The sequence below is a fragment of the Polyodon spathula genome, chromosome 22 (genome assembly GCF_017654505.1).
Source record: "Polyodon spathula isolate WHYD16114869_AA chromosome 22, ASM1765450v1, whole genome shotgun sequence".
NCBI classification, from domain to species: domain Eukaryota; kingdom Metazoa; phylum Chordata; class Actinopteri; order Acipenseriformes; family Polyodontidae; genus Polyodon; species Polyodon spathula.
This window is the reverse complement of record NC_054555.1, coordinates 3,373,320-3,507,566: the sequence shown is the minus strand read 5'-3', so window position 1 is coordinate 3,507,566 and position 134,247 is coordinate 3,373,320. Positions and strand designations below refer to the sequence as shown.

General features: G+C 40.0%; 6 protein-coding genes and 1 pseudogene across 13 annotated transcripts; 2 read left to right on the top strand and 5 right to left on the bottom strand.

Moving 5' to 3' along the window:
* Positions 1–15,769: 15,769 nt before the first annotated feature.
* Positions 15,770–16,435, bottom strand: LOC121297494 (neurogenin-1-like). Its single transcript, XM_041223843.1, has one exon. It carries the CDS (start codon positions 16,433–16,435, stop codon positions 15,770–15,772), a length of 666 nt encoding a protein of 221 aa, XP_041079777.1.
* Positions 16,436–26,080: 9,645 nt separating this feature from the next.
* LOC121297442 (polyadenylate-binding protein-interacting protein 2-like) lies at positions 26,081–29,966 on the bottom strand. Its single transcript, XM_041223768.1, has 4 exons — positions 29,804–29,966; positions 28,169–28,315; positions 27,872–28,051; positions 26,081–27,581 (listed from the first exon to the last, which is right to left on the bottom strand). Exons 2-4 carry the CDS (start codon positions 28,304–28,306, stop codon positions 27,525–27,527), a joined length of 375 nt encoding a protein of 124 aa, XP_041079702.1. The 5' UTR covers positions 28,307–28,315; positions 29,804–29,966; the 3' UTR covers positions 26,081–27,524.
* A 2,549-nt stretch (positions 29,967–32,515) lies between these two features.
* On the bottom strand, positions 32,516–44,397 carry LOC121297246 (matrin-3-like). Of its 3 annotated transcripts, none has more exons than XM_041223429.1 (21): positions 44,318–44,397; positions 41,952–42,768; positions 41,583–41,644; positions 41,179–41,217; positions 40,697–40,800; positions 40,082–40,131; positions 39,474–39,590; positions 38,761–38,886; positions 38,278–38,436; positions 37,948–38,072; positions 36,992–37,643; positions 36,651–36,771; positions 36,377–36,399; positions 35,782–35,904; positions 35,218–35,325; positions 34,928–35,059; positions 34,061–34,188; positions 33,614–33,932; positions 33,066–33,363; positions 32,738–32,867; positions 32,516–32,639 (listed from the first exon to the last, which is right to left on the bottom strand). In XM_041223429.1, exons 2-21 carry the CDS (start codon positions 42,561–42,563, stop codon positions 32,630–32,632), a joined length of 3,438 nt encoding a protein of 1,145 aa, XP_041079363.1. In that variant the 5' UTR covers positions 42,564–42,768; positions 44,318–44,397; the 3' UTR covers positions 32,516–32,629. The 3 variants fall into 3 exon arrangements, with proteins under 3 accessions (XP_041079363.1, XP_041079361.1, XP_041079362.1); XM_041223427.1 differs by having other exon boundaries at positions 32,752–32,867; XM_041223428.1 differs by having other exon boundaries at positions 32,752–32,867; positions 40,697–40,797.
* Positions 44,398–45,809: 1,412 nt separating this feature from the next.
* Positions 45,810–58,530, bottom strand: LOC121297122 (matrin-3-like). The gene is made up of 21 exons (XM_041223183.1): positions 58,423–58,530; positions 54,930–55,947; positions 53,845–53,906; positions 53,539–53,577; positions 53,326–53,447; positions 53,176–53,225; positions 52,647–52,766; positions 52,388–52,513; positions 51,781–51,963; positions 51,249–51,376; positions 50,294–50,816; positions 49,819–49,939; positions 49,672–49,694; positions 49,337–49,459; positions 48,734–48,859; positions 48,138–48,272; positions 47,585–47,715; positions 47,027–47,360; positions 46,505–46,730; positions 46,199–46,320; positions 45,810–46,046 (listed from the first exon to the last, which is right to left on the bottom strand). Exons 2-21 carry the CDS (start codon positions 55,776–55,778, stop codon positions 46,008–46,010), a joined length of 3,582 nt encoding a protein of 1,193 aa, XP_041079117.1. The 5' UTR covers positions 55,779–55,947; positions 58,423–58,530; the 3' UTR covers positions 45,810–46,007.
* Positions 58,531–59,178: 648 nt separating this feature from the next.
* On the bottom strand, positions 59,179–68,991 carry LOC121296786. 6 transcript variants are annotated; one of them, XM_041222569.1, is made up of 18 exons: positions 68,945–68,991; positions 68,281–68,330; positions 66,086–66,825; positions 65,814–65,872; positions 65,462–65,574; positions 65,317–65,372; positions 64,828–64,950; positions 64,415–64,545; positions 63,730–64,294; positions 63,130–63,252; positions 62,815–62,931; positions 62,491–62,610; positions 62,119–62,256; positions 61,728–61,849; positions 61,431–61,633; positions 60,922–61,040; positions 60,466–60,510; positions 59,179–60,185 (listed from the first exon to the last, which is right to left on the bottom strand). In XM_041222569.1, the coding sequence occupies exons 3-18, from the start codon at positions 66,713–66,715 to the stop codon at positions 60,168–60,170; spliced, it is 2,682 nt and encodes an 893-aa protein (XP_041078503.1). In that variant the 5' UTR covers positions 66,716–66,825; positions 68,281–68,330; positions 68,945–68,991; the 3' UTR covers positions 59,179–60,167. The 6 variants fall into 6 exon arrangements, with proteins under 6 accessions (XP_041078503.1, XP_041078504.1, XP_041078499.1 ...); XM_041222570.1 differs by having other exon boundaries at positions 59,179–60,188; positions 63,136–63,252; XM_041222565.1 differs by having other exon boundaries at positions 59,180–60,188.
* Positions 68,992–69,784: 793 nt separating this feature from the next.
* Positions 69,785–97,475, top strand: LOC121297219 (annotated as a pseudogene).
* A 1,083-nt stretch (positions 97,476–98,558) lies between these two features.
* On the top strand, positions 98,559–105,678 carry LOC121297218 (THO complex subunit 3). Its single transcript, XM_041223365.1, has 6 exons — positions 98,559–98,910; positions 99,084–99,240; positions 99,807–100,011; positions 100,379–100,540; positions 100,981–101,081; positions 101,330–105,678. Exons 1-6 carry the CDS (start codon positions 98,695–98,697, stop codon positions 101,491–101,493), a joined length of 1,005 nt encoding a protein of 334 aa, XP_041079299.1. The 5' UTR covers positions 98,559–98,694; the 3' UTR covers positions 101,494–105,678.
* Positions 105,679–134,247: the final 28,569 nt, after the last annotated feature.

Here is a 134,247-nt window from a genome sequence, read left to right as displayed (position 1 = left end):
TCATAAATGAGACAACCTAAACCAGCGTCAAGGTGGCCTGGCATTGAGGTTGGGGTTGTGGGTGTGAGACAGGAGGGACACAACCAGCTGCGTCTCTGAAAGACAATAGATGAAAGCCTGTCGCACTGGGTGGCAGAGACACCAGGTGACTCCCAGGACCTGACAGCTTTAACCAGGGCAGCCTTCAATGCAGGGAACCCTTCCAGTGCATAAACAGCAAGGGGGTCCTTTTTCTTTCCTGAGCTGCCGTCTTTTTAATAGTAACCACATAATCTGCGCTTGTGAGGCAGAACAATGACCCTGGGGTTGGGGGTGGCACCAGATCGCTCTGCCATAACAAGAGGGAGAAAATGCATGGTCTCAATCACAAGTATCAGGTGGCACGTGAGAAAATGTGTACGCTTGGGGGGGTTGAAAGGCTGCTTTTCAAATCCAGGAGCCACCCATTTTCCCCATGTCGGTCTGCATCATCATGGCCTCAGCTGGATTAGCCACCTCCCACCAGCGGGAGAAAAATGACCAGATTGAAATATGCATACTATACACCATGGTGAAAAGGGTAGCTACTCTCTCTAGTCACCACCAAAGCTGCAAATGCAATATTCATGGGCAACACAGCAACATTGACCAGATCTTACTCCTCCAGCATTTTGTTTGCTGTTTACTGGTAATGCTGTGCCTTGCTGAGCATGTCTGCAGGTGCAGTGCGCACATTGAATGGAACCAGCATCTTGCAGCTACCCAGCGGTGTGTGTGTGGGTGCTGCACTGTTCAAGGGTAATCATCCCATGCTCAATCTACCAGTGTCTGGTCATCTGCTCCTCATCCATCCAGCAGCTACTTCCTGCTGTAGCATGCTGGTGTGTGTGAGTGATATAATGCTTAAGGATAACTACTACATAATCCATGTTGTATTTAGGGTTGTATTGAGTATTGTATTTAGTATTGTATTTAGGGTTGAATTTAGTATTGTATTTAGTGTTGTAGTTAGGGTTGCATTTAGTAATACATTTAGTTTGTATTTTAAGTGGATCAGGATATCGCCCCTTGATGAAAACACCAATGAGATTTATATAGTTAAAGAGCGGCAACATGTAGATATGTTTAAATAGATCCTGTTGATTCATCTTGTTTTGTGTTATCTAAGTGCCAGAAAATAATGTTAACCTGACTAAATACTTATTTGTACCCATTATAAATCAATCAATCAATCAATCAATCAATGGAGAGAGTGCTGGCATATTTGCAAGGCAAGTTGCTCATTGGGTGCCAACCCCTAACCTGTGCCATTAGCATCTGGATAGAGGAAATGTTTACAAGCCCTGAAGATATTGACGGGCTTGTTAATCATTTCCTCATCTCTCAATCAGATAGCCCGGCCAAAGCCAGACCACGCTATTCATCGACATGTCTGCGTGATGGATGCCCCCTGTGCCCAACACCACCGGGGAAAGATCACTTTCTACGTGAATGAGCTCATCCACTCCATGAATAATGAAAAAGGAAATTATTACATTCAAAAGGGTGTTAATCATTCCTGAATAAGAATAAAGTACCTTTAGAACAGAAGCAGACCTCTGTGTTGAAAGCCATGCCTGAGTCTGTGCTCTGCACCCTGTCGCTTCAATCAGCCTGGAATATCTACAGTGAAAGAGCTGCACTGTGCTTCAGTACACACACCTATGTAGTTTAATTACAGGTATTCAGGCTCCCTTTCAATGCAATGTTTTCCTGTGGCTGTTTGGGCAGTCCCTAGCATACAATGACTAGATTTCAGAGTGTTCTCTTTCTGCAGTCATTGTTCCAATCATTCTAAACCATTCTAAAAGATTCTAAACTTTAGAGACAGCGATTGTCCAAGGTGCTTCAAAGTTTTTGAATTTTGAATACTATCTGGGTCTGTGTGTGGTTTATTTTTGTTTAAAAAAAATCTAAGCCTCCAAATAAATTCTTAAGTACTGTAAGTTGGAAAGAGTCCATCTGTATCTTCATAGATTGTATTATACAACTTAAAAGTAACTAAGTTGAGCAGAATAGCGCTTCAGTCAGTTACTTGATCAGGGGTCAGAATCTTATCCCTGTTTACCAAATAGTACTTTAATTTGCTACAATACAGTCATACAATAGGGTGAGCTTTGATATTGCAGCTCCTGAGCAGTGTTGAAAGCCTGTGTGTTAGACTGTAAAATGGTCCAATAAAAGGCTTCAAAACTCTAAAGCATCAGAAAGAAAAAAAAAGCACCAGCGGTATCCATCAGTTTCTAAGCTTGTGAAAATCTATTTCCAACTTCCATCTATCTGTGCCTCCCCACCCCCCACACACATGCTGCTCACCATCACAGCCTAGTAATTATTACAGACTTGCAGCCTGTCCTGGAACTAATGTGATAGAATCAAGGGAAAGACAAGGTGCACAAAGAGACAGAGATGTTGCCTCGGGGAGCACGTCTGTCTAAGGTCTAAGCCAGGGAGGGCTGCAGGTCTCAAAGGGGTGTAATGGGATTTTCTGGGTCTCACAGTGATCTTAATCTGGGCTGTAGCCATTCGCAGTCAGCTGGCACACTTCAGCCCCTGTCCGCCTCACTCTGCAGCAGAGGCTACCTTCTCTTAAAGAGCCTCCCCAGGTCCTTAATGAATCAATGCAGGTGAGGCTGCTCTATAATGAGAATGTTTCCCCTATTCCAGACAGCTTTTAATCAAAAAGGGAAGAGACAAGCATGAAGGCTGGTGGATTTGCATATTGAACTCATGCATGTTGCGCACTGCAGGAGTCGTAATGCTTTCTTGTTAAATTCCTGGACAGGCTGCTACTGGACTGGAAGTCCCTCATGCAAATCGATCGCAGGCAGGAGATCCAGGACAGGGGCTAAGTCTACAGGGTCACTGGAGTCTAATAGCAATGGGCATTAATGTTTCATCCATGCATTTTAAATAAATCTGATCCGACTGTGAGGAAGATACTTTGTATAAGAACCAGTCGTTGTTACAGTACATTCCATTTCAGCCCGGGCCAGGCAACAAAGTTCAAAAGACTAACTAAAATTCACTGAAGTGTATTTTAAACAATTGTGTTTGTCCGTTTAATTTTTTTGCATAATGTTAAATGTGATATTTCTTGATTATTACATCTAGTCCATCGCAACACAATTGTGTTGATTAGATCAACATGAATGGCAAGTTGTTATTCAACACTTCTTAAAATATTATCAACACTTCTGCCATATTTTAATGGTCCTGGCAAATCTTTCTGAGAAACCTATGTCATGTTGTAAAGAACTACAGAATTAGCCATGAAGTATGCATTTGTGTTAGGTGTCTTTCAGTTTTTTTTGCTTTATATGATGGGCTTGAAAAAAAGATGATTGTCTTGAAAAAAAGAAGAAAAAGTGATTGTAATTTCTGTGAGTTTTTACTTCCTTTAAAAATTATTATTATTATTATTATTATTATTATTATTATTATTATTATTATTATTATTATTATTACTAGTGCTCTCTATTTCTAGGGGAGAATAGCTTGGTATGAAATTGAAGTAAATCTTTGTGAAAAGGAAGAACTAGGTAGCCGCCCCCCAATCAGAAGTAAGGACAGGAGGCTCTATTTGCCTGTCATTCAGAGAATGATGGCAAGAGGATTTATTTTCTGTGAGTGAGGATTGCTAATAATGGCCATTGAAGCACCCCGGGGCTTGAAGGGATCTCAGCCCCCATTGACAGCAAAGTCAACACTAGCAGCTCTTGCAGGGCTGTGGACCCTGGTCCTGCTTTCATGGTATTGTTATCCACTCTGGGCTGCCCTCTTTGACCTCAGTGTGTGCTGCTTGGGCTCTGAGGAAATGGAGAGGGCTCTGGTATTTTTTTATTCTGTTCAAACGAACAGAACGCCCTGTATCCCCAAAGGATGCACATTCAGTGCGCTGCCAAAAGGTGAACAAGAGAAGAACTTGTAGCTCCTTTGAAAGACTAAAGAGGCAGATTTATATTGATCTCTGCCTCTTTAGCCTTGTCTATATTATGTGTGTAGTACCTTTAACTGCAAAATATGTGAAGTACCTTTAATTGGTGAATATGTATAGAACCTGTAATTGTAAAACATGCATTGGAAAAAAGTGCAATGTGTCACAGAAGCTCTTGATGCAATTGCTTGCACTGCAGCATCCATATTATTCAATATATTTACTATCTATTGAGTCTGCCCCCCTGTCTGCCTGTTATTCACCACTTTATTCTCCAAGGCTATTATATTCTGATATAAAGCTTGAATTTACTTTATTGTGCTCCTGTTTCGTCTCCTTCTGCTCTCGGCTCAGATACCAGTCCACAGTACACTGTGATGTATTAGGAAGGCAATTGTCCTACAGTAATTTATGACCATACTCTGCCTTGCAAATTTCTCTGACAAAAGGCCATTGTATATTCTACCCTCAACTTTTCAATCGGAGCCACCATATTCTCTGGCTCACTCTAAGCATCTGATCTCCAGCACTTTCACTGGTAAGACGGATAGAGCTTTAATCCACCCTTGCTGTAAGGCTCTTTGCTCTAATGCCATCTCTGATATAAGGCTGCTATTCAACATACTTATCCTACGTCTTTGTATTCTAATAGTCCATGGTATTAGGCCGCTATACAATGCGGTTCCTTTCTAAGACAATGTGGTTGTAATTAAGCATTCTACCAACTTCACCTTAATGCTTCTTAAACACTGGAACTGTCTTTGATAGAAGGCAGCCATTCACTTCAATCCAAAACTGTGTGCTAAAGTGCCTGATGTGAGAATGCTATTTAATGCAATAACACTCATCTGAGATTCATATTACAGCTGGAAAAAAATGTAAGATTATGATTAACATTCAAATCCCCTGTTGCTTTGTTTTGCTATTAACTGAAATTGCACCAGAGTTTGTTTTACATCGCCCCCCCCCAACCCCACACCCCATTGTTGTGCAGTAAAATCTTCTTACATTTTATTTGCTTCAACACATTTTAATTCAGCCAGCACAAAATAAAATAAAAGAAACACACACAATGCGTTTCAACACATAACTTGTCTTCATCAGGTTAGGTAAACCATCATCAGTAAAATAATGTAACCAGCGCTACCAGGAGATGCAAATGGTAACGTTAGCATAATTGGGATTTTTGTTTCTCTTTCGTTGAATGGCCTCTCAACGCTATTATTTTTAGTCTCACAAACAGATGCCAATTCCTTTGCAGACTGTACATTATGCAATGCAGCTCTTTTATGAGACAGGATGAATAGCCTTTGGAAGGAAGCCTAATTAATCTAAGTACACAGGCACTGGCCCCTCTTGGAATTTGTTCACTCTTTTCTTTAAATAAAAAAGGACGAACCTCCCCCTTTTCTAAGATGAGAGGAATCAGACTTGCAAAGGCATCTGTGTTAACATTAACAACCGATACAGTGAAGAAATCAATCAACCTATCTTTTTGTTTTTTTTTTGTTAAAAAGATATATATCAATAATCTCACTTTTCTTGGCCTACCCGTTTTGAAGAAGCAAAAGGAGCCTGGTGCTGGAGTTGTCAGGTGCTGGGGAGGCTGGAAGAACAATGGGAAAGAAGAAGCAGAAGGCAAGAGATGAATGCGGTGGGTAAATCAGTAATAGAGCTAAAGGGCATATGCCTGTGGGGAATTTGGTGGCTTATAAAAGAGCTTTAAGAGGCCTCCATTCATATGGGCCCAAAGAGATTTGAATTGCCCCCTTCACAATCACTTGAAAGGCTGGGCCGGGGTGTCCCGACACAAAGTGGAAATCGCGTTGCCTTTGAATGGCTCCAATAAGCTTCTAACTATTTTACATTATGGCGTTACCCCTCGTCCTCTCTGCTTCTTTGTATTGTTTTGCAGGCTGCGCGGCGGGCCAACTTAAATGTGTGATTTATACTTTCAGTCATGGTGACTTAAAAACAGCAGAAATCAAAGGCTTGGATTCAGTCTTTTTATAAGGTAGAGAAATGGGCAACAATGAACACTGTCCCTGGCTAACATGGCAGCTTACTGTTCAATGAGACTGGAAGAATGCAAGATCTCACACACACACACACACACACACACAATATATAAATATATGTATGTATGTATGTATATATATATATATATATATATATATATATATATATATATATATATATATATTTTTTTTTTTTAAATTTCTTTCTTTCTTTCTTTCTTTCTTTCTTTCTTTCTTTCTTTCTTTCTTTCTTTCTTTTCTGTTTATAAATAGCAACCTATAGTTAAGCCTTTACCATAGCAAAAGTATAGCAAAGTGTAATAAAACACAGTAAAGCATGGTAAAGAATAGAAGTGAGGTATGGTAAAGAATATTATTAAACCTGGCAAATCAGGGTAAACTAAAGTAAAGGCATAGTATAACCAAGGGGTAAGCACAGTAGAACTGCAAAAATATTGTCCAAAAATACTGACGCAAACTTTTATAAAGGAACTTAGATGTATCCAAAGTTTTTTTATCAATCAAATCTAGTAATAACTACAGTGCTGGTTACCAAACAGCTATTACTGAAGTACATACTATAACATAATGCACTGCCAATCATTTATTTTAAAACAAAATCTTTCCATTTAGCTCCAGTCCTAATCTATTGCAATGTCATCCAGTGTGTTTTTTTAGCAACAGTCAGCTAACCTGTCCCTTTCAGTTATTCTAGGCAACCGTGCAAGCTAGGAGCATGGTTGTGTCTCAGTGAATGGCACATTTAGAAGGTCACAGGTTCAACCCTTTCCATGATATAACTGTACCATTTACCGACACGCCGGTGTGATGTGGAGAGAGGGGCACGTCGCTCTGCCGGTTGGCCGTCCTTTGCATGACACTAAATTTGAGGTCCCGTCCGCTGTGTGGACATTAAGAATTTCATGGCAATTGTTGGAGACTAGCAGGGGGCTTGACCTCCGGAGCCCTGATTAAGTTCTCATCAGAAAACCTCACTGCTCCATCAAGGGGATGGATTAGAGGAGCAAATAAAATATTGTCTTTTTAGTTCAGAGAGGAATACTACAGGTTTTTAGACACTTTGTAAGAAGGCCCGGTTTTCTATGGCACCACTGCGAACGTCTCCTGAATAATGCTAACTTTATAAAAGCCGGAGCAACAAAAACAACGTGAAATGCATCAATCACGAGGAAACGTTGCGCTTTTAATATCAGTTAAAGGGACATCACATCCCTGATGTTTTATGGCTCTTCGAATTGCTTTGTCATTGAGCAACAAACTTATGAGAATAACTTCCGCAACAAACATGCAACTGTATCTACAAGAAAACTGTGTGCAATTAGTCAGATAATTTGCAATAACAAACAACTGACTTTCTTGTTGGAATGGATGTTCATATTGGGATATTATTGGCTTGCCCAGACAAGTAATAATATTCTTTGGAATTACCATGGGAGCCAATTTTGCCATGAAAATAAATAACAAGACTTCTAGTGTAAGTTAGTTTATATAACACACATATTCATAACCTGTTGCTATTATTGTGTCCTGGCAGCTCAAGCAGCACCAGAGCCACTGTGCTCCTCACTGCAAAAAGGAAACCCCATTCTCTCAGTGTGGAACCAGCGAAGCCATAGGGCAGGTGCAGCAGGGACAGCATAAGTTATCTTGTACTGCTTCAAGAGAAGAAAATCACATCTGTTTGTCTTGCGTGTCAGACGGGATAGGGTTTCCTTGATTTTTATCTCTGCTCTCCTAGGACTCCCTGTTCAAAATGAAAAAGTGGCATCTATTTCCAGAGGGCTGGTATGAATGCACACAGCTGCCTGGCTGCCTCTTTGATTGACGCGTTCCTGTGGCTTGGTTATGCTTCTGTGAGTATCTAAGTATCTGTACAAGTGGTGGGCTATCCCACCTCTGAGGTGAAAGGAAAGGGGTGCTTGGGCAGGGGGATAATGTAGGTGATAAAGGCCTATATCCAGAGAGGTAGGTTTCCTCCCCTCCACCCCCCTTCAAACCACTCAGGCCTAATTGGACACCACTTGACTTGTTTAAGGGTCTGATCACTTCCAAAGGATACTGGCTCAGGTTAAAATGTCAAGCGTGCATGGTTTGGATCTCAGTTCAGATGTTGGCTTATCTTGGGCCAAATTGGGATCTTAGGTTTGATTGCACTTTTATATATGAAAATAATGAAACAAAGACTACCAAGCAAGAGATGGTTTCACTTTATTTTATTAAAATGTTGCACAGACGTAGAATTGGAAAAATAATTGTATTAATGTTTGTTAGAGGATCCACTGAATAGCTTTTATTTTGTTTTGTTTTTTAAATAGAAAGACTAAAATATACTTAAGCATTTTAAATTCTGAATGGACTGTGTTTCTATTAGTATTTCTATATGTACTAGTATTAGATTTGTAAGAATTAACAGTGGTTATTAATGGCTTCTGATTTGTGCCGATAGACACTTTGAGAGACGGATGTTAATTGATATACCTGAACAATGCATGTCAAGCTGTGGCTTCTCTAGGTGCACAAACCTGTGTGTGTGTATTTGCTAGCTTTCTGTAACAAATGGAGACATGAAATTCTTCCAAATGAAAGCAAGCAGCCTGCAATGGGATCCCTGGGGTTGTGTTCTCTTAGCTTTCGTTACTTCCGAATCGAAGTGAGTGTTGGAGGCACAGAGATTGAAGGTGAGGTCCTGGGTTAGGTTATAGGTCAGGTAGTCTTCTTTGCGACCATATGGAGCAAAGCCCAGTAAACAGGCAGGAACGCAGTTCAGCTGCAACATATCAGCACTAGAGCTGCTAATTAATATCTCTATAAATAACATTAGCATATACAACCGTTACTTGCAGCCTGGTCAATACAAAAAAAGTTATCATTTACTGTTCTGACATCACAAAGTCAAAATTCTGTTGTCAGAACAGTCCCTTTCCTGTCAGTCATACGGTGCCCTCAAGCCTTCTGTAAATGCAGGATAAACCTTGTAAAAAGTTTCTTATAGTAAAAGCTCAACAGAGTGTAGTAAAGCATAGTGACTGCATTGTTGATATAAAGCATAATAAAAAATTATAAAAGCTATAACAAATATGGTAAATGCATAGTACAATCACACAGGAAAAGCATGGGAAAACTTTATTTATTTTATTAACTTTATTACTTTATTTTACTTTATTTTCCTGTACTTATATATGAAAATGTGAGATATGAAAGTCAGACATTAATAATCCATCTATTTGGCTGAAGAGGGACAATGGAGAATTGCTATCCTTTGAATATACAGCTATCATCCCCTGGCGTCATTTTATTCTGTAGTTCATGATTTAAAATACTATTTAACCCAGCAAATGTTCTATTTACATACCCTTAAAATTATGTAATAAGCTGTTTACATATAGTTCGTTATTTAACCATTATCATGCTGGAATCTGTTAACTAGGTACTAAGACAGTGGTTGTAGTCTTCACAGACACCTTAAAGACAACTTGAATACTTGTATTTTCCATGCACTTCTGGAAGAGCTATAACAGGGATCTGTTTCTTGACATCTGTCACACTTTGGGTAGCTGTGCTACTGAGGCCAGCCCTAAGTAGTCTGTGATACTAATAAGACCAATTAGCTCCAGCAGATTGAAAATAATCCCCTATTTACGCAACAAATCATTAGCAGACCTAATAGCCCTCTACTGCTTTCGGGTGTCTTCTGAGAGGCTCCTTGCAAGATCAAGGTGTGCAGGCTTCATTTTGAGGTACGTGGAATGGGAGGAATGTAATAAACTGAAAGAGGCTGTAGTGGAGGTGGGCAGGGTACGGAGCTGTCAGCAGGACTTCACTAATCCTCATTTGAGATGTGTACACAAACATCATCTGCACACAAAGCCAGGCTTCAAGAAGCTGCCAAAGTGCCCCAAACAAGCAATCAGGAGGGTGGCAAAAAACAACAGTGATCAACAACAACATATCAACACTCAGGCTAAGCAAAGGAGCAGCAATTCACAGGAAAGCAGAGGAACGGTCAGAAGCAATATTGAGTGCTGTAGAATAGATGCCAGAATTGTGTGCCCAGCAACTATACTATACTTCACAAAGCCTTATAGAACAGCCTGCACAGGTACTACGTTTGCTAAGGATGTTCTTGTGGCTGCCTGAGGCTGTTTTCAAGTAGTGACGCTGTCTGACAAAAAATATATCTCTACAAGACAGTCGTTTACAGTATGTCTGTTTACTGGAAACAGGGAGCTGCGATCAGAAACCATGAAAAACCTTGATTGAAATAATCAAGTTATGGAAGCAATGTTGGAACCATCCAGTTCTGCAGGAGGGGCTGTTTCCTCTGAGCCAGAACTCAACAAAATCTCTCTGTACGTAATGTCTGTTACAGGGGAGAGGCTGGGGCAGCGAGCCTGCACTGTGCAAGCAAGCATCTTAACCACTATACAAAAAGAGCCAGGCTCACCTACATTCATTAGAGCTTCAATCCATGACGACAGTGTACCACACAGCACTGCCCACTACATGTGCCTCAATCCCTACCCTTATGAAAGTGGGCTGGACCTCTAAAACAAAATGCTAGACCTCAGTGTCTCTGTCTTGGTAAAATATACTCAGTGATACACTGACCAATGAAGTCTGAGGCTAGCTGTTGTAAATCTGGCAGGGTGAAGGAGAGTAAGAGCTTTCTGTTTCATGTAAAGGGGTTTAGAGTGCCACTTAGGAGTTGATTTCCTTCTTTCCTGAAGTGCAGCTGATGTCTTGTACTGCAGCTCTGCGGAGCAGTCACACCCCCTGAAGGCTGGAGTGAGGAGTGGGCTGTATACATGCTGCCTCGCCAGCCTGCCCCAATCAATGTTTAATGATCTCCAGAAACCAGCAGCTCTTGTAAAAAAAAAAAAAAAAAAAAAAAGCATAAACCCATCCTGTTTGTTTCTCCTTTTTTCAGCTGAAGTACACATTTCATCACAATAAATACAGGCCTACGGAGACCAAACACAGCACGGTTATTACAGTCAAAATGTAACTGGACACAACCAAAAGGAAGCGAACTTTGTATCATTGAACCAGTATTATTACACCATGATTACTGTCTGCATTTCTGTCATAGTGGGATAACACTAAAATGATTAGTTGATACTTGAATAAACTAGCAATCAATAAGCATATATTGGAGATAATGATCTCTGTTAAGTGGCAATAACTACATTTAAACCACAAAGTTTGGCAATACATATAAAATAAAATAGGCGTAGCTATGTCGAAAATGTGTGTGTGTGTGTGTGTGTGTGTGTGTGTGTTCTAAAAGGTATTGACAGTGTCGACGCAAGGGACTTTTTCAGCCTGAAAAAAGAAACAAGGACCAGGGGTCACAAATGGAGTTTAGAAAAAGGGGCATTCAGAACAGAAAATAGGAGACACTTTTTTACACAGAGAATTGTGAGGGTCTGGAATCAACTCCCCAGTAATGTTGTTGAAGCTGACACCCTGGGATCCTTCAAGAAGCTGCTTGATGAGATTTTGGGATCAATAAGCTACTAACAACCAAACGAGCAAGATGGGCCGAATGGCCTCCTCTCGTTTGTAAACTTTCTTATGTTCTTATGTTCTTATGTGTGTGTGTGTGTGTGTGTGTGTGTGTATAAATAAACACATTGATGGACACACATACATTTTATTTTATATGTAATGACAACCTACATATATATATATATATACACAAAAGAAAAATGTGTACCTTATTCACTTCGAAGTCATTTTGCTTCAATGAAAGGTCAAGGGTTTGGGGTGTTTTAATATACAAACACATAATCTCAGGCCAGTTTCAATGACGCAGTTCTAATGACATTTCTGGGAGCTGCAGTTGTGGTGAATGCCTGAAGAGGCTGCTTTGATGTTTTAGTTACTGTTTGACTGCGAAGCTGGGTCTCCGGGGTCTCACTCCCCAGCGGTTCAAGATGACCTTTCCTGTGCACGGCCAGCGCTGGGTTTCAGCCCCGGGGGGCGATTCCACACAAAACCGCTGTGCTCTTCAGGGCAGGTGCAAGCTACTTTATCAGAAATCCATAGAAATGGATTTGTCTAGAGTTAAGGAATAGTGTTACACATATTTAAGGGGTTGATTCTGCAGACAATGCACACTCAGCCTCCCCCAGTTTAAGTTATTCAGTTGCATTATTTTATTGCTATTTTAGAAAGCTTACAGTGTGTGTGTGTGTGTGTGTGTCTATATATATATATAAGAGAGAGAGAGACAGCAGCCATAAGAAACTAGATATTAAACAATAGATGAGATACTGTTTTTGGATCTTTATATTTAATAAATTAGTATTTAGACTTTTAATGTAAATTATTTTATAAATTATTACATTTAAAATAAACTATAGATATTTAAATAACTGCATTGCAAAATGTTTACGTGAAATCAATTCGGTGAAACGATGATCACGGAGAACAGTTTCTTGTGTTTCCATCCTTTGAAACCAGAGACTTGATCTAACAGATGCTACCAAATTCCGCGAATCCAAAACACTCTATAAATCACCCCATGACAAGTTTTGTCTCCATTCAAGCCAAATTAAGGACACGCGATAGTACAGCAACTAATTGCCAAGCCCCCAAACAATTTGTTCTTCTCCAGTTCAGGTCCACGAAGCGAGGCCCGTGTCATTTGCTTAACAATGCAGACCCAACAAAGTGTGACAATATCAGATGCCGGTATTGTCTTGGCACAGTCATTCTGGAGTTAACTGCGTTTTCCTCGTCCAAATAAACTTATAGCAGAAAACGAAATAATTGCATCCAAAACAAGCGCTCCTATGTAGTGCTATTTTTATTGAATTGGATCGCCAGCTCTTCGGGGATATGCTATTTGTAATTTGTAATTATTCCTTTTTTTTTGCAAGGTTTTGAAAGCGTGTTTTAAACTCAACCTACACGATGAAATAAAATACAGAATTACGAATATCTGTTCACAGTCCATCCACTGACTTGGCATGGTAGAATCTGGGCTGGTGTGTATGGCCTATACAGCCATACAGTATATACCCGACAGTGTCAGGATGCCTCTTTGAGCAGATTCATATAGTGCAGTTTATGGAGCTATAGTGAAAGCCCAGTACTGTTACAAATACTGTACACACATTTGGGCTCTATGTGCACTGTGTTGCTAATATATTTTACACACGTGCCAATTTTGTAGAAAGCGCTCCATCCTAAAACAGATTACTCTATACTTTTTGGATTAAACCCGATGCGGCTGTGTTCCACGGATTAGTCCGGCTGGATTTTAGTTTTTTTTTCTTCTTCAATGAGAGTTAGCATGTGTTTCTCCTGGGGGCTTTCTGCTGTCCTCGACACGTGCAGATACAAGGGGCTCGGGCTGGACTCACAAACACAGGGTTTAACCCGAGCCCTTTAGAAATAAAATGATCCCGCGATCACAAAGCGAGCCACATGAAAACCTCTTCAAAGCCGTATCAAAGTGAAAGAGCGAATTCGGGATTAGTGCCTTCACCCGCACCCAGCTCTGAAACAACCCCAGACTGGAACCGTTCCCCCGTGAGCGCTCAAAGGCGTGTCATTCACTGAACTACGGAAAGGGAAACTTGGGTGAAACGACCCACACGAAAATTGTGGAAAAATTCCTGTGGCAACTGAATTTACAAAAATCGGCCTGGGTAGTCCTTTACTTTTACACGAGCAACCCGATCCCCTTAAAAATGATTTTAAATAGTTCTTTATTTTGAGAAAATATAATCAAAGCGGGTATTTTTTTAAAATTATTTCTAGTAGAGAAAGTAGAGCAGAAAGTTGAGCTATAATTGTGCCAACGTTATAAACCCTGTTTTAATTCGACACGTGTATTAATTATAGTTTATACTTTTCAGTAAATATTTGTTTAATTCCAGTAAATTTATATCGATTTTAATTCATTCTGGTATATCGATTCGAGTTTTGGAAAGTTACCGGTATTGGTTCTGGAATATGATTATAATAGAACGAATTATTCGAATATAATAGACTATGTATCGACAGACAGAGTTACCGGTATTCTAAACAGTACAGTTATTTAAATGTAATATGTGTGTGTGTGTATGTGTGTGTGTGTGTGTGTGTGCGTGTGTGTGTGTGTGTGTGTGCGTGTGTGTGTGTGTGCGTGTGTGTGTGTGTGTGTGTTAGATTAAACCAAGTTTAGTCTAAGATAATTATGTTTAATAATAATGATAAATAATAATGTTGAAAGACGTTGAGATAGACTGTATAGATTCAAACTTGTATAGAAATAAAAGTTTTTTTTTCAGAATATTAATTACACAATATTTATTATACAACTGTTTTATTTAGCTATAGACTGTAACATTCACAAAACCTACACGTCAAGCAAAATGCAAACTAAACTAAAATTTGAGTTTTCAGTTAGGTGTACACAGCACACAGCCTGTACGAATGCGTCAAGCCAACAGAGATAAACCTTAACTACAGCGATGCACAGAAGAAGGTTCACTTTTTACAATATAGTGCTCCCACCTGTCACCGCCCGGCCACCTATATTGATGTCTCTTTGTTCCCCACCAGACACACAGATATCAAATAAATGTGTTATTATTATTAGCATCATCATTAGTATCAGTGATTTCAAATCAAAACATTGACTACAATGAATCAGAATAACAAAGTACACGTTACCTGACTTCTGTCCATTATTGACAGTCTAAACAGTACACCAAAAAAATAATAATTTTGCGGTGCTGCATGGGTTTCGTTTGAAAAGTGGAAAGATTTCGTTTTAGAAGGGCCTCCTTTCAAACTGCAGTGGAAGGGAGTCAGAAGAAAAGGGATGCACACAAAAGTTGTTTTTAAAAAACGTTATAGTTTTATTTGTACAAAAACAAACAAACAATAAAAAGATGTTTGGGTACACCAGCATTAACATTTAAAGTAAATACATAATAGAATAAATCTCTTTATATACAATAAAAAAATGACATCTTCATATCAATGCAACACTTGAATAAATTAACAAATAACTTGCAAAAGTTGACCAAAAAAAAAAATCCCAAGGATTGAGTCCTTCTGGCAGCGAGACAACAGTGTTCTGGAGGTCAAAATGCATAATGCATGAGACGAGATCCGTGTGCTTTCTATTGAAACCTATTCAGTCTATTGTCAAAGCGTTCAAAGCGAATTTCCACGCTCGTGTTTTCTTCATTATCATTCTACAAATTGTAAAATTGACTTTTCACCTCGCCCGCAGAAGCAAATCTGTCTTTTCTCTTTTTGAATTCTAATTTTATTTTAATGGAGGTTGGGGTCAGGATTGGAAGCAGGGTGGAAGGAGAGTTTTTTGTGAGGAGTAGAGCGAGATAAAAAAGAGAGAGAACATGGGAAAAGAAAAAGAAGGAACCCCCCCCCGCGCTACAATAGACTTTTTCTTTTATCACAAGATCCCATCTACAAGTTACCATTTACAAAAAAATTAATCTGCGAGGTAAAAAAAAGGAAGGGTATCTAATACAAAACAAGTTCAGTTTCAGCAAATTGCAAACCAGAACTGAAAGAATAGATAAGGCAAACCGTGAATAGAGTCTGCATAACGTGCCTCTCTCACTTTTTGTCAAATGCATGAGCTGAGTAAATTTAGAGAATATATATGCTACACGCCCATGTTCATGCATGCAGTGATTATAAGAGGTCACATTAGCTTGAGCATTTTTAATAATAATAAAATATATTATTATTATTATTATTATTATTATTATTATTATTATTATTATTATTATTATTATTGTCAGTACTAATTCTGGCAGTAGATGCCTGTTACGAAGTTGTGGTAGTTGTGATAGAGGCTGTCCGCCTGTACAAATCCATAGTCCTCGGATGTAGCAGGGCTGCTGGGGTTAGAGTGGCCGTAGGATGGAGATGACGAAGAGGAGCCACTGGACATCCACGAGCAGGCATCGCTGCCCGGGCTAGGGGCATCTACAACCCGGCTCAGCCCTGCAGGGAGCATGGTGGACGCCTCGCCGGTTTTCTCCCGGTCTGCTATTCTAATGGTCTCTGACAGCGCCCAGATGTAGTTGTGTGCAAAGCGCAGGGTCTCGATCTTAGTGAGCTTGCTATCGTCCGGGAAGGCGGGGAGAACGCACCTGAGACTGTCCAGCGCGTCGTTCAGACTGTGCATCCTGTTCCTCTCCCGGTCGTTCGCCTTCACCCGTCTGTTCTTCTTGACTGTGTGTAGGACGCCATCGCTCTTACCGCGGCCCCTCCTCCTCTTCTTCTCCGACTGCTCCGGGACGGCTGTCTCCTGGCTGACCGACGGAGAGCAAGGCTGGCCGAGTGGTGAGGAAGGGGAGGCGGTGATCATGCTGCAGCGGGAGTCTTCATCGTCTGTGATGGAGAAGGACTGGTCGTAGCTAGAGCTGTCCAACTCGGAGTAGATGCCTTCCATGGTGGAGCACATTGTGTTTAAGCTATTAAAAGAAAAAAAAGCAACACGATACAAAGTTAGTTAAAAGAGCGATCTCAGAGCCCATATAATAAATATGCGTATGAGGCAAATAAAGCTGAAGACGTTCATCGAAAGCACATAAGCAATACACACCTGGGAAACAAGTTGCAAACACGTGGATGGAAATGTGTAAGTTCCTTCAAAGGAAGCAAAGTCCAAGAAACTTCAAAAGTTGAAGAAGAGGCACGCGTCTTGTCTTGATCTTGCTGAAATCAGTTCGTGTGAGCAAGTGAGCTTGGCACACGACTGGCCTCAGCCCCTTTATATACCCCGTGAAACAATAAGCAGCCCCCACCGACCCCCCGAAACTCAACCCTTTGGCATTTTTGTAAAGGATGAATGAATAGGTTGCATCAGGTCTGCCCCGTGCCACACTGCCAGCTCATTAGCATAATGTATGCCCCGTTGTTTATTCACTCGCCGGAGCGTGCCTGTAATCACCGCTGTCCAATCGGAGATGAGGATTGCACCCCAGCCACGCGAGTGAACTGCACTGTTGCTATCTGTGCCCCCAAGACCATGCCCACTCAAGATTACTACTCAAGAAGAAAACGAAAAGATAAGACGAAAGAAAAGAACAGAAGTGATTAGCCCCGGAGGCAAAGGCACACTCCACAAGATTCTGGGGGGAGTCTCGTTCTCTTTCTCGGCGCCCCGTCCTTGGTAACCTAGCTGGGGGTTTTAAGAAGACCTATGCTTGTTTTTTTGTCATAAATTTGCTATGCAGATCGATTGCAACGAGCACCTTTAGTAGCTTCACACACACACAGCATGCATGCAAAAATACTCCTGCCATATTTAGAAAGATAAATATTATTGCTATTTGTGTAAAATATCCTTTCACAGAGAGAAAAACGGAGAACCATGAATGGGATATCAATTGATCTCGTTAGAAGATTAGCAAACCCAGAACATTACACGTGTCCAGTGACACTTCACACCAACACTCCGATTCAGAGTACCTGTGTCTATTATCGCACATAAAGCAGCTAAAGCATTTCGTTTTGCTACATTAACCCCTGAAAACATAACAGTACCCAACTAAATCCATTCACGCCTAACAATAACGATCTAATGATTCCTAAATTGTTTTGAGGCTCTGTTAAATGTAACAGTTACCTCCTGTTTTTGTGGGTACGTTTGCGTGTTATCACTTTTAATAAAGCAAAGCCGTTCTTTATTCACGATTTCAAACATTTCAACAGATTCTAAACAAGTGTTAGTGTTGTTTCAGATCATTTAGATGCACACAAAAACAAGAGAAAGCTTAGGGTCTAAGACATACATATTGAAAATGTGTTTGTAATCTGTTGCGAAAGATTGATGTTTACTTTTTAAACAATTGAATATCTTTTTATCAGTATGTGCTTTCAAATAAATTGATTTGTTTATTGATTGAACACATACTTCCACTAGCATAACAACAACAACAACAACAACAACAACAACAATAATAATAATAATAATAATAATAATAATAATAATAATAATAATAATAATAATAATATAAATATATAATAATTAAATATTAGTCATTTGGAGAAAAAATAAAAGTCAAAAAAGTAAACTTTTTACGTTTCAGTGTTTTCAAAATAGACTTCTAGTGCAAACGTTTGTCATGAAATGTTTTACGTTTATTTTTTTAAAATTTAGCAAATGGGTTGTTTACCCAGATATTACCCAATGATGAATAATAATAATAATAATATAATAATAATAATAATAATAATAATAATAATAATTTCATATAATCTTTTTTTAATTAAAATATATGAGAAATATATTTGGTAAAGTAGCAACCTATAATATTAACCTATACCAAACTAAACACATATTTTCTAAATACATATAATGTTTTCTTCCTTGTAAGTTAAATATTGCGAGCATTTTTTTAATGAACAGTTTGTTAACTATAGGAGTTATGTTGCCCAGTTCCCTTGAAATTCAAATCATGCAAGTAAAAAATGTTCTTACGAACTGAAAAGCATGAGTTAGTATAAGACCCACAATACGCAATTTCATTACGTTAATTTAAAGACATTTTTATGAGACAGCCATACGATTCCCCATTAATTATTCCAATTCTTCCATTTCAGCACCCCTGTCTTCTTTTGAAAGACATAAAGGGCGGAGAGGCTATTAGAAATAGTTTGGAGAGGAACCTATAGTTTCTTTCTCTATGTGGCATAATAGTGAGAGTGGGGGAGAGTCATTTATAAATAATTACACAATGTTTGGAGTCTTGAGGCATGTATAATATATCAAAGCGATTAGTAGGTGAATTGTTCCATTGTAAACGTCTCCCCTCTATCTTTTCAGTTCTGCTCGCCTTGTCCGCTGTCCAAACTCGGCACCCCCGCGCTTTTGTGCCTCTCATTCTTTTCTGCTTGTTACAGTCCAATGGCATTATTCTTATTCAAATATACTCACAGCTTGAGGAAAAATGCAACGCTTCTGTCACATTTTGGGGATTTACACTGTGTATCGCGGTTTTATGTATTTATTTGGCCTATGCATCTATAGAAAGTGAAATATGAGGAATAACTATATGAAGTATTAAGTTAAGCCAATTAGACATTCCATTCGGATACAGGGCCTTCATCAGTGTTGTATGAGTTACACACTTTAACACACTGGTTAAGGAATAGGTAATATTTGCACTAACACAAATGCAAGTGTTATCACAATAAAGACGCTGAGGCTATAGCACGTTTCAAGCCAGGCAATATATCTCTTTGGGTTGCATGTGCTCCTCATTTGCCATTGCAATATCTTTGCAAAGCAGTCGTTTTATTGAACAACCTGCCATTTACATGACCTCTTACGTGTTTCCAAAGCGCGTTTTGCATTACTTAAGGCTGAATTAGTTAGAGTTCAATTAGGCATTTGTTTCTGACACGCCGGATAAGTGTTTAAATATTCCAAAGAAAGGCTTTTAAAAATACAGAGCGGATTTAGGCGAAGGAGAGGAAGATCGATTTTATTAGTACAGCACCGGCCTGTTACCAAAAAGATCAAAGCGCTGCCTCGTGGTTGCTGATTTTATAATTGGTTTGGACCTTAGAAACTCTTTGACAAGACATGCTTATTGGCCTTATAAAGTGATAAAGGTAACAGTTTCACAAGATTGCCGGAGTTGAGTTACAAGGGCTGTGGGTGGACCGGTGGAAATGCGTCTTGCGGTAGAAGTGTGTGTATGTTTAAGATTCCTTGGGGGGTGAGAACACAAGTGGATTGCTGCTCGCGTGGTCCTCACTTGAGAGGAGTTGCCAAGGAGATCCGTTGATAGGATTAGACACAAGTGCACGAGATGTGATTGCATTTCAATATAGAAACACGTGAGAAAAAGGAACAATCGACTTGCTCTGAGAAGGAACTAATCCTTGTTATACAACTTATGCAAAAAAAAAAAAGTTTTTTATATCCTATAGCTAAGTTCCATAGTAGCTAGTCTGATAAAGCCTTTTCTTTCGGTTTTTTTTTTTTTTTTTAATGTAGTATTGTGTATTGTGCCTATTCACTTTCTGTAGGCTATTTCATACGAATTTATGTTTTCATGTTTTCTGTGTCAGGTGCTTATAACGTTGGATGAATGGCTAAGAAATAATAATAATAATAATAATAATAATAATAATAATAATAATAATAATAATAATAATAATAATAATAATATCCCCAAAAATGTAATTTAATTTAAAATTCACTTTTGCCTTCGGCAAAGCAATTAATCCCAGGACATTAATGCGATTACCGGCCGCAAAACATCTTTGAGTCTGATCGGAGTTTTCAGATGTTAATCCCCAGAACAACCCCTTCGGTGTTGCAGAAGTGCTGCAGCCACAAGACTGGTTTTATTCTCTTTATTTGTTCTTAAAAAAGAAACACACCTTCAAACAGGGGGGAATAGGACCGTTATCCTTGAACGTTAATCAGTTCCTTACCTAGTGCTTCACTGTGTTCGAGTACAGCTCTCCACACTGAAAAAAGCAGAGCCCGGCCTCAAAGTGAGGGTATGAGAAAGAACGAGAAAATACAGCTTTCATGCTTACAACATACAACAGCTATGCAAAACAAGCATAGAATTACGTGTGTCTTGGGTATCCATTTATACACCTTCATTTGTGTTTGTCTATAAAAATAATTTAAAATGTAAAAAAAGCTTTTGTAGTTAAAAGTAGTATAAATAAAAAAAAATCGCATTGATGAGATATGTGCGCATTGGAGCTTAAAAGTAACAATGCTTTTTGTAATAGGACCTACATATGTGCAATAATAACACACCCGAAAACAGATAATTGCCAGGTTATATATCTATATCTATCTATCTATCTATCTATATCTATCTATCTATCTATCTATCTATCTATATATATATATATATATATATATATATTATATATATATATATATATATATATATATATAAGATCTTATTATGATTAAGTTTTATGACACAATTGAGATAGAGAGCAGTAGGGGGTGCATGTCCAGTGTGAGCCTGCTCGGTTAATCTTTCTGGGTGTTCTCTCAAAAATATCTCGATAAAAGGTATGCGCATCGATACGTTTCACTTAGCTAGTCTAAAAAGTGGTTGTTTAGAAAGCTTTAGAGGCACCTTAACATCTAAACAGGTGTTATGCCACTGTCTTCAGGAGAAGAGTCTCATTTGTATGGGGCACTGATTTCCCACATAGGAAAAGCAATGTCAGTTGCAAAGACAATAGGTGAAAATAAATTATCAAAGTCCAGGCTTGGAGACCTGGTGCTCACAATGGCTACCAAAACTAGAAATGATCTACTTAGATCCCTTGCCATTTTTTTGAGATATAAGTTACAGCATTTCTTTTTGGTCAATATCAAGGGCAGCTTATTCTCACCCCAAGCATTTCATGTCCAAGATGCCCCCTCTGGGAGTTAGCATAACCGGCTATTAAAATACTTGAGGGTTCTGAGATGGCATCGCTTATAGAAGAACAAATGAGCCATATGGTCTGGAGTGCAATAACTTGAATCAGTGGCAAACAATAGAGACATTGAGAAGGGGAAAGGAGTCAGAGCTTGACTCGACGAGGCTGCAAAAACTTCTTTCACTCTGATGAAGCTGTTGTCTGGAGAGGTGCATGTGGAGGGAGGGGGGCTGGGACATGATTGGACAAACAATCTGAATCTTTAAGAGGGCAGGGGAAGACCTCCTCCCCATATGTCTACTTACTTAGCATCTGAAAGGTAGGGTTTGTGGGGGGAGGAGGGAGAGAGGGTACTTGTTTTGGAGGAACAGAAATGCATTTTTCTAGGTTCTGTTTCCAAAGGGAAAGATTTCAGGATCAGGAAAAAAAGTGATATACATTCCAGATTCAGTCATAGGTCTAGATTGTCAAAGCTTCTTACTCCAGATCTTATTTATCACAGTAATTCTTTTGAAAGGGAAAATGCACCCCACTGATATTACCACATGTAGACATTTAGCGGTATGGAAGTAGTCTTTAGAATTATAATTGACCCCCCACCCTTTTGATAATAAAAATTGCAGTGTGCAAAAAGCTGAGAACCCTTAAAGCTTTGAATCACCGTTTTAGTAAAACCAGCGAAGCTGAGCATTGAGAGGGAGGTAAGTAAAATAATGCTCAATCCTTCAGGGCTACTTAAAACAGAATGGAATTCTGAATTCCATTCGTTTGACCTGCCATGTTGCTCTTCTCAGTGATCCAGTGCTTTGGGACGTCTGTCTCCTCTGAGGCTCATTCACTGTACACTTCTAAATTAATTCTGTGGTTGAAAATGGTCCGATTCTAAAATGAATCCATTTTTGTACGGCTATCCAGTAGAAAACCAATTATATTTCAGCAGTATAATTTTACTGAATAAAAATAGGCAGTTTGAGTCTTGGAACAGCTTTTAAATAAATCACACCACAACTTTGCCATTAAAAGGTCAATAATAAAGAAACTCTTCTTTCATTCTAAACTATAAAGCTGGCTATCTGGCTGTATTACTCCTATTTGATAGATTAATGCTTCATTGAAGATCTAATCATGGGGTCATTATAGCAATTAAAGAAAATAGCTATATAGAGCTTTATCTTAAGGTCCACAGGACACACAGTATCTGCTGTAACAGAGGCCAGGAAATAATAATCAACAATAATGTAAACAGCATTATAAATGTAAGCCAGAGAGCAGTGATTCAGGTTCTCAGGTTCAGGGGGCTAGCAGTCCAAGGAGAAATAGAAGGAAAGGGATCAATAGATCTTATTAATCAGAGGACAAACACTAATTGACATGCATGTCTGCCTCACTCTCCATTCTTAGGAATTGAACTACTGATCAGCATTCCATCCAGGATCAGCCCATTGGGGGCGTGGGCTATGAAGAACGTTCTAAAACATAGTGCAAAGGTACGTTCCTCTAGGAATTTCTCTGGACTTTTGTACAATTCGAGGAATACAACGGATATCTTAACCAACTTCCTAAATTAACGTAGGGGCAAAAGGGTTATAGAAATTGTAAGAACAACCCCTCACAGAAACTACAACACTTGAAGGAATGTGACAGTACAAAGCCAGGGTAGAGACAATGACAGGGCACTCACATTAGATATCCCTTGTAAAAGCAAGACCACCAGTAATGAAATGGCTCTGCAGCTGCATTTATATGAAGTCAAAAGCAGGACTACACCAGAGCTCACCAAATCTATCCAACAGCAGCCTGGCTTTGACAGCCAGTAACATGGCTAGAAACCTCCTGTAATCAGACATTTAGATGGTCAGGACTGAGGGGACATTCTGCTTATGACTGTGCAATGTGACTGCCACCAAAGCAGGTACCATAGCAACAGCAATTACAGGAATCACCAGGCAAGCGGCTCATGCAACACAAATCGTTGCCTTAATATTTATAATTTAGGTAATTGATGCAAAACAAGTAATCTATCTTTTGAATATTCCTGGTGATGAGTTATCTGAATGCATTAGGAAGTATAGACACACTAAGAAACTGGGTTAGGAGGGTTTATTATTATTATTATTTTTTTTTTTTAATGAATATGTGGAAGGAATAATGCAGATAGGCCAGAGCTTGACCTACACTGATGTTGTTTTATTTGGAGCATTTCTTTGATTGAAATGCCAAGGGATATTTGACACCCACAGAGTAGTTTAATCTTACCTGGAGCTGGGCACCTCCAGCAGCACAGTGCCTCAATGCCTCAACTTCCATGCTGGGGCACATGTTGAGCTCAAGCCAAGAGGGGCGTGTGCCCCCTACTGAGCCATCGAGAGCACTTCCTATCGCACAGCTGGGGTTCTTTGGAGGTCTGCCATCCAAATACTGACCAGGCCAAGCCCGGCTTAGCCTATGAGGTCTAATGAGGTCAGAATCCAAGGTGATATGGCTACAGGCTTCAACAACAAACAATGGAAGCCCGCAAATACAAAGAAACATGTTTTCACAACACTTCCCGTGTAAAGGGGTTGTCGTTAGCAAAATCCTTCTCTAAATCATACCTGTTGTGCTCTGCCATTCTCCGTGTAGGTCTCAAATGGGCACTTTCAACAATAACAACAAATGTTAAGAGTCAAAATGTATTTCATTTTAAAACATGCAGATGACACTAGGTCAAATAAATCTCAAGCTTTTCTTTCAGGCTGTCTTACACTTCCTTTGTCATTTCACCTGGCACCTTAAATTGCCCCACCCCTTTCAACACCTGTCTTCCTGTCAGTCATCTGAACCGCTAGAATGATTTGCAGCCAGTAACATTACTGAGCCCAAGGATGCTGCTAGCCTTATGCAGTACCATATATCATGCTTTCAAATGAGAACACATATGCATCCTTAAGCATGATTTCTATCAAAACTGCACACGAGACCAACACGGTTGAAAACGTATGGTGTAATTGATTGGGATACAGTATTTTAGTCAACAGTTTCTGTTACACAGTGAAAATGGGAAGTGTAAAGCCCACAGAGCAAAGCACCCAAGGCATGCATGTCCAAAACGTAGGTCTCATAATGAGGGGCTTCGCTGCTGGATTTCGCTATGTAGATGTAATTCAGTGGGGACGTCTGCATGTTTTGTTTTTTACCCAACCCCCCAGTATAAGGGTTAATAAGATGAGTCTCTGTTCCTCTCTCAAAATGTGATTCCCCAAGGACCTCCTCCCTGCCTGCTCCTCGGAAGAATTCCTTCAATACCGGGGCTGCCGTGGACATCTGCCCAGCTCATCAGCATGCAGACCTCAGTCTGGGGCTATCTGACCTGTGGAGGCAACAATGGAGAGGGAGTCTGATCCATTGCATTCTGCCATTGCTGCTTTATCACTGGAGTCAAAGGAACAAGCACCCTGATCCAGGCTTCAAAGTGCATGCTGTAGAAGCCCTTTTAGAGATGCTGCCCAACCACTGGCACTTTGCCATGAACACGAACCCAGGCGACTGGCTCATTGTATGCTTTGTTTTAAACGCACCTATTGTTTTAGTCCAACAGTGCCCACTGCTGGACAGAAATAAAACACCATTAATTCCACTTAACATTAAAAGTGTGAGTTTCAAATAAAGATATTAAATTCACAAATGAAGCACTCGGTAGAAAAATAAATAAATGAAACACACACATTCAAATTTCTTAAAGAAAACAGTTTCTGTTGCCAACAAATTGGGACAAATGTTTGCCATGACATGAGACGACAGGACTATAGTACCAAGATTAACAGTTGTGCAACATCATCTCCTAGTGGTTACACATTTGCAATTAATAACCTAAAAGTTTTTGCTGAAGTGTGCAACTGTTCACAGCAAAAATACAAATCCTTTCAGCACATTCCATCCTAACACAGAATCAAAAGTATTTGAAGATTGACGTAGAATACAAATTGACATGGCCAAACCTATTTGATACCCTAAGAGAAACACTTAAAGTTTGCAAATATGTCTGCAGTAAATCTTGTATAAAAATAAAGGTATATTGGATTTTGAATGCATGCTTTCTCAGTTTAAAAACAAAAGCTTTCAAGATCACACCAGTCCCTTTTTTTGGTTAAAGTAGATCAAAAGAAACAGTTGACATGCACTGCACATATAAACTGCTCAAAAATGTACTTTAATGCTGAATGTTATACTTCATAACTGTACGCGTATAAAAAATACTTACTTTCTATATCTAATAACTGCTGCACTATTGCACTGGAAAACGAGACCATACATTGTAGAAGATGATCTTCAACCCTTGGCATGAGACAAAGGCATACATCCATGAAAAAGGAGGGTGACTTGGTCAAACCCCTCCCTCCCTTGAGGTCCTCTACTACCAATTTGACCTAAAAAGGGAATGGATTTGAAAAAGGAATTGTAGATCTGGAACTGACCCCAGCCCTAGTATATAAAACACAGCTTGAGTGTATGTAATCACCCTGTAGCTGTAGCTTATGAACAGAGTGCAACACTTCTACAGGAAATCCAGACAAAGTGGAACAGGAGACAGCCTTGAAGTTACAGAGACACACACAAAAATACATTCCACGAATATTTATTTTTAAATATTTTTGAAAAAATATATGTATTTTTTTTTTACATTTTTTTTTTCTTTAATACTATTAACATTCAACATACTGTATGTGGCAGTATAAAACTACCAGGTTATGAAATAGTTTTTTTATATAGGATTTTTTTCCTTTTCTGTGCTGTAGACTTTGAATGTAGTGTTTTTGTGAAGGAAAAAAAAAAAAAAAAAAAAAAAAAAAAAAAAAAAAAAGTCAGAGGCACCATTCAACTTAAACAGAAAAAAAATTCACTTTCTACCTCATTGACGTATTATATCAAGAGATCTTTTCCTCTTTAGATTGACCTACCTGGTGAACGCTGCTTAAAGGACTATCCGATAACAATTCTTAAGCAGAGGGAATAGTTTGTAGAACCATCTCATTGTATTTAAAACAGCAGTCTTTCAGATAACACACCAGTTACAGGTAACAGTTGTCAAAATGGCAGTTTGGCAAAACACAGGACAAAAAAAAAAAAAGTAATTAAAAACTTAATACTTTGTTTATCAGTGCTGCTATTATTGCTGGTCGTTGTTTAAACCTCTCGTAAATATAGAGCTGCTTCAAAATAAAAGTAGATTCATTCTGCAGAAGTGCAAACAATGTAAAATCTCATTGCAGAAAAAAAAAAGGAGAGCCAGTACATACTACAGGTAGACCCCAATCTAACATTGTGTATGTAACTGAACTGATGTGTTACATAGCAATTTTATTTTTTCCCCCCTCCCACACGAGAAATAATCTCATAATAAAAAAAGCAATAAGCATTGGTTAAATCTATAGAACAGTAAACATGCACTATAATATTAATTAATTTGTTTTCTATGTAATATATGCATGGATTACCAAATTTAAATTGGATAATAGGTTTAAAAAAAAAAAACCCTCTAGCATTCTGGCACTTGATTTTTATATAAACAAAACTACAAAAAAAAAAGGGGAGAATGCTCCACCTACTGACCACAAAAGAATGCAGCATCTGTGTGACTTAACCCTCCCCCTACTGCGAGAAAAAAGAAATACATACAAAAATAAAAGGGCTGCAGGTTGGTTCTCTTTAGAGATGCCTTCATAAGCAATGCAAATCTGCATGTTGTACTCACTAATAAAAGTACATACATTTATCTGAACATCTATGAAATACTTATACAACACCAAAACATGCGTTGAAGAAGTGACATGTTTTACATTAAGGCAACACTATAAAGAGATTCATAGATTGCACAAGTAACCACAGTTATTGACTGGTGCCTCTTACTCACTGGTCTCATAATACCCAAAAATCAGACGTATCAGCTAACAAAAGCTTTTTTTTTTTTTTTTTTTTTTTTTTTTTTTTTAATAACAGTCTCAGCACTTTAAGCATGCAAGACTAACTGAAAACTTTGGCAATGCATTAAGTGTAACACAGTGACAAAGAGAAGCTTTCACAATGAATCATCTAATACTGGCTTCACAGTGTGGAGGTTGACCTACATCCACTAAGAGAGGCCTACTTTCTGATATTCAGTACTTGACCCCAGGAACAAACTCTTTCGCATTTGGATTTAAGTTACTGTGGACCTGAAAAGAGAAAAATAAATATACATCCAATTAGCATCAGACAGCAAGAAAAATACTGGCTTTTAAAAAAACGTCAGGCCAAGTAGTATTGGGCCTTTACTTCACTGTTACTTGCTCTGCAAAACTGGATACAAATACAGCTATAAATACTGTACAAGTACACCATAAAACCATCCAAGACGTTGGTCTCACGAGTGTCTGACCTTCGCACGGATGGGTTATATCTTTGATCATCACAGCCTAAACTATAGTATATGCACAAGGAGTTTATTAAGCTAAAGTGGACTGACCGCAAGGCTTTCCAACACACTGCAATCGCTGATGACCAGCCCGTTGAGTTGGCCCTGAAGCTGATTGATGGTCTGTGGCAGGTCCCTTGCTGGAATGAACCATTCATGTTGTTCTTCCTCTTCCAACATTTCCTGAAAGCATCGCTCAATAAATTCCTCCTCATACAGCTCCTCTTCAATCTGAAAAAAAGAAACACAGAGCGCTCGTCAGCCACCGCACCACATGCAAGCTGCATTCTGTATCCCGCAGAACCAGCTGTCCTCTCGAACCGCTACAACTTAATCACATGCGCATACCTGTCTGTTAAACTCCTCTTCATTCTCCATCCACATGTACTCAGCGAAAGGGTTGTCCTCATCGTGGGACTGTCCATTGACAATCAGGTCATCACTGATGATGCTGGGTGTGGTGCTGCTCCGGCTGGTGTCTTTCATTTTTGCCCTCTGAGATAAGAAAGTAAGTTTTTCAGCTGGACTGAAATACGAGGACTAAACAACTATCACATATATTTTAATATTTAGATGATTTACTGGGTGCGTTAAGTAACTGAGCCGCTAGGAGTGAGAATTTTTCCACTCACTCAGTTGACAGATTAAATCTGTTCTGTAGCACTCTGAGCTGCTCAGTTAGAGCAGGACTCAGCATGCCATTAAGTGGGTTCTTTCACTGAGCTATACTAAACAATTCTGGAGAACAGTATTTCAGATTGCACAGTATTTTTAGAACACACAATCTGACGATGTTTTATAGTTCATCGTTCATGGCAAATTGTACTGTATAGCTGATGGCTAAACTACACAAAACAGTTTGTCTCAAATGCACTCTACAGGCTCACTTCTGCTGGATTAGATCAATGTACAACAGAGTAAATCACTACTGTAATTACACTAAAATATCTCTATTCTTTTGCAATGCACATAACCATTGCTTAAAATGTTTCTATTTTCAGATCTGTCAGAAAGCAAACATCTGCATCCTTGCAGTACCCATCCTTTGTTCACACAGTATGCTCCAAACTCATACCCTTATTTACTGGGTTCTATTGTTGGTTCTAATGACATAACATCTGTAATTGTAAAATGCATTACTTTCTACTTGAAAGATGATATATATATATAACACTATATATATATACACACACAAAATACACTACTATAAAGAAAGCAGGAACTGCTTACATGAAGAAAATCCTTGGGATTCAAACACATTCATTTTTAAAGCGTGCAGTTTAATTCACCCAAGACAAACAGGAGGCCTTACACCACCAATGCACGGAGCAACACTGGTATGTAATTGTGCTACAGTCTAGGTGGTGCAAAAGGTTCTGGCATACATGCAGAATTCAGTTACACACTGGGTTATTGTTCTATGGCAATGGAGACACCACTCTTGCATGTAACACAGAACCTGGAATTGTACTACAGTACAGTTATATTATTACGGCTGCATTTTTATGCCGAAATATATTAGGCCTAGTAGTACAAAGGTACCTTTGTTAATGAAAAAATGCACACTACACAAATCATCTCCTGGCATCTACCTTAAACTGCGCCTGACATTGTCCGTTAATTTAACATTTTAAATAAAATTAACAAAGTAAAATTGAACACAACCAAATGCGGCTGGTGGGTGGAGACAGATTCCCGGATGTTTACAAGTCCAACAACACAAACATAATACGACATTAAACACACTTCTTAGGCCGAAATACAGCCACACACTATCACAGTTACTGAATACAGATCGTGGTCAACATAACAGTGCCGTCTAAGTAGGACATTTACAAACAAAAGTGAGTTTTCCTCTCGCCAAACCTCCTCCACGCTTTCGCCATGTCTGCCATCTTGATGATTCCTTGTCAAAGCAGCACAAAACGGATTTTAACCTGTCCACTGTCTAGAAAGAAAGAAGAGACAGAAAACGTGTCCTACCGAGACGCGTGTGTTGTGGATAGCTAATGCTGAGGTGTGGAAATGGCTGCAGACGCCCGAAACTCCCTGGCTGAACGATACTTTTTTTTCAGGTCTAATATGGCCGCTCCGAGTCCTTGGCTTCTTTCTTTTGGTAACACAGACACGTCTAGTACCGCCTTCCTCCTTATGAGCTCACACAACTATCATCACCTGTCATGTGCTGCCTATCGCTGCATATAGGGGGGTCCATTTACTTACAGACATCACAATAAACAATAAACGCTGTAAAAATACAAAGTCTTACATTCGCTACACATTAATATCCTTGTAAAAATAAACAGCATACATCATAGTCTATGTTAAAATTATACAGGGAATATATATATATAATCTCTCTGAAATGAATACAGGTGATTATTAGTTATCTTTAAAACATGTTCTCAATCACTCATTAGCACACTGCTTAATACAAACCCCTTTTTGATGAGCGCATTGTTTTCCAGTTTATCCCCCATCCCAAGTACAGCGAGTTAGTGTAAGACGCCACATACTCTGTAAAAACGTTATTCTATGATGATAAACTGTGTGTTTATTTGTGATGTCCAGTGGTGATTTGCTTCACAATAGAAAACAGGGTATGTACAGATCATTATAGACCTTGATCATTCAGTCATATTCACTTGTTTATAGTCTGTTTTTAACTTTATGACAACTAAACCTTTTCACAACCTTCAATAAACGGACTGGTGGATGAACATTATAAACGCATCATCAACGCAACATTCTTTTTCCATGCAAAGGGTCTTGGGAATGTTTAATGGTTTGTGCTTGTAACACCCATGCAAGTGGGTGTACGATATCTGAACAATAGACAAAGTTGAGTTTCACTAAAATTAACTCTCTAGCTATCCAAATCAGGCCCAGTCAAGAAATTAGTATATTCAATACCACTGTACTTTCATCAAATGGACTCATTACAGTTCATTACGTTTTGCACATATTCATTTATACAGTACAGTAAAACAATTTTCAGTTTGTCACAAGGGTTTAGTCTTTTAGCAACAAGCCTCTTTACACCCAAAGCTAATCTACAGAAACACAGCTCCAGTTAACTGTTCTGCTGTGTTGCACGCTGCTACAGTTTCACAGCCAGTCTGTTGTTATGGTCTAAAGCGTCAAATGAAAACAAGGAGGCCACAAAACCCAAACCAAAATGAAAGTCATTTTAATACTGAAGCATGTGTACCACAAATGCGTATCTTCAAACACGTGAACTACATTTACACTTCGTCAAACAATTACAGGGGAGGTCTGGTCTGGTACACCGTAAGTGTATGACTAAGGGGGGTATTTTCAATGCTTGGTACGAAGCTGTGGAACTAAAAAGGCAAATCATACTTACAGAAACAACATCACTTAAACTGAGCTTAACAGAGCATACAGTGAAGTTAACATACAAAAAGCTGAACCATTTTATCGTTCTGTAATCCAATCATATTTGAAAATCCCCCAAGTGTGTAAACTTTGCTTAAGTACATACTCAGAATAGTCAATCCTTAGTGTTTAAACATCAATTCAAGGATGTGAAAACTTATTCCATTTACAACCAAAATTAAATAAAAAAAAAAAAAAAAAAAAGTTATTTAACATTGAAACCATTAAGTCCAATTCCGAACTGTGCATTATTCTTAAATGACTATATGTAAAGGTCTGGAGCAACCAGTATTTTTAGTTTGTCGCAAACCCTGAAGTTCATTTTATTTATACAAGGTACAGTAAAACACAGTAAAACAGTTACTGCAGCAAAACCTTTTCTTGTGCAAGTTAAGGGTATTGGCGACAATGATACTGAATTTAAAAAGCTTTTGCAACATGTTTAGGTTCCAATTTGTCAGTTAATGAATTTAAATCAAAACATGCCTTCTTTGAAACAAAAAAAATCTCCCTCCCTCTCTCTCTGTGTGTAGGAAGTAGCTCCCCTCCTCCACATCTATGAATTCCAGGACAGTTTAAAACGTCTACAACAGGGGTGGGCAAGCGTGGCCCTTTCTCTCCTGGTCTTTGTTCCAACCTTGTTCTAAAATGTTTAATTGTGCCAATCAAAACTCCATCCAGACCCTGAAGTAGTTAATTATATCACCTGTTAAAGGTGGAGTAGAAAGGCCCTCCTAGGCCGTGTTTGGACACCCTAGCAGGACTTCAATGAATTATCAGCGGTTAATATGTAAAGCACTGGAGCAAGATGTCCACTGTCGCAACTCAAACCAAAAAAAAGAAGAAAAAAAAAAAGCCAAAGTTGAGATTCTAAAATTCGCAGACTTCATGAACATTGTTTATAAAAAAAGTTATAGTACCTAACATTTGTGTTTTTCACTTCTAGCCAATACTCTGAACTACATACAATGTTAAAAAAACAAACAAAAAAACACAACACCTGCAGAGAAACGGTATCTTATATGCTTAACACATTGAAGTGATCAGAAAACTCCCGTGGTCTGATTCTTTCATTTCCACGATTTGCAGTGCAGGGTTTGTAACTGCACCTCCTATTCATTCTCACTTGTTTGGCCGTAACTAGATGAGATCTCCAGGAACAGTAAAATACAACAACAAACAGTAAGTCAGTCAGTCACTACTGGATACTAAACAAGGAGGAACTATGTACAGGATGGTAAGTTTTCCTTTTACCAATACAGCATCTTTAATTCGGATGTGAATTCTTTTCACTGCATTTCATTTTTTTTTTTTTTTTTTTTTTTTAAAGACAGGCTGAACCCAAGGTCTGGTGGATTGAAACCCTTCTCCTTCAGCTTGACAATCTTTCTGCTGCTGTATTCTCTTTATTTAACATTCCCTGGAGGAAAAAAAAAGGAGAAATGACCATTTTATAGCAAAATTGTAAGCCATTGTACAAATTCCAAGTCATTCCTTTCAACACTATGGCTGCAATACCTGCAATATTTTACCTGCAGTTTCTGATAATGGGCCAGGCTGCTGCAGTGGGTAACTTTCGCTTCTTCTTCACTGGTGTAGAACAGGCTGCAGAGATCGCAATAGAAACCAGCCTTCACATGCTCCAAACCTGTAATATAGCACAACACGTGTGGGGTTTGCATGCTTACAGCATGTTTACAGTCAGCAAGCCATAAGAACTACAACATTAAGATTCTGGGTTTCCACGCCATGACCAATGAAGTTGCAGCCCTTGCTTGACACCATAGCTCACAAGCTGCATTACTGCAATGAACACTAAAAACTTCACCCCAGAATGTTCTCTTACCGACGGGATTATTAGGCTGGTATGGTCCCAGGGTGGTAGGTGTGGGCTCAGGCTTGATGCTGTCCACAGTCTTCTCATCAGTATTCGCAGAGTCACATGCACCTCCTTTATGAACAATCTCGGTCTCCATTTCATCCGTTACTGGCTGGGTCTCTTCTGTGCGCTCACTCTTATCCGCTTGTTTATGAAGGGCCTGGCTGCTCACTTTGTTAGCTGCAGAAGCCCCAGGTCGTAGACCCTCTGGAAGACCTGCTTCATCACTTACATCAACATCTGTTGTGAGTGGAATGTCATCATCCTGAAAAACACACATCTTCATATTAAGAACAGCTTTTTTTATAATCCATAAATGAAAGCATCCGCTGAAATCCGGTTGCTTTACAAAACAGCTGTTTCACATTGTTCTGAATATGCAAAAGTGTTTGCTTACCATTTCTCACAAGACTATAGTAATGTCACTATAAAATAAATCAGAAGATGACGACTGCAAAGACGCTCACGGCTGCCATCAGTCATTCCCCTAGACAGGCATCCTGGCTGCTGCTTACCCCTTCACCGAGGCTGGGCTCCCCAGCTGTCTCTCTTTCTTGTTGGCTGCCTGCAGCCTCCTTATCCAACAGCACCTTGTCCTTGGTTTTTTTCTGCTCCCCCTCCCTGGTCTTCACCGGACACTCTCCTTGCTCCCCTGTCTCCTGGCTGCGTCCCCTTTTCTGCGGGGGCCCCTCCTTGTCCTCCGCCTCCTCCCTTTCTTTGGTTCTGGACTTCGAGCTCCTGGATGTCTCATCCTCTTTCTTGCTCCTCTCTGGCCGCTCCCTCTTGGATCTTTTAGGAGGTTCTGGGGAAGGGGAAATGGAAGGAGGTCTCCTCCTGCAAAAATTTCAAAACACCAGGGTAAAAAAAAAAAAATTTATACATTTGACAGCTGCAGAATTTACAGGACATTACAAACATACAGAATGTATTTATCCTCATAATAAAACCGTACCAGTACCTACCCTTTCAGGAGTTTGTCCTTCCTGGACAGGTAAACTGACAACATTTTGCCGTTTAACGTTGGAGGGTTCTTCTTGTACTCCCGGCACATTTCCAAGGCAGAGCGAGAGGTTTCCATTTCAATAAAAGCCTGAAAGAGATATCCATATTACTAGGATTCAGATCATGCCAAGATTTACTGTGCCAAACCAAGGCACCTAAATTAATTATACTTTAACAGTGATGCAAGTTCCATCTGTGGCAGTAATGGAATTGCATAGCTTGAATTCCACAGAAGCAGTAAACCTGCACAGTTTACTGTGCATTTACATGGTTTGGGCTGGATCTGTGCTACTGCTGCTTAATGAACCGAGATGACCTTCAGTGTTCTATAATTGGGACTTCTGATTTTCAGTTTTAACCAATAAAACACCCACCCGATAGAAAATAATAATGAAATCTGTGTATATCCGACAAATATCGGAAAAACACTGGAAATGGTGACTCAATTCAAGTTGACTTGACCTCTTTCCCTACAAAAAACACACAAAAACCCCAGAAGAATATGCCAGTGACCATTAGGATTTCATTGTGGAAGGCAGCTAAGGAAAGAAGGTACAACTGAAGTCTGCAAGTATTGTCGAGTTATGATACATACTGTGACGAAAAGTAAAACGTATATATTACAGTATATAAAAAGCGAAAGCCCAGAAAAAAAAACATTTATATATAACTTGAAAATAGCTCAAAATAAACACTGAAAAATTAAATTAATAAAAACAGAAGCCCTACGTATAATCTTTGACAAAGCACATGTACACGTGCATAAACATAATCAAGCAACATTACACCTGCTACACTGATGTATTTCAGAACAAGCTTTTCAGTACCTCATTGCGGACCCAGATCAAAACATAGCACTTCACTTTCCCAAACCGTCTGGCAAGCTTTAAGAGAGAGTGGATTGTAAAGTACGAGGAAGGCAGTTGATGGAAGTAGACAACTCGTCCGCCATGAAAATTCTGAAACAAATGTTGTAAGAGATTTAAGACTATAATCTGCTACAAGTTGAACGCCAATTCTTAATATAACCTTTTAAACGTGTCTTCTTTATTCCTTCCTACATCAGAATAGAGAGATATGTGGTTCCTTACATCAGTGTATATTAGAACAAACTTACCTTTAACAGACTGATTTTAACACTGGCTCTGTAAAGCATAGCTGGCTTGATTTTGTAGAAATCCACCATTTGTCTTGCTTCCTCAATTGTTGACATTTCTAAAACTGCCTATCATTGGGGGGAAAAATAAAAAAAAAATTATCCATGGTTACAGAACGTGACTTTTAGTATTGCGAGTGTGTGTGTTTTCACCCCAATTCAGAAAGTTCTGTCGACACCAACTGCCCACAACAGCTCATGAGAAGTAAATGTCAGTGCTCATCCCGATCCCAATGCCACTGGTCCTAAGAACTGGACAGCGGACAATGCTGAGCTCCTGGCCCCTGGAGGACAAAAGACAGCCCTGCAGATGTGCACTCAAGCTGGCTAGTAAGGGCCGCTGCGGTCCCTGCCTCTCCAGTAGGACTGCCACGGCCAATGAGGCATTCCTTGAGGAAGGGGATCGGCATTTGAAAATGGGGCTGGTGCGATGGTGGCAGACCAACAAAGCCATACTGCAATGGGAATTTTTTCCACTAAATTCTCTTGGCCTTCCAGGGTTTGTACGTTCATGCAAATACGTACCTCATTCCTTTGTTCCAATATTTTGTAGAACACCACTTTCCCAAATGGTTCAGCCAGGCGGAGAATTTCCTTGACCAAATTGTAACCTCTCTTAGAGAAACTAACATTGACCATCTTCCCCTGCTGTGAAACAAAAAACAACATTTCTTCTAAATTGAACTACAAATGTCTTATTTTTGTACCATGCACAAGTCTGTATTTTGTGTATGAGCTTGACGCGTTTTGTTTATAGATGTTAATTATATGTTGCAACGACTTTAATTTATCAGAAAAAAAAAAAACAATTTTACATTGCTATACCTTTATTATAAAGTAACGTCTCTGATTGACCAAAGAGGTAATGGGATTCATTGTGTACTAACAGGGTGTTTTTTTTCAAAGAACAGGTTGCTCTTTATCTGGAGTATAATGGCTTAATATTAAAGTTAGGATTTTTGAATACTGAAATGCATTACCTTGAACAGAGGCAACCAACCCTTACCAAGACATACCTACTGATCTGTTATATCTAGACCTTTTCAATATAAACAGTTTTTCATGGCTGGGTTAAGCATACAAATACATTCTTGTTTTTCTCTGTGGTATTTCAACCAACCTCTTTCTCTTTCTGCGCACTGCCTGCAACAGAAACAAAAGCATGATTACTAACTGAGACACACACTCTGTGTTCTACCTCAGTGACATAGGGAAGCTTAATGACTGTGGTTTTGGTAATGATTGAATTACACATGGAATGCATGCCATTCACATAATAAAGGACAATTGACATTTTTGGTAATAGATATTTTGGTACAGCAGCTAAAATGGTTAGTTTACTGTGACCCAAGGGCTTTCTTTACCACATTAGCCTCTTAATGAGGCATGCTTACTGGAAGACGAAGCAGCCAATTCCGAATCCAGCCTTGTCATTTCTGCTTCCTCCTCGTCTCCCACCTCATCTAAAGTAACCAAATCCTCCAAGTTATCAGGGAACTCTGGGATTCCTTCCTCCTGCAAGACAAAATATGAGCAACAGTCAAGAGGGCTTCCAAAACATTTTTAAAGAGTAGTTATGCATGGTAACAAAAACACATCCCTGTCCCAACATCCTTCAGATTCTTTAAATGATTTTGTTACAGCAAAAGCCATGCCTTACAGTATAACCCCTGACTGTTACAAAACACACATTCACCAGAGGGTTTCTGACGCCTGGATGAACGGTGGTTCTTACCTCCTCATGAAAACTGTCCGCCACTGCCTTCTCGTCTGCTGGCTGACTGTCTTCCTCCCCTAGGGCCTCGGATCTCTCCAGAGATTTATCTGCCGTTTCCAATCCCTGAGTCTCCAAACTCTCTGGGGCTTTAGCTGCCGGTTCTATTCCTTGGGTTCCTGGACCTTCTGGAGTTTTTTCTGCCGTTTCCTCCTCCTGAGTTTCTAAACTTTCAAGGGAATTTTCAGCCTGCTGCTCCACTTGGGTTTCTAAATTTTCCAGGCATTCCTTTTCTGTTTGCTCCCCTTGGGTTGCTGAAGTTTCCAAGGACGCCTCCACTTGCTCTTCTTCTTTGGTCTCTGAACTCTCCAGCGATTGTTCCTTTGTTTCCGCCCCTTGGGTTTCAGTACAGTCCAGAAATGGGTCAGGCTCCTCTGGATCTTCCTCTTCCCCAAGCTCCACCCCCTCCTCGGCATTGCTCTCCAAATCCATCACCTCTGATCCCTGGTCTCCAGGCTCCTCCTGTTCCTCCTTCCCCGAGGACCCCCCCTCCTCTTTGGCTGTGGAAGCTCTCTCCCTGGATCTGGACCGCTTGCTTCTTCCGGATGTTTCATTCACCCGCCTGCTGCTGCTGCTATCCTTGCCTCTATGGGAAGCGTTGCCAGGTTTCACCCTATCATACAGAATCAGAAAAATACCCTGGTCAGGATATATGTAGACCAACTGTTTCAGTAGTGTAGTCTTCTTCCTCTACTGTCCTCAGAAGCGCGTTAGGAACAGAACACATTTCTGTTATTTCTAACTATGTGCATGCTGGGGACAAACTACTACTCTGAGTTTTTTTTTTTTTTTTTATATATATATATATATATATATATATATATATATATATATATATATATATATATATATATATATATATATATACGGTACAGCTATTGTTGAATATGCAATTGCAGTATGAATTATTTCCTTACTTCAGACTCCTGTACTTCTTGCAAGTGATTATCTTGATTTTTCTGCCATTCAATTTTGGAGGATGTATTGTATAATACTTCACCATCATCTCTGCATCCCTAGGGTTTACCATTTCCACAAATGCCTAGGAAAAAACAAAAGGAAAACAAACAGATTCACATCCCTTGTTGCACAGCACTGTGCATTAATCCACTATCACCAAGCCTCTTTAAATGCATGAACTAGATTTACAATGGTTTCTTTTGTAACAAAACAGTTACACGTATACTTTGGAATAACTTAGCATGCAAACTTCATTCAAACAGTTCCTAAAAAATACTATTTCCTACCTCATGCTTTAAAATGAGAGAGTTCCACACAGGACCAAACCGCTTAGCCAATTCGATCAACTCGGAGTCTTTAAAGTCTGAAGGAGGCAAGTGACAGATATAGACCACTGCATAGCCAGAGTCCTGGCTCTGTACTGGAGCTCGTACCCGTCCAGGTGTCTGAAAGAGGGGGAAATCTATGAAAACCCTACTAAACAAAAACAAACAGCCACTCAGAAGAAACATGTAAACCACTGGTAATTATATTCATTAATAACTACATAACAAGAAGCAAGCTACACATATTAGCTTATTGGATTTCCAGTAACTGGTTGCAAATAAAAAAAAAAAAACTTTACTTCTAGATTTAGACAAACAGAATCTTCTGTTTCACTCAGAAAAAAATCATCATATATCTTTGCACACATACAAAAGCACAGTAAATCAGGTACACTGTTTCTGTAAAAGTAAAAAAAAAAACAAAAAAAAACAACAATGTAATACCTGAATCGTGTTAATTGCAGTAGACAAATACATTTGTATTGCGTGACCACGGACCATGGGGGTTGTACGCTGGTAGTATTTCACCATAGAAGCTGCTTCTTCATGTGTCAGCATTTCCAGGAAGGTCTGAAGGATATATTATACCATTATGTTTAGTCCCAGGCTATTTTAAATCATGTTGAAAGTATTTCTTAATGATCATGTCATTTACACACATCACACTGCAAGCTGTTAGCAGTAGTTCTTTCAGGAGAGCAGCACAGCAACAATTCAATTTCCTTTTTAAAAATCAATTCCCAATTCCCTTGTAATCAATTCCAACACATCACACCTGAAGTCACTTTTAGTCAGTTACACAGGCTTCAAATGAAAGCAGTTGAACAGTCAAAATTATTACATCTCTAAAATATCAATTCATTCGAAGGAATTGGACTGGTTTCCTGCCTTAAACTGTGGTGATCAAACATACCTTCAATTAGGTGCCTCAGCCACAACCTCTGGTGTGTGACGAGCAAGTGATCAAAATTCAGAGGCTGAGCAGTGCAAATTTATTTGCAGTGACCCTGCAGCACAGCAATTTCAGGTGACTTGCAAATTCCATAAAGGTCTGATTTTACAGGCGAGAGCGACTAAGGCATAAACAAAGCCTATTTTCATGACCGTTTAGATCAGCCTCCTTGTAAACGCTGAATATTGAATACAGCATTGCTTACCTTGTTCACTACCACCAGGTGATTAACTACAGTTCCAAAAGGCTCTGCCAGATCCAGCAAATCCTTCAGGTAACACGTGCCATTCAGATACTTTGCAACCACTACTTTTCTTCCTTCCTGTTAGTGGAAGATTCATTACTTTATGCACGTAGTACAAAAACACAAACTGCATGTAGCCTCTTTATCCCAGCTGGAATAGGAGTTAAACTAGCATGTTAAATATTCACTGGGCAACACCATGATTACATCTACAGTTTTCTGTAAACGCTGCAAGACAGTCATCTCTTCGGTCCTGAGACCAGGTTTGTTAAAAGAAAACTAAATTTGGTCGTGGAACGCATTATTTGCTTTACATGTCATGAGACATACAAAATATATGACCAGTATCTGGGATCCCGAAATAGTGCGGGCAATTTCAAATGAAAAATGTAAGTATACTGAACAAAGGTTTCAAGGAAGTTAAGGGGGAAATCTAAGGGCTCCCTATCCCCAAAACCACTAGTAAATGAAAAGCAATCAAAGTCAAGGTCAAGCAAACCACCTTAAAATATGCCCTGATGGCAATCTCAGTTCCCTTCATATTTCAGCTGATAACGAGTCACACTTACTTGTGCTTTCATGGCATACCGCCTCTTATCTTGGCTTGAAATCCCTCCACCTTAAAAACAGAATGGAGTTTATAAAAAACACTATTTTACATTTGCATGCATCCCGTGCAAATGTTTAGCATTTAAATAGACGAATACACGAGGCTCCATAGTGGCGCATCTGGTAAAGGAACTCCGTGTGCACCAGAGACACCTGTAGACTGGCCAGGCGCTTGCAGAGCTACATGGTCCCCCGAAGCTGTAGCTCTGAGGTAGCTGCATGGTAGGGCTGCAGAGTGGAAAGAAATGGACGGCTGACGGCCCTCGTCTCTCCCGAGTCAGCGCAGAGGTTGCAGCGGGTGGCCAGGCTTACGAATTGGGCATTTCAAATTGGGAAGAAAATGGGGCAAAATAAAATTTGCAATTCCAAATTAAAAAGCAAATAAATAAATAAAACAGACGAATATGCTACGACTCGGTGAAATCAAAATCAGCATAATTAACGAGCAAACAATCAAGTCGGTAGCTATGCTTTAATGTTGCTTACTTCAATACTGATTGACCATTGTCTTAAAACAACAGTCAGGTTTATTTCCAAAACAAAATGCACTGGGTTTGCAATAAATTAACTATTACCCTTGCTCCAGTCAGAGCTTACTCCTCTCCTCTGATGCCCAACTGGACCGGTATCAATGAACCCATCTTCTCCATTGGCTTCCACCTCAAGAGGATCCTGCCTACTGGAAAGAACAAGCAGTGTATCCCTATTATAAAAAAAATATGCAATCTGAGGAACTGTGTTTCTCATGATGTAGCAAATGCAAATCTCCTAGGTTATTATACTGGCACAACCTGTTTCATACCATTACTATAGACCACAGACAGGGCCAGCAGAGCTGAACAGCCAGTGCACCATGGGATTTCTTTGGAATAAGGAACTGCTAAAAAAAGAGTTGGCAACTAGGATTCTATAGGCACAGGCCTTGCAGGTGAATTCCGATGCTGAGAAACTTTTGGAATGATTGCAACTCACTAAAAAGGAAAGGGGAAGGTGCAAACATAAAATAAAAAGGCGACATAACTAATATTCTTGCTTTCAAACATGACAAGCTACTCACTCTCTGCTCTGCATACTCTTGGGAATCCATTCTGGATACCTGCAAATCAAAGTAAACAGTTAAAGAAATGCAGCAAATGTATTTCTTAAAAAAAAAAAAAAAAAAAAAAAAAACAAACCTTGAGATATTTCACACACACCATCAAAGTCACACTAATAAATACCAGGAAGGCATACATATAAACTTGCCTGTACAGGGCACTGGCCACTGGTCACTACTCAGTGAATGCTGATATGCAGGATAGAAAGGGTTAAGCTTGGTTTTGAATATGTGGAGATGCCACTAGGAAGCAGAATGCATCAAGCCATCACAAGGCTTTTTTTCAATCCCATTTCAATGAACTGTACTAACCACTTAGCAAATGAATTTGGCACAAACACAATATACAAATAAATCATTCTTACTGATCCAGGAGGAGCTGCCGACTATGTGCATGCAGTGACCCATCGATATGACGATTCCAGGACTGCAAAGAAAAGGAAACGCTGCATGTAAAACACAAAAGTTTCAAACACAGCTGGGGAGCAGACCCAGGGCGATGGAACGACAATATAGGAAGCACTGGCCTACGTTTCTTCTGCTAGCTTACATAAAATACCAACTTGAAGCAGAGGCTCTAAAACCATACCATATAGATAGGATTGGTTACTCCAATGCCTAGTTTATATATATATATATATATATATATATATATATATATATATATATCTAATATATATATACACACACACACACGTTAAAAAAAAAAAAACTAAAACTGTTCATTCACTTGCCTTACTAGCATGCACATAAAAGTCGCAAAGGGTGCACACATGTGGAAAGGTCTTGGGCAGAATTCCATGGTAATCCTCAATCTTGCTGATAGAGGGAGACCCTGTCCTCCTTTCCATAAATGACCTTTCAGGCACAGGACCCCTCCTGTTGTATTCTGACTCATAGTGACCACGGGATGGTTCAGGATACCGGTCACTGCTGCCTCCCTTCCCCTCATCGTAGTCAAGCCGCTCGTAGCTGCGAGAGGGACCCTTTCTTAGCTGGCCGTATTTCCTGACGCCGGAAGGTTTACTTGGGGCTCTATGCGGTTGTTCTCGCGAGGACGAGCGATCATTCCTAGAGCGCTTTGATGCGGTGCCCCCTTCCTCGGCTCTCTGCGCCTTCAGCTGCATGATAATCTTCGGCAGCGTCTCCACGGTGAGCTGATCCTCGGGGATGTGCGTCAGCGAATCCAAGTCTTCTGGAGAGAGGCCAAGGGTGGTGAAAAGGTTCATGGCCTTGTCTACGTTTTTGCCGCTTTGGGAGCCACAGGCATCCTGGCCTTGCATACTATTGTCTGAACTTGTTCCAAGATCAAAGCTGTCCACCCTGCTGCTGCTCTGGTCCGTCATAGCAGGGCTGCCAGAGGATCAAAGACCGTGCAGTGGCAAGGACACAGGATCCTGCTGGAAATCCCTCCACAGACCAGCTTTTTAATACAGAAATCCGTATTATCCCCCCAGCGACAAAGACACTCTAGCTGGACGTGATGAAGAGTTCAATGGAGAATGAACGCAGCGATGGCCGTTTCCTCTTCTGAGATTCTACCAAAGTGCTCTGTAAAAATACAATTGGCACAGATTATAAACATCACACAACATGTTTTATTTGGCCAAGTAAAGTCAGCATGGACTTACTTTAATATTTTTCAAATAGTCGTAATTGTGTTGGATCACAATAAGCAGCAGATGCTTATACTGTAGAATGATACAAACCGTTACATAACAGGTGTTCTTTTATGCAACCAGGAATGGAAAGAAAAATGTCTGATAATTACTGGTTAGGAGTCTTAAGTTTGAATGCAATCTCAGTGCCCAGGAGGTGGGTGTAGCTAAATACAGCTTGTGCAAAGTTCAGGACAGAGAAAGAAAGAGCCCACGAAGAGCATTTGAATCTCTCCAAACCATGCTCACTGACTAATAGTTGAGTATTGCAAAAGTTTTCTGCTTATTTATTTATTTTAAAACTATCTTTCTAACAGTGGAATTGCGTTAGTTTGAATGCAGCGCAGTTAAAAGTAGGCTTTAACGTTTGCGTCACACACCCGTTTTCTACTGAGCCTGATTATTCAAACTTTATAATGTTAACAGCCACACAGCTCGAATGCGCAGGGCCTTACAAACCTGTCACCTCACATTCCACTAATCTTTAGTGTTCGTTGTGCAGAAAGCGGCACAGGAAAAATGAATATATTAAGTTTAAGCCCGCCTCAAAAAAAAAAAGGGGGATAAAGTGTCATTTAATAAACTAAGCGAGGAGAGAAAGTGCAAGAGTAGTTTAACCCGTTCAGTCTTATCTTATTAGTGACTTTTAAGGACTGATTTCTTTTAAGTCCTATTTACCAAATGTAGAAATATATATTTTGTCCTGTTGTCACATACACTCAATAAAGAGGATTAAATATTTAATTATACAACTTTATTATTATATAACGCTTATTATATAAGCGTTAAACATGAAAAGGAATTTGGTTTTGTTTGTTGTTTTTTAATTCAGTTTTGCTTTATTCTGATTCATTTCCCAGTGTGTTTATCGACATAGCTTAATCACTGGGACGGGGCAGGTTGACAAGAAGTTTAATCGCAGGTAAGGCATCGACAAAAACGTGTCTTCCAGGATGAAAATTAAAACAGTCGGTAGACTAAGGTCGTGTGGGGCTTTAGCTTGGTTTCATGAGCAATGCAATCAACTACTTCAATTTGTAACCAATCCTCGCTTCTCGTAACAAAAACAGTGCGCACCTGCACACTATAACCTGGGCAGGAGAGTCGGCCTGCAGAGCCTATCTTCCAACGCCGTGGAGGGCCGTAACTTAACATGGCATGAATAGATTTTAGAACACAAAAAAGACAAGCTGCAAACATTCCAGAATCCGTCTTCTTAATAAATATTGCACCGCTTACAAAACGCTGAAAAAAGACGAGAGCAAAACCGATGCAGTCCGCAAGAAAACAAAACACATTCAAATACAGCAAGCGAAACATAGCAGGATGCAAGATCCCGTTTCTTGAACCTGACCGATTTGAGAGTATTCAAAAGAACAATTCAAGCTACAACAATGTTGTACATAATAACAATAAGATCATTTTTAAATCTATTGCCGTACCACGCGTTTTGTTTAATATTTTCTTTGGTAGCGACCGCGACACTCCTTCCTGCGGATCCAGGCGTCCTCCTAGACCACAATCCACTTCGGCAACTTCCGCAGCAGTGTTCATTAAAATAAAAATTAAAAACCAGTGCCAGTCCCGAAGGTGTTGTTAGTGGCATAGTAGATTATAGCTTGTGTTGGACTTTTAATTGGAAAATGACTCAACACAACGGAAACGGTTATATTTGTGACCATTTTACTTGCTGCTTAATGAGTTCAACGTTGTTTTCTGCATGATACCTCATTGTTGCTGTTAAAATATTACTTGCAATTTCGCTGGGACCATACACACACACACACACACCTGCCCATAGCGGTAACACAGCATAATAACCCTACAAAAGCCAGAGGTGTCAAAGTAATGTCATGGCAATACTTCAATATTGATATACACTCATTATGAGTGGTGGGGCTGCAATCTTACCCCCCCCCCCCCACACACACACACAAATGTAGCGATCGTCTGTGTGCACATAATTAGCGATTGCTTTGCAAAAACACTCAATCCTATGTGTACATACACTGGTACCTCCCAGCCAGTCCAGAATGAGAATAGGTATACACCCAACCTATACTCTCTGTGGGAATGAATTCTCATTACAATGCACTCCAGCCATACCACATGCACATAGATTACAATAACTTCTACAAAAATAATCCAGCATGCTCAATGGCACAGTAGAAGTGTTCTGGGTGGTGAATGGTTCACCACAGTGGTCCATTCACACAATGTAAACTGCATCTGGTCCATACTTCTAGGTAGTGATTAATTCAGCAGTATCTTCTGGCTCATGCCATGTTACTGTCTGAAAGCATGTCACCCTCCAGCTGACATGACCCAGGAAGTGCAAGGCACTTTGAAAGCATGGCTTGCAAATAGATTTATTTAACCTAATGAAGCAGGGATGGAAACAAGACTCCTGTTGCATAGCAGTTTGATAGTTTCCTGGTTCTACAATGAGTTTAGTAAGACACATCTGAGCTTGTTACCTATACACTGTGGCTAATCAAGCTTGCAGCAAAAACTGGAATATATGGGATTTCATTTCCATCCCTGGTGAAGTACCACAGATGTTTTAAAATACTTTTATAAGTGAGCTAAATCATGTATTTCTTTCAAAATTAATTGTACATTTGAATGTATGGAACTAGTTCACTTGAAATAAAAGCTACACTGGTATGCACTCACAGGAAATAATTGATTTCCACCAACATTACCAGGATAAAATAAGAACCAAGTATAGTTTACACACACATTTTTTTTTATTTTATATATATATATATATATATATATATATATATATATATATATATATATATATATATATATATATATATATTATTTAAAAACATTTAAAAAATATGTCTGAGTTAAAATAACAAAGTCTGAGTGTCACAGTAGTTATAGGACGATGACATACCATACATCTAAACTAAAAAAAAAAAAAAAAAAAAAAAAAAAAAAAAGCTATCCAGTAAAGTTGCACCTGTTGGAATGTACACCAACTGAAAACACAAAACACTAAAACAAATAAAAACAAAAACATATTGGGTCAAAGCTATCTACTGTATAACAGACTTTCATTGAGTGTGTGTTTCTCATTTACGATAAGGATGAACCGAAGATCAAACTTCCAACTTGACTTCACACGCCCGTCTTCATTTTCTCTTTATCCAACACGTTCTGTAAAAATACACAAAAAAAGGAGGATAAAAAAATAAATACATTTAAAAAAAATCAACCAAGATCATGTAAAAACTTAGTTGGAAATGTTTGATTTAAAAAAACTGGTCTATAGAAAAGTTTCCTACATAAATAAACCAAACAAATTTTACCTTCAGTTTCTGATAATGGGCCAGGCTGCTGCAGTGAGTGGTCTTTGCTGTAGATTCACTGGTGTAGAACAGACTGCAGAGTTTGCAATAGTAACCAACCTTGGGGATCACATAATCCACACCTACAAATAGAGCAAATAACATTGTTAAAGTATTATGAAAAACTGGCAAAGGGTGAAACTGCCAAAGTCATCCTGGCACGATGGGACCATGGATGTCAGTATTTTGCCAAGAATAAGGACACAGCTGCAAAAGTGAACTATGCAGGATGATCTAGCCAAAGCCTCACCCAGAATGTTCTCTTACCGACGGGATTATTAGGCTGGTATGGTCCCAGGGTGGTAGGTGTGGGCTCAGGCTTGATTCTGTGCCCAGTCTTCTCATCAGTACCAGTGTGCTGCTCATTTGCTGAGTCACATGCACCTCCTTTATGAACAATCTCGGTCTCCATGGGCTCCGTTTCAACTGCCTTTGGCGGGGTCTCCTCTGTGCACTCACCCTTACTAGTTTCTGATGGTTTATCTACAGCATCCTGAAATACAAAACATGGTTAGTAACTTAGGGTAAATAGATATGCAATATATAGACCAGTGTCTATGTACAGTCCAATCTATAGTTAAGAGATTCTGCTCGGTTGCCTTGATAATTTAATGGTGGTAGAGGGTATTATTTTACTTCAGTAATATTCCTCTACTGTAATACAATATTTTATAAGATTTCCTTCAGCTAATTGCAATTAAACACCTGAATTTCTAAAAGATTACAACTGTCAGGTAACATTAAAAGCTACAAACAATGTATTGTATCACTGTGTTCCTGGCTGCTTACTCTTTCATCTAGACTAGGTTTTGCTTCTGTATCCTCTTTTGTTGGTGGTGGTGGTATGACTTTCTCTGCTGACTCCTCTGAGCTCTCCAGGGTTTCATGGGTCTCTACAGGGTCTGGAATTTCCTTAGCTTCAGAGACAGTGCTTTTATCAAGATCTGAAACCTCTTGCTTGATTTCTTTCTGCTGTTCCTCACGGACCCTCTTCTGTGGTGGCCCCTCCTCCTCTTTGATTTTGGATTTAGAACTGCTGGAGGTTTCATCCTCACTCTTGCTCCGCTCTGCTCGTTCCCTCTTGGATCTCTTAGGAGACTCTTCAGGGACAGGGGGTCTCTTTCTGCAAAAAACGGGAACCTCCCCAAACTTATTTTCATAATGTATGTAGCACAGTGATAGAGACTCAAACATGACTAAGCCAGCAGCAAGACAGTCAGTCAAATTAGTTAACCCTCTGTAAACAGTCTACACAAATCAGGGATATGTAGTACAAACATGTGTTGAGCTGTCCCGACTGAAAGAATGCTATCTTTACTGGAATTTGTAATCAAAACGGCAACATACCCTTGAGTGACTCTCTTGTACTTCCAGGACAGACGAACTTGCAACCTTTTACCATGAAACAAGGGGGGATTTTTCATGTACTGCCGGGCCATTTCCTCTGCTTCATTAGGGCTTTCCATTTCGATAAAAGCCTGAAATACAATTGTTTTTCAAATGAGAACAGAGTTACACCACTCTCTTCCAATGGAGATTACATTAACCAAGTCACACTGTCGGACCAATTCCGCCACAAATGTTAATTAAGATAAACCTGAATAAAAAAGAAACAAAGACATTGAAAGCAAAATTGATATTAAAACCTGTGTGTTAGCAGTATATCCTTCAGGATGCAGGATGTTTGCTAAAGCTTTACCACATACAGAAAAGACCATGTAGAGCAAAAAGAATTATGTAGCAGTGTAGGAAAAACTAATACAGAATACATATGTAAAGTTCTAGGACAAAAGGACAGGAACTCCAGTTCACGGAAGAATGGAACTCATGAATTATTTAATATATGAAAATTACTATCCGTTTGTGAATTTTACAAAAAATGAACATATTATTTCAGTACCTCATTGCGGACCCGTTGTATGTTGTAGCACTTCACTTTCCCAAACGGCTCTGCAAGCTTTAAAAGAGCCTCATCGGAGTGCCTGGAAGGCAGGTTGCACAAGGAGACAACTCGTCCTTTTTCAGATGACTTAGTCTAGCATTTACAAAAAAAAAAAAAAAAAAGTACAGGCAGAATTCAGTTCATATAACAAGTGTGCTGACACCTGTTATACTTTAATTGGATTTGATTGCAAGATGGTTTTCAAACAAGCTCCTCTCAAAGGAAGAAACCATCTAAAAAAGGTATTCATGCTACACTTACCTACAATGGACCTAAACTAATCCCTCTAGCCACAAAAACTAAACAGCCATAGTGTATTAAATGTATAACTGAATGCATACAATTTTTAAAAAGCCAATATTTTGGTAGATAAACCACCTGACCATGGATAAAATGTGTAGTACTTACATTTTCTAAAATTTTTAAGAACAATGAATAGAAAAATAATGAAACATAGTAACTTTTGCCATCTTGCTAGGGCCTAAAGAAGCTTCTCACCTTAATGGTGAATTCCTGGTTAAGTATTAAAATACCACATATAATTTCAGACATACCTTAATTGTTTTATATGTTGGAGACAGACGGATTTTCACATCGACGCCACACACCACACCTGTATTGGTAGTGTAGAATTCAGCCATAGCACTGGCTTCTTCACTGGTTGACAGCTCCAAAAATGCCTTAAATTTTGGCAAAGAAAATGTGAAATCAGTAAAAGGTAAGATTACGGAAAAAACAACCAACACAATTTTAAGGCAACATTCAAAACTAACAAATGCTCAGCTCAGTTATTACAAATATACATATTCTGCTGCTGTAGGTTATAAAACATGGAAATACAAGCAATACATTCTATGAAAATGAATGTGCAGTATCAGCTGACTACATGTACATTTTATCTAGACCAAGGCTCTCTAAAAGTACCCATTATGGGTGTTCTGCAGGGGCAGTCTGAAGTCTTAGAAGTACTGTACAGTCAAAATGCAGCATACTTGTCTTGTGCTTCAATCATGCAACATGTCTGATGAGCAGAAAACTACTAAAAGCAACATCTTTGTGTAGTTTGTTGAGATTACCAATTGTGTGATCTGAATACCCCCCCCACCCCCACCCCCACCCCCACCCCCACCCAAGGCTAGATCTGTTGAAAGACTCACCTCGTTCCTCTGGTTTAATATCAGCTGGTTCACCACTTTACCAAACGGTTCAGCCAGCTGTAGAATCTCCTTCTCGAAATTGTAACCTCTCCTAAAGGCAGAAACAGTAACCACCTTTCCACCCTGCAAGAAGACAACCATTTACTTACCAAAAAAATTCTATTTAGCCAAAATTGCAGATGATTTTAGTTGGGTTCAAACTATCGTAAGCAATATTACAGATACACCCATAACTTAATCAAAAAAGGTAAAAACAAAACAATCAATCAAGTAGACTAATGTTTAGCCTAGTGCTACTTTAGTTTTAAAATTACACATACAAATATTCGACCAACCTGTTTACGCCCCCGTTGACCATCTGCAATAGAAACAATAGAATAAATTAATTAAACATAAATCATAAAGTATACAGTAGTATAAAAATAAACTTGGTTATCAAAAAAGTTAATGCCACTAAGATGCAGTGAAATCGAAAGACTTACTGGAAGATGTTGCACCTGATTCAGATTCCCGTCCTAACATTTCTTCTTCCTCATCTCCCACCTCATCTAAAGTTACAAAATCCTCCATGCTATCAGGGAAATCTGGCTCGAGGAACTCTTGCTGCAAGTAAAACACGTAATTAAAACAAACTCAACAATACTAGTAAGTGCCTAATACAGACCAAGTTAAACCTACTTCCTTTAAATAGATTTACTTGAACACATTCGTTCACTGTATTTACTTTAACGCATTCGATCATTAGTTTCACAAAGGATTCTACCTTTGCAACTATTACCTCCAGGATTAATCAGAGATACGTAGCAGGAACAGATGCAGTATACGGAGCTCACTTTCTGACAACTATTTGACAGTAGCAAAATTACGTTGACAAATGTTTATACAAAATGTAATGCAAAAATAAAAACACATATACACCAGTAGTTTCATGATCTGTGGTTGCAGAGTGGTCATTACCTCTTCACAGAAACTGGTCTCTGCTGGCTCCAGTTCATCCAAGGATTTCTCCATTGGCTCATCCTTTTGGCTCTCTGAACTTTTCAAGGGCTTCTCTGCTGGTTCCTCGCACTTGGTTTCCTCTCTTTCTAGGGATTTATTTTCTGTGTCCTCTCTTTCTAGGGATTTATTTTCTGTGTCCCCTCTTTCTAGGGATTTATCATCTGGTCCTTTTTCTTGAATTTCTGCAATACCTGTGCTTTTCTCTGCTGGTTCCTCCACTTGGGTTTCTGGATTTTCCAGAGATTTCTGCGTACATTCTTCTTTTGGGGTCTCTAAACCCTCAAGTGATTGGTGGGGCTCTTCAGGCTCTTCATCCCCCAGGTTCATCCTCTCCCCTTCCTCTACCTCTGCTGCATTGCTCTCCTTCTCCTTTATCACCTCCGGCTCACTTGCCACACTGGATGAAACAGTCTTGGATTTCAAACTAGTTAATTTCTTTTCCACCTCCTTCTTGCTGCTACTTTTCCCCTTCTGAGTGTTCCTATCATACAAAATCATGCATCACCAGTCAGACTAAACAATGCAACACATTAAGTAACAAACTAGGAATGATCTTTTTTTTGGTGGCGTAATACAAAGGAAAAGGAAATGGAATATCTGATTATATGGTTTGTACAGACAAAGTAAAACAAAAAGAAATTTAAAAAAGTACAAAAGAAAAAGATCTGCATTATTGATATGGCCAGAGGTTGCAGCATCGGGGCAATGAAACTGATTTTTTACTGACGCCTGAAAACTGAAAATAAATAAATAAAATCAGCAGTGTACCAAATACTATTACAATACCTCATTGCACATTGCCTTGTAGAACTGAAGTCATTACACAAGAGATTATGGTAAACTGTTAGGTCATTGGCGGCAAAAACAAGAAATAAATCTAATCTTCCAAAATGTTGGCTACTTTAGCACTTACTTTGTCAGCCTCCTGTACTTCCTGCAGATGTTAAGTCTGACTTTGTAGCCCTTAATCTTGAGTTGATTTACTGTGTAGTACTTCACCATCATCTCTGCATCTGCAGGATTCACCATTTCAACAAACGCCTTGGAAAGAGAAAAGCAGGTTTAATGCAAATTCTACTATTTTTATATATATATAAAAAAGTTCCAGGTTACACTTGGTATAATAAAGCATACAATTTACAAAATCTAAATGAATGTAAATTACAACATAGTAGCAGGTCACTACTGTCAGAGAAAGATCATAATGCATGCTCTCTCTCCAGCTGTATACAAACAAAGGTGAACTATGGAGCTGGAGGGCTGTGGCACTAATAAATAGTAATTAGAAGCACAGAAGCAGCTATAGCAATCCCACCATGGTTAGTATTACCACTGGTGCTTCAAGAAACCAAAAACGTTCTTGACTGATGGGATTTATTTAGCACTTCAAGAGAACAAACACTGTTCATCAGCAACACTCCCCTCATACATCAGTGATTGCATACCTGTTTTGTTAAAACTAGAGAGTTCTTCACTGCACCAAAGCGCTTAGCCAATTCCAACAACTCTGACTCCAAGTCTTTTGCAACAGGCAGGTTAGCAAAATAGATCACGGCATATCCAGAGTCAGTGGCCTGTGTTGGTGTTCGGGGCTGGGTCTGTGTTTGGGTTCGTGTCGGTCCATTATTCTGAAAACATCCAATAATAATAAATAATTTAAAACAGACAGTCAAACATTTAAACTGACCTACCTTAATATTAGAATAAAGTTATGTAAACATATGCAAAACACCTGCTTGGATTATAATAACAATATCTTCATTTTTATATAGCACCTTTCAAAGTGGACCACCATCACAAAGCACTTTACAGGGGAAGGCTGTGAACTGTGCACTGTGCTCAGGGTCACACAGCGAGTCAGTCAGTTAGTGGCAGAGGTGGTATTTGAACCCGTGACCTTTTGGTAATAAGCCTTGGACTTTAACCACTGGATCACACTGCCTCAAAATTCAATACAACCTTGCGGAAAAATATGTATTATTGATTTGGGAATAGAGTAATACCATACTCATGATCTCTAAAGGTAAACCTAAATTCTTCACAATTACACACCTGAATAGTCTTAATTGCAGTAGACAAATACACCTGGAGCGCTTGGCCCCGGATGACAGCTTGTGTGCGCTGGTAGTATTTCACCATAGCAGCTGCTTCTTCATGCGTACGCATTTCCAGGAAGGCCTGAAGAGAATTGTTTTGTACGTAAACATTCAGTTTAACATAACACAGCATGGTCAACCACTGAAATGTATTACCATTGACTGTTTTACTACTACCAACCAAAACAGGAACAGGAACACTAGGCATGTCTTACCTTTTTCAGCAATACCAGGTGGTTATTTACAGTGCCAAAGGGTTCAGCCAGCTTAAGCAAATCCTTTTGGTAACATTTCCCTTTGGCAAATTGTATTACCACCACTTTGCTGTCAACAATCTGGAAGTGAAAGAATATTCATTAAGGAAAAAAAAAAAAAACAGTGCTAAATTAAAAGCCTACAAAAATCCTAATCAATTGATCAATGAATGCATTTGACACAAAATGGAAATTCTTGCATGCCACACATCCACCAAAAAATAAGCGTCAGAACTGAAGGGTCAGTGAATAAACACATTCCCTGTTTCAGTGCAATCCAAGTTTCTTCCACCTTCCTATAAGCAGGGTGGGGTTAATTCCTGTTTTAAAGGCACTGCAATTGAGAAAGAGTAATTGACCACAACCCTGCTTGTAAAGATGTACTTTTTACCCTGAAGTTCAGTCAATTTAGAACAATACAAAAGTTAAAACTAGTGGGGGGAGGTTTGTTAAATCTGTCTTTCATGTTTAAAAGATAAGGAACCCTTACCCGTGCTTTCATGGGATCACCTTTCTGGCCTTGCTTTGAAATTCCTTCTCCTTAAAACCAACAATTGAAAATTAATCAGTTACTGTTTTAATACACATACAGGATGCAACTTAAATTCCAGTTCAAACACTGCACTAACTCATCCATTACCCATGTTCCAAGCAGAGCTGACTCCTCTCTTTGGAAGCCCAAGGGGAAGAGAAACCAATGGGACTGGTCCCAGTATCCCAGCTGCTGGATTTGAAGTCCCCAACCCCAGAGGAGTTTGCCTACTGCAAAGAACAAGTAGTGCATGACATTATAAAACCAAGAACTTGCAATAGAGAAACAGAAATGTCACACACATACAACTGAACTACTCACATTCTGTTTGGCGCAATCTTTGGGATCCATTCTGGATAGCTGCAAATGAAAATAATGTTAGCAACGTACATCTCCCCCCCCCAGCTAAAAATATAATATTACAACCTATTGTAAAACAGTACAATGTACATATAAAAATGTAAGAGCGACATAGGAATGGACAAGTCCCTCCCTAGATCTCCAGATTCTAGCGAATGTCCCAACTACATTTCATCATAAATTTGTTCCTAAAATCATGAAAAAAAAAACAGCAAAGAGCACAGGAATTAAATTCAAAACACAAACATATACATATACAATTCTTACAGGTCCAGAAGTATCTGTCGATTCTCAGTGTGGCGCTCTCCATCATTATGCTGAATCCAGTGCTACACAAGACAAAAACAAAAAAAGTCAAATATTTTTTTAGAAGCAACGGTTCTTCAAGACCTTCAATGCACACATACTGTTGCAGTACGCACTGATCTATTTCTTCCACTTGCCTCTGCAGTTAATAATGCTCATAATCACCGAGCACACAGTCTCAATCTTACATCTCTGCTTCTGAAATATGTAGTGCAATACAACAACATTAGTCACTTGCTTAAATATTAAAAACACTTTGTTAAGTTAAACAAAATAGTTTAACTGTCTACATTGTTTTAGCTGAGGACTGACATTCAATAATTCCTTACTTGAGTGTGCAATGAAAAAAAAAATATTAAAAAACACACTACAAGCTTTTGTAAAAATTTCACTTACCGACCATGAAGACAATCCTTCTACTTAAGGCAGAAACTAATGAAAGTGTGCACAGCAGAGGAAAGACCACTGCAGAAATATACAGTGATTCTAATCTGGATCATAAAATATCAAATTAGTTCACACGACCAGACGTAACTAATGTAAAAGTCTTTTGAATGTTATAGACGGTGGGTTTTGGCCCAAAAGTAATGATGCTGCAGATTATTCCATCACAGAAAGAGAAAAGTAAGCATTGATGCTGTGGTACCCTTTGAACTCAAGATGTGAATACAGATGAAAACGCACAGAAGCAATTGCCTTTAGGCCTATGCCCTCCTGGACAAGTTGCTACTGGAAAAACACAGAACCCTAAACTTATCAGGGCGCAGAACATGTTAACTCAGATGTACTATAGTGTTGAATTAGAAGAACTGGAGAAAGTATGGAAGATTTACAAATCAGATAAGGATTAATTTGTTGAAATCCTCCTAAAGCCAGAACAGCAAGATGACAGGCCATAACTCTGCTTCTAGCAGTCACGATGTGACCACAGAGTTTGGATGAAATCATTGAACAGCCTCTTTCTTTAACCGATAAAAGCCAGGACAGTCTGCTGGAAAGGATTTATGTTAAACAGTATGGACAATAAAAACCTGAAAGATACTGACCTTGATAGAATGCACATCAAAGTCGCAAAGGGTGCACACATGTGGAAAGGTTTTGGGCAGAATTCCATGGTAATCCTCAATCTTGCTGAGAGACGGGAACCCTGTCCTCCTCTCCATAAATGATCTTTCAGGCACAGGAGCGGGGCCCCTCCGATCATATTCTGACTCACAGTAACCACGGGACGGTTCAGGATACCGGTCACTGCCTCCCATTCTCTCCTCATAGTCTAGCCTCTCGTAACTTCTAGAAGGACCCTCTCTCTGTTGCCCGTAATTATAGTTAAATACACGAGGAACGGCATTAGATTCTTTTTTACTATCTGGCCTACTACACGCAGCCTCATCCCAGTCATCCCTGACAGGTCTATATGGTTGTTCCCGTGGGGGAGAGAGATTGTCTCTAGGCCGACCGGGGAGACATCTTTCTTCAGCTCTCTGTGATTTCAGCTGCATGATAAGCCGAGGCAGCGTCTCCACATTGAGTTTTTCTTCAGGAATGTTTGATAGTACATCAAATTCTTCAGCCGTGAGACCAAGACTAGCAAAAAGGCTCCTGGCTTTGTCTAAGGGACTGCGACCCTGTGAGGCATAAGCATCCTGGCCTTTACTTCGATCATCAAAAGAGGCAGCCATGCCATGGGAGGAACCAGTAGAGGCAGAGTACTGACTGTGAGAGCCTTGCATGCTTAAGCCGGAACTGGTTCCAAAGTCAAAGTGTTCCATCCTGGCTCCGCTTTGGTTTGCTCTTCCAGGAGCGATAGAGGAATTTAAAGCCTGTGCAGCAGCAAGGAGTCCGTACCCTGCTGCAACGCCTTTTGGAGTGAGATCTCGTGAGCTATCCCGGGACATTGCAAAAGACACAAACTTGGATTATAAAACTCAGTTAAAAGGTAAAAGCTTAGAACAAAGACTATTGAGTTTTATCGAAGAGACTGGGTGACATGTCAAGTGAGAATGTAAAAGGAGAATGAATGCTGCGATTGCAGATTTCCTCTTCTGGAGATGATATCAGACTGCTCTGTAGAAACACAAAATCAGTAAAAATTAAAACTTAAAAAATTAGCACCTCTTCAGGAGACACACAGATATATAGAAAGACAATTGTTTAAATGATCCTCTAAAGAGGGTTGGTAAAAGCTCACAGGTGGATCACCGATTTTATAACTACAGTTCTATTTAAAAAATAAATAAATAAATGAAAGATTAAAAACAGGCATTAATGTCGATAGAACCCGATGGGTAATTTTGACACTGCAAAGAACTGTGGAACAGTCGGATACAACAACAATAACGCTGGGGGAAATACTAAATTGTTTGTTGTATGCCACCAGGAATTGGTCTTAAGCACAACCTCCACACCAGACAAAGACGTGCAGATGTAAATTTCTTAGCCATGGGCTGGGAAAATAATTAACTGGCCATACCCAGTTACACCCTCAAACTGGAGTACTACCTTGCAAATTCCAAGGGTTAAACCATACCATAGGGAACATAACAGTTTTAGGATGAGGGCTACTGTACAATGAAGTGACCTAAAAGCCAAAAGAGGCCATGTGAAGTCTCTAAGAATTTAAGTTGTAATATTAAACAGTTTCAAAGTGTCCTACTAAAAGCAGAAGTGTTGTTGACATAAGAACACACAGAATGCCACAAGCCAGAGCCAACAGAATTAAGATGGTCAATAATACCACAATGGGAATCAAATTAAGCTGAAGCACCCCTTAGAAAATGGATGAAGGTGGGTCCCACTGCAGTATCTGTATTGTTACGATTATGAAGACAGAATTTGTCTCATCGCTGATTAACACTAACACAGAAACTCAGTTTGGCGTTACAGGACTTTTTGGTGTTAGCAGCCATTGGCGTCTGTAACGCAAAAAAAAAAAAAAAAAAAAAAAAGAATGCTGCCTCTGCCTTACATAACGTGTGCGGTATGACGTCAGTCCGCAAATTTAAAAAAATAAAATAAAGCCATATCACATGTTTCAAACTTAAGTGCAATAAGGACGGTAACAATCTGATCCAATACAAATGCCTGCAAGTCCAGAGATGCTAAAACGAACAGAAAATGGAATACGGCAAGTTTCATGCGGCATAAGTGAAGGTGGACATTTGCATTCAAGAAAACGATTACAAGTACAAAATAATAATAAAAAACAATTATAATGAAGTTCTGAAATGCAGACAAGGCCAATAACATGAATTAAAAAAAAAAACGGCTAATAAAAAAGGTTATCGTACCAAGCTACAATAAAAAGAAAAAGGTTATGCTTGAGAAAGCCAATAAAGCAATATTTTATTTCGCTAGTTGCATCTTCTTTAGCAGTCGCATCTATCCCAGACATAATATATTTGGCTAGCGCTGACCGTCAAGAGTTTGACGATATTTTAATTGTGCAGCAACTTCCCGAAGCAGAAGACCTGCTCTCTTCAGCCAAAACAGCAGCCACAGCATTCCAAGAAGTTACCACAATGGAAAAACAGTAAATGCATCGGGGGTTTTGTATCAAAACAGGGTCAACTTTTGCAGAGAAAAGACAGACATATTTGGGCGTGATTATGAAGTTGTAGACCTTCTGAGACACCGATAGCTAGAACAATGAAGTAACTGATTAGAAAAAAAAAACCTCTCGGGAATTAAATTAATGTAGCTGACTTGATTACAGGAGAAACCCTGTCCTTCACTGCTAACGAAAAAAAAAAAAAAAAAAAAAACCCGGTTTGAAAATTTCAAATATATTGCAATATTCTTGAAAAATATCTAAAACAAGCATTTCGTTTTCATTGTAGTCACCAGCTACATATATTATTAACCATTCATCAGAATGAGGTAACCAATAAATAAGCGAGTACAAACTAAACTACCGTTTAGTATCACTCTAGTTTCACAATGTTTTCGTTTCAGTTGAGTATGTTAGCAACCAACTTAAAAGTGGCATCCAACTCGATTTAGCGTTGCATTTTTGGGGCCTTGTGAGCCATTGGCTCCGGCTAAGGACACACGTTTGTCTAGAGCGCTGCCCTTAGACCCAATAGTTAATCACCGATTGAAACCAAAATCAGCGGTTTAAGATGTAAATTGAGTCTGCTGCTTAATATTACTACGGCTAAACTAACATTAACTACCCCAACCAAAATGCATTGTTGATACACATGCCGATGGCCTACACACACCTGGCGCGCAGAATAATACTTTATACTTTGTTAGGCTATACTTCACAATTAAGAAAATTAAGAACAAGATCATTAGAAAACAAATGTCATTTAAACTATGCAATAACGACATTAAAAAAAAAAATGCACTCAACACGCCGCAATTAGAGTTTTAAATAAAAAGAAAAAAACAACACTACGCACAAAATGGAGGCGACGAAAACAAAACGCAAGAGCCGCGTTTAACCTGCGGGATTCATGTAAATACTGTAAGACCCGTTTTACCTGCGGCACTTTCTATAAACACTAATTACACTGATTATTATATTCAAATTGTTACCGTGACACGTTGGTATTATTGTTAAGGATGCTATTTCGATTCGACCACAGCACTCTGTACAACAGCACGCCTGCAGCCCACAATCCAGCTCGGCAATTACGGTATCCGCCCTCTTTCATTATGCCATCAAGAAGCAACTCACGCATAACGGAAGCACTGCCGTTCCCAAACAGGAAGAGCGGGATGAGTGTTTTAGGAATGGATCATGCGCTTGTTAACTTAACCCTCCTATTATGTTTAGAATTTAGGTCCATCTGTTATGTTTTGGGTCATATACCCGATGCAATTTCAAATTTAAACAGCCTTCAATTGATTAAATGTTGTAAACGCTCGTATGCTTTTTTAGTCCAGGATCTGTGAGAAACTGCCAACCTGGAAGCTCCTCATTTTGGAATGGCTTTACCAGTGTCTTAGTGTCTTTGCAATACTGACTGAGAAATTAGGTACTGCCTTGTGTGTGTGTGTGTGTACACACACACACACACACACACACACACACATATATATATATATATATATATATATATATATATATATTAGAGAGACAGAGATATATTGTTTTTTGTTTATAAATATCTCCAGACAGGTGCAGCCATTTCCAGAGATAATAATACAAATACAAATAATACATAATAATACAGTCACAGTGACCCGAAACATCTTAATTGTAGGGTTTAGTGAGAGATTACACTCTCAAGCACCGTGATCGAGAGCCATTAGCAAACAAGCCCAAAAAGCAACTTGCAGGCAGTGGTTGGCATTGAATGATTAGACCAGTACTGTGCAACAGCTGGAAATGATCTTGGCATTCACTGTGCAGAAGATCTGACTTGGGCCCCATGTTCAACAAGCTAGGAAAATGGTAGATAAACAAGAATTAATGAATACAGAAATACACTTGAGTGGTGTGCTACTGTCTTCTTGTATGCATTTATTTTAACAATTCAATGTACAATTTGTTTATATGTTTGTATGGATGAAAAGTCTGATAAATAGATTGTTGTTAAAGATCTTCCATTCATCCACTAGTTAAAGGCATTTGCCCTACTGTGATGTTAACAGCCCTTCACTGTAAACCCATGAAACAATGCCACTCACAGGCATACTGTGCGCTCGAATGGTCAGGTTTGTAGTTAGGAAAATGGAGCGACTCCCATTCTTTCAAATGATCCAGGAAGACAGGAAACAGCCCAGCAAGTTCCAATACATCTTACATGTACTGTTATGCATGTGATTCTGGCTTTATAAATATTTGCATTTTATTATTATTATTATTTTAAAAAGGGGAAGCTATTATTGTTAAAAAATCATAATTTTTGTTATTTCCCATCATTTTGTATTACGTTTCTAGACCATAGGTATATTCCAAGATCAGTGTGAAAATACAGATTTTATTGAATGTACAGTGAAGGTTTATTTGTCTAGATCACACTTGTATGAAGGACACAACAGAATTTTAAGGAGTCAGTTTCACCAAAAAAATAAAAAAAATAAAAATAAGATGAACACCAGGCTGTGGTCTCAAGCATCACTTCTGGGTTGCAGAGAGAAGAACAACTTCAGGGAAGGTTATTGCAAAACAAATTGCATTATCTATCAATGGTAAAGCATTTTACAAAATAATCCCAAAATAAATATATATACAAGGATTTAAACAAAGCTCAGGTGAACAGCTAGAAATGCCGAACTTTGATACAGTCTTTTCTGTGGTTCTTTTGATTTACAGGCCTCCAACAGTCTTCATTCTATCTCGTTTCAGACACCTGCTGGAAAATAATAATAATAAAAAAAATCTGAATGTTAGCCTTTATGATCAAACACGGTACAAACATGGAAAAAAAAGGAAATCTTATTTTATAAAAATTGTAACTACACCTCAGAAAGGTGAGCCAAAACAAGCATCCTTTTGTTGCTGCTAAGGGCAAGGAAAACCTCACTCCAATGTCAATCCAGCAAATGCATAACTGCACAACGTGTCTAAGAAGGTCAAGAAAAAGGTAAGAGCCGCCAAGTACTGTGCACTGAGAATGAAAACAAACTTACCATTGACTCCACTGGTAGCTGTTGGTCCATTTCTGTGATCGAGGTCTGCAAAAAAAAAAAAGTATAAATTAACCCTTTTTTAAAAATGTTTTATTATGTATATAATATATCAAGTCTTTCTATGGGCACATATGCAAGATACAAATGCAACTACTGTCGATGACAGCTATATATATATATATATATATATATATAATATATTAGTCTATATATATATATATATATATATATATATATATATAAACATTTTAAATGAAAAATATTTATTATGTTTCAAACTCTTTTTCAGCTATTTTCAGTATTTCATGCATGAAACTTGGCTTGCGTATTGTGTTATAATAACAGATATCTATTAAACAATTAACTTTATAAAAGAAATAAACCTGGTCCTTACAGTCTCTGAAGGACTGTCAGATTGTTTTATCAAATGTTCTTGACAATTGTGATGAACTTTACCTTTACTTTCTCATAATGTTCCAGGCTGCTGCAGTGGGCAGTCTTCTCGTTTTCACTGCTAGAGAACACGCTGCACAGTTTGCAGAAGTAACCAGTCCTCAGGACCATGTACTCCAAGCCTGTAATTACAGCAGCAACATAACAATGCAAACTGTTAAACAATTCTGATAATTCACACGTTAATGGAGTCTTATGTCAGTCCAGTGTAATCATAGATGGTCAGAGATTAATCATGTTTTTTTTTTTTCTTTTTTTGTCACTGACTCAGTTTAATGGTCAAATATTAATGTTATAAATCACAATTGAACAATGCTTCTTTAATATTTTCTTTACTCTTAGAAAACATTTCATTTCACATTACAGGTTTCTTAAAACTGGGCAATTTAACATCAACAAAGAGGTATTTAGAAAGTGAAAATGTAGTCCTTGCATAATTCTTCCTGATAACAGCTTGAGTTCCCCATATTGTTTGTGTGTTAGTTTATATTTTAATCTATGGCAGCTCTTACCAACAGGGCTGTCAGGTGTGTATGGTCCCAGAGTGTTTGTGGTTTTGTTGTTACCAGCCTGTGGCCTATTAGTTGAGTTTCCTGCTTCTCCATTATGCACAGTTTCAGTCTTTTCAGACTTTGGTGGTCCAGCCTTCTCACACTCTGGCGCTACAGTCTGCTCCTGTGTAGCATTTTCTGTGTCAATATTTTCACCATTACATCTTAAATAAAATAAATAAGACACATATAAATCCTTCTTCATAAATGAACGAGGAGCCACACTTAAGAGGACTGAGCATCACCTCCTTCACTTACCCAAAGGTGTAATTCTTTAAGAGGCTCACTTCGATCTTTTTAAAGTGAATCCTCAAGGGGCGTTTTTTATAGAATGTCACCATGATCTCTGCCTCAGCCCGGTCTACCATTTCCACAAAAGCCTAGTGGGGGAATTCACATTACTACGTAAAACATATATTAAGTATAATCTACCATAAGACAATTGTATAGATATTGCTAGACGCGAGTATTACTCTTCAAGGCACTCCTTCAGTACACCAGTGTGTGCAAACAGGAAAAAAAAAAAAAACACTGTGACTAAACCTAAAAGGAGTATATTTCACTAGCTTTTCTACCAGTGCCAACGTCTTTTTAAAATCTTCCCAGTACTAACTGTGTTACTAACAATGTGGTAAGAAATGTTTCTCACCTTTTTAATTTTATTTGCGATAGTGATTTTCAGCACAGCCCCAAAGCGCTCTGCCAATTCCTGCAACTCTACCCTGGAGGTTTTTCTAGAAATGTTACTGAAACACAGCACTGAGGTAACAGGTTCAAAGAGTGGTCTCTGTGGGGAAAAAGAAACATATTGCCTGTGCACAAATTGCAGACTAACATGGCTTTTTACCGTCAGAAATACACCCATTTAAAATCTACAATCCAACCTTTTTTTTTTTTAATACAATTATTTATAATGACATAACAACATGAATTACACACAGACAGATGCAAAACAAAACCAACCTCCATTCACAATTGAAATAATACTCAATAACACATTATTGCAGATATTTAGACTTACCTTTACGGAGGTCATTTTATCCGACAAACAAATCCTCAATTCACGGGAAGGATCATTTGTAGCTTGGTAGTATCGCACCATAACCCTTGCTTGTTCATATGTAAGCATTTCCAGGAAGCCCTGTAGTACAGAAAACTTAGTCATGCCAAAAAATGATCGCACTTATGAGACTTTATCACACTTAAATCAGCCCTTTAGAATCTTTTTCATTTTTTTTTTTTTTAAATCCGCCTGATTAGCAAAGAATATAAATGACTAATCTTGAGGTGTTCCAACACACGTTCACACCACTGTATATATTTTGTTTTATTCAGCATATCTTACAGAGGATTGGTAAACCAGGTAGGCGACCACAGTGCCGAAAGGCTCAGCCATCTCCAGCAAGTCCTCCACAGAGCACGACCATTTCCTGAACCGAATGTCCACCACTTTGCTGCTTCCCTGGTAATGAAAGAATATTCATTATTAATGATTTTTAAAAAAATCTACAGAATATAGGGGAATTCTTTCAAATACTGCAGTAAAGAAGGCAAGCACAGAACTGAAGCGCACTCAAATCTCACAGCATTTTTATAGCCATCACTAATCCTGTGCAGAAATGCATAGCCGTAGGAGAAGTCAGTGCTGCTGGCTGCTTACTTCTACCTCGACACCAGGCCCTGTAGAAAATCTGCCTTTCTGCGATGGCCATGGCTTTCGGATCTTTGATCTATCGAGGCATTGGTCCTTCCCCTGCCCTGCAGCCTTCGCTTTCTCCTTCTCCTGCAAGAAATACAAATATTTCAGGGTTAGAGATCATTGTGTTTTATTGTAAAATGCTTTCAATTTCTAGGGAATAAATTAAGACTTATTTGGTAGGAATTTATGAAATTCCAGCTATTTCATTGAGCCTTAAATGTAAGTATTTCATTAAACTTATATTACAGAACTCAATGTGTAAGAGGTCTGAAAAGTTACTCCTATTTCCATCTGTAGGTGGCATCTTTAGATCAGACGTTAAATTTCGGACCATCCTGTACAAGCCTCCCTCTGGTCTAGTCAAAGAAAGAAAAGAAATCCACTCCAGCTTTCCAGGTTAACATGGCAAATGAAAGTATGTTCTCGTAGGGTTTGTACCATTAAAGAACTTTATTTAATTTTAACATTTTGTCACGTGTTAATAATCTAAAAATGACGGGGCATTTAAAAGCATACACCACCTTCTCCGCCACTCCATATCCAGTTTTCCTGGTTTCTTACCCCTTCCTTGAGCTCAGACCCAGCTGCTGACTCCTCCCCTTGTGCAGACTGGCTGCAACTCTTGTCTTGCCCCTCTCTGGGGGTCTCTGAACTCTCCACGGGTTTATCTACAGGCTCCTCCCCTTGTGTTGACTGCCTGCCTTTATTCTCTAGCTCTCCCTCTTGGGACTGTAAACTTTCCAGGGATTTATCGACTGGCCCCTCCCCTTGCCCCAGTTTGCTGCCACTCTTCTCTTGCCCCTCCCCCTCAGTGTCTGAACTGTCCATGGATTTATCCGCTGGCCCCTCCCCTTTTGCCAGCCGCAAGGCTGTGTTCTCTTGCTCCTCCCCTTCACTTTCTGAACTGTCCATAGATTTATCTGGGGACTCCTCCATTTGCCGACTCGTCCTCCTCTCTTGTCTCTCCAGGGATTTATCTCTTGACTCCTCTCTTCTTGTCCGGTCATATCTGGACGTCCTTCGTGTTCTAGAGGACTCCCTGTCTCCGGATACTGAGCGTCCAGACCTGCTCCCACTCCCCGGAGCTTCACCTGAAGTGCTGGGTGACTTGACTTCTTCCCGCATCCTGTCATAAGCCAATGAAGACGACTTTGTTTTTAGTTTTTTTATTAGCATTTTACCCTCTTATTCTCATACCCCCAATAAGCTAAAGCACATTCTTAGTTTCTCCTTACCCCCCTCTTACCAATGTGCAAGCTTCTTGTGCTTCAGGAATATGGACACACCGATCCTGTCTCCATTGACTTTGGCAGCATGGGTCCTATAGTACCGCACCATCTTCTCTGCAGCTTCAGGATGCTTCATTTCCAGAAAAGCCTGCAAGAAGTCCAGTTGTAAATTCATCTCTCTCACTCATGGTGATTTTATCTGCCTTAGTTACCAAAGCCATGTTAAGCCTGATACATCATTTTATAACCCAGTGACAACATTTCTGGGGGAGTCCACATTTTTTGGAGACAAGCACTAGGCTACTGACAATGACATGTACGAATCATGAAAAACGTTGGCAGAAATGTATTTACCCAGCAAGTCTGGCACATTATTCTTATCATTATTACTACCACCAACATTATTATTTTTATTTTCTGCATTACCTACCTCTTTATTGCTTCGGAGTATTTTGTAGCACTGCACAGGCCCAAAAGATTTTGCCAAGTCAAACAGGTCTTCATTTGTGTAATTTTCGGACGGCAGGTTCACCAGATGGATTACTCTATGTTGCTTTAAAAGAAAAGAAAATAAAGAACAATATATACACTACACAGATATACATATATTACCTCAGAACCTTTTGTCCAATAACAAAAAAAAAAGCACTGAAACCAATTCAAACACCTTTAAAATAAAAAATAATACATTGAGGAGAAAAAGGGGGGACAGGGCCAGGGGAAAGCACACAGGGAGCAGTGGCAAGGCACCTGCTTTGAAATTTGGGAATGCTGAATTATTCTTTGAATATTACTACTCCGCACAGCCATGTGTAAGGCAACACTGTTCTACGCTGAAGAACTACGGACAGCTTTACAGTGTAGAGCGATAGCATGCCAATAGGACTGAAGTCCCTTTTAGGTACAATAATACACTGACCTTTTCTTTCAAGGGGTGACATCTCTCGCCTCTTCTTGATTTCATTCCATCTGAAACTGAAAGTAAAAATAGGAGGAATTGATTGAAACCTGTTTCAGCATATACAGCTTAGTGTACAACTGGGTTTTAAGAGTAATAAGCCCACCGTTTCCCACTCTCCTATCAGGACGCATTCTTCTCCTTGAGATATCAACTGGAAGCAGTGGAGGAGGCGCCACGTATCCAGGAGCTGGATAGCTGGTGTCCCATACCGGCCTGCTGGAAACAACAAGCAGTACAGTACTCATTAAAAAAATACTACATCCTCAAATTCATATTAATTTATATAACCTGGGCTTCAGAATGTCTTCAAGTTTCCTCCCAAACTGATTAGCATGTTATAGTATTGATGGACAAATGCTTTGGCTATGATATATAGGGATGATATGTTTCAAGCAAATTAGTTTCATTCTTTTATCTAAACTACTTTGTACACATATATAGGCGTATATGCTTACCGGTCAAAATTGGAAGGACGGCTCTTTGAATAAGGTGATCTATGCTGCCAATTCCAGGACTGCAAGCAAAGAAAAATGTGTATATAAAAAAGAAGAATTTTCTATAAAATGAAACCACTGAATAAACATGCAACTTTGAATGTACAAATTGCCGTTTTATGGGTCAATAAACCCCCATACAATCTGAATTTTAAACCCTTGGTTATTCTCCCTTTAAATAATGCAGTTGACAGGGGAGTAAAAGAAGAGAACAGAACAGACAGTGACCTCACCTGCACATCCGAGAAGTACCTTTCAGGCCTAGGAGCGGGACCATCCCAGTCGTATTCTGAGGGATAGTAAGTACGATACCCTGCAGTGTAATGAAGGTCAGTGCCACCTCCCATTCTCCCAGAACTATAAGCAAAAGCATCCGTCCTCCTGTGCTTCACCTCCCTGTCGGCTCTGTATGGTTGTTCTCGTCGGGGGGAGCGGAAGTCTCTGGGGCGGTTAGACACACTGCTTCCTTCAGCTCGCTGCGCCTTGAGCTGCAGGATACTCTGCTGCAGGTTCTCCACACTAAGCTGATCCTCAGACATGCACGCTAGTGCATCCAACTCTTCGCGCGGGAGACCAAGACTGGCAAAAAGGTTTGTGGCTTTGTCCAAGTATCCGCTCTGCAAAGAATTTGAATTCGGGCCTCTTGTTACATCCAAGGATGGTGGCATGCTATGGGACGCTCCTGCAGAGACCATGTCCAGATTCTGGGTGCCCTGTATGCTTAAGCCAGAATTTATGCCATGATTTAGGCTTGCTGTCCCTGCACCATTTTCAGTGGGGTTGCAATATGAACTCAAAGCAAATGCACTGGAACCAAAACCATCCATGTTCGCACCCTCAAAAGAGCCATTGTTGTCTGACATGTTGTGGCACCAGTTCCAATTAAGTCGAGGATGAGGGACTCGGCATGAGACCAACGACCTCTGAAAGATGAAGAATCAACCCAGAGCGAGTAGGTTCCTCTTCTCAAACTCTGTTGAAGCACAATAATGAGAAACAACCTGTAATCTGTCCAGCATGTAAATGTGATGTACTTTTAAGGTAAAACATATAACATTTAAGTAGAAAAACATTTTGACTTGTGCCTTCATCAGTGTGAATTTCATAGGCACACTGACAAAGGCACTGGACTACCTGACTAAGGCCTGGGATGCAGTGCTTCTGCAGTACTTTACAGGCACATAACTGGTCAACTGATACAAGCACAGGAGGATATGTTTTTTGCCACTGGGAAAGGGCAGCTAAAAAAAAAAAAATTTAAAAATCCAGGCTGAAATGGTGACCACATGCCCAGCAAAAGTTTAATAAGCACAAGGCAGCAATCACAACAGACGACACAAAAGTAGGAGGAGTGGCAAACACTGTTGCAGCAGCAAAGGTCATTCAAAATGATCTAGACAAGATTCAGAACTGGGCAGACACATGGCAAATGACATTTAATAGAGAAAAGTGTAAGGTACTGCACGCAGGAAATAAAAATGTACATTATAAATATCATATGGGAGATATTGAAATTGGAGAAGGAATCTATGAAAAAGACCTAGGAGTTTTTGTTGACTCAGAAATGTCTTCATCTAGACAATGTGGGGAAGCTATAAAAAAGGCTAACAAGATGCTCGGATACATTGTGAAAAGTGTTGAATTTAAATCAAGGGAAGTAATGTTAAAACTGTACAATGCACTAGTAAGACCTCATCTTGAATATTGTGTGCAGTTCTGGTCACCTCGCTATAAAAAAGATATTGCTGCTCTAGAAAGAGTGCAAAGAAGAGCGACCAGAATTATTCCGGGCTTAAAAGGCATGTCATATGCAGACAGGCTAAAAGAATTGAATCTGTTCAGTCTTGAACAAAGAAGACTACGTGGCGACCTAATTCAAGCATTCAAAATTCTAAAAGGTATTGACAGTGTCAACCCAAGGGACCTTTTCAGCCTGAAAAAAGAAACAAGGACCAGGGGTCACAAATGGAGTTTAGAAAAAGGGGCATTCAGAACAGAAAATAGGAGACACTTTTTTACACAGAGAATTGTGAGGGTCTGGAATCAACTCCCCAGTAATGTTGTTGAAGCTGACACCCTGGGATCCTTCAAGAAGCTGCTTGATGAGATTTTGGGATCAATAAGCTACTAACAACCAAACGAGCAAGATGGGCCGAATGGCCTCCTCTCGTTTGTAAACTTTCTTATGTTCTTATGTTCTTAACATATTTTGCCTGTTGTTAAGGGTGTAATAGTTCACTACCAATGCTTTCATTCTTCACATGTTAAAAAACAGCTCTCAACTGGTTTTACAGTAAAAACCAATCAAAAATAGTTTCACAGTACAGCAACAGACTGAGGCAATTTAGCTCACTGTATACTGTTATTGGCAGAGTTAAGTTAGACTGATTGTGGAGAAAGCACTATTCAAGAATTAGCAACATATTACCTTATTCTAAATGCACAGATTGATTCTCCACCGGGTGATCTATGGAAGCTCTGAAAAATATGATTTAACAACATCCACTGACAATTCATTTGAATAATTTGTGGATTATTACAGCACATAAACAACAATTTCTAACATAAATGTGTTTCAATAAACTAGTCCTAGTAGATCAATTTGATCGTTTGTGATCGCTGCAGTCTACATGCAGTAAAGTAAGGCAGGGGTTTTCCAAACTTTATTACTCAAGGAAAATTAAAAACATTTTTAAACCTATAACACAGCAAATAAACGCAATATCGATGGTTCTTTTTTTTTATCTGACTCTCCTTTCTTCGTGAGTATTTTATTGCAGCTAAAACATACAGCCTAATAGGATTTGTAACCCTAAGTCCAGTGCGAATAAGCACACGTCAATCTCCTCATATTTACTATGTACAGAAAATAACAGTACAGACCCTGCAGAAAACACGACTGAAGAAATGGCGACTGTACAAAACAACGTCGTTTTGTTTGGTTTATTAAGTAGGACTAAAGACACAATGTTATGTCAGCAATGCGTGTATATCCAAACAAAAGATCCACACATAAAGACATAAATATGTAACTCGAGATGCACATTTTTTTTTTTTTTCATTCAGTATTTTACCAAACTGTGTTTACTTACTAATACTGTACTCCTTCACCAGGAGGCTTCTTTTGATGACGTATGCCGTGTAAAACACGTGACCCAGACTCTCCACTGGGGTCTATTTTGCGCCCTCTACTGGATTTGCATTGTATCACACTTAATAAAGAACTTGGGGTCAAATTAGATACACAAGCATTTCTTTATAAATCCTAAATTAAAATTAAAATTAAAAAATTCCGGGAAAAATATAAAAAGATAATTCCAGTTTTTCACAGTGAAAGGAACGTACGAGTAAACGAGCTGTACACAAATATACACCAAATCTAAGTTGATTCAGACAAATACCACTTTTAACAATCAGGACACAGAGAGAAGGTGTCCACTGCAGTACCCCCCCCTTATCACAGATGCCATATGGTCATAAAAGCCGTTTTTTTTAAAAATGCATTTAGTTGTGATCTAAAAGTATATATTCAATTGAATTCAAAGTATATATATAATAATTAATATATATATTATATATATTTTATATATATATATATATATATATATATATATATATATATATATATATATATTATTATACTTTCGCATAAGTATAGAGGTTACTACCTCGCAGATGGCAAATATATTTGCTACAAAGCTACCTTAGCTCTATTTGTAGAAAGGGAAAACTCCCTCAATTAACAAACCAGGAATAAACAACCCAGATATTTTAACGACAATTTAAAGACAACGACAATGCTAATGGCATTTTGGAGTTTAAAGCTTTGAGATTCTGTAAACGTCAGTTTGGCGCAGGTGTCTCTTGATCTGGCCCAGCCCAGGTGATGCTCCCGCCCCGGGCTGCTGTATGCACCGTCCGCTCGTGTTCTGCAGGGGATCTGTGTGTGCGTGTTCGATGGCTGGGAGAATCTTTCTTTGTTAAAAACTGATGAGGTGAAAGAAAGCCAGAAAGACATTTTTTTCTAACCAGTAATCCCGGCAGTAGTATAGTGCAGTATCATTAAAGATACAGGAGAAGGAAAGGAAGGTCCCCAGCGCGCAGGGAGCACCGCCTGAGCTTTCCAAAGAGGCTGGCGTACCTCTGATGCAGGGCGCATGCCTACTATGAGCCTTTTTCTTGTTCATTCGGGCAGAAGAGAAAGCGTGTCAGACCTGCCCGTGACATTCTAAAGCTAGATATTGTCATTATACTCTACAGATCCTGTTTTTTTTTTTTTTTTTTTTTTGCATGATCTTTTATTGCACAAGGCATCCTTTTATCGTTCCAATCTTATATTTTCTCTCGTTTTTCGGCTTCACGATGCTGCCCAGTCCCTCAGCACCGTCAGCTGGGAAAGAAAGCGAAGGGGATGGAGAGAAAGAAGCCACGAAAGTGAAAACTGAGGTGAGCGATTTTATACATTTAGATCTCTCTATCTATCTATGCTCAGTATATTACAAATCAATATGCCATACACACTGTTAAGAGAAATGGATTGAGTTGCATTGAAAGAGGCGATGGTGGGAGGGGTGGTGGGGGTAATAATGCCACTGGGCAAGGGTTGCAAGTCGTATTAGAACCAGGATTGTGGAGGGGGATACGCATTCAAATAAAACCCCACAGGGCTCTCTTCTCTTTCTTTTTCTATCTCTCCCCCTACTCCCTCTCTCCATGGCCCTGTGTCTGGGCTACATGCCTCCTGGCAGGGTTCTGTGTGCAGTGTTACAATCAAAAACAACAGACAGGGGTCCCCTGTAAGACTAGCTCATTAAAATGGTTAAAAAAAAAAAAAAAACAGCCACCCAAACCAGAGATCATTAAATAAGACAACAGCACTGAGTACTGCTCTTGGCTCACCTTCAGCTCGGAGCAGTACTGAAGGAATGCATTCTGGCAATATATTCCATAGTTTCTGCAGAGTGTATTTCTGTTGAGCTGAATCTCATTCAGATTGTAATGTACTGAGTCAGCTTTAAAACAACCGTTACACATACAGTGCGGCTGTCCTTGAGCTCTATCCTTGACCATATCTGCAAACAGAAAGGTTAAGCACAGACTAGCATTAAGATTTGATGGGTGTACTCTAGTCTTACAGAGGGCATGCTGGTGGCATTGACACTCCTTTGCTGTGACTGGCTGAAGACGCAAGACTGGCAGAGATATAGGGAGAGGAGACTGGGAATTCTGCATGTTTGTAAGAACATTACACCAAATGAATGCACTCTGTTTCCAGAGTCCACATCATTCGTTAGAAAGATCCTTACACTTGGCTTCTAAGGTCAGATAAATCGATGGAGCTTTGGCATAATATTAGTCACAAAAATCAATAAGTGCAAGACCAGAGGTGTGCTGTCATGAGACAGAAGGTCATATTATAAGATTTTTATGGTAAAAACATAGCAGGTCGTTATCTCTGTCATTCTTCCAAAACACACACATTTCCAATGGATTGAGTGTCCTCTGATTTTTTTTGTTCTAAGCGTTAACCTCTGATTGCATTGCAGACTGTTCTGTAAATCCCTGTGCTGCTGTTCTCCTCATATATGATCGTTGAAAGCAATTCAAATGATTATTTCGTTCATTGCATCCTCGTTGCTTTCAGGAAGTGGGCCAATTATCCAGACAATGTACTGGCCATCCTGCTTGCTGCACAGCCCCTATTAGTGTACATCGTGCTGTACTTTCACTTTGCTGCAGTTCCAAGATTTATTAATAGATAGATAACGGCGGCAAGATGGAGTTGAAATACATTTCATTTCTGGAAAAGAAGCCTTTAATCTAATCGAAGCCCCAGATTCTCTGCTCCCTGACCTGTGAAGCAGTCAAAGCCTCATGCAAACCAATTACAGTGTTTTCCCTCAGATTGTCTTCTGCTGTCTTGTTATCATAGTCCTGAATTATCTTCCTTCTGAGTGGTTCATTACAGCCATGCAATCCTTTATCTCTGCCATCATCTATTTCCCAAGCAGGTCCTATGAAGGCTCTGTAACTAATGAACTAGCATTAATCTGTAATAAAATATGCTGCAGGAAGCCTTTTTCAGAATTACATCATAGATATTGCTTTAGGACAGATAACTATATACAGTAAACCAGGGGTCTCCAACCCTGGTCCTGGAGAACCCCTGTCCAGCAGGTTTTATAGGTGTCTTTACATCATCAGTGGCTAAATATCTGGAACACCTGTTAATCTTGACTAATTAAGCCAATAATTAGTTCAATTAAGTAACTGAGAGATTGGTTGAAACAAAAACCAGCAGCCACAGTAGCTCTCCTGGGCCAGGGTTGGAGAGCCCTGCAGTAAACTCACTTCATATCACTGTGGTTAACGTCACTGTCTATGTAGTATCACCACAGTATAGCATCCAGATCACTGCAGTGTGTAACTTTACTGTTTGTATTTAAATATTACACTGAGCACGATAGCTGAAGCAGGTTCTTGTTCTATGCCTGATGTTAAGCAGCTTGTTTCATTTAACCTTTGCTGCCCTGCTGTGAGTGAGGTGCTGCCTTTCACAGATATAAATACATCTATAAAAACACATACCACATCTCTCTCTGTTAAGGGCATATGAGAATCCTGAAAGGTTTACTTACCTGTTGACTTGCCTACCTTACCTGGGTTGTCCAAGATTAGCACTATTCAGCGTCTGTGAAATCAGCCATAATGAATAGAATTATATGATGGCTAAGGTCTGTGAATGAGGGAATATCGACGCAAGTAGAAGTGAACAGTCGCTATTGGGTTACATTGTATGAGTGTTGATAAACCCACATGCAGACCCTTACAGTCATGTACCTCTTATATACTGCTATATTGTATTCAGGTTAATAAATAATATAGCATTATTTGTTTTCTGTTCCTAACCAAACTCTAGTCTGTTGTCATTTTCATTGAAAACAAGTTGATAAGGAGAAGAAAAAAAATTTCATATGTCAGTAAGTGTATATATAATACATAAACAAATAGTACTATACATAATTAATAGATAGTAATACAGAATCATTTCAATAAACAACATTTGATTTGAAGAAAAACAAGACAAAGGCCAAATAGTGACTATCCACAATGATTCTGTTTAGTATCAGGTATTTGATTAGCACAGGGAAGTGAATCCAGAGATACCTGTAGAGCTTCTATAGAGCCATTCAACGTCCATTCACGGAAATCCACACTACCCTTCCCTTTAAACAAATCCTGTGCAATCGGTCCTGGCATCTCCCAGCCTGAATGCAACTGAAACAAAAACAGAAAAAGATAGATGTGTATGTGAGATACCCTAATGACCTGACACTCACTACGCTGGCAATGAAACCCTGTGTGCCTCATCAAGTAAAGATGTGTGAGCTGAAGAAACAGACCTTGCTTAGTACAGTGGATGTTACAGGGCAGTGACTGATTAATTATTTTATGTATTTTCAAGGCAGGACTAACTAAGTCATTAATGTTGCTCTTGGAATACCATGTCTGAATTGACTACCTCTTCATATCATTATGATGAAGGGGTACCGGATGCCAGTGTGGATGGAGTCTGTTCTGTTTGTCTACATTTAGATAGATACAAGTTTGTTCAGTTGATGTACATGGCTGCAGATACGTTGCTGTTTAGATCATTAAAAGAAGGTTTCGTTGTGAAAACCAGCAGATTAGTGTTTGACACTGTTTAGATGGACTGAATAGACTTCTTGAATCTTGAGTTTTTTCAGGAATTTACATATTTGGATTTATTCCCAACTCACTTACATAATCTCTTGCAGATAATCAATTTCCAATTAGAAAACCGATCAGACGATTAACAATGCAGAGGCAAAGATTTATAATCGCACAGTGCTTATCCTTGTATGGCAGCTGCCTACAGCAGTATTTGTCTGTGTCTTGTAAAGTGACCAAACCCCTATAAAAATGACCAGTCGCTGCTGCCATCCTAAATTTATGAGAACAGTTCCCTGTTTTCCGGTTAATTTATGAAGGCAGCTGAACTCCCTGAGACCTCGGTGCAGTGATTATTTAAGGAAGCCTTGGTTACCCAGCCTCTCTGACGTCTATCTCATATTTTTCAGTGCAAGCGGCTTGCCAAGGAGCGAGATGAGGCAGAGAGGCAGCTGAAGCACATTAAACGAGGTGAGTGTATCCAGTATAGGCAATGCGCCCATCAGGAGCTAAGAGAAAACAGCAGAGCCCCAAAACACGCCAGCAATGCGAAGCTTCTTCACATATAGATTGTGGTTAGCTCACACACGTGTGCACAAAGGGAAAGTAAATACGCTGCTCTGTTTGAACAGTGTTGAAGATATGCCCGATATCTCCCCTGCATGAGCACTACAAGATTGTCTCCAAGACAAGGTTTCTTCACCTTTGCATTGTATGTAACAGGTACAGTACTGCCGAATCGTGAAGGAACGAGGGTTGCTTTAAATCTTTTCAGCTGGATATATTAGGATAAATAATTTGGCTGTGTTTCCCTGTGATATAAGGCCATATGGCTTTTTTTCTAAATGGTAGATATGAATACACTAACCTATAAAGCAGAAAGAATGATAAAGCTGTTTGTGTAAAAAATAGTCTTTGGTTATAGACTTTGTTAATAATATGCTATGTAGTGAAGTGCTCACAAACCCTATACAGAAGGCTACTAACTGTACCTTGAAATTCCATTAAAACTAGTGCAGGCTGCTGGTCCATGACCTGCTGGGAAGAAGCATAGACTGTGGTAAACGTTTTTACTCAGCCCTGTGAAGTTATTTTACTGAATTATTAAAACCCCGGCTATAAATTATTCAGGGTCAGAAAATGAATGTGAGCTCTTTTATAACAGGCTGGTCTTTACCTCGTTGTCTTGTTGCACTCTGTGAGGGGAGATTCTCAATGGAGTTCGAAATGTAGATACATTTCCTCTCCCCAGTGCACCCTTGTTTGCCTCGTATGAAATCCAGTCGATCTGCCTTTAAAGAACACACCAGGCAGTGGCTGTCGAAAAGTGAGCTTATGAAACAGGGGATGTTTTACTGTTATGTGATGAAATATGGTAACACCTTAAAATAATGGCTGCAAATTCATAATGAATTCTGACTGTATACCACAGCAATAACTCCTGAATATCTAATGCACTTCCTCAGAGTTCTGAAGTCATTCATTTTGAATTGAGCCCTGTTAAATTAATGTGGATTTCATTACCTGTATTCATTCCATATTCCTTTGTAACAAATAATGCTGATGACATGTATAAGGCATGTAACAAGGCATGAATGCATGTCTTATACATACATAATTTATTACAAAGGAATGAATACAGGTAATGATATCCACATGAATTAACAGGGCTCAATTCAAAATGAATGACTTCAGGACTCAGAGGAAGTGCAGAAGATGTTCAGGAGTTCTTCTTCTTGCGGTACACAGTCAGAATTCATTATGAATTTGTGACCATTATTTTAAAGTGTTACAGGAAATATTCACACAGGGGATTCATCAGAGTGGTCTTAGATAGTGGGGTCTAGTGTTCCCCTAGACCAATACCACCTATATATATATATATAGTGGTATTGGTGTATATATATATATATATATATAGATATAATATATATATATATCTATATAGAAGATATATATATAATATATATTATATATTATATATAATATGTGGTTTGCAGACTGGATGGGGGAGGGCTTTCTGTGTGTGTATTTTTCAGGAGGATGACATAGAAAATACCTATACGTAATAAAATAATAGTCTAGGAACATTTACACTGGTAATGTGCAGGTTGTTAGATATAATTTTTATAAGAGATTGAGAAATTCATCTTGACTCTAAAATAACTTATGCTTCAAGGGTACCATTGTTTGCCCAAGCTTCTAATGGGATTCAAGCTTGGGTACCCCGTATGAGCTAGGCTTACGAATGCTCATTAAAAACATAAGCAAGGCCTGTGTCTGTTTTGTTAGTTGAGAAAGAGGGTAAAAAAGGCAGAGCACTGAAGAGGAAACTCTGCTGAAGCATCCCTCTCACTCTGCTCTACCTCGTCTCCTCACACACTAGGCACACTAAAACCAAAAAGAGAAAATACTTGGCGGGGATAGCAGGAGAGTCACATGGGTGTTAGGATTTAGGTCAGACTATAGTTATTTAAAGCAAAGAATCCATCTAAAAGCGTAATGTATAAAAGTTTTATTAATGAGGCACAGCAGTTTATTGCAATGTCGTGTCACACCTCTGCTAGCTCCATTCAATGCAGTTATCAGCTTGGATTCATAGAAAATGCCACTGCATCCTGCTTATCAGAAGGTTTGCAAAAAGCAAATTGGAAACTGTGGTGGAGATTATGTTAAAAAAAAAAAAAAAAAAAAAAAAACAACATTTTACTGTTTCATCAGCAAAACAGATTATTGGCTTTTTAATAAATGTCTTGACAATACTCTATTCCTGGGAGCAGAGTAACCCCCAGCAAGACCTCAAGCATCTGGATCTGCAATTAAGACTAATGCCAGAGTAATGGCTTTGTGGTAGCAGCTATTGCATCTTGCCAGTTGCTTAAAAGATGCTGGATTTAATAAAATAGCACTGGAGTTTTGTTTCTTTTATGGATATCTGAATGGCACTTAAGAAATCATTGCTCTCAGGCCTTGGGCATCTGAAACAAGCGTATTTTATGGGTTTATAAAATTCTATTTTCTTTATATTCACACAGACACCTCAAGCTGCCTTAAAGGCACACCCTCTCTTTGATCTCAGTTTCTCAGCATTCTTGGCATTTGTCAAAAACTGTGGGAATAGGTGCCATTAATTGCAGATGGTGGTGATTTTGTAAGGTGTGCACCACGTAGGTCATGGACTGATTCTGGAAAACCTCTTATCAACCCAGGCTGGGATCAAATCAATGACCCAGAGAAAATCTTCCTATCCCATTACAACCCCCCCTCGCTTCCTTCCCCTCTCCTCCCCCTCCCCTCTCCTCCCCTCTCACCTCTCCTCTCTTCCCCTTCCCCTCTCCTCAGCTCCCCTCTCTCTCCCCTCACTGCTCTCCTCTGCTCCCCTCCTCTCCTCTCCTCTGCTCCCCTCCCTCTCCCCTCACTGCTCTCCTCTGCTCCCCTCCTCTCCTCTCCTCTGCTCCCCTGCTCTCCTCCTCTCCTCCTTTTTCACAGATTCCTTCTCCAATTTCAGTATCTCCCAATTTCATGATATGATATATAATGTACATTTTTATTTCCTGCGTGCAGTACCTTACACTTTTCTCTATTAAATGTCATTTGCCATGTGTCTGCCCAGTTCTGAATCTTGTCTAGATCATTTTGAATGACCTTTGCTGCTGCAACAGTGTTTGCCACTCCTCCTACTTTTGTGTCGTCTGCAAATTTAACAAGTTTGCTTACTATACCAGAATCTAAATCATTAATGTAGATTAGGAATAGCAGAGGACCTAATACTGATCCCTGTGGTACACCACTGGTTACCACACTCCATTCTGAGGTTTTTCCTCTAATCAGTACTTTCTGTTTTCTACATGTTAACCACTCCCTAATCCATGTACATGTGTTTCCTTGAATCCCAACTGCGTTCAGTTTGAGAATTAATCTTTTGTGCAGGACTTTGTCAAAAGCTTTCTGGAAATCTAAATAAACCATGTCATATGCTTTGCAATTATCCATTATCGATGTTGCATCCTCAAAAAAATCAAGCAGGTTAGTTAGACACGATCTCCCTTTCCTAAAACCATGCTGACTGTCTCCCAGGACCCTGTTACCATATAGGTAATTTTCCATTTTGGATCTTATTATAGTTTCCATAAGTTTGCATATAATAGAAGTCAGGCTTACTGGTCTGTAGTTACCTGGTTCAGTTTTGTTTCCCTTTTTGTGGATCGGTATTACGTTTGCAATTTTCCAGTCTGTCGGTACCACCCCTGTGTCAAGAGACTGCTGCATGATCTTGGTTAGCGGTTTGTAAATTACTTCTTTCATTTCTTTGAGTACTACTGGGAGGATCTCATCTGGCCCAGGGGATTTGTTTATTTTAAGAGCTCCTAGTCCCTTTAACACTTCTGCCTCAGTTATGCTAAAGTTATTTAAAACTGGATAGGAACTGGATGACATGTGGGGCATGTTGTCAGTATCTTCCTTTGTAAAAACTTGTGAAAAGTAATCATTTAATATATTTGCTATTTTTTTTTTCTTCATCTACGATTTTGCCATTTGTATCTCTTAAACATTTAATCTCCTCTTTGAATGTTCTCTTGCTGTTGTAATATTGGAAAAACATTTTGGAATTGGTTTTAGCTCCCTTAGCAATGTTCATTTCTATTTCTCTCTTGGCCTTTCTAACTTCCTTTTTGACTTGCGTTTGCAGTTCTGTGTACTCTTTCTGCGTACTTTCTTTTTGGTCCTTTTTTAATGCTCTGTAAAGTGCCTTTTTTTGCTGAATATTTTTTTTAATTGATCTATTAAATCATTTTGGCAATTTAGTTTTACATTTAGATTTGTCTACTTTAGGGATGTAATTGTTTTGCGCCTCTAGTACTACATTTTTGAAGAACAACCATCCTTCTTCTGTGGGTGTTTTCTCTATTTTACTCCAATCTACTTCTGTTAGTCTCTGTTTCATACCTTCATAGTTTGCTTTTCTAAAATTGTAAACCTTAGCTTTAGTCATTACTTTTGGGGTTTTAAAAAACACTTAAAATGAGTCCATGTTGTGGTCTGAGTTTGCCAATGGTTCTCTGACCTCTGTTTTAGTTATTCTGTCTTCGTTATTTGAAAAGACTAAATCAAGGCATGCCTCCCCTCTAGTCGGTGTCTTGACAAATTGTGTTAGGAAGCAGTCATTTGTCATTTCCACCATTTCTATTTCATCCTTCGTGCTACCCATCGGGTTTTCCCATTTTATATGGGGGAAGTTGAAATCCCCCATTAGTATGGCTTCTCCTTTGCTACACGCATTTCTAATGTCATTGTATAACAGATTATTTTGCTCACCGTCTGAATCTGGCGGTCTATAGCATGCTCTATTATGCCCTTTGAATTTTTGTCCGTTATTCTGACCCATATTGATTCGGCTTTGTTTTCTTTGTTCAGGTTTAACACCTGGGCTTCAAGACTGTTTCTTATGTATAGCGCTACCCCTCCTCCTCTTCTGTCCTGCCTGTCTTTCCTATACAGTGTATACCCACAAATATTATATTCATCCCCATCACTCTCAGACAACCAAGTTTCAGTAACACCTATCACATCATAGTTACTTGTTAGTGCAGTAGCTTCAAATTCTAGAATTTTGTTTCTGATACTTCTAGCATTTAGATAAATACATTTAATGGTTGTCTTACCTGAGTTGTTGTTCTTGTTTTGATGCGGTCTCCCCTCTGTTTTTTTGCTGATTTCTCCCCCCTTCCTTTCTAGTTTAAATGCTTCTGAACCTGCACGAGGATCTTTTCTCCAAGTAGACTGGTTCCCCTGTCCAAAAATGCACCTTTATTTTTCTGCAATTCAAGGCTACCAGAATTCTATTGTATACCAAACCCAGAATGTCTTTTTGTATTGTCAAGGTTTTTTTTTTTTTTTTTTTTAAATCATGCAATTAGAAGATTATTGAAGTTCATGCGCCTATTGTAGTTTATATGCATAAAGCAAAAAAAAAAAAAAACGAAAAAATCTGAAGTGTTTTTGGTCCTATGTTAAGTGCTTCCTTGTTATTTCTCTATGAAACATTAAAAAGAAAATATAAAATAATAAAAACAGCGCCCGTATACAGTAAAGTATAGTGCATGTTGGCATAGCCCAACTGTGAACTAAAGTTGTGAAGTATGGAAAAGGGAAATAAGGCAGCACTGTATTTACTAAGGTGCTGTTGTTCTATGAAGATGGTTAGCGTTTCTTTAATGTGCAGGACCATGTATATTAACTGCAGAGCAGCTGCACCCCCCCCAGGCAGTGTGCTCTGCTTTATTTCTGTAGCACAATCAGACTGGACTTGATGCATGTGTCAGAGCCATCAGAACTTCAGCAGTATTAAAGTAAACATCCTTAGCACTATCTTTAGCAAAATGCCAGAATCAATCAATTAGCTTGATCGCAGCTGTTAAAAGACACTATAAAGACAGCGACGCCATAATTAAAATCGCCATGCTGTATTTCATTTTGAATGTCATTCCCTTGCCAGGAAAAAAAAAATACAAGTGATTAACATGTGTATTAAGAGCATTATGGGAAGCACTTAGTTAATGTGTAAATCCATCATTCCTCCAATTGACAGTGATTAAGAATAAAACCGGTCAACACGCAATCACAGGTTATTGAAATATTCCACCTGGGTGGTAAACTGAATTGGTAAAAGACCTTGTGGCAGCAGGCTTGGTGAAAGCCCTGCCAGAACACGGGGGTGTGTTGTGTGGGCAGTATGGAATGTTTAGCTGATTAATTAAGACTCCAGCCTGGTGTATATATAGCGTGATCACGGGTGTTAGTATAGATTTGTGTTGGTGAAGCCATATGTGACAGGGTGCGCGTTGCCAAGGCGACTCAGAGACCAGGAAGCTGTTCTTAAGCGCTCTTGCATGCATTTATTTACAATACACAAATACAATTTAAAACAACAAACCGCACACTAGCCCACACTGTCCTTCACCAGCACAAATCTATACTGATACTCTATATATGCACCTGGCTGGCACATTTCCAGACATGTTTGCAAGGAGGATTCGAACTCCCTCCCTGCCACCCAATACTCCCCGGGCACAGCTTTCACCCTGCCTGCTGCCACAGACCCCTATACGCTTCCCAGTGCTGTATCGTTAATATACTTCCTGCAGTAACACGCTAATAATGCAGAAATTTTCTAAAGCAGTAAAATGCCAGCTGATTCCCCCATGTTATGGAGGGTGTGATGTAATGAATGCTTTGATACCTGCAGCACAATGGCAGATCCAGGAGTTACTGTACCTTGATCTGCATTTGAAAGAAAGCTGTCATATTTTGCAATCAAGATAAAAAAAGGAAAAAAAAACAGCTTGCTTGTCTCTATTAGTTATTATGTTTGCAGTTTTAACCAGCCATTTTTAACTGCTGCAAATAATAATTGGAAAGCTTAAACCAATTCTAGCATGACAACTTACTATAAAGGATATTATTGAATGAGAAAGAGGTCTATTCAATTCATATGTTACCACTGTTTACATATGGACAAAGGTGAAAAAGTACAATGACTGTAATAGACTCACTCACTCTTTTTATGATTTTGGTGGAGCCCCTCTTGATCAGGAGCATCACTGAACTATCGAAACACCCCCTTATATACTGTATACTGCACAGTCTCCTGAAAGCTTGCAATTAACATATATAAGAGCCAGACCCTCCAGGAAAATCAAATCAGTCCCCCAGCTGCAGCAGCTAGTGCCTTGCTTAATAATCTACACTACAGCCCACTTCTCACATAGAATCTGTAACTGTGATCAGCAAGACATTTTATAAGGGGACTTAGACTTAAAATATTGGGCTGCAAATGAATTTTCTAGTTATACAAAGAATGCCAAAATGAGTACAGATTCTTAACGAATTCAAGTGCAGCAAAGAGAAAACAGCTATTTCATTTGAAGAAATGTGCCATTATTTTACTGAAATCCATATTTCAAAAGACCCGATTGCCTAACACAGAGCTAGACAGACCTCAAAGCCAGCTCTGTTCATGTACAGATTGATTTTCTCTCCTGCCAGGCAGCCTCTTGTGTTAACAATTTTGCCTGGATGAAAAATAAAAAATCCAGAATGTTGAGTCAGCGTTTTGTTTCGGCTGCTGCTTTCAGCATTCTGACAAAATGACGAAGTGTGATAAGATGAACTGAAGGTGAAAGCACACCACAGGCTGGGAAAGGGATGTGCAATCCTTGGAACAGAGACCGCTCTGTTTATACTCCCTTCCCCCACCTGAGCGGTGCCGATAGCCACTTTAATATGAGACCTAATTAATTATAATGTGCAGCTGGTGAAGCTCCTCCCCTCCCCTCTCCAGCAGATTCCATATGATGCACCATAACCAAGGAGCAATGCTCCGCAGATAGGTACAGCAGCTCCTCTGCCTATCTTCTCTTGCCGTTTGTTAACCAAGGCTCCTGTTTGCATGGTGGAAAACATTCAGATTGTTCTGCATATTGGTCTGGCGATTTTGTTGTCCCTGAGCTTTTCATGCAGAGATTGCTTTGGAAGAGGGCTAATACTGTACATTTTACTGCAACCCACAAATCTTATTTTGTCAAACACTTAATCGGCTATTTAATTGCATGTATTCCTGGAATAAACTGACCCTGAGATTCACACAAAAGTTTTTTTAAACATTTCTATTTTTTTTTTTACCTTAAGACGCTGTTGCATGTATGGTGGAACTGATAAACCCACATAGTAGGTTAAATTAAACACATATATGCTAACCGACAGAAACCCAGTGCTGGTCATGCTGGCAGTGCTGCTGAGCTGAAATCCGTATACACTAATGCAGCAGGCTTCGCCTCGCTCTCTCCAGCTTATGCTGCACAGACCTGCTGTTGTGTGCCTACGTGCGGAAAGGCAACTAGAGCAGTGCATTTAAGGCAAGAAATGACTGTTCAATGAAAACCGTTCAATATATCACTGTCAGGACAGAATGCTGGTTCTACTAAAGCACTTCCCTGGGGGAGCAGTCTTTATGATGTGGCCATCATGAATAATTCAGGAGCTGTAATAATAAACCTGAGCCATATACTGGCCCTGTTTTAATTACTACTGCATTATGCACAGCGCTAGCCAGTGTTAAAATTATAATGTACTTGTTTTTTTATAGCCACAATACACAGCTCCTTCAATCCCCATTGTACCTCAGATGACCCTGAGCTCAGACAGCCTTCTTCTATAGAAGGATCCTTGTGGCACTGCATCGCTATCGAGATTCCAGCAACCCTTTGCTGCCTCACATCGCTGTACCTGACGCTACCACATCCCTTTAACTGTCACCTCTCTCTGTGGGATGCAATCCCAAGGGTAACATGTTCTCTTGTAAAGGCAAGCTGCACTCCTTTTACAGTAGAATTTGATACATTTTGAGACCTCGAGTGTATTCCAAGATTTCCCTGAAACTCTGAAACTCTGATCTGAAACTCTGATCTGAAACTCTGTATTTGATTATGCCAATCTTTCACTATATGCACAAAATTCATTCTGCGGTACGGCATTGCAAACTGTTATTCGAGGTGTTTCAATGTCCCTTTAATGCTGTAGTAATTTCCCGTTTTATTCTACACTATACATTCTGATGATGTGCAGCAAAGGAGATGTGTGTTTTATGTTTATGATATTTTAGATAAACACTGCCTCCCAGAAAGACTGGAGCATTCTAGAACACAAAACACAGCACCTGATCTCTCCTGCAGTCCTCCATGCAGATTTTATCAATCTATTTTCTTTGTTTGTTGCTCTGTAGCCTTTATCAGCTGTGGTATTCCTACTAAACCTCATTCTCTGGACCTTGTTACAGAGCACGAATTTCTATACAGACAACTGTGTTAATCATCTGCAAAAGGTTATTGCATATATCAGTGCAAAACAATAAATACATACATGAAAAAGTCTTTCAAGTAATCTGAGTTAGAACCTTAATATCCATTTAGAATTGCTTGAGCCGAGGACTGTCTGCCGTTTTCCACTCGCAGTGGCAGATGGCATTGACCCAAGCATGCAGTAGACCCAGGGTACAATGATATTGGAATATTAAGGTGCACATGTCCAGCTGGGAGCCCCAGGCAGATGAGCAAAGGTCATGGCGTGTGGCTGCAGAGGCTAATAGACAACAACGCCAAGGAGAAATAAACAGATTCCTGTTGTTTTTAATTATTTGCTTTTGCAGTATTATCCTGAGGGCTCCATTTTTTTCTGTCGTGCGGGGCTGAATTATGTATCCAATCAAAGAACAAAGGGGTTTCATTAGAGGCGTTTCACTTTTAAAGGCTGTGTTCTGGCAGCAATGATATAGCCTATCGGCTTCCTTCTGGCCGTGTCATTCTTTTATGCATGTGTCATGGCATGTCACAGGCACGGAAGGCTGCTGTAATGTAGCAGAGTAGACAGTGTGCTATGAAACAGGACGCCCTCACACTGTAAGCTAAATTCAGCTGATCGGGCTACAGCAGCCGGGTGTATTAAATAGCCTGTGTGTTTAACAGTATAAACGCTCATTGGACCGTAATCCATTGTTAACAGTAAATAGATGCTAAGTGTATTAGCTGCTGTGGATGCAGTCCATAATACATGGAATTCAAGAAGTCTGTTCCATTGTAAAATCTAGTCTGTTATTGTATTTTGTCCGCTGCTATTATATCTCAGTGCAATTAATTGTGGTAATCTGTCTTTCACAAAATACCTATCAGGTGCGAGAGTCTACAGTGTAAAATGGGATAGATATCATTCACCTTGCATCACATTTCCTCCAACAGTATGTTTCTGCTTATTCAGCATTGGGTCAAGCCTTATTAAAGACTCTTTTTCTCAAACCAAGACCTGTAATCTCTCAATAAGTTGACACATATGTGCCTTTGCCAAAGCATCAGAAAGGCTCATATCCCGTATATTGCGTTGCCAAAGTCTTATCTTGCAATAGTCCACAATGGGACGGCGGCACTGTGTTCTGGGAGTGGGAGGCATTTAGTCAAGTGTCTGCCTCGTGGTTAGCCATGTGGAAAACTAATATATGAGTAAAGCAGAGAAGTATGGAGCCAGAAGGTCCTGTTTGTTGGTTGTTCACTGATTTGAGACCATTCACTTCAATGCCTGCTTCAGTGATGACAATATGGGTGGCAGCAGCAGGACCCCGCTGTCCTGGGTAAATAATGTTCAGCTCAGGTATAACACCATTGTGCATAAATACACAGCAACAATATGCAGTGAATTGCTGGACACAAGCCTTAAAATAATTCTGTTATGCTGGTTCTCTCACCCGTATGTCAGTGAGCGTCAACAAGGAATTCAAAACGTTGTTGAATTCCTTCATTCTGGCTCAGCTGTATTGATTTGTAGTCATTTTTTTTACCTCTTATTAGCACCCACAACATTATTACTGGTCCCCTCAGTGTGAGTCTGAAGATCATTTTTTTGCTCTTGAAATTGGAGATGCTCTTACAGCTCGATATATGTTTTGAAATTGAAGCTACTGTTTCCTGCTGCTACCTGTGTTACAACCGCATACCTTACTGGACCATCAGAGTGTGGCTCTAACACTTAAGGTACCAGGTAGCAGCTTGTTTGATGTTTGACATATATATGTATATTTTAAGTGTTTAACTTTAAGGCACATGAGGTTTGTTTTCTGTCTGTTTTTCAGTTTCTCAAATGGTTATTGAAGAAGTGAGTGTGCTGCAGACTCAGCTCGAGATTGAAAAGTCATGCAGGGAAAACGCAGAGGCTTTGGCTACAAAGGTAACAGATCACTTTTTTAAATGTGTGTCTGCAGTGAGGAAGCTTGAATAAACAAGCAGCTCAGCCAGTGAACAGCACACCGTAGAGTCTTGGATTTTATATACAGCAGTATACTATATTATTAAAAGCAATGGGCCAGATTCACAGTCCTTTTACTCCAAATGTTAATAAGCATATTTAGCAATCCCAAAACAATCCTAAAGATATTGATGCTCATCTTGCAAATGCATTGTATGCATTATCATAACTGGGATCTGCATTTGCATAGTTCTGCTACGATGTAAAATAGGTGATTCTCAGCTTGCTTGGCAATGCATAGTGGTTTTCAGATCCAAGCTTCCAACATTTTGAAATCCACTGTACCGTTAACAAACACTGAACTTCATCGGATAACGTATCTGACAATGTGCAGTGCGCTCACTTGTTTTGTTTGAGTGTTTTACTAATAAAATGAATTTGCAATCCGTGTTACAGTGCCTCAGTCAAGCTTACCAAAGACATATGAACCTGGCTAAGTGTGTGGGGAGAATAAGCAAAGTGGCACGGATAATGCAAGCATGGCCTGTTGCTGTTGTTTCAGCTGAACTGTGAGAACAGGAAGCTGAAGTACTTGAGCCTGTCTTCCCGGCCCTGCCTGGACGAGCTGCTGCCCAGTATCTCAGACTGCATCGCACTAGAGGAGGAGACTGAGCCCCAGGACCCCAGCCCAGACCCCTACATCCAGTACCAGCAGCAAGTCAAAGGTGAGCAGCCTGCCTGGCAGTACACAGGCCCCATCCTCGTTGGCTGGATTTAACTTGCACTGAGGAAGCCCAACAGTGTTGCAACAGACTTCATTGGGTTGTTTTGATTTACATTGAGGCAACCCACAAAATCGATTCCGTGCCTGGTGTTCATAACCAGTACTACCACAGCACCAGTGTATTAGTACTACCACACAGCACAAGTGTATGGGTCTCATTAACATACAATTAGCATGGTGACGCAAGCACTTATCATTTCTTGCTTATACACGTGTTGGACATAACAATAGAAGAAAAAAAAATATATGACTTATATGCTGTGTGATGTACTGCAGTTACAGATTCTCTTCTCTGTCGGTGACATGAGACGAGGTGAAGAACTCTAAATGCAGACGAGCCCGGCTCTTTTGCATTGTGGTTAAGATGCTTGCTTGCTATATTAGCATAGACATCTATAGTCCCATACCCCTGCAGACTCCACTGGAATGCGGTGTGTGAGATTTGTACTGTGGTGCACTGTACTCCAGTGCACTGCACTGAGAGTTCTCCCATGTTTTAGATCTACAGGAGACGGTTAGCGCACTGCTGGAGGAGAAGAAACAGTTAACCTGCCAGCTACAAGAACAGCAGAATCATATAGAAGAGCTGAGTGTGCGAGTAAGTGCTGAGTACCCTCTTCTAGTCGGAGTGGGGAGGGAGCTGCATGAAGTCATTCACAGACTGCAGAGCAGGAAGCTGCATTGGGTCTGCAGTTAACAGCAGAATAAATTGGACAAGCTCGATTCGGCACTGCTGATTTCAAGATGCTACGCCTGCTCTCCTTTAACTCATAAGGTGCCCCTTAGTACAATGGTTTAAAAACTAGTTTGCAGTAATATTAGCCACTACTTTAACAGTACCATTACTGCTTTCCCCCCAGAGGATGAAAAGATCGGTTACAGCCTTATAGCATGCTTCCTTTTGGTAAAGTTAGCATGTTATGTGTACAGGTTGTAACATAGACTGAAAGGGTGATAAATATGGTAATCTGTTTTTTTTCAGATAGAAAAGCAACAGGCAGACATGAAGGAACTACATGAAACCACTGAGGCCCAGAGCAAAACAATAAAGCGATTCAACAGAGGTGAGTGTCATGACTTTCCCTGTAGAGGGAGGCTCTTATACTCTTGTACAGGACACAGAACAGAGGGAGGCTGCTATACTCACTGTACATGACACAGCAGAGGGAGGCTGTTATACTCACTGTACAGGACACAGAACAGAGGGAGGCTCTTATACTCTCTGTACCGGATACAGAGCAGAGGGAGGCTGCTATACTCACTGTACATGACACAGCAGAGGGAGGCTGTTATACTCACTGTACAGGACACAGAACAGAGGGAGGCTCTTATACTCTCTGTACCGGATACAGAGCAGAGGGAGGCTGTTATAATTAATGTACAGGACATAGAGCAGAGGGAGGCTCTTATACTTGCTGTACAAGACACAGAGCACAGGAAGGCTCTGATACTCACTGTACAGTAATCAGTCTCCCTCCAGCGCTACACCTAAGCACACATGATTGAAAAGTAAAGTGTGTGCGTAAGATAATAGAAGCTATCTATCTGAGGTTCTGGTGCTGTATTTGAATGAATTGGTAGTAAGGGAAGGCATTGCTATATAGACAGATAGGGTGCTGCAGCATGGCATGGTGCAGTCTGAGTCACTGGACATTTCTGCTCCCACAATGAAGATACTAAAGGGTTGTTAATTGTTCTAACAAAAGTTAATATCTGAAATAGAAACTGTCTGCAAGAGCTCCTTGAACCACGCTGGCAAACGCCTTGTTAATGGAGTGAGCATGATATCCCTCCAGCAGCACTGCCTGCGTAGGGAGCCGACACATCAGAACACCACCCACCCCTCCCCCCGCGGAAGCCGTGACTCATAGACTAGAGAGATCAGCCCTCAGCAGAGAGAAAGACGGACCCTCGAGAATATTCAGGTCGATATCATGAGGAGAATGGAATGCCAGGCCAGCAAGTCACTTTGCCCTCGTCTCTGTTAATAGCTTTGTGTTCCAACAAAAGCATGGCGTGATGAGTCATACCTGATGGAGCCACCCAAGCCTGTGGAGAAATGGTGTGAGCCAGGGCAAGGTGAATTCATTAGCAGTGTGGGGTTTCTGCCCCTGCATTTCATCAGGGCCAGTAGGGTGGTTATTGTCATGTAAAGCAGGCAAGTGCTGATGCCTGTACTTATCCTATTTATCAGCAGGTATTAGATAAATCCATTCAATGTGTTGACTTCAGACGAAGGAAAGCTGTTCCTCCCTCACCTTTACAATTGAGTACAAAACAATGGCAGTTAGCTTCCGATTTGGAAGCACATTTTCCTCACATTCCTATTTTCATTGTCAGTTTTACGGCAGCGCCCCAGATGAATGAAGAATTCGCTTTTAGTCAGCTTTGCCATTGATTGGTACTCAACTGTTATGGAAGAACAGCTTTTCTTTTTGACATCATCACACATTTCCGAATGTATTTCTTTCATACTCACCAATAAATACTTCTTAAAGGCAATTACAAATACGAATAATGAGTGTCAGCACACCCCTAATGCAAACTAGACCAGCATACCATCCGATTCAAAGGAAAGCACTTTCCCTAATCATGCCTACCTAGCTCCTGAGCAGATCTGAGCCCCAGCTAGTGTATCTGCAGGAAACACATCTCCCTATTGAAGCTAAAAGCATGATTGTTATCTCTCTGAAAACCGAAAGGACACACTGTTATAAATAAAGCCTTTGGCACCTGCGGCGTCACTGCCTTCAGCAGGATTTCATGTGGGTGGTTCCATATGCTGCACCAACTGGACAGAACACCCACACGATCTTCAATGCAGTCATTAACTTCATTCCCATTCTCCACACAAATGGAAGGACCTCCCTGACCACGCCAGCACCCCAGAGAGTGAGTGGGTCTCAGGTCAGTGTGTGACCCTGGCTTCTAATGTGGTAGCTGCCAATCATTTTCAACGGTGTGGGTAATGATGGTTTTGCATTTGGTAATAGTTCATCGCCTTCGGATGCAGTGAATTTATAAAAGCACAAGACTTCTCTTTATTTTTACATGCCCTTGAGATCGAAAGGTTATAGGTCTTGGGGGAGAAAGGCTTGTTAAATACGTTGGAACTCAATAAGTAACTCAGTAAATAAACTATCAGCAGATTTAAACAAACTCTTCCTTGGAGACCTGGGAGATCTACTGCCCAGCTCTCAGCCTCTCTCACGCACACACATACAAACACACACAAACACACACACACACACAAACACACACAGACCCTCCCTCACACACACACACACACACACATACAGAGAGATCCCCCCTCACACACACACACACACACACACACACACACACACACACACACACACACACAAGCTGTGGTGACACTGCTGAATGATGTAATCCCCAGTAAGCCTCTGTAGTCTGGCACAGAGACAGCCCCCCCACCCTCCCCCTCCACACAGCTGCACCCAACTGACCTGATTGGATTTGACATGCTGTTCAAGCAGCCCTACAGCATCTCCACTGCACCTTTCTGACAGGCAGTCTGCACAGCATTAGAAAAGAATCGTTATCCTGCCCCAGTGTCAACACTGTATCTTCACTGGAGTTTCTCAGTTTCATTTTTCTTCTTTGATTGAAACAGAGAATTTAAACTTGAATCAAGAAGTATGAGCTGTATGATCTGTTTGATGTAGTTCCCTCGTTTCTTTTATAGATTCCTACTGTATATTTTATTCAGGGTTAGCTCCTGGGGATGTCAGTTTGTTTTTAGGGGTGTAACTGGTTACAACATTCAAATAGTATTTTCCTCAGGTTTCTCTTGAACATTGTTCCATTCTGAGAAACCCAAAGATCAGCTCAGACCTCGAGATTATGCTGGATTATACACAGTGTCAGTTTTCAGCTATAACAGGTCTTTAGCTAAGTAGTTGAGCCATTCTTCAAAATGACCCCAGTGCACTGCATTGTAGACCATCCACAGTTAAGCACTGGGTTGCAAGGATGTAATCCAAGCTGAATAGTTTATTGAACATAATATTGAGTTGCAGCTACGTTTGTAAGGTATTGCAGATGTGTGCAGATGAGATGACCTAGTGTACCTGCGTGTTAGCTTGCAGCAGCCTTAATGAAACCATATACTGTACGCTAAGACTAACTGCAGCATTGCCTCCGCACAGTTTCAATGATGGCAACACAAGAGTACGGAAATCTAAGAGAGCAGCTGGACCTGGAGCTGAGCCTAAGGGAGAAAGCAGAGTCCTATGCCCACGAGGTACACTGGAAACCGCGGCGGGCTCTGTATGTGTGTGTGTTTACATTTTGTTCTGTTCATGCATACTTATGTGTTCTTTAAAAAAATGGTATGATGTAGCCAGAGCTATAACCACTGAGCTACTCAAACCCACTACCTTCCACACTGCAGCCCAACACTAACCACTGAGCATCTTAAATTCTAGCTACAGTGCTAAGTGTTTATAGCAGCTAATCTTCAGTATTTATGGCAGTGGATTTTAGTGTTTTCTGAAACCCTTAGATACTGATGCTAAAAGCCAAAGCAGCTTGGAATTTGCTAATTAGTCTTCTGTATTTTACTTTTGAACCCATAACCATGATCCACTCACAGCTGGCCTGAGACCTTTCCCTTAGCCCCTCAATGGGCTGTGTGTTCCGCACGCACCAGCCCTGCTTTGCACTGCCTGAGAGCTGGCGTTTTGGCTCTGGGAAGGGCTCCAGCCGTCCGGCCTCTGCTGTGCTGACTGGGAGGATGGTGTCTGTTCACAGATGCTGATCAAACAGAAAGAAGCCAACCGGCAAAGCATGATCCTGCTGCAGCAGGCGGACCCCAGCGTGCAGCTCCTCAAGGCCCTGGAGGACGTGGCCAACGTGACCAAGACTCTGGAGCAGGAGCGGCTTCAGCACCAGCGACAGGTACAGGGAGCCAGGCAGCCCAGTGCTGGGGAGCCCCTTGTTATATTGTATAGGTTACCATTGCAAAAGTATAGGCTAAAGTATAGGTTACTAGGGTGCAATGATTCATCGTGATACTTTCTTTACATGATAAATCCGATCATACTTCGGTATCGCTTGTATCGTGATACAAAAAGAGCAGCACAATGCAGCTTATTGTAGATCACCAAAGTGTTCTTGAATGAAGAATTAGTGTGCATTATAGTTGGTGTAGATGCATACTCTCCCTATCTCATTTAATGTCTTTTAACAAAATGGTCCATCACTAAATGACCATTTGATCTTCTTATGCATCATACAAGTAGACAATCAGGACACTCACATGTATTGTATCGCGACCTGCATATTGCGATCTGTATCATATTGTGAGATCAGTGTATCGCTACTCCCCTGATAGTTACTTGTAGTAAAAGCATGGCAAAGGAAGGCAAGGGCAATCACAGGGATTCCTTTTTATATAGTGTGGGGGGCACAGATGATGATCTAACACTATGGCACATCAATTAGATATCACAGACGCAGCCATGACACACATACAAACTGGTACAGCTCTCTTTATATAGGGGCATCAATAATCTAGAGTGGTGATTGTCTAACCACTATTTTGGGACAGTGCCTGATGGATTTTATCCAATGACACTAAACTGCCAAAGATCAAAGCTGGGACACATAGAGAGCTCCCTATGACTTCAGTAAGAAGACCACCACCACTGCCAGTGCGGCTGCTTTTAAAGCAGTTCTCTGATAAATTGCACTGCTTGGGGATCATCCAACAAGCAGACAATAAGGTGTGATAATTCCGTCTCAGGTTTCAGATGCCCTGCTTGTTGGTCGGTGTCCTGCAATGGGCTGTTTTAGCTCCCTTATTGTTCTTGTAGTTTATTAGTGACATCCCTGGAGGGTGTGTATAGAAAGTGTGATGTGTCTATCTGCAGGCGGCAATTTATAAAGAGGGTTTAAACTTAACACGGCTTAATGGAGAACTTGAAAGTGGCTTTGATCGTATTCACAGGTCCAAAATAACCCAGCACAGTACTCTTTCATTGTAACGCTGTAGCTGGGAGCCACAGTTAAGAGGCTGTGCTATTTGTGAGCAGAGATCCAGGTGCAGAATAAAATTTTGACTGAGCAGTGTGTGATCATGTGGTGACAGGAACCCAAACACCCCTGTAATCTTCTCATCACAGAGCTGACAAACTGGAAGGGCTGTTTGAGGAGGTGTTGGAGCCCAGCAAGGCAGTATCATTTTGCAGTAGTTAAAGATGCAGCGCTAGCACTCTGTACAAGGATGGTACAAATGACAAGGAACTTAAGCAATCGATATAACCATTCCTTTGTTTTTAAACAGATCGATTGAGAACAAGTTCTGCAAAGCAATGGCAATTTGGCCAAAGCAGGCAGAATAGCTGTACTTTCCTTATGGAGTGTGTTTTAATCTGAATAGTGCTTGAAGATGCCTGCTGAACAGAATGACTTGCAGGAGGGTAGTGTAGTGCCCCATATACCTCAACATCATTTCTTACCTGGTGATTTTTCCACCTAGGTGAAGGACCTGGAGGCACAGCTGCAGGAGTCTGCCCTCCGGAGGCAGCTGGGGGAAGTGCAGAAGCATTTAGCGCTGGTGGAGGAGGAGAAGCAAGAGCTGGAGCTCCGTGTGCAGAAGGCTGAGGAGAGGAACAATAACATGGAACACCAGGGTGGGTGGCTGGTGACACCACAGCACCACCTTGTGGTAGAACAGGGTTATGTAACAAGAAGAATCTAATGCTTTTGAAATATCAATGAAACTAACTGTAGAATTGATTTACTGTATGTTCTGTGTGATGTGCTGTGTCATGGAATTCTGTGGCAGGCTTGTACAGTAATAACACAATCGTTTGTCCCCCTCAAACAGTGCAAGAACTGCAGGAGAAGCAGAAGAGCTGGAATTCAGCACCAGTGCCAGCTCCCAGCACAGCCCCCCCTCCAGGGCCGTGTCGGGGGGGAGGTCGGGGTCCTCCCCCTCCTCCTCCCCTCCCCCCCCCCACCCCCACCCCACCCCCCCCCCCCCTCCCCCTCCTCCCCCCACCCCCCCCCCCTACTCCCCCTCCCTCCCGATAGGTTGGGTGAGTCCATTGGCAAGACTGTGAGCGTTTCATTTCATATCCTAAATACAAGAAAAAGAGTATTCCCTTGCAATGCCCCAGATTATTCGAATTACATAAAACATTATCTATTTTCTCAAAGCATAGCACACTTCGTGAAAACTGTATTTCTTTATTTGTAACAGTAGAATTAGTTTTTTTTTTTTATTTTATACTGTGATAAACTTCATTCATCAGCATGTCAACACTGACCAGTTCTTCTAGTAGATAGTAAACCCTGATATTGGCTGTGGATCTGATTTTAGAATCACATTATCCATAAGGCCAGTAACTGAGGGCTGTTGATTGTGTTTTCGCTGTACAGCTCACTTATTGCAATCATGCGGAAATCTTCAAAGACCTCCAAAGGATCTCCGAAGAGTGAGCCAGCCCCAGGGGCCCCAGGTGAGGGACTGCACACTTTTAAACACAGGGACACAAAGCCACTTTTTCAGGGACCGTGGCTTGAGACCGGGAGACCTAGTTTGAGGCAACTTTGCTGTTTCAAACCCCAAGTCACCCCTGGTGTGCCATGCAGTAGCCTGAAACCAAGTCTCTTGAAAAGTAGCATTGTGTTCCCCCGGCTTTACAGGGGTTCACTATCATGGGACAGTCCCATGCTTTTAGGTTTAGTCCATGAAAGGAGTGATAATGGCACTGCCTGCACCCCAGCATAGCCATTCAGTGAGAGTCACACTTACATCTAGTTGAAAGTCATTTCATTTGTGACTGAAGAAGAAGCTGTGTTTGAATGCTGGTCAGTCCATTCTGACAAGCTTCAGACTGTTGATATCCCTGTTCTGAGTTGTGCAAAGCCAGACTGAGCCGGACTCGTTTCATCTTGTGTTTTTATTTGAAGTGAGTGTTGCAGAGGACAATGTGAAGGTGAAGGCAGTAAATGAGATGATGGAGAGGATTAAACACGGGGTCGTGCTGAGACCTGTAAAGGGTCAGGGTACCAAGGTAAGGGAGCAGATATACCCACACCAGGGATATGGTACAGCAGTACAATGGAAGGGTGCCACTGGAAGAATGACATTTCAGTTTATTCATTATAAAAAATATAAGTAGCCTTAAAATGTTCTTTAAAAAAATAAAGTGCAGAGAATTCAAAACCAGCCAACAGCTCCACATCCAAGAACTCATCAGTGACTAGAAATACTTCATGAGGAAGCCATGACCTAAAATGTTAAATATAATGGCCATTAATACTTGATCAAGCCTTTATTTTTCTAATACGCTTTATTACTACTTTAATGTGCTGAAATCATACATTTGTCACAGCATGTCGTTAACTACTTTACCTACTTTCTGTCCTGTATTCTTTGCTTTTCTGTGAAATCTGTTCCTGCCAATGACGATGCACACATGCCTCTGGAAAAAGCCAAGCAGGGCTGTCCTTTGAATAATGTTTTTTTCTTCCTTCTTTCCTGTGATCCACTTAAAGAGAAGATTTGGTTCAAAGGTGAGTCAAGAGCTATTATTAAAGATACAACAGGTGCAGTTTCATTTCACTGACACAGTGTAAGAAAGTGACTATGAAGGAATCTCTTTCCACCACAGTGGCCCTGCAGAATCTCTGATGTAAAAACACACAGGCTCTCCTTTACCGAGCAGTTATTAGACTGTTAATTGGGAGCTTGTAGTGGCCATTTGTCACAGTGCACTGTTTTAACATGCACATATGGGTTATTATTATTATTATTATTATTTATTATTATTATTATTATTATTATTATTATTATTATTATTATTATTGTCTCGTTCCAGAGCACTGTGTCAAGGGTCTTGTTTAGCATTCCCCAGGAGAAGCTCAGCAATGCACTGTGGGATTGCGTGCCATTAGAGCAGCTTTTAAACAACCACAGATTTAACGGGCTGTGGTGCTTATAGAAAACTTAATTCGGGATAACACTTTGAAATGATGGCCGCAAATGCATAATGAATTCTGACTGGACACCACAGGAATAACATCTGAATCTTTTGCACTTCCTCTGAGCTCTGAAAGTAATTCATTTTGAATTGAGTCCTGTTAATTCATGTGGATTCCATTACTCGTATTCCTTCCATGTTTGTTTGTAACAGATCACGTGCTTCACACCGCTGTTTTTCTGGCTTGTGGGTTTAAAGCATGCTCACAGTGCTTTCAATCTGAACAGGCTCACTTTTCATGACTCTAGTGTGCAACTAGGAATGGCAGGTCTTTGTAAATGCGCTGCTCTCTGAAGATGTGTAATGCTTCTATCTCAGCAGCAGCCGCCACAGATGCCAGCCCCTGAGGAAACAGCCCAAGAGAGTGCGATGGAGGAACTGAAAGGAATTCTGGTACCACATCGCTCTTTTTTGTAATTCTGATAAAGACTGAGGGGAAATATGTACTGATTTCATGCAGTCTCTTTATGTATCAGTTTCTTAAATGATGTAAAAGATCAAACAACGAAACATGGAGACGCTGCACATTTCAAAGAGGATGTTTTGCCTGAAATCTGTCTCCCTTGCTGTGACAGGAAACGGTGAAGAAGAGTCCGAGCAGAGGGTTTCCTGAAGTGGCTCTGACTAAGAAGGACAGTGAACTAGAAGTGATTCTGCGAAGGAGGAGGAAGCAGAACTGTGACCCAAGCTCTGGAGGTAATCCTGCTCATTCTATACTCATCTTACTGTATATAACCCTGACTCCATTACTTCCAGCTTGTGGTGGTGAGATCCCAGGCTAGCCTTCGGGTTGTTGAAATGGATATTCTTCTCTTTCAGATGTCAAGGGTGGGGAGATGAGTAAGGTTTCATCTTCGGAGAGCTTGAATGCCAGAAACAGCTCAGACTCCAGCAAAGAGACTGTGCAGTCCTGCCATGGGGGAAGCACGCGCAGCTCTCTGTCTGAGAAGGGCTCAGATGGGGGAACAAACAGCTGCTGTGACAGGTAACTAATGCACACAGTGCATTTCTCAATACATTTCATTGAGACCTCTCAGTGCTTTATACTATGAATTCAACATAGCTGACCATGATGTTTTTAAATAGGCTTTTAATATAATGTGCAATGCTTAACTTTTTTTTTTTTTTTTTTTTAACCATGCTTTCACTATGTGTTATTTCACTTTGCTATGCTGTGAGCCAAGTCGTACTCGTCCATCTGTCAATGTGTGTGTGTGTGTGTGTGATTGCTGCTGTTCTTCTTTTCCAGCTGTGAGGACGGAGAAAGGAGACACTCTGCCGGGAAGTGTGTTCAGTCCAACGGGACCAGCATGGATCTACCTAGCCATGGCAAGCAGAACACCAAAACTCCAGGCTCACCCATCGTCTCTGACCCTGTGAACACAAGCACGGATGCAGAGTGCTAAACTTGGCATCACACACGACGCTTCCCCTGGGCTTAACAGCTGCACAATTTGCACACAGTTTAAAACTTTTTGGAACTTTAGGTGCCCGATTGAAAAGTTTCACTTGGAGTTTGTAATGCACGTGCTATCTGCCGGTGTGGGTTTGTGTCATACAGTTGTCTTATTCGATAGATCAGCTGTACCTTCTTTCTTATCTTTGTTCAAAAAATATTTCAGGTGACCTTAAAGCCTTCCTAGTTAATAAAAGAATAATCCCAAACCGCAAGGGTTATGAGTTTTAAAATAATCTTTTTTTCAGTTCTGAGTGCTGTATTATTCTCCAGAACATATTAAAAAGCGCTGCTTAATGTTCCGAGAGTTTCCTTTGGATACCCATATACGTGGTGTCAACAGAAAAGTGATCTAAGGTGATGGACTTGTGTAGTATTTGCTATACTGCAGTGGTTGTCTTTGATTCAGTTGCACAGTTTTGTGTACTATGTTGAGAGCCCTATGTGGATGAATGAAGCTATATTAGTGTGTGTTTTTTTTATTGCTATTGACTCCTTATTTCAGATTCACTCATAACTTTAATGAATGACTCATTTAGCGATTGCTTTCATCAGTAATTCAGATTCAATATAATGCACATGCTACAAGAATTCAGCTTGAATAAGGAAACGGTAGTATTAGAGAACATTGCCTTTCGTAGTTAGCTAGCTGTATACCTTCTTAACTCCAGCTTTGTGTTGCGAACTGACGACATCATGCGCAATGCTGTGTGTTAGTGTTTTGTGGGTGTGTGAGCGGGGTTTACTGGCCTCTGGATAAGGTTTCAATTTAAAGTGGGCGGGGGGGAGTACATTCTGAGGCTTCTATTTTAAGCACGTAACGGCTGACTTTCATTCATTGCAGGCTGTATTTTTTTTAAGCAAGTAATAAAGTTTTGCCCATTTCACTACGCTGAAGTCGTTTTGTTGATTCACTTGATTATACTGCCCTCTCGTGGCACATTTCAAGCTATATATCCCATTGTTCTGTTTACTTTTTAAATGGCTGTGTTTAGTTTTAAATAAGAGCATTTTAACACTGCAAGATTAATTTAACTGTGCATGTTACATTATTGAGGAAAACATTGAAAGGTCTAATTTTCAAACTTTTTAGAAGCATTGTTTGAGAAAGAGGATAAATTGGTGTAAATGATCAATATAACAAAAATAAGGTTATCTTTCTTTCAATATTGCATTCTGTTTAGGTCCTTACAAAATACACGGCAGTAACTGCAGTATATTGTGACCCAGAGCATCTCTAATGCAGAGTAATACATTAACTGCAAAAGAGATTCGTGTTACACTGTGATCTCGGCTACACTGTGATCTCTGTCTGAACCAAACAAGTTGAAAAGTAATTTCCTGGAGTCGGAAAGCACAGCCAGTGGTTAAATAAATTATTGGAGTAACACAGCTAGCACCCAGAATGACTGCAAACGTCTAAAGGTAAAGACACTAAAAGAACAATAAAGATGTGGTATTTAGTCTGGGTTCTCGATGCTGTGCAACACTGCACCCTACCATGAGGTCGATGTTTCTCCATGCAAAACAAACAGTAACGCGTCATGAGTTAACATGGTAAAACAGACAGGTTGGTAAAGCATGGCCAGCTGTCTGCTGTGGTAGGTGTAGTATAAGCATGGGCAGGCTTGCCAATACCTGTATGTGAAAGTCACAACTGCAAATTTATGCTTGACCAGGATTACCAGAGAGTAATCCCATGCATTGGTTTCAATGGCCTTTTGTCACAGACAGAAAGTCGATCAAGCAATCTGTTGCAATACACATCGTTATTTACTTTCTTTATGAATTGCTATTATATTGTTTTGTCGTAATTGAGAGATTCCATACTGTCGACTGTGTACACGTGCGATGCGCAGTTTGCGCAAAATCTATTGCAAGTTGAGTGTCATTATGTTCCCTGTCAATAAAGTTTTTTGAGACTGTCTGGTCGGACTATACCATTAGTATTTTTACGGAGAAGCATGTATAAGAACTCTTCGACAACAGACCAAATATTCATTTCTAAGAAACAAATACAATGTTGTGTGTAATTATATTTTTAAAAAAAGTAAAATCTGATAAGTGACGTTGCGGGGAGTTAGTGCGCACCCCCCCCTCCTCATAATGGATTGTGATCTCTTTCCGCCCGACTCCAGCAACATGGCTTCCCAGTACTACCAGGAGATGCAGGACAGCTTTAGAAACAACAATAAGAGCCGGGAATTCGCGGCTCACTCCGCCAAGGTGCACTCCGTCGCTTGGAGCTGCGACGGCAGGAGATTGGCTTCGGGCTCCTTTGATAAGACTGCCAGTGTGTTCGTGCTAGAGAAAGACCGGCTGGTAAGCGGGATGCTGGATCGGGATGTCTTGCTTTTCTGGGTTGTTGTTTACCGTCTTGTGCTGAGCCCTGCTATCCCTCAGTTAGCTTCGGTTTTACGATCGAGATGATCTTTTCTAATAGAGATTTACACGCATGTGCGGAGAGATGAGGTGTGTGTTTCATGGCGTTTTAGGTGAAGGAGAACAACTATAGAGGCCACGGGGACAGCGTGGATCAGCTCTGCTGGCATCCAACTAATCCAGACATCTTCGTCACAGCCTCGGGAGACAAAACTATCCGCATCTGGGACGTGCGGACTACAAAATGCATTGCGACAGTCAACACCAAAGGTAAGATATATATATATATATATATATATATATATATATATATATATATATATATAATATATATTATCCTCATGCAGTAAGTCGTGTGCATAGTTATTAGAACACCCCATTGCTTGTTTCATGTAGGATGACTTTGCAAAAAATGACTAATTTCTTCAGTAAATTAATAGATTTGTTTGTGGTCAAAGCTTAATAAATGACAAGTCGTGAGGTGTTCTAATATTGGACTACATAACCTTAAATCCACGGTCAGAGTTCATTGCAGCCTGGGAAAGCAGGGGTGTGATCCCTTGTTAAGGTCCTTTACAGCATTTCATCCACTGTTGGAGGGTTATCTGTTCTGTTGTGACAGGGGTGAAAATAAGTCTCCTACTGCATAGCAGTTTCATCCAGTCCAGATTTTAATGAGGTTTATTAGCTCTAGTATATCAGTATCAAGCTCAGCTGTGTCTGATTAAACTTGTAGTAAAACCAGAAGTGGATCAAACTCCAATGCAATGGGAGTCTTATTTTCATCCCTGATGTGAGGTGGTTATCAGGCGATGACTGTATGCTTCCTTTCCAAGGGGAGAACATCAATATCTGCTGGAGCCCGGACGGACAGACCATCGCTGTTGGGAACAAAGATGACGTGGTGACCTTCATTGATGCCAAGAGCCACCGGTCCCGTGCAGAGGAGCAGTTCAAATTCGAGGTGAACGAGATCTCCTGGAACAACGACAATGACATGTTCTACCTGACCAATGGCAACGGCTGCATCAACATCCTCAGGTAAGAGTTTTTGTCTGTGTGTACCCATGTAAATGCATTCATTTAGCGTGCTTTACAATACTAAATAGCCAAGAGTTACACTTACCGTGTTTCTGTAGCATGTGATAGCTGATCTCTGTTTTACCACTGTAGTTAGATTATTGAAAACTAGACGCTGTTACCAGCTTTGTAACCAGTCAGACATTTTTGTTGCAGTAAGTTATGTTGTGATACACTACTGCTTTTGGTTTCAGTAGTTTTTGAAATTAACTAGTCCTGATAGGGGAAAAAAAAAACAGAAATAAAATTCCTCACAATGTCGTGAGCATTAGGAATTTCCAGGGATTACAAACTGTTTTGTTAATGTGTTTATTTTTTCCTGTTGCAGCTACCCTGAACTGAAGCCCATTCAGTCCATTAATGCCCATCCTTCCAACTGTATCTGTATCAAGTTTGACCCAACTGGGAAGTACTTTGCTACAGGCAGTGCGGACGCCCTGGTCAGCCTGTGGAATGTGGAAGAGCTGGTCTGTGTTCGCTGCTTCTCCAGGTGAGGCTGTGACTGTGGCTACATTTCAAATACGCAAGCATTTACTGAGCAGGCAGGTAAGTATGACTCCCATTGCATAGCAGTTTGAGCCATGCACTGGCTAATCAAGCTCGTAGTAAAACCTAGAATGGGTGAGACTGCTATGCAGTAGGAGTCTTATTGCCATCCCTGCTGAGACTTGAGCTTTTAATAAGAATGCAAGTGTTTGCTAGAGGAATTATAATATTGATAATCATGGCAATAATGCTTTATAACTGATTCTGCAGTGTAAAGGAACACCTGTAACGAGGGTGCACTGTAAGATTACTCGTTGATCCCAATTATAACTTTAACACTGCAGTACTACTTAGAGACAACATGCTCTATGGTGTCTGTTAGGTCTTTGATATTTAGATATTTCTTTCTGCCTTTTAAATAAATTGATATGCTTTTTTGTTTAGGCTGGACTGGCCAGTAAGGACCCTGAGCTTCAGTCATGATGGGAAGATGCTGGCCTCGGCATCAGAGGACCACTTCATAGACATTGCGGAAGTGGAAACAGGTAAGAGACTGCAGGAGGCTGTGTCTTCTAACTAATGAGACACAATAGATAGCCCATGATATGACAGGAAAAGTGGAATGACAGTTCCACCTTTGTAAACAGTTGTTTGTTTAATATTGGAGTGTGTTCATTGCTTCAGTTTTCTTCCCTGATGGCTGCTGAAGTAGCCCAGCAGTGAAATACCCAGATGTGTATAGCTAAGTATTTGAGACTTGATTATGCCTTTGCTGACTGGTTTGGTTTTGCAGGTGAGAAGCTATGGGAAGTGCAGTGCGAGTCCCCAACTTTCACAGTGGCCTGGCATCCCAAGAAACCTCTGCTTGCATATGCCTGTGATGACAAGGACGGGAAATACGACAGCAACCGCGAGGCAGGCACCGTCAAGCTCTTTGGCCTGCCCAATGACTCGTAGCCTGGGTGTTCTGGATTTCTGTTGAATAGTGGTGAACTTTTGTGCTCTTCAAAGGAGACAGAGAATGGAAAAGCCTCTGGTAACCTAACACTGTGCTTTTAAAATGTGTTGCCTGCGTTGTGACTCTCCTTGGAACCTTGAAAGTTTTTACTTAATGTTCTGAGCTGCAAAGACAGAAATTAGACGATGACAGCAGTAGCTAATTGAAACTGCAGTGAGCCAGAGAGCCAAATGATGAAACACCCAGGTCCCCCAATTTTTGGGAGACATTAAAAATGCATTTAGAATAGCACATACTTAAAATCTGGGTGGGAGATCACAATAGGAACCTTGCAAAAGCTTTCCCAGGGTTTCCCAGACTCACTGTGTCCAGCAGGTGGCCCCCCTTTCTGCTTTTAAATGTAGAACCTAGAAAAAGGGGATTGTCACTTGGATCCATGCTTGGTCCACTGTTTGTTTTTTTTCCTGTAGTGGAAAGTAAATTTTTTTTTATATAAGATAAGATATATATATATCTTATCTCAATAATAAAAGTGATAATGGGGCAAAAAAACACAATGCACTGATTTTCAGATTTCTGCTACATCTTATGGTGGGGTTAACCTTACCTGTTTATGGACTTTCCTTATCCCAGCATGGGGAAATGAACTATAAACATGTTGACTTGAGTGAATTACCCCGGCCCCCCTCTCCAGCATGTTTTTTATGTACAATATTTGTGTTTTATTTCCTATTGGTTTAACGAGAAGCCCCCCAGGTGAAAATGCAAGCTGTATTAAGCTTTACAGAAGAACATTTAATAAGAACCCCTCCCACTTTCCAGCAGTTTGAATTGGAGCTTTGTGATGTGTTTAGTTGGTGGACCCCAGAATACTCTAAAGCTAATTGATATAAAACTTTGGATCAAATGAAGAGGGAAATGGAACAAAAGGGAGGATCTTTTTTTAAATAACACAGCAAATAAATTAAGCATAAATATTTACTTCTCATGGTGTGCTTTCCCTGTTTGCAGCCTGGTGCTTATAATCCATGCATTGTTTTCAGTAAATTTGCTTCTAATTGCTTGCAGTACTGAGTTAAGCACACTTCTATTTTTGATTTTTCTCTTCATCTTTTGCTCTCCCAAACTAATGCAATGTCTAGTGGAGGGATTTCTCAGGTTTGCTAAAAAACATCTTCCTGTGTTCATTTGAAATGTTACAGGAGATCACTGGCGTATTGCCCTGTGCACTTTGTGCTGGGTTAACATCAGTGCCTGAGTTGAGCAACAGAAACAAAACACTCTGTATGCAGAAGGTTCACTTTCAGCAGAGACCTCAGTTACACACATGCTGTATGTAGGCCACAAAAGTAGGGTGCAACGGAGACAGAGAGAGTGCAGGGTGTGTTTCTGGTCTGTTAATTAACTGAGTGACACATCTTCTAGAGTGCAGCATTCTGCTGGGGCAGCGTTTGTTAACCAAGCAGAGCAGGCGTCCTTGTTTGACTTGCTCATCAGTGACAGATTAGTGCTGCTTTTGCTGTTTAAACAGGAAGATGGCGATCCACCAGGCTCTGCAGTGACAGCTGTCTGAGCTCCAGGAACACTTCACTGCACAGCTTCCTGCACTATCCAGGGGTTTGCACGCATCCCTTATACCTTATTTACTTCACGTCATTCAGATTTGTATGTAGTTTTTCTTTTATGTTTTTCTTTTAGTTTTTAGAGTACTGGATTCAAAAAGAAAGAAAGTGAAGCCATTTTAACAACAAAATTTTATAGTATCTATTTAGGCAGATACTGTAGTAAGCCCCAAACCCACTTCCTAATCTCCACGCTGGGATCAAACAGTCTGAATGTGCACAAATCTGAAGACTGAATACCCAAACATACCTTCAGTATTGTTGGCTAAAAGACACCTGATGATCTTGACTAGTGGGGATTATGAGGAGTAGCAAAGCAAGGTAACTATCTAACCATGCTGCCTGATGTCAATGTTCCATGCCATAGCAAAAACAGTAGAAAAAAGAATCAAATACAGCCATATGAAATAGGTACATTTAATCATAAACAGCTCATTTGCTCTGATGGCAACTCCACATTCTGTTCCAGAGCTTGTGTTAGTCTGATAAGACCTCAGTGGTGCCTATATCAGTATGGGCTGTCTGGCACATGTCCACCTGTATCAAATGCATACAGTGTTTTCAGCGGGCATGTATTTAGTGTCTTACTTTTCCAAGAAACAAAAAAAAGTCTAATACAGCTTAATGATTGAATGTGCTTCTTATCCAGTTTGAATTCTTCAGCGCTGGGCAGCAGTGCCTCTGTTAAATGGGGTTTGTGCTGGTCGAGACTCGATAAGGGCAGAAAAGTAATTGTTTGGCCGGGCTGCTGTATGAGATTAGCACTGGATTTCTGTGTGAGTGTGTGTGGAGTGGGGTTATATATCAGATTAAACAAAAACAGTAGCAGGAAATAGTATGACTTTCAGACAGCTGCAAGGCAGGCACACGGAAAATAGCTCTTAAAGGTATGCGTCTCCAATCTAATCCTGCAGTGCGAATTATTTTCACTTTGGACTTGAACTGTAATTCATTCTCTTGTTCATTCACCTGTTTTATCTGAATATTGCCTGTGCTGTACTCCTTACGGGCCTTCCACTTTTTTTTTCTTTCTTTGGTGCTTCCCACAGAATTGATCATGGGTTTGCCCCTGCTGAGGGTGACTTGAAAATGTCAGTGATCTGATTGGTTAGCAATGTTCCCTAGGTGTGTGTACATACAGACTACTGGAATATGGTGTCTCTGTTCTAAATTCCATAGAATCAGCTGTGTGGTATTTGCAAGTGATCCACAAGGTCTGACAACTCCCAAATACCTTTGAACTAACTATATGATGCCCATTTAGTTAATATAAGGCTGGGAACGGTATCAAAAGAAAAAAGACAGAAAATAGTAATGAGATTCACCCCTCCATGTTATGCAGTCAAGATGAATTAGCTTCTGAATCTGTAAAAGGCAACTTTCAGATAATTGCCGCGTCGCATTGGCAAAGGGTTCTTTAATTGATTTCAGCATTTCTTTCATGAGTGCCTTTGATTTCTAGGCACCATCGCTTAGGCGGGTGTCAAACACTTTTATTCCTCTCCCCCACGCAGAGCCTGAGAAGGAGTAACGAGATGAGACAACAGTTAGCAGCCAAGAGAAATTATTTGTTCGAACAAATTGCTCCGTCCTGCATTTTAAATATTCTGCTAAGCGTTAAAGCTATTTCACCTTCACACAGACGAGCACGAACACATTACACGTACGTGAATATAGACACAGAGAGGCTCATGTGTCTGAATACAGAATAGCCCAAGGGATAGGAGTTTAAGAGCAGTACTGGTAAATCAGCACAGAGCAGGTTCACGTCTTAAAGGCAATCCATGACACACACATGCATTATATTTGAATGGCAATGCTACACATGCACAGTTAGATTAGTTCTTCAGAAATATACAGTACAGTGTTTCCAGATTTCTTCAAGCAGGACCACACTGGTCATTTGAAAAGCAGTGTTGAGCTAGGAGTCCCCTGGAGTCTCAGTTTAGTCTCCGCTCCCTGCTTCTTGTTGCGTCAGTGTTGTCATGTTTATCGTGCCTAAGCTGCTCAACAGCCTTGGTGTGGCTGTGCATTAACTAGCTTGATCAGCCAAGTTGTGGGACTAATTAAAAGATCTTCCAGGGGAGGCCAGCAGCTTAATCCGATTCTAAAGGAGCTGCTTCAAAGCGTCCAGATCAAAAGGCATCAGCTATGAAGTATTCATGCTTAATCACATGCTGAGCAGCTTCCCAGCCTTGCACACAAGGAGCCTGGAGACCTGCGTTCCAAATTCCAGGGTAATGTTTATACTGTTACATGTTTCATCCCTTTCTTTAACTTAAGTTGTAGGAAAGCCACATGTGCTCAGGGTTCTTAGGCTGCTGGATTCACTTCTTTGACATTGAACCCTGTCCATGTTATCCCAATGCCTGCACAGAGCTGCCCACAAACCATGCTGTAGTGCTGGTAGATGATGCAAGTTAACCCAGATTACCCCAAAACACACTGGGTGGGTAATGTCTTAACATAAACATTTAATTCACTATAAAGAAAAATCTGCTACAATTTTTATATTTTCGTTATCGGGGGAAAAAAAAATCATGCTTATTTATTTAAAAAAAAAAAAAAAAAAAACTTAAAGAAAAATTGAATTCTGTGTATTATCTTTGGACCTGTCAAATGGTCACTTGTATTATATTTATGTTATGAAACAAATCCAGGTAATTGTGTTACTCAATGTAACATGCCTTGGTGAAAGACCAAACATTTCTGTGATGTTGGTCTTCCTATAAACACATCTGTGATGACTTGAGTGATTGACTAGACTTTAAGAAATTGCATTTAACAATAAGTGTAGAGTTTGGTGTCTAAATGTATTGAGATTAAACTAATTGTTTAAGATAACATATTTTAATGTTTTTTTTTTTTTTTTTTTAATTTATTTTTATGATTTCACTGAGGGTACGAAACACGAATGGGGAAGGCTGTATTTTATCATGTGTATCACATGATTTGTGTTAAACTTGCCCATTGCCGTGTAATATGTGGTTCCGTGTGAAAATTCTAATTTCTGAAAAAATAATGTAAATGTATCACTTAAAAATAAATACAACAAAAGATGCACTACCTGTTACACTGTATTTAGGAACCTGGCAACAAGTTTAGTTTGCTTCCGGTAAATGACTGAGCACACTGCAGCTGCATGTCTTCAAGAAAAAATACAGCAACTACATCAAAAGATGGGAAATATTTGTGCTAAAGATCGCTCTGTCCAGTACGAGAAGGGGACATTTCACCTGTCTGTTGTTGTTTTTACTTCTTAAATTTTTGTTTTGTTTGATAATTCACTGACGGTGAAAATAAAATACCTTTAAAATGTGGACATAAAAAAAGCGAAATATTTTATAATTTAGCATTTACTCTTTTTCAGGTAAGCATTTAAATATTTAGAAACATTTGTTGCCTAGAGAAAATTACCAAACACGACTGCTTTGATACCTATTACGTTTAATCGTAATAAGTCTTGAAATACATCATTTTAGACCGTGAAATACTGTGAAAGTAAGCAATTTTTTTACACTGAAAAAAATCCAGCCCTACCAATGGGTAGCACGTTTATGGGCCGGTCAGTTTCAGGATGCAGGCACAGTAAAAAGAGTAAACCAGGTCCTGGTCACCTCAAGGCAGCTCTCATTATTATAATTCTATTTACTGCCTGGCTGCCAGCACGGGGAAAGGGCTTCTTTGGTTGTGGTTGACTTTTCTTCAAACAAATTAAAGCAGGTGGTGCTTCACTTATCCAATTAATCTGTTCATTACGATTATGGGCTTGTTTATTTTTGCCTCTGTAAAGAGGCGGAAGAGAGCACTTCCCCAGTTAGCACCAAGGCATAAGCATGGAAGATGAAAGGCTTCAATATACTGAACAGATACTGAACTACACCAGCCCTGGAGATAACAAGCTTGGGACGGCCGTAAAAGTCCTGTCTTGATGTCGAACTTAGTTACATGAACTGAACAATTCCTTGTTTGTCTGTATAATTCTGCGATATTTGGGATTGTGATATCAATTCCAATGGAAAGGTCAAGTCTGCTGCTGCTGTTGCTATTGTGTTTTCGATCAGAGATTGATTCTGCTGTACAGGAATCCAATGTCTGTGTGTGTTTTAAAATCCATTAAAATGAAATGTCGCCATTTCGTTTTAATGTTAGTCCACACACACACACACACGCGCACACCCCTGTGCATGTTCCAGGTCTTATTACAGTGCTTTAATAATGCTTGGCCCGTTTGACTGTGTGTTTTCCTGAGTCTTTCTGATTGTCAACTGGATCACATCTCTTCGACAGGCAGGCTTCAGAATTAAGGCTGCATTCCGCAATGTGCAGCAGGAAAATTAAATTATTTTAAGCAAACAATACAGAGGAAATCACTGAGCATTCATTTCCACCTACACAGTTAATGCACAGAGAAATGTATTTGAATATAAAGCAGAGGAGCAAATAATTATGGGACTGAAAATGACTGCAGCCCAAATGCAGCATGACCATAGCCACATAGAAAACCAAGGATAACGTGTGACAGCCTTCAAGTCAATTTGTAGTCCCCGTGGCAGAACTACAAACCAGTGATGGAAGAGGCCTCGTGACGGCTCCTGCTTGTAGCGCTGCTGTACACACAGTAACTGGGATTCTTGACAATGAGAAATCAATTGATCTGCTCCTGGAGATTGACATGTTTATTTGTCACTCTCCCTGCTGTTCTGACTCGCTCCGAGATTATTTATATTTGAAAAATGTTGACAAGGACAAAGCCAGATCCTTGCTAGTCAGTCAGTAACTGTCAGTCAATCTGGCGAGTCTGTCGTTAGGTTACTCCACCAAACATGGATCAGTGGCATGTGACCTTTAGAAGGGGCCGGCACGCCATGAAATGATACGGAATCTCAAGGATGAATGACTGAATGTGTTTCAGCTTTAGGAAATCCTGCATTTCATTTTCAAAAATATTGAGTACCCTCGATTTATACAGGAATAATGGTTCTTTTGTTTCAGGGCAGCATTAACTGTGCTACAGGTGGAACATTAGAAGTCCAGTCATGTATGTTTGAAATCCACCCATGCCTTGTATATTTAACAGACTTGTCAGTTAGTACTGTATCCACCAGGGGTTTATGGAAGAACATCCTCGCACTAAAGGGTTAAGAGTACTGATACCTGAAAGTGAAGCAAGCTGGGTTGTTTCTAACGTTCAAACAGCTACTGTTGTCAGTTAGAAGCTAGCGGAGCAAGGATACAGTATGCTTACCAGCAAGGTTGAGTCCACAAATAATGGAAAAGGGATTTTCTTTCTCTGGGTGCACTGTAGCAGGAATGAAGCTCAGCAACAGGGCTCCCAAGTGTTTTAAAAGAGTCTCTTTGCTGCTTGCAGTGGTGGAAGATTTCCTTATTTTAAAAAGCTGCTTAGCTGCAATCTGACAGGGATATTCTATAATGTTGGGCCTTTCAAATTAAATAACGAAGGGCATGGTTGAAACAGCCTTGCTCCGAAATTAACTGGATTAGCCCACCCCTGGACCTGTTTTATATCTGATAGACCGAAAAGACACCATGAAGGCTCACACTCACAATTCCATCATTGAATCTTATAATCCAGATACATGAAAGCCATTATTTTGATCTGAACATTCAGATGCTTTACTGTTTATAGCAATTAAAAAGACCCTATTGTCTTTTATACAATCAGATACTAGAGAGCTGCTATAATTGTATTGGCTTCATATTGCCCCAGGCCTGAAACTAGAAACCAGCATTACATTTACTAGAACGGCAGTTCCCAGAGCTACAGATAGGAGGAGCCCTTGTTATTGTTTCTACACAAAAGTTTGCTTCCAATGCGGTGCTAAGTTATAAAAGTAGGGTAACTGGTTCTTTTTTCTTTCCTGCTGAAATGCCAGGGAACAGTCAGCACCCGTACAGCAAATTACATGCTGTCACTTTGACACAATGACAACTTAATAAGCACTGTGTCACTTCCAGAATAATGTCCCTCAAAACATGCACGGTATGGTTATTATATGACATACTTTTAGGAACAGAAGGAAAGCATTTTGAATGGATTTATTAAGGCAGTACAGTGTAATGATAAGAGAAGAGGAGGTAGTAGATGCCAGTACCCTATTAACTGCAATTTCAGGAGCGTGACCGTATTTTTAAACTATTTCTTTTACCTTTATCGGCAGACACAGTGGTCTAACTTTGACAAGTGGAATTACAGGTAATAACACATCAAACTGACCTGGTGAAGCAGCTAAGTCATGCAATTCTCCTACAAGAGAGAGGAGACCAGCTTCTTCCTTGTGGTGTACACCCTGTAGACACTTGGGGCTGAGTTAGCAGCTCGCTCCCAAATATCCTGCTGGGAACAGATAGGAAACAGCATAAGTGCAACGGAGACTTGAGGCTGAGTTAGTTACTCTCACCCGAGAGAGAGTGAGTGTACGTAGATGAGCATCCCAAGACTTCAAGCTCCAGTGAAACACCTGCTTCCATACCTCTGCTGCAAGCTCCAACATACAAATTCAAAGCTATGGCCCCATGTACAGATCAAGTGCAAGTCAACAGAGACTCAGCATGACCTTTGAGGGAAAGGCTGATGGCAGACAGACGGACATTGGCTTTGCTTAGTGAGTTGAACACAATAATATTACTCAGAAGGACACTGCCAGTCCATCATTCTTGCAGAAAAGGAAATCTGTTCCTAGCACTAGATCTATAGTTACCCAGCAGCCCCTGTCAAATAGTCACAGACTTTCTGGGAATCGCAGTGCAGGGGCCACGGATATTCAGAACCACCTTCATGCTTCAGGGGTACAGCGGGCTGCCTCCTGGCTTTCTGAGTGCCAGCAGAGCTGGGCGCTGGGAGCTGTCAAGGCAATAACGTGGGTAGCAGAGAGGGTATGTAAATGTGTGCCTGTTTCTCCTTCAAGCGATTGGGCATGCCAGTTAGAGTGTGAAATCACCAGCTTGGAGTCATTACAGCCTGCCAAGGTCGCAGTCTGCCCATGGCACACTGCCTGCTGGAAATGTGGTACTGCTTGAATTGATTTACACAGAGACAAGCTACGAGTTAACAGTACATATAGATTTGGACCTACAGGCATATAGATTTGAAGAAGTCTGTTACATCACATCACAAGCATATCCAGCCATAACCCCCATGGTTCTCTTTAGGAACACAATGTTTAGATTCATTTTGTATATCATTTACAGTTTTAAACATCACATCCGAATGACTTTTAAAAACTCTGCAGCTTTTGGCACCCCCGCAGCCTCAATACAGCTCTCAAGCATGTGATTTCAGCTCAGCTTTACATTGTTTCTGAGAATAATGAGAATGGTTGATTGAGCTTTTATGACACGTACAGGATGAGGGACTCCCACTGAGCACAGACACCCCTATTCTTACCCGTCCTCTCCGCTCTGCACTCGCTGAATGTGTCAGGACTGGCAGTGCCTCATGTCGCAGCATGTTGTTCTGTTCGCATGAAGACTTTCAGTGGGCTCTGTAATTATAATGGGCTGAGCTCTGTGTGTGTGTCACGTGTATGCGCTGAATCCCAGGTTTAATTTAGCTCAGATCACGACAGCCTCTTTCATATTACAAGGTGGTCTTTTTGTATTTAGAATTGAATGTAATTATCTCCGGCACTTGAACCCTGATTGAAATAATATGCCTTGTCTCTTTGAACCACTGAATCAAATGCGGAGCCAAGGCGATAGAGCTCTCTGCAGTCGTGCACAATCTTGAACTTGCTATAAGGCTGGTTATGCTATTATTATTATTATTATTATTATTATTATTATTATTATTATTATTTTAGCTTATATAAGTTAACATATTATGACAATGGGTGTCATTAAACCTGCTATGTAAATCTTGCTGGGTTTTCTTTTTCCATACAAACCCAGTGCTGGAGTAGAGCTATCACATGTAAATCAGGTCCTGTAAAAAGCCTTGTCTATCTGCACCACACATTTTTAAGCTGCTAAACTGTCAAAGCTGCAGTCAGACATGCTGTGAGTTCTGTCACTGATTGAGAGCTCTGAGTCGTATCTCATTATATATCATAAATCTTTTGAGGTACCTTAACCTTTATGTGATAATGGGTTTAAATTTGCCATAGCACTGTATGCTCTGTTAAAACTATTTTCAAATATACTGCAGTTACAGGCTATGCAAAAGAAAACCTTTTGACATTATTGTTAAAAATGAATATAGTGATTCTACACTGAATGGTTCAATTTATGACCATAGCAGAGTGATAGCAGGGAATGATGTTATTGGCCCAGTGGAGTCTGGGATTGGTATTTTCATTAAAACCAACTGTACTGTCAGTACATACAGTACAGTACTGTAAGCCAGGTAAAGTTCCTACTCCAATGTGTGCCTCCTGTGACAAGATAATATTGCACTGGCTTCAATTATAATGCAATCCCTGGGAAGAATTTAAAAACAGAAGGCAACAGCATTCCTCCATGTTGGGGTGCATCCTGTATGAATCACTGACATAGTTTTCTAGCATACTGAGGCCAAAAAGTCAGATCACCAAACTAAAAGGCATATGGTTGCAACAGAGACTTTGGCAATAGATAAAGGTCATACTGATTGGCTGCAAAGCATGTCAATTATGAGGAGAGGGAGCCAGTTGGTTGTGTTAGTCCACCACTTAACTCCAAAAGTTCTCATCCCTAACCAGTTGCTGTAGCCATTTTCTATTCAAGCATGGTTTCCATTCTCTCATTGTTCACCTGAGATTGTTGCCCGAAAGACACAGGTGAGAAATAACCTCAGGAGCTGCAACCTTTTCAATACAGTAATACTACTACTACTACTACACCTATAAAAACATCAAAAAAACCATCTGCTGCTTTCTTCAAGGCATTGCACATTTTATTAAGTCTCTGTTTAGTTCTACTGTACTTATACCTGGTATACCTGACAGAGGCACTGAGGCTGGTGATAAATCACTAGGTGGACAACAGAATCAACCCCAAACCATTCCCCAGCACTAAAAATGAGCGACAGATATCGCTGGAAAGAAATGACCAGACATACCCTGCAGCAGCAGCAGCAATCATTAATGACAATACTGTACATGATAACAGGGCCCCTTGTTGTAAACGAAGTCAGTTACAATTTACACATACAGCACGAAAGACCTTCCTTCGCACATAGAATAATATGCAAGCTCTTCTGCAGTGGATTTTTTTAGAAAGCTGTAATAAATCGAATTGATTGCTAGATGGCTCTAAAAGAAAATTATTGCCAGTCCTAACTGGTAATCAGATTGGGTTATAAAAAAAGTAACAGTGAATAAAATAAATGCAAATAAATCAATTTCTGATGTCAGATTCATGTTACTTTTTATCATCACCAGCAGCAGCCAGCAGTATTTTCAGCTGTAATTGCTGCCGTGGGTGTCTCTGTAATGCCTGCCTGCTTATTCAAATAAACAGATGCAAAATAATAAATGTGATGCATATTCAGTGTATTCCTTGAAAGAACACAGCAGTGAAAAAATGGCAAAAAGGACCAACTGTTTCATTCATTTGAGTGTCAGCTCCTGACAACGATACAGCACGTGGATCCCTTTCATTTCTCCAGTAGAGACACAACCTCTCCAGTAGAGACAGCCGCATTGCCACGCCCCACTCTTGGCCAGTCACGTTCTATTAGTACAATAAGTTTCTAACTGGTTGTCAGCTGGCTATTGAATTTTAAGGCAGTCAATTTACATACCGAACAGATGAATAACTAGGACAGGAGCACGCAGCTGTGCTTGGTTTGCAGTGTGGCGGCAATGGCATTGCGCCATGGTCATTGCTAGGCATTCTCCTCCTCGGAGCCCAAGAGTAAGGAGGAGATTTTATATGATGTAAATGCAGTGTTGTAGAGAAAACGTTTTGCATGAAATAAATGCTGCCATGCCCCGGGTGTGGGTCCGGTGATGTGAAACCTTCTGATAGACTTTGACACTGCATTAAAAGGAATTCAGAAACAGGAGCTTGAGTGAGAAAGACAAATTATCAAAGGCAGGAGTGTGTGCGTGTGAGAGGGGAGAGGGGGAATCAAGACAAACAAATTAGCCATGCTTTAATGCCTACACCACGCTTCAACAGAAAACAAAAACAAACAATACAAGTTTGACAGAAGGGAATGACAAGAAACCGTTCTCTAAAGTGAGGCTGACGTTCCATCAAAACAATTCTAAACTCGACTTGGCAGATAGAAGACGCTGGGGTCGAGCAATGAGATTAATAATAAATTGCTTGTCCAAAGCTTTTCATTTTGAATTAGGCCCGGGCGATGAGAGGGATATGCAAGAACAACCAGCGCAAACAGAAGAAGTAATGATAATAAAAATAAATAGAAATCAAATAAATGGCTTTGTGCAGCTTCAGAGGACCCTGCTGTCTGCAAAGTAATGTTCTGATGGGTGAAGGTTAGAGCTTGTTTGTAGAGCGATGGCAGCTGTATTGTATTGCCTTCAAAGTGCTGAAATGTTTTTTTCAAGAAACTCCTAATTAGACAGTGTCAATATTAGATTGGAAGGACAAATAGTAAAACTTTCAGAACATAGCGGCTATTAAAGTCTAAATGGGCTTTTCAGAAATAAGTGAAACATCTCTCTCTCTTTCACTCTTTCCATCATTTCTTTTCCCCTTTCTCAACATCTTTCCATTTTTCCCCTCTTTCAGCCACTGTCCATCTTTCTCTCTCTCTCTCTCTCTCTCTCTCTCTCTCTCTCTCTCTCTCTCCACTCTCTGTTTAGGGGCACAGTTGCAGTCAGCAGGATGTAAAGGCCTGGAATTTTACAAGCGCAATGAACCATAAAAAATGCTTTTCGGACATAAATAAAAGCACACCTTTAATCCCTCCCCCGACAGCATTAGGGATGGCATTCGGGTCAATAATACAGTAATACTTCAAAAACTGCTTCAAAACCTGTGCTCAGAATGTTACAATATTAACCATTTTTTCCTGGGATGTTGCATTTGGATTAGAAATTTATACCTATGATTTCATCTCTTTGTTCAGGAGGCTGCTGCTTACATCATCATCACTAGAAGGAGCAGCTTCAGAATAGCACAGAGGGACGTGCCCTGTCCAGTCAGAAAACAGAGCAATTAACTGATCAGACTTTATACATACAAAAAATGTTGTGTTTAAAACCAAGATTTTGAAAAAAATCTCTAGCAATGATATCTATTGAAAGGCACACACCACGTCTCATAAAAAAATCATATTACACTGATCTTAAAAAAGTGTTGAAATTATTGAGAGATTCAGTATGGTTTTCATTGCATGGCACATACCGTGTCAACATGCTTGTGTTGGATTGGGGCGTTATCTGGAATTCTACTCCCATGGTCTCCGATTCTATTTAGATTGCATTCCATTATCTCCTGTTCCTTTGAAGCACGTGTCTGTTTCTGCAAAGGATGGCTCCGATTCTATTGTTTGTGTATCACCTCCAGTCCAGGAGAGCATGTACGCTGTTGAATTAAATATACTTCACTTTCAATTTAGGATACCTGGGATTCATTGTGCACAGCAAGCAGACCCTTGAGAATGAATCACAATCATTTCCATCAGACAGGATATGCATCCTATATGTGCATTATCTGAGAGAGATGCTAACGGCACGTGCATTTGAGGAAAGGCTGGAGACTAGCCTTCATCAAAATCCACATTTTGTTTTGCATGCTACTCAAGGGAATATTATTGATTAGCAGAGGGTGTGAGCACTGATGGGCAGTGGAGGGAGAAGGGTTATTGTTAATAAATAATGGAGTTTCTTGTGATGACCCCCATCCTGATCCCATTCTATCAAGTGAAATTAAACAACCTCTCAAACCGCCACTCTTCTCTCAAACACTGATGCTGTATTGGGTCTACCTCGACCAGCCCCCATTGGGACTGGATATTTATTATTGGAGAGAGAAGGAGGTCACAGTTTGATAGGTCATTACATGTCACGCCATATGACTGAGTCAAGACATGACGCTCACTGTGAATAAATTCCATTGCAACTCCAGTTTCTATCCATATGTTTAGTGAAGTAAATACTTGGGTATTGCAATCAGTTGGGTTTTATTATGGAAAGTCTAGCAAAGCTATTATTATTTTACATTTTATGCACAAATATCATTTGCTTTTTTTTAAATCCAATGCTTTATTATTGTAGTTTTATTCAAGTGTCTAAGATTTGACAATCAGTCCCTAGGTGTTCAAAAATATGAGACACAGATGTAATTTCTTTTTAAATCCAAAAAGCTCCCACATTAGTTTAGACAGTATCATATGATTTTTTATTAAAGAATGGTGCACAATTATTGATATATTCCTACAAATTTCAAATGTACTCTTAGGCTAGTATATATATTTTGTTTCATTACTGGAGATAGCTTTATAATATAATTGAAACATATATTCAAATGCAATGCAGTCCTGCTACTTTATAAATTGCTTGTTGAAATACTTTATCTCTAAAATGGTTAGCAGCCTGTACTCAGGATAAACTGATGTCCTTTCATGCAGTTAAACGACTTCAAGTTTTATAGGAGATATTTTCAGAATATTAAATCTGACTTTCCTAAGATCAGAATGTGTTCCTGTTTACAAGCTGTATTGATTAATTCAATAACAATTGCTGTTGCTGCTGGTGTAGAGTGCTGGGGAGATATGAATCACAATAGAAATTGATTTCCCACCCAAGCTGCGTGGTACAGCGGTTACAATCCCCACAGTACACAGCGCTCTGCTAACACTGTGCAGTCCTGTAGGAGAAGAGGCTTGCCCTCCTGGCAGCCAGACTGCACCTCTGCGCTGATTAAATAAGTGTCTGTTCAGGTGAGAATGTCCGTCTCGGTTTTTGTGTTTACTGAAATAATATCTTTCTTCTCCTCAAAGCTGAAATGAAATTCCACTGATTAAATCTCCTGTGTTTGTGTCCGTGTATGAGAAACGCAAAACTAGAAAAAAAGTATGAATTATCTTACACTTCCAATATTTCTCATTATACAATAATTTATAATATATAAAATAATATATATATATATATATATAGATATAATATATATATATATTATATATATATATATATCTATATATATATATATATCAATAGTTCGCAAGCAGGAAACCTCCACCACAGCAACAGTTGAAAACAGCCCTTGTTTATGAGAGCCTTATGGCTGGCAATACTTCTGCCTTTGTCTGTGTATGGAAGTGTGGGTTGCATTATTATCATTAATTTTTTTGTCTATGTTGTAATCTATTGCAGATTTCCTTGGTCATTTGCATTTCTCTCTTCATCTTTACATTCTGTCTGACAACATTTTTTCATGTCACATCTGAAGAGAATCTTCTTTATGTCTGTGTTTTAAAACAAAGCAAGTCTATGCTAAGCGATCCACGGCAGGGCTTAACTTGGTGAAATGGGTTGTATAAATGATTAGTATTTTTGGTGGGGCTAATATTGCCTACCTGGCACCTGAATTGGCAAGAAACGATCACAACAGAAAGCTGTTGATTTTTTTTTTTTTTTAAGAATGACCTCATCTTAAAAATAGATTCAAATACTTTGGTGTTTGGTGTTCTGGGAGTTAGTTCTTGGTGATGTCAAAGACCAGGAGATCCCAGGTTCATATCCAAGCTGGTGAAAGAGGTGCGGTCACCCATACTGATCCTGATACCTCTCCTGGAAGGTGCTCTATTAAATTGAATTCTCACATTTAAGTGTGAGTTCTGAACATTTTATATTGTGCGAACTACAGACGTGAAATCACAGCCATTCACAGAACATGAACTCCCTTCACCAGATGAAGGTGAAATCTTGACAGAACAAAAATGCATGTCTAACACAAATGGGACATTATTGATCTCTCATAGGTCAGTAAAGACATATGACTTCTGACCAAGTGGTGAAGGGCAACTAAAAATAAAAGCATTTTAAAAGGGGAAAAAAAACTGAGTTTGCCCAAAATGTCTAGAAAATACAACCTTTGTCATACTTGAGACTTGTGCCTAGCTGTGTGCAAGGCACAGACATCAGGCCAGCAAACCTGCAATTTTGCAGATTATGACAGCTCTAGTGGACTATGTCTAATGGCTGTTTGAACTGAAAGTGCCCTGCTGAGCCATTAGAAAAGACCCAGTAATGACTTGTGGGAGTCCTGTGCAGTCACATTCTCTGCTTCACTGACTCTTAAATTGCTGTAACCCACACTGCACTGACAGTGTTTCTGTAAAATCTGGATTTTTGGAGAGATCATATTTTGGGCTGCAGGGCTCCAAAAAGCTCAGTGACACAGGCTCCATCTCAGGAGACCTTACTCACACCCCAATGGAATCGTGGATCCATAGTGGATGTGCTCAGCCATGGTAAAAAAAGGCTAAAGGTATGCTGGGTTGGATTAGCAGGGGGATAGAGTATATAAGAGGTCATTGGTTACACATCGGGCCAACACAACACAACAGGTTGACCCGCAGAAGGCAGCGTGTAGGGAAATCAAACCGAATGGATCGAAGACATAAGGAAATGTTAGGCTTATTCTCACTGGAAAGGAGGTGCACTCATGGATGTTTTCAGATTACTAATCAATGCGGTTAGTTGATACCCTCTTTCAATAGAACAGACCACACTTTGCTGCTGTTTATTTCTTCCCTTTACATGCAAAATAAACATCTGGTTTACCTGCAATTTAACCTGCAGCTGGTCTTTGTGTTATGTGCCCTCACAAAGAGTGATAGGCCGGGTTGAGTGCTGGTGAATAGAACTGTAGAAAAATACATGGAAACAAGACCATGTCTAATAAAAACTGTGCCCCCTCTCCCTCGCGGTTTTTGTTTTTTTATTGCAAACAAAATCTTCCATGGTAGCAGTAACCCCAGAACAGACACAAAAGAAAGTTCAGTAATGAATGTGGTTCTGGTTCTAGTTTACTAGCATTGCTGAAACTACTCAAAATAAAGAAGAGGCTGCAATGGGAAAGGATAGTGTTCCCCACAGTGGCACTGGTTTTGTTACCAAGCACACACAAACCATCTTCCATGCATGTTCTGCCGGCCCCTCAAGGGCAACAGGGTCCCACAAGCCTAAATGTGATGCACACCATCGCGCTGATTAGTGTTCTTGGAGAGGCAGATTTGACAAAAGCTTGACTGAGCATCCCAGAACCGAACACAAAAGACAGCCTAATGGGTGATTAACTGAAACAGGCAGCTCTGGTGGATGCTACTGCAGGCTTGCTCTGCTTCATTGAAATGGGAGCACGTGCTGTAGAGCAAGCAATGAGGAGACGAATGAAACCAATTATAGTGCAGCTCTGCCAGCAGATGAGATACCACAGCAGTGGTGATAATATTATTTTTTGTAAGGTTAATATTTCTGTAAGGTGCTATGTTAAGGGACATTGGTAACAGGTTTATATTTGTTTTTATACCAATCGCTGGTGTTTTACTATGTGTATCTGAACTTTATCTGAAACTGATCTCTAAAGAAAAGTTCATAAGAGAGAATAATCTATGTGCCTCACAGATGTTCCTCTAACCAATGTGTGAGACCTGGGGGCTGTTAGCGTTGTGGCTTCCTCTTCCTTTAAGCTGATGGAAAGGCCATGTCCAGAGAAACTATTAGAGCATTAGGGCAGGCAACCTTACAGCTCATCTTGGGATCTGTCACACAACTCATCATCAGCCCAGAACTTCACTGAATTAGCAACAATGCACTGCAGAACAGGACTACATTATCGTACTCAGTGCAACATTTTCTGCATCTAAAATTTAAACAGCTTCCAAATCTCATCTCATTGGTACTCTTGAAAGTAATGATTTCTAAAACACTCCTTTCTTACCTCTGCAGTAGTGTCATTAAAATCCAATCTGTTCTCAGCTCTCCAGTACCATCACACAGCAGCTGCTTTTTAACCAGTAAATCTCACTCCAGCAATGTTCTCATCTATGGTAGGACAATGAAATATTATTATCAGTTCTGCCATTAGATAAATCTTGCATTAAATCTTGAGAACCGGATAGACCTTCTCTGTAATATCCTCGCTTCCTCATAGATGTGAGAGAAAATGACAAGGTTTGTAAATCAGTTCAGTTGAAAAACATGACAGAAGAATTGCCTATAAAGATGTGCACAGTGGACAGCGAGTGGTTAAATAATGCATGGCATGAGCTCCAGTGTGCTGTGCTGTGCTGTACTCTTCCCTTCTGCACCTGATTAAGCATGCACATGAGGTTTGAAAAAGCGAGTCTTATGTTTCTTTTTGCTTCTGTTGTTCTGTTGTTGCTTACTGTATTCTATAAATATCAAGCTGACGCTAACAAGCTCTTTGCCTTTGTCTGCGGGTCTATTATTGTATATGATGTAGACAACATTCATGCAAAAGTCATTGAATGTCTGTTTCTATCTATGTATCTATTACCTTCCTTTGATTATTTAAAAGCGATTTTGCAAAAATGTATAGCGGATTGACTAGCAGGATGATGTGTGTGTGTGTGTGTGTATATATATATATATATATATATATATATATATATATATATATATATATATATATATATAAAAACTTGTAATTTCCCACTTAATGACATGGTAATGAGTATCTAGCGTAGAAAGAAAAAAAATATAGTAAAATGTTTACTATACATACACCTCAGACAAACCTGTGTGGAGTTACACTTAAGATGCGGAAACACTATCCAATTTTTTTAATGTGATGCTAATAAAGAAATCGTTAAAAATGCAATTGGATTTTGAGAGCAGACTATAATTACCAAGCATCCCAAGGTGCTTTGCACTCAGCGGGAAACGCAAGACAAGCTGATCAGTTTGAGTAAATTAAAAGGTGTTTTAGCCTATGGTTAAACAGAGAGAAAGTAGTAGAAATGTGTCAGAAATGTCAGAGGGGAGACTTGAGCCTGAGTGTATGCTAACAAAAAGCCATTCGACATGCTGCTTTATATGAGCCAGCAAGAAGAAAGCCAGCAACCGAAAAGCAAGGCAAGCAATGAGGAGTATGATACTCAGCATCCCAGCACTCAGCATCCTCAGCATCCCAGCCACTGCTCTGTAACCACGAAGGCACACTATCAAATCAGTAGCATGCTGTTCTCTGCTCTAAACTCAGGTCACTGCCTCTGAACCCCTCAGCTTCAACACACTGTCAGGCCTTTCCACATTTGTGCTGCTCTGGTTCCTGAACCCTGCCGTCTTTGTGTTAAGTTGGAGTGCGATGTAAGCCTTCTCTTATTTGAGTACTGTATCCCTGTGCACAGTTTGCCTCATTGAGTTTCTATTGGCAGAAAGGAACTGCTGTGTTAATCAACTTTACATTCATTCTAGATCACAGTGGGATTATCCCACTGTTTTGTTTTAAAAGCATTGCAATTAAGCAAAGCAAAGCAAAACAAAACAGAGTTCAAGAGACGATGCCCATGAGAAAACAACATCTTAAGTTTAAATTTGGATTTTGTGGTAACTGACGTTGGCTGTGTGGACAGAGGAATGAATCCACACAGGCCCTTGCTTAGCCCTTATCCTGCCTAAATAATGCAATTTGAACTTAGCAGTTGTTAAACTTTACAGAATAAAGAGGTTGGGGTTTTTAAGTGTTATTAGTCTACAGTGGGGGCACCTGCTGCTAATGTTTCTCTTTTTACCTCCTATATAATAAATAAAGCAGAGCAGCTCATCTGGGATACAGTGCAATCTGCCTTCTGCAAGCACAGCTAATAGATCTGTTTCCAAGAGTTATTGATGCAGGGAGCTCTTTCTTTTCGATCTGCTCCGTCTGCTGTTATCAGAGGTGTTTAGCCTGTGCATTCAATCAATCCCCCTGCCTGTCTGCCTGCCTGTCTGTGTGGTAAGAGTCGACTGTGCAGTGCTGTGGATAGAACAGAGGCTATGGGGGGAGTTCCAAACAGTTCTCTCACTACAGACATATTGATAATCTTGCTTCAAGATAGCTGCCCTCCCCGTTTGACAAAGCCAAAAAGCAGGTGGAGGCTGGGGAGGAGGAGGCAAACTCTGGCGCACAGCAGGAGCGTAATTGTTTGAGGTAAGATATAAATCTCTTCCTTGCCGATAATTGGGCGTACTGTTTACCGAAAGACAAATAAGATGCCAGCTATTCGACTGACTATTTGATCTGGTGTTGAATGGTCTAAAATATGCTTGATTTTTACGTAATTTGATCTAAGGTTATAGTGAGTTCCCTGCCTGAACCTTCATGTTGATTAATATGCTTAATATACTATTGGCTAAGCAGGGCAAAAAAACTACTGCAAGCGCAAGAGGGTTAGTCTACAGCCTGACAAATGCAGCCCTGCTCTGTGAAGACCCAATAACCACTCCGAAATGGAAGCAGCTGGCATCGGAGAGGTAGCACACTTTGAAGCCCTTCTCTGCAGGCTGTGCCACCCATTGCCTGCGTGCAGGAGCCCTTTGAAGTCCTCAACAGTAGTGGAAGGCCCCTTTTGTTTTTCGGCTTACTTTTTGAAGCCAAGGGGAGGGGAGGAGAGAGAGAAAGGGAGAGTGCTTGGGAGGTCGTGGAATAATCCAATCCTCTGCTCTTGAGAACCTCTTGACTCTCCCCACTGTGCTTTTTCTCTTTCTAAAGCGCTTTTGTTTTGTTTTGTTCCCCCTTCCTTTGCTGTGCTGGCAATGTTGTGAATATGATTATCATATTAAACATGTACATGTGTATTTTGTGCTCTGGGAGTGCTGGTGAACAAGGGCTAGGTCCCCAGAATACTGTACAGTAATCTCCTTCCTCAGCTGTAGACCAGGTACTCACATTCCCCACCCCCAGCACCAAGTAGCATTGCTGGGCTGCAGCTGAGCTGTAGCCTTTATTTGCTCTGTTGAGGTTCCTAAGAGGAAGTCAGTGCACACTGAACCATTACCTCAACAATATCAACAGTACATTATGACCATATTCTCAAAACTACAGTATTTACTCAACATTGTCATTAGCATTAGAAATTAAAAATCACACCCTGTAAAGATCCTGAACATTTATTTGAAGGGAATTGTAAGCAGTGCTAATTGTGTTAGTTATTTGTTTTAGTATTGTATTTCGTGTTTTTTTATTTCCCTCTCAGGTTAAAATTGTGCTAACGACAATTAAATAGCTTTGGCAATCCAACCGATAACATAAGATCACAAGCCAAACTGTGTAAGTTACTGAAATACCCATTCTTTACTGTAAATTCATACACAAATTGAGGCAATGGTGTCTTTTATGTGTAGTCAGGTACAGGCAGTTCTGTGTGTAGAGCTAAGTGTGTCAGTAATGTGTTATATTCTGAAACATGTTCTTTAAACATTTTTATTTTTACAAATATTCATGTTATATTTAAGTTTATATTGGGAATGCAAATAAATATAGATGAATTTCAAATAAATCCTTTAGAAATAAAATTGGTATAAAGCCGTGGTGTGAAGTCTTCATTATTTAAGGATTTCACAGCGATTCAGTTCTGCTCTCAATTCCCAACCCTTGTTACAGGAGTCAAAAGGTGTCAGAAACCCATTTACACCTGTCAAAGGAGCTCACTGTTTACTGAGCAGGCAGTAGCACAATGCAGAGGAGACGCAATTATACCCTGAGACCCCTTATCTTAGCTGTGACTGCAGAGTCAGTGAAAAGCTATCAGCCTTGCCGTTCATTCCGGGTGACAAACCCTTTTTACACCCCCGCCCCCATAGAAGTGAGAGGAAAAATTTCTCTAAAATAGGGCCACAAATATAAACAAACCAGCATCTTGCCAATGACCTTGTGATTCAATTTAACATTCAGGCTGGTGGAGAGTGAAATGCTGTCTTTGTTGCCCATCCTGGAAATGATGTTGCTTTAGTATCTTTTGGACCATCTGGATAGATTGCAGTGCTTTCATCTGCTCTGGCTCATTCAGCCTTTTTGGCTTTGTGATAACAACAAAAAGCTTTCTGCAAAGTTGCTTCATCTGAGAATCTGTATAGACACGGAACCTGATGCATCAAAATATACACCTCCCGCTAAAAAGGGGCGTTCCATTTCTATAGTAGTTACATGATCTAAGATGAAACCATTCGATATGTCCAAACATTTATTTAGCAGTCAGAGAAACTACAAAGGTCGTCAACATCTTTAACCGTTGTGTGGACCGCAGCAGATGCATAATTCACACACCCTAGTCTGCTATCTTGTAAAGTGCTTTGTGATGGTGGTCCACTATGAAAGGCGCTAAATAAAGACATTATTATTCATTTGCGGTCCTCCAGATGCAGTCGACTACACTGCGGTAATACACTCTAATTGGGGTTCTGTGAGATAGTGAAGGGAAGAGAGAGCGATCCAAACAGCCTGTTATCTATTGACTTACCGTTCCCCAGTTGAGGTTATGCTAGGCAGGGCTAGGTCAGCTCTGTGGAGGGCAGATCTCAGGTCACACACACACACACACACACACAACACACAGCGCCTCTCGTGTGTCCGAGCTGTCATCTCTCATCAAGGCCCCACGGCTCTCAGCAGAACGACAGGCACAGAGGGCTTCATGAAAAGAGACAGCTCTCAGCACGGGATTCCAAAGTGCAGCCTCAAATTGCAAACAAATAGCACTTATCCGCACAGAAATGGGCTTTTAACCTTGAGAGACGAGGGCACATGCACCAAGTGGCAGCTGCTGTTTTTATGCATTAGAGTTGTATATATTTGCTTCTCTTCTTAATCATTTGTGTTCTGGTGGGCGAGAGGGCATGAAAGAAAGAAGAGAGGGAGGGAAGGGTTGGGTGGTTGAAAGGTGATGAGAAGGGTGAGAGTGGGAGGTATCACAGAAGCATAGAAGAGAGAGATGGAGGAACGGATATAACACAGCGGTATAACACAGTAAGAGCGAGTGTCTGCTAATAATAATAATAATAATAATAATAATAATAATAATAATAATAATAATAATAATAATAATAATAATAAATATATAAATAATAATAATAATAATAATGGAATCTGTGTGAAAGCTGATTTGAAAGTGTGAAAGCCAGTTGCATAACTGCTAGATAAATGTTAAAAACCAAAACAAAAATATATGCATAGGCGGTAATTCATCTAATATTTTAGAAGAAGGTTCTGATTCCAATATGCAGCAAGTGAATGGGAGTTTTTTTAATACCTACATTTCGCACTCATGATAAAGTTTTGTGCACCAATTTTGAGCTTGTGTGAATTAAATATTCGCAGCACTCCATCTTACTTACTTTAAATCAAAAGGTGTTGAAGTTTTGCAATACGCATTCACAACAGTTAGGCAATTCGATGAAGAAACATGATGGGATTACCCAAGGGAGGTTTAAAAAATATAACCTGCAGGTAAGATTATATTACCTTTGTAAATTCAATCTAGAAAGTACACAGCAGGTTTAAATTATTGAAAAATAATTTATTTCCCTTCTCCAGCTGTGTAGAAAGAAAAGTAAAAACAGTGCAGTAAACTTGTTATTTTTTAAGAATATATATATATATATATATATATATATATATATATATATATATATATATATATATATATATACACACACACACACACACACACACAGTATATGTATAATTTTAACATTTAGAAATCAATGGCAATTGTTTGAAACCATTGCTTCTCTCTGTAGTATATCATTGGAGGTTATCTGGGCCTGAGCAAGGTATCATCACCACTGCAGTGCCACTGAGCCAGACAGAGGTAGTGTCTGCTGAAGGATAACTCATTTAATTTGGCTCTGTTTTGGGGTTTTAGGTGTTAGCTTTTCAAGACACACTTCCTGATGGCTCTGCTGATGATGTGCTTAAGCTTCCCTTTGCTGACCATAATTAAGATGGGTGAAGAGGTCTGAGTAGATACTCCCGTAGAAGTGAAGCCTTTTGGCCAGACCTTGGAGGTTGACCTTTATTGCAAGAAGTGACATGATTCTCGGAAGAAGGAAGTGTAGATGTTCTGATACTACACTGTGGTGCTTGTAAATAACGTAGCTCCAATTACAGCAAACAAAAACAGAGAGATAACAAGATGTGAAAGGGGATCAGTGATAATGCCAGGTAGAGCGAAGACACTGGGGCTTTAAAAGGGGCAAGCTGTCTCTGGCGTTTTACTTTCTTCAGAGCAGAAACCCTCTTTCACAGTAGTGTACACACACTCAGGACCCCATGGAGAGAAAGAAATAACCCAGCTAGTTCCCTGCAGTGCTCTCTATCTGATCAGCAGGTGCTAAATGAGAATCCTACAGAGAAACCCCTCTGTTTTAATGGTTTCAGAGGCAAACTGATTAACCCTTCCTGTACCAATGATCCTGACCAAATATAGTCAACGTGAGTCCATGACTTTGCACGGACAAGAGAGCATACCATCAAGTTACATCAAAAGACTGTAATCACGAAGGTTCATAGTGCCCCATGCCAAGAGGAAAAATTACGAAATAACATAAGGATATAGGGCTCTTTATTTGATCTAACAGTACTGGTCTCTAAAAAAAAAAAACATTCCTGAAAATATTCCTTAAAGTTTTACAGATAAGTCCCATAGTTACTGTACTTGGCATGCAGTAATTTCGTCCTGCTTTTTGCTAAAACCCTATTGTAGTGCTTGGGGAATCTGTTGTGTGAAGGGATAACCTGAACCTGCTTTGTCTACTTGCACAATGTGTGGAGGTGTTGCTTCTGCTTTGGAGCTGGACTTAGACCTGCCTGCTAGCATGGCGTGGGTAGCATTGTGCTGTGTGCTCACTGGGGATAATACAATCTTCTCTAGGCTCTTGCCAAGTGCTCTGAGGTATTTTATACCCACATGTCATTCATGTTGTTTGATTTCTCATTCTTTTCTTCTTTCTGTTTTCCATTGCATAACCTGTGTCAGATCCCTTTCCAGTCTACCTATTAATAGAACCCTAAAATCTCTGGATAATATTGGGTACCTTACTCCATCTTTTTAACATGCCATGACTGACAAGGCTGGGGAGCTGTGGGAGAGATCTGGCTATTCTCAAAGCAAAGTCAAACCTTACTTTATTTTGTATATACTCCCCACCCCTGTAGCACCACCCAGTTTGCCACACTCCCAGCACAGTATCGCTGTCATAGCTAGTGCACTACTTTCTTCTGCAGCAGATTTATAAACACTCTGAATTTTCCATTTGTCACTAAATAAATATAAAGCTGCCAGACCCTACAAGGTAATTAGATCCAGACCATCCATCCACCCTTCTGTCTCCCTGGATCTCTATGTCTAAATAATGTATTGTTTTGTAATAACCTTTCAAAGAGCTGCACGTCGAGGCCTGCCACATCCTTCTCTTTTTATACATCATACTGACGTCTTTGTTACTCTCTAATCTGGCCATGGTAATGACCCTCCATTTATCTGTGGTGCACACAGAAAAAGCTGCCCTATCCTTACTGGAGAGCACTCTCACCCCACAATGCCTCAGAACTGACTATTAAGGAGCAGTCTTGTTGGGTTTGCTAAGCAAAATGTGAGGAAGCTAAGAAAGTTACCTGCAGTAAGAAGGCTGCTCAGAAAAACGGAAGTATGTTCTCGATGAATGAAGCAGAAGGACCAGGATTCAATGCCAGTTCTAATGGCTAGAACCTAGTGGCTGGTAGGCATTCTAACCTGCAGGTACTAGATGCTGAGGGATAGGGAAGCATTGTACTTGAAGCTTTGTGACATTAGTGTAATTAGCTGAGGGACCTTGAAGCAGTGTCTTCTCTATGGTTGACTGGGAGCTAATGTGGCCAACTCGTAAGAGCTCTGGAGCTAAGGGGCAGTGTAGCCTAGTGGTTAAAGCTGAGGTGCTGGGAAGCAGTGGCCCTTTGGGTCGAGCGAGAGGACTGGAAAGCAGGGAGGCCCAGTGACAGAATCTGAAGGGTTACATGAATTCAGATAAGTGAAGGAAAGTGTAAGCTATGTTTTTCTTTCTTTGTCTGACTCATGTATTTATAATTTTGATTTCTTATCTGTTTCTGCACACTCTAGTTTTTGTCAGGCGATTGTGTTGCAGGAATACCCTCTTGTGATGCCCTTCAGTGCTGATCGCCAGCAGAGATATGGGAAGATTGATGCAGCTCACCTATTGTTCTGCAGACTCGGGGGAAGAGAGGAAGAGAGAGAGGAAGATAAAGGGAGCTGTTCTTTATCAGGTTAAGAAGACAGGACTGATAGACAGGAGGAATGGTTCAGCAAGATGCTTCTCAGCAAAGAGAAATATAAATAAGCATTGTATTGAAATTGAAAGTGCCTCCCTGCAATCAATGAGGCATTCTTTATTCGTCTGCAAACTTTTTCACATCTAACACTTATTTTGTTTTTGTTATAATTAGATATTGTTAATGAGGTTTGAACCCATGGTTTTCAGACAGAGCAGGTACAACACAGGCAGTAATGTTAAAAGAGTCTAGTTATAAACATTTCTGCAAAATGATATTCCTTTGTGGCAGCTGAAGTGAGAGCTTTTACAGTCATCAGGGGTAAAAAGAAGAAAGTCCATAGCAGGGGTCACGAACATCACCATGTAGGCAACAGCAAAACAGTTAGAGAGGTGTGAGAGGGGACTGGACTAGTTGTGTCTTCCAATACAAAAACCACTTAGCAGTCAATACTAAAATAGATGTAACTCTTTACATGGTGTCTCTAATTACAGTATAGTTACATAGTGGAGAAAGGTAGCTGGGTGGTACTTTAAACTCAGTGACCTAACCGTTTGAAATAAAGCAACTATCCCATTTTCCTCCCTGCGGTATGATGATGCTAAGTGTTGCTTATGTAACATCTATATACTGTATTGATGATTGTGGTTCTGTACCTGGTATTAAATCTATTGTACACCTGTCTTTCAGCTATTCATATTAATACATGGAAAATCCCTGCTTAACAATGCACTCAATTATGAGACACCAGATGCTCAGTTCCCAGCACAAGTAATGAGGATGGAATGTGTTTGAGGCAGCAGATCTGCTCTAATTATTGTGGTAAGTGGTAAAAATGTTAATATGCTACAATTGGGTTTAAAAAACAGACCCTGCAAAAAGTAGTGGTTACATTATTTTAAAGGAACTAGATAGACTTGTAATGCCCCTCAATGTATACATACCATCCTTCAAAAAAAAAAAAAAAAAAAAAAAGTATTTCTTTCCTTACCTCTTCTTGAATCGGATGTGCATGTTAAACTTGGTTAACAAATGCATTTGTTTCGATTATTTCACCCTTTGAGGCTATTCTTTTCCAGTGCAATGAAACGTGGTTGGTGGAGGTAGAAGGGAATTGAAAAGAAGACTATGGGATTACTGCCATGTGTCAGAGGACCAATAACTGCACAATATGGAAAACCATCCATCTCAAGCAGTCCACATGGTTCCAAATGGCAAAGTACGGTATTCTCCAAAGGGACTCGCCACACATGTTGAAGGATGACACCCTTTAATAAAGCTGTGAATGTTTGTTCAACAGCAGCAGCCACATTAAGCAGACAAGTGAAAATGTGGGCTCTCAGAAACATCACGTAACCTCGGAGTCCCATATGTGTGCTGCTCTGAGGCTCTGCTGTTGATAACTGACAGAGAGAGTGAGAGAGACATTCAAGGATCACAACCCAGCCAAATGATTTCATTTCTCTTCCATTTTACTAACAAATAAAAAGCTATTTGTCTGCTGTAAAACCAGACTGGGGGAGGGGGAGCTTATCATAAATCAAAGTCGTAGCCAAAGCAGTGAAAAATGGTGGTAGTTCCTGCACCCATCCAAATGAAACACAGCCTGCCATTCTTCACAGCCCTACCCTCTCCCCAGACAGGGGGCACGGCACTACTTAATGAAAAGGAGCGTCAGGATGTCGCCAGCCAGCCAGTCGGTTGGGAGTAATGAGCGATGCTCGGCCTATTTGTCAAAACAACAAAATATTTCATTGTTAATGTTCTGGTAGATGGCCGAAGTAAAAAAAAAAAAAAAAACAGAAGAAAAAATCCAAATGTATATACAACTTAGGTTACAGTGCTTGAATACCTGTCTAATTACATTGTAATAACTAGGTAAATATCATACAGTGTTTGCTCTTACATGGTAACTACAGTGCTATTACATTGCAATGTCATGTAAACAATTACATGGTAGCAGCACGACACGGGCCATTTCAATGTTGTTACACACCAGTGGCGCTGGAACAATTTATATAGTGGGGGAGCTGAAAGCCATTGAACATTGGTCTGGAATCAACTCCCCAGTAATGTTGTTGAAGCTGACACCCTGAGATCCTTCAAGAAGCTTCTTGATGAGATTCTGGGATCAATAAGCTACTAACAACCAAACGAGCAAGATGGGCCAAATGGCCTCCTCTCGTTTGTAAACTTTCTTTTGTTCTTATGTTCTTAACAAAACTGTACCCCACTGGCAAAGATATCAAACAATGGGACACACAGCCATCAGAAGAGGACTAGAGTACAAGTGACAGCAAGAAGACCAGAGAGCAAACAAGATCAAGAGACCGCACTGTGCTTTCTATCCTTCTGTTTACAGCAAGATCATAATTATCCCCAACAAACACTCAAACTTGAACAGTTTTAGCAACAGTTGTAGAAAGCTCGACAATTTGTGAGTGTTGGCAAAGGGAGAGAAAAAAAAGCATGGTAACATGTCAGTAAGAAACGTGGGATGTTTATGCTGATGTTATGGTTTAACATTTACTTCCTGTCTTTCTAGCAATAATACATGTGACTTTGCATGCAAACTCATGTGCAGCATACAGGGTGACTGCAACGCAGAAGGACGCAATGAAGGCTGAGAAATGCTGGAAAACAAAAATATCCATGGACACTCAATAAGGGGCTTGATATTGTTAAGCTAACAAGAGGGAGGATTTTATTTTATTTCTTCATTTTTTTAAATGCTTCATTCTGTGCAGAATAGGCTCCGGAGGGAGCAAACACTTATACTTTTCACGTGGAGCTAGAAGTACTTTAAAAGAAAAATACAAATTGCACCATGACTGATTCAGCCACAAGAGACCTGGAACTCATGTGCTTCTGCTATCATAAAACTTAAGATTTATCAGCTCTTAAAAAGGAGATGGATGAGGCGGTAGTTCAAATATGTTTGCCTCAGATGATATGCTGACTTAGCTGATACTGTGCTGTGATATCATTCTCATGCACTCTCCCTCAGTAGCATGCCTGTGCCTTGAATTTTAAACCCTTCTGTGGCTTTGATTCAGCAGCAGCAGTGCAGCCCCTGGCTTGACAGTCTGTGTTGCAGAGATTCCTACTCAGGCTGCAATGCATTCTGGTAAGTGTAGTCCTACACTGCAGTTGTAAAGCACTACCAAGAGAAATACATTTTGTGTTATTCCCATTGCATTTAAAGAGTTACCATTAGTGTTATACAAATTAAATCAACACAACATTTGTGATTACACTTAGATCTGGCTGTATTTTTAGAATGCAATTAATATGTAAAGACACACCTGTACACACACACACACACACACACACACACACACACACACACACACACACACATACAATAGCAATGTACTTTTATACTCTTAATGTGAAGTATTACGGATATTATTGTGTGAGCATGGTTCGTGTTTAGTAAACACTTAATAGCTGTAACTACTGGGTGAGATTGTCATAATACTAAAATGAAAAATGAAAAATGAAACTAAAATTCAGTGTTTTCTTCAACAACAATAGTTAGAGATCTAAAAGCAAAACTTTAAAATCTCAGGTTGGACTGATTGTACAAATAAAAAATTAAAAAACTCAGCTTAACCTTTTTCTTTGAAAGTCAGGCAAAAAACTCAGTAAACCTTGTAGAAGCAAACCTGGTAGCTGATATTCTCTGCTTTCTATTCTGGTTCAGCTATTAAATATTGTCTCATTTGAAGGTTCATCCTAATATTTGATCATCCTAATATTGTTTGCTCTTTATGCGAGAGATTATTTCACTACAGCTTCAAAAGCACTCAAAGTTCACTTTACTGTCAGGGATTCCAGACTGAAGAATTCATTCATTTAAAATGACCTTAGTGGAGCAAAACAAAACAAAAAAAACATATATACTACATATAAAAAGAAGACAGGCAACTCAAAAGAGACCTCCATTTACTGACAGCAGTGAAGACCGACAAGGATCTTCAGTTGTCCTGTCTTGTGGTGAACTACTGCGCTGAGCAAACATAATTGGACATTCTAAATGTTCGTTTCCACATAATGAACACACTCTTGTTTTTAAGGTATCGTCCAGACCTGCTATGAACAGGTCTGTATTTATCTCATGGCTTGAAGGCAGCCTTGTACTGAGTGTCTTCTTCACCCTTTCTCTCTGGGCATGGCTCTATCATTTTCCCCAGGCTTGCCCCGCTCCAGCAGTGCTCCCTCCCTCCTCTAATTAACTATACTAGTCTTTAATTAAGGTTTTTGCTCACTGAATTCCCTAAGCTCCCCTATAATATAATAATCTCAAAAGCACAGGCTACAGTTTACTCTTGCAGTCAGAGCAAATTCAATTGGCGCTGGGATGGAAATCCCTTTTTATGCCAAGATGAAAAGAAAAAAAGCAAGGCAAATATATTCTGTTGCAACTACAATGAGCACCAAATGTATGCATTGATTTATATATATATATATATATATATATATATATATATATATATATATATATATATATATATATATATATATATATATATATATATATATAAATGAAGAAGAAAAGTACTTGATAAACTGAAAACACACTATTTTAATAATTAGCTATAATGTTCTGGCTTCTGCCTTTTTTTTACCATGTTATTTGTAGAAATATCAGAAGCACAAATGTTGTAGCTAATTATAACAATAATGAGTTTTAGGTTTATCAATTACTTTTCTTATTCATTAAGTATTTTTAGTGGTTGACGAGTATTCTGCTGGATCATGATTTTCCTTGGATATAAAACTGTTTCCTTTTTGATTTCTCTCTCTCTCTCTCCGCCTCTCTTCTCTCTCTCTCTCCGAGAAGCTCCCGTTGCGATTGGGGAGGGAGGGAGGAGGTGGAGGGGAGGGAGAGGCGAGGAGAGGTAGAGAGCGGGAGGGGAGCAGAGGGGCGAGAGAGAGGCTTTAAGAGGAGGGGGGGGTGAGGCCCGGAGGCGGGGGTTGCTTAGGTAGAGAGGAGGGAGTGAGAGAGGGGTAAGGAGGCCTGTGAGAAGTCTCTCTCTCTCTCTCTCTCTCTCTCTCTCTCTCTCTCTCTCAATCAAGCTAAGAGGTTGAACCACTAGACCACACAGCAACTGTTTGCTTCAGCTAAAACCACAAGGCTAATTTGCCAGTTATCAGCTCCATTCAACTGGTCACAAATATCCCCAGTCCACTATTTCAACCCTTGGCATTCCAAGGTAATTAACTACTGAGATCGGTTATTCATTTTGCCCCATTTATTGCCTCTTCCTCCTCCCGAATATATCTGGCCTGGGTTATTTAATGCAAATCATTTCTTTTATTCAAGCCTCATGAACTCCATAGTTAAAATGTCTTTCTGGCTTCTTAGCAACATTCCATGCTTTTAGAATGACTTACTGTAATACCTTCTCAGGTTAATAATGACCTTCTCTGCTGCTGTTCCTAGGTCATTACTGGCATTCCTTTCCCATTGTTATTCAGCACATGTATTCAGTTAATTGACCTGATGTATTAAATCAATGTTATTCCCTTGAAGGGGCAATCTTTTCCATGGTAATCTGGTACACTTTTCCATATTATCTCTGCATGATGTAATGCTTACACATATATTTTAATAACCTTACAACTTTACCAAGCTCTCACTATTTTTACACTATTTGGTACATTAAGTGTCTATGTAATACATTTAATTACATGGTAATAGCACAGTAATTACACATACCATTCTGTAGTTCCATTGCAATTACACGTTGTACTGCAAAGTTAAATCACTCTGTTGTAAATACACCATTTTTACATGTGTTTCTTTATTTACAATATAATAACTATATAACCACAGGTGTAGTCAGAGACAATGTAAAGAGTTAACCGATGTTTTACCCTATATCTAAAGAAATATGGGCTGGCATTTTGGGCTTACTTTGACTTGCACAACTTACCAGTGTCCCTGCATGCATTAATGTGAGTGGGTAGAGGGTAGAGCTGCTCTTTTTAATGCATACAGATATCCCTTATATAATGCTTGACCAGCTAACCTGTTGAAAAATGCCCAGATGAAGAAAACAGCCCTAAGTGTAACTACAATTTGTGATCATGGTGCCAATAATTACACTGCAATCAAACTGCAGCCCTGCCTCACACTTCACTTGGCCCAATTTACCACGGCTGGTTTTCACATTAGCCACCTGCTTGTTGAGCAGGTAAAAGCCTGCTTGGTTAGAACACAGTCTCCACAGGGGGAGCCGAGATAGCTTTGGGCTCCCACAGCTCTCCCGCTGGAGAGGAGACGGTCACTGGAAACAGGGAGCGCTCAAAAAATCTTCTTCATGCTGAGCAGCAGCGCCAGTCAAGAGAACAGAAATAGATAACAAGAATGTCAAACCCCTCCTCCACCAGGATGAAAAGCTGTTTCTAGCTCTCATTGTTCTGTTTTTCCTTGAGGGCATCATCTTTAAGTACTCCCACCCCCATTCCCACCACACTCTTTCCTTCCTCCAGCAAATCATGTTCAAAATCCTCTTCTCTTGAATCAGGATGCTGCTGTTTGAGTTTTCAAAGAACCAGCATGAAATCCGAATAAGAAAAGCCGATTAGAAACTGCGGGGGAAGAAAATTAAAGTAGTCTACTATTCATAATTGCTTATCGAGACTGGAAGGCGAGTTCAATTCAATGTCGTTTATTAGCATGGCACATAGATTAATGCTGTATGCAAGGTAGGGAAATTAATGTACTATGCATGAGCTGGGGTTTTTAAATGTTTAGGTACAGCATCCTGCCCATCTGAAATAAAGAAGCTGCCCTTTCCCTGTCTGCAGAGTGCCTTTAACTCATTCTAGGGGGTTAATATGCCCCCCTCTCTCCCTCCATGTGAAACATTTTCAGCACATGTATTTCATTAGAGGACATAGCCATCTGTGAGATTTATCCTCTGTGTACAA

What these genes read in the sequence shown, in the direction of transcription:
- LOC121297442 (XM_041223768.1), bottom strand. Translation starts at nt 28,306, where the DNA reads ATGAAAGACACCAGCCGGAGCAGCACCACACCCAGCATCATCAGTGAT. An exon ending in AAGAGGAGTTTAACAGACAG is followed by an intron (nt 28,052 to 28,168) that starts GTATGCGCATGT and finishes TCTTTTTTTCAG; the next exon opens with ATTGAAGAGGAGCTGTATGA. An exon ending in GTGTGTTGGAAAGCCTTGCG is followed by an intron (nt 27,582 to 27,871) that starts GTCAGTCCACTT and finishes TTCTCTTTTCAG; the next exon opens with GTCCACAGTAACTTAAATCC.
- LOC121297122 (XM_041223183.1), bottom strand. Translation starts at nt 55,778, where the DNA reads ATGTCCCGGGATAGCTCACGAGATCTCACTCCAAAAGGCGTTGCAGCA. An exon ending in GTCAACGGGGGCGTAAACAG is followed by an intron (nt 49,460 to 49,671) that starts GTTGGTCGAATA and finishes GTCTTCTTGCAG; the next exon opens with GGTGGAAAGGTGGTTACTGT. An exon ending in AACCTAGTCTAGATGAAAGA is followed by an intron (nt 46,731 to 47,026) that starts GTAAGCAGCCAG and finishes TTTGTATTTCAG; the next exon opens with GATGCTGTAGATAAACCATC.
- LOC121297494 (XM_041223843.1), bottom strand. Translation starts at nt 16,435, where the DNA reads ATGTGCTCCACCATGGAAGGCATCTACTCCGAGTTGGACAGCTCTAGC.
- LOC121296786 (XM_041222565.1), bottom strand. Translation starts at nt 66,715, where the DNA reads ATGTCAGACAACAATGGCTCTTTTGAGGGTGCGAACATGGATGGTTTT. An exon ending in TCGCAAATAAAATTAAAAAG is followed by an intron (nt 61,850 to 62,118) that starts GTGAGAAACATT and finishes TTCCCCCACTAG; the next exon opens with GCTTTTGTGGAAATGGTAGA. An exon ending in CACACCTGACAGCCCTGTTG is followed by an intron (nt 61,041 to 61,430) that starts GTAAGAGCTGCC and finishes CTGTAATTACAG; the next exon opens with GCTTGGAGTACATGGTCCTG.
- LOC121297218 (XM_041223365.1), top strand. Translation starts at nt 98,695, where the DNA reads ATGGATTGTGATCTCTTTCCGCCCGACTCCAGCAACATGGCTTCCCAG. An exon ending in TGCGACAGTCAACACCAAAG is followed by an intron (nt 99,241 to 99,806) that starts GTAAGATATATA and finishes TTCCTTTCCAAG; the next exon opens with GGGAGAACATCAATATCTGC. An exon ending in GGCTGCATCAACATCCTCAG is followed by an intron (nt 100,012 to 100,378) that starts GTAAGAGTTTTT and finishes TTCCTGTTGCAG; the next exon opens with CTACCCTGAACTGAAGCCCA.
- LOC121297246 (XM_041223427.1), bottom strand. Translation starts at nt 42,563, where the DNA reads ATGACGGACCAGAGCAGCAGCAGGGTGGACAGCTTTGATCTTGGAACA. An exon ending in GGTATGCCATGAAAGCACAA is followed by an intron (nt 39,591 to 40,081) that starts GTAAGTGTGACT and finishes TTCCACTAACAG; the next exon opens with GAAGGAAGAAAAGTAGTGGT. An exon ending in CTCTCATTTTAAAGCATGAG is followed by an intron (nt 38,073 to 38,277) that starts GTAGGAAATAGT and finishes GTTTTTTCCTAG; the next exon opens with GCATTTGTGGAAATGGTAAA.